The 125,905-nt window shown below is 39.3% G+C and overlaps 9 protein-coding genes and 3 non-coding genes across 17 annotated transcripts; 3 read left to right on the top strand and 9 right to left on the bottom strand.

Moving 5' to 3' along the window:
- Positions 1-21,220: 21,220 nt before the first annotated feature.
- Positions 21,221-26,617, bottom strand: bicdl2l (bicaudal-D-related protein 2-like). Its single transcript, XM_041050725.1, has 6 exons — positions 25,907-26,617; positions 25,091-25,210; positions 24,842-25,000; positions 24,079-24,152; positions 23,819-23,939; positions 21,221-22,506 (listed from the first exon to the last, which is right to left on the bottom strand). The coding sequence occupies exons 1-6, from the start codon at positions 26,426-26,428 to the stop codon at positions 22,144-22,146; spliced, it is 1,359 nt and encodes a 452-aa protein (XP_040906659.1). The 5' UTR covers positions 26,429-26,617; the 3' UTR covers positions 21,221-22,143.
- Positions 26,618-28,677: 2,060 nt separating this feature from the next.
- Positions 28,678-32,039, bottom strand: sumf2 (sulfatase modifying factor 2). 2 transcript variants are annotated; one of them, XM_041050864.1, is made up of 9 exons: positions 31,728-32,039; positions 31,481-31,625; positions 31,265-31,379; positions 30,785-30,829; positions 30,517-30,667; positions 30,358-30,413; positions 29,271-29,355; positions 28,926-29,067; positions 28,678-28,794 (listed from the first exon to the last, which is right to left on the bottom strand). In XM_041050864.1, exons 1-9 carry the CDS (start codon positions 31,780-31,782, stop codon positions 28,692-28,694), a joined length of 897 nt encoding a protein of 298 aa, XP_040906798.1. In that variant the 5' UTR covers positions 31,783-32,039; the 3' UTR covers positions 28,678-28,691. The 2 variants fall into 2 exon arrangements, with proteins under 2 accessions (XP_040906798.1, XP_040906797.1); XM_041050863.1 differs by having other exon boundaries at positions 31,481-31,628; positions 31,728-32,022.
- A 719-nt stretch (positions 32,040-32,758) lies between these two features.
- LOC121191334 lies at positions 32,759-32,895 on the bottom strand. Its single transcript, XR_005895100.1, has one exon. It is a non-coding gene; the product is annotated as a small nucleolar RNA SNORA22 (small nucleolar RNA).
- Positions 32,896-33,337: 442 nt separating this feature from the next.
- On the bottom strand, positions 33,338-39,426 carry cct6a (chaperonin containing TCP1, subunit 6A (zeta 1)). Its single transcript, XM_041050862.1, has 13 exons — positions 39,187-39,426; positions 38,443-38,506; positions 37,909-38,043; positions 37,595-37,768; positions 37,184-37,287; positions 36,789-37,059; positions 35,871-35,953; positions 35,619-35,715; positions 35,346-35,493; positions 34,612-34,745; positions 34,366-34,468; positions 33,817-33,889; positions 33,338-33,722 (listed from the first exon to the last, which is right to left on the bottom strand). The coding sequence occupies exons 1-13, from the start codon at positions 39,321-39,323 to the stop codon at positions 33,650-33,652; spliced, it is 1,596 nt and encodes a 531-aa protein (XP_040906796.1). The 5' UTR covers positions 39,324-39,426; the 3' UTR covers positions 33,338-33,649.
- LOC121191333 lies at positions 34,869-35,005 on the bottom strand. The gene has a single exon (XR_005895099.1). It is a non-coding gene; the product is annotated as a small nucleolar RNA SNORA22 (small nucleolar RNA).
- Positions 36,053-36,188, bottom strand: LOC121191332. Its single transcript, XR_005895098.1, has one exon. It is a non-coding gene; the product is annotated as a small nucleolar RNA SNORA22 (small nucleolar RNA).
- Positions 39,427-40,508: 1,082 nt separating the features above from the next.
- LOC121190273 (protein NipSnap homolog 2-like) lies at positions 40,509-47,841 on the bottom strand. The gene is made up of 10 exons (XM_041050867.1): positions 47,678-47,841; positions 46,432-46,559; positions 46,242-46,287; positions 46,024-46,118; positions 44,915-44,985; positions 44,138-44,278; positions 43,973-44,004; positions 43,300-43,394; positions 42,986-43,069; positions 40,509-42,043 (listed from the first exon to the last, which is right to left on the bottom strand). The coding sequence occupies exons 1-10, from the start codon at positions 47,767-47,769 to the stop codon at positions 41,979-41,981; spliced, it is 849 nt and encodes a 282-aa protein (XP_040906801.1). The 5' UTR covers positions 47,770-47,841; the 3' UTR covers positions 40,509-41,978.
- A 545-nt stretch (positions 47,842-48,386) lies between these two features.
- mrps17 (mitochondrial ribosomal protein S17) lies at positions 48,387-50,187 on the bottom strand. Its single transcript, XM_041050868.1, has 3 exons — positions 50,093-50,187; positions 49,039-49,182; positions 48,387-48,916 (listed from the first exon to the last, which is right to left on the bottom strand). Exons 2-3 carry the CDS (start codon positions 49,159-49,161, stop codon positions 48,593-48,595), a joined length of 447 nt encoding a protein of 148 aa, XP_040906802.1. The 5' UTR covers positions 49,162-49,182; positions 50,093-50,187; the 3' UTR covers positions 48,387-48,592.
- An 18,479-nt stretch (positions 50,188-68,666) lies between these two features.
- Positions 68,667-91,209, top strand: LOC121190966 (fibroin heavy chain-like). 5 transcript variants are annotated; one of them, XM_041051993.1, is made up of 48 exons: positions 68,667-68,688; positions 68,835-68,986; positions 71,972-72,058; positions 72,429-72,713; positions 72,831-72,851; positions 73,110-73,274; positions 74,751-74,870; positions 75,207-75,299; positions 75,380-75,763; positions 76,085-76,165; positions 76,253-76,300; positions 76,439-76,501; positions 76,598-76,645; positions 76,800-76,862; positions 76,954-76,998; positions 77,096-77,398; positions 77,569-77,604; positions 77,725-78,126; positions 78,615-78,647; positions 78,748-79,128; positions 79,246-79,275; positions 79,485-79,703; positions 79,966-79,998; positions 80,264-80,473; positions 80,584-80,616; positions 80,952-80,987; positions 81,113-81,220; positions 81,321-81,368; positions 81,479-81,532; positions 81,850-81,942; positions 82,103-82,126; positions 82,919-82,978; positions 83,429-83,677; positions 83,781-84,110; positions 84,228-84,266; positions 84,363-84,419; positions 84,529-84,849; positions 84,981-85,037; positions 85,134-85,463; positions 85,550-85,582; positions 85,776-86,165; positions 86,330-86,692; positions 87,084-87,143; positions 87,285-87,359; positions 87,557-87,607; positions 87,909-87,932; positions 88,769-88,834; positions 89,560-91,209. In XM_041051993.1, the coding sequence occupies exons 2-48, from the start codon at positions 68,911-68,913 to the stop codon at positions 89,601-89,603; spliced, it is 6,171 nt and encodes a 2,056-aa protein (XP_040907927.1). In that variant the 5' UTR covers positions 68,667-68,688; positions 68,835-68,910; the 3' UTR covers positions 89,604-91,209. The 5 variants fall into 5 exon arrangements, with proteins under 5 accessions (XP_040907927.1, XP_040907925.1, XP_040907924.1 ...); XM_041051991.1 differs by having other exon boundaries at positions 71,972-72,172; positions 86,333-86,692; XM_041051990.1 differs by having other exon boundaries at positions 71,972-72,172; positions 87,560-87,607.
- Positions 91,210-92,402: 1,193 nt separating this feature from the next.
- LOC121190963 (LIM domain kinase 1-like) lies at positions 92,403-101,840 on the top strand. Its single transcript, XM_041051985.1, has 15 exons — positions 92,403-92,678; positions 94,749-94,887; positions 95,673-95,782; positions 95,923-96,096; positions 96,220-96,325; positions 96,452-96,723; positions 96,798-96,987; positions 97,132-97,218; positions 97,619-97,750; positions 97,838-97,897; positions 98,007-98,072; positions 98,293-98,479; positions 99,075-99,130; positions 99,288-99,445; positions 99,772-101,840. The coding sequence occupies exons 1-15, from the start codon at positions 92,605-92,607 to the stop codon at positions 100,373-100,375; spliced, it is 2,415 nt and encodes an 804-aa protein (XP_040907919.1). The 5' UTR covers positions 92,403-92,604; the 3' UTR covers positions 100,376-101,840.
- A 440-nt stretch (positions 101,841-102,280) lies between these two features.
- Positions 102,281-108,382, top strand: LOC121190405 (septin-5-like). The gene is made up of 13 exons (XM_041051107.1): positions 102,281-102,326; positions 102,777-102,799; positions 103,847-104,221; positions 104,444-104,540; positions 104,944-105,030; positions 105,168-105,291; positions 105,514-105,648; positions 105,796-105,913; positions 106,221-106,322; positions 106,409-106,505; positions 106,627-106,789; positions 108,110-108,212; positions 108,311-108,382. The coding sequence occupies exons 1-13, from the start codon at positions 102,281-102,283 to the stop codon at positions 108,380-108,382; spliced, it is 1,542 nt and encodes a 513-aa protein (XP_040907041.1).
- Positions 108,383-112,456: 4,074 nt separating this feature from the next.
- On the bottom strand, positions 112,457-123,588 carry mntb (MAX network transcriptional repressor b). Its single transcript, XM_041051106.1, has 6 exons — positions 123,260-123,588; positions 119,821-120,394; positions 119,686-119,727; positions 119,261-119,372; positions 113,617-113,809; positions 112,457-113,358 (listed from the first exon to the last, which is right to left on the bottom strand). Exons 1-6 carry the CDS (start codon positions 123,330-123,332, stop codon positions 112,529-112,531), a joined length of 1,824 nt encoding a protein of 607 aa, XP_040907040.1. The 5' UTR covers positions 123,333-123,588; the 3' UTR covers positions 112,457-112,528.
- Positions 123,589-125,905: the final 2,317 nt, after the last annotated feature.

The raw sequence follows: 125,905 nt of genomic DNA, 5'->3' as shown, positions 1-125,905 counted from the left end.
ATCGTCATAGTATAGTAAGGCGTTTTTTTCGGGCAAAAAAAGTCAAATTTTTTTTTTACCTCAAAAAGTCATAAAAAACGTCATAGTGTAGTAAGGCGTCAAAATCGGCCAAAAAAAGTCAAAAAAATTTTTTGACCTCAAAAAGTCATAAAAAACATCATAGTATAGTAAGGCGTTTTTTTCAGGCAAAAAAAGTCAAATTTTTTTTTGACCTCAAAAAGTCATAAAAAAACGTCATAGTATAGTAAGGCGTTTTTTTTGGGCAAAAAAAGTCAAAAAAATTTTTGACCTCAAAAAGTCATAAAAAACGTCATAGTATAGTAAGGCGTTTTTTTCGGGCAAAAAAAGTCAAAAAATTTTTTAACCTCAAAAAGTCATAAAAAACGTCATAGTATAGTAAGGCGTTTTTTTCGGGCAAAAAAAGTCAAAAAAAATTTTGACCTCAAAATGTCATAAAAAACGTCATAGTATAGTAAGGCGTCAAAATCGGCCAAAAAAAGTCAAAAAATTTTTTGACCTCAAAAAGTCATAAAAAACGTCATAGTATAGTAAGGCGTTTTTTTTGGGCAAAAAAAGTCAAAATTTTTTTTGACCTCAAAATGTTATAAAAAACGTCATAGTATAGTAAGGCGTCAAAATCGGGCAAAAAAAGTCAAATTTTTTTTTGACCTCAAAAAGTCATAAAAAACGTCATAGTATAGTAAGGCGTTTTTTTCGGGCAAAAAAAGTCAAATTTTTTTTTTACCTCAAAAAGTCATAAAAAACGTCATAGTGTAGTAAGGCGTCAAAATCGGCCAAAAAAAGTCAAAAATTTTTTTTGACCTCAAAAAGTCATAAAAAACATCATAGTATAGTAAGGCGTTTTTTTCGGGGCAAAAAAAGTCAAAATTTTTTTTGACCTCAAAAAGTCATAAAAAACGTCATAGTATAGTAAGGCGTCAAAATCGGCCAAAAAAAGTCAAAATTTTTTTTGACCTCAAAAAGTCATAAAAAACGTCATAGTATAGTAAGGCATTTTTTTCGGGCAAAAAAAATCAAAAATTTTTTTGACCTCAAAAAGTCATAAAAAACGTCATAGTATAGTAAGGCGTTTTTTTCGGGCAAAAAAAGTCAAAAAAAATTTTGACCTCAAAATGTCATAAAAAACGTCATAGTATAGTAAGGCGTCAAAATCGGCCAAAAAAAGTCAAAAAATTTTGACCTCAAAAAGTCATAAAAAACGTCATAGTATAGTAAGGCGTCAAAATCGGCCAAAAAAAGTCAAAAAATTTTTTGACCTCAAAAAGTCATAAAAAACGTCATAGTATAGTAAGGCGTTTTTTTCGGGCAAAAAAAATCAAAAATTTTTTTGACCTCAAAAAGTCATAAAAAACGTCATAGTATAGTAAGGCGTTTTTTTCGGGCAAAAAAAGTCAAAAAAAATTTTGACCTCAAAATGTCATAAAAAACGTCATAGTATAGTAAGGCGTCAAAATCGGCCAAAAAAAGTCAAAAAATTTTTTGACCTCAAAAAGTCATAAAAAACGTCATAGTATAGTAAGGCGTCAAAATCGGCCAAAAAAAGTCAAAAATTTTTTTGACCTCAAAATGTTATAAAAAACGTCATAGTATAGTAAGGCGTTTTTTTCGTGCAAAAAAAGTCAAATTTTTTTTTGACCTCAAAAAGTCATAAAAAACGTCATAGTATAGTAAGGCGTTTTTTTCGGGCAAAAAAAGTCAAAAAAAATTTTGACCTCAAAATGTCATAAAAAACGTCATAGTATAGTAAGGCGTCAAAATCGGCCAAAAAAAGTCAAAAAATTTTTTGACCTCAAAAAGTCATAAAAAACGTCATAGTATAGTAAGGCGTCAAAATCGGCCAAAAAAAGTCAAAAATTTTTTTGACCTCAAAATGTTATAAAAAACGTCATAGTATAGTAAGGCGTTTTTTTCGTGCAAAAAAAGTCAAATTTTTTTTTGACCTCAAAAAGTCATAAAAAACGTCATAGTATAGTAAGGCGTCAAAATCGGGCAAAAAAAGTCAAAATTTTTTTTGACCTCAAAAAGTCATAAAAAACGTCATAGTATAGTAAGGCATTTTTTTCGGGCAAAAAAAGTCAAAAAAATTTTTGACCTCAAAAAGTCATAAAAAACGTCATAGTATAGTAAGGCGTCAAAATCGGCCAAAAAAAGTCAAAATTTTTTTTGACCTCAAAAAGTCATAAAAAACGTCATAGTATAGTAAGGCGTTTTTTTCGGGCAAAAAAAATCAAAAATTTTTTTGACCTCAAAAACTCATGAAAAATGTCATACTATAGTAAGGCGTTTTTTTCGGGCAAAAAAAGTCAAAAAAATTTTTGACCTCAAAATGTCATAAAAAACGTCATAGTATAGTAAGGCGTCAAAATCGGCCAAAAAAAGTCAAAAAATTTTTTGACCTCAAAAAGTCATAAAAAACGTCATAGTATAGTAAGGCGTTTTTTTCGGGCAAAAAAAGTCAAAAAAAATTTTGACCTCAAAATGTCATAAAAAACGTCATAGTATAGTAAGGCGTCAAAATCGGCCAAAAAAAGTCAAAAATTTTTTTGACCTCAAAATGTCATAAAAAAGGTCATAGTATAGTAAGGCGTCAAAATCGGGCAAAAAAAGTCAATTTTTTTTTTGACCTCAAAAAGTCATAAAAAACGTCATAGTATAGTAAGGCGTTTTTTTCGGGCAAAAAAAGTCAAAAATTTTTTTGACATCAAAAAGTCATAAAAAACGTCATAGTATAGTAAGGCGTTTTTTTCGGGCAAAAAAAGTCAAAAATTTTTTTGACCTCAAAAAGTCATAAAAAACGTCATAGTATAGTAAGGCGTTTTTTTCGGGCAAAAAAATTCAAAATTTTTTTTGACCTCAAAATGTTATAAAAAACGTCATAGTATAGTAAGGCGTCAAAATCGGGCAAAAAAAGTCAAATTTTTTTTTGACCTCAAAAAGTCATAAAAAACGTCATAGTATAGTAAGGCGTTTTTTTGGGGCAAAAAAAGTCAAAAAAATTTTTGACCTCAAAAAGTCATAAAAAACGTCACAGTATAGTAAGGCGTTTTTTTTCGGGCAAAAAAAGTCAAAATTTTTTTTGACCTCAAAATGTTATAAAAAACGTCATAGTATAGTAAGGCGTCAAAATCGGGCAAAAAAAGTCAAATTTTTTTTTGACCTCAAAAAGTCATAAAAAACGTCATAGTATAGTAAGCCGTTTTTTTCAGGCAAAAAAAGTCAAATTTTTTTTTTGACCTCAAAAAGTCATAAAAAAACGTCATAGTATAGTAAGGCGTTTTTTTTTGGGCAAAAAAAGTCAAAAAAATTTTTGACCTCAAAAAGTCATAAAAAACGTCATAGTATAGTAAGGCGTTTTTTTCGGGCAAAAAAAGTCAAAAATTTTTTTAACCTCAAAAAGTCATAAAAAACGTCATAGTATAGTAAGGCGTTTTTTTCGGGCAAAAAAAGTCAAAAAAAATTTTGACCTCAAAATGTCATAAAAAACGTCATAGTATAGTAAGGCGTCAAAATCGGCCAAAAAAAGTCAAAAAATTTTTTGACCTCAAAAAGTCATAAAAAACGTCATAGTATAGTAAGGCGTTTTTTTCGGGCAAAAAAAGTCAAAATTTTTTTTGACCTCAAAATGTTATAAAAAACGTCATAGTATAGTAAGGCGTCAAAATCGGGCAAAAAAAGTCAAATTTTTTTTGACCTCAAAAAGTCATAAAAAACGTCATAGTATAGTAAGGCGTCAAAATCGGGCAAAAAAAGTCAAATTTTTTTTTTACCTCAAAAAGTCATAAAAATCGTCATAGTATAGTAAGGCGTTTTATTCGGGCAAAAAAAGTCAAAAATTTTTTTGACCTCAAAATGTTATAAAATACGTCATAGTATAGTAAGGCGTTTTTTTCGTGCAAAAAAAGTCAAATTTTTTTTTGACCTCAAAAAGTCATAAAAAAGGTCATAGTATAGTAAGGCGTCAAAATCGGGCAAAAAAAGTCAAATTTTTTTTTGACCTCAAAAAGTCATAAAAAACGTCATAGTATAGTAAGGCGTCAAAATCGGGCAAAAAAGTCAAATTTTTTTTGACCTCAAAAAGTCATAAAAAAACGTCATAGTATAGTAAGGCGTTTTTTTGGGGCAAAAAAAGTCAAAAAAATTTTTGACCTCAAAAAGTCATAAAAAACGTCATAGTATAGTAAGGCGTTTTTTTCGGGCAAAAAAAGTCAAAAATTTTTTTAACCTCAAAAAGTCATAAAAAACGTCATAGTATAGTAAGGCGTTTTTTTCGGGCAAAAAAAGTCAAAAATTTTTTTGACCTCAAAAAGTCATAAAAAACGTCATAGTATAGTAAGGCGTTTTTTTCGGGCAAAAAAAGTCAAAAATTTTTTTGACCTCAAAATGTCATAAAAAACGTCATAGTATAGTAAGGCGTCAAAATCAGCCAAAAAAAGTCAAAAAAAATTTTGACCTCAAAAAGTCATAAAAAACGTCATAGTATACTAAGGCGTTTTTTCGGGCAAAAAAAGTCAAAAAAATTTTTGAACTCAAACCGTTATAAAAAACGTCATAGTATAGTAAGGCGTCAAAATCGGGCAAAAAAAGTCAAAAATTTTTTTGACCTCAAAAAGTCATAAAAAATGTCATAGTATAGTAAGGCGTTTTTTTCGTGCAAAAAAAGTCAAATTTTTTTTTTGACCTCAAAAAGTCATAAAAAACGTCATAGTATAGTAAGGCGTCAAAATCGGCCAAAAAAAGTCAAATTTTTTTTTGACCTCAAAAAGTCATAAAAAACGTCATAGTATAGTAAGGCGTTTTTTCAGGGCAAAAAAAGTCAAATTTTTTTTTTACCTCAAAAAGTCATAAAAAAGGTCATAGTATAGTAAGGCGTCAAAATCGGGCAAAAAAAGTCAAAAATTTTTTTGACCTCAAAAAGTAATAAAAAACGTCATAGTATAATAAGGCGTCAAAATCGGCCAAAAAAAGTCAAAAATTTTTTTGACCTCAAAAAGTCATAAAAAACGTCATAGTATAGTAAGGCGTTTTTTTCGGGCAAAAAAAGTCAAAATTTTTTTTGACCTCAAAAAGTCATAAAAAACGTCATAGTATAGTAAGGCGTTTTTTTCGGGCAAAAAAAGTCAAATTTTTTTTTGACCTCAAAAAGTCATAAAAAACGTCATAGTATAGTAAGGCGTCAAAATCGGGCAAAAAAAGTCCAATTTTTTTTTGACCTCAAAAAGTCATAAAAATCGTCATAGTATAGTAAGGCGTTTTTTTCGGGCAAAAAAAGTCAAAAATTTTTTTGACCTCAAAATGTTATAAAAAACGTCATAGTATAGTAAGGCGTTTTTTTCGTGCAAAAAAAGTCAAATTTTTTTTTGACCTCAAAAAGTCATAAAAAACGTCATAGTATAGTAAGGCGTCAAAATCGGGCAAAAAAAGTCAAAAATTTTTTTGACCTCAAAAAGTCATAAAAACGTCATAGTATAGTAAGGCGTCAAAATCGGGCAAAAAAGTCAAATTTTTTTTTGACCTCAAAAAGTCATAAAAAACGTCATAGTATAGTAAGGCGTCAAAATCGGGCAAAAAAAGTCAAAAATTTTTTTGACCTCAAAAAGTCATAAAAAACGTCATAGTATAGTAAGGCGTCAAAATCGGGCAAAAAAAGTCAAAAATTTTTTTGACCTCAAAAAGTCATAAAAAACGTCATAGTATAGTAAGGCGTTTTTTTCGGGCAAAAAAATTCAAAAATTTTTTTGACCTCAAAAAGTCATAAAAAACGTCATAGTATAGTAAGGCGTTTTTTTCGGGCAAAAAAATTCAAAATTTTTTTTGACCTCAAAAAGTCATAAAAAACGTCGTAGTATAGTAAGCCGTTTTTTTCGGGCAAAAAAAGTCAAAAAAATTTTTGACCTCAAAAAGTCATAAAAAACGTCGTAGTATAGTAAGGCGTTTTTTTCGGGCAAAAAAAGTCAAAAAATTTTTTGACCTCAAAAAGTCATAAAAAACGTCATAGTATAGTAAGGCGTCAAAATCGGCCAAAAAAAGTAAAAATTTTTTTTGACCTCAAAAAGTAATAAAAAACGTCATAGTATAGTAAGGCGTCAAAATCGGCCAAAAAAAGTCAAAAAAAATTTTGACATCAAAAAGTAATAAAAAACGTCATAGTATACTAAGGCGTTTTTTCGGGCAAAAAAAGTCAAAATTTTTTGGGACCTCAAAAAGTCATAAAAAACGTCATAGTATAGTAAGGCGTTTTTTTCGGGCAAAAAAAGTCAAAATTTTTTTTGACCTCAAAAAGTCATAAAAAACGTCATAGTATAGTAAGGCGTCAAAATCGGGCAAAAAAAGTCAAAAAATTTTTTGACCTCAAAAAGTCATAAAAAACGTCATAGTATAGTAAGGCGTTTTTTTCGGGCAAAAAAATTCAAAAATTTTTTTGACCTCAAAAAGTCATAAAAAACGTCGTAGTATAGTAAGGCGTTTTTTTCGGGCAAAAAAAGTCAAAATTTTTTTTGACATCAAAATGTTATAAAAAACGTCATAGTATAGTAAGGCGTCAAAATCGGCCAAAAAAAGTCAAATTTTTTTTTGACCTCAAAAAGTCATAAAAAACGTCATAGTATAGTAAGGCGTTTTTTTCGTGCAAAAAAAGTCAAATTTTTTTTTGACCTCAAAATGTCATAAAAAACGTCATAGTATAGTAAGGCGTCAAAATCGGGCAAAAAAAGTCAAAAAAAATTTTGACCTCAAAAAGTCATAAAAAACGTCATAGTATACTAAGGCGTTTTTTCGGGCAAAAAAAGTCAAAAAAATTTTTGAACTCAAAACGTTATAAAAAACGTCATAGTATAGTAAGGCGTCAAAATCGGGCAAAAAAAGTCAAAAATTTTTTTGACCTCAAAAAGTCATAAAAAACGTCATAGTATAGTAAGGCGTTTTTTTCGTGCAAAAAAAGTCAAATTTTTTTTTGACCTCAAAAAGTCATAAAAAACGTCATAGTATAGTAAGGCGTCAAAATCGGGCAAAAAAAGTCAAAATTTTTTTTGACCTCAAAAAGTCATAAAAAACGTCATAGTATAGTAAGGCGTCAAAATCGGGCAAAAAAAGTCAAAATTTTTTTTGACCTCAAAAAGTCATAAAAAACGTCATAGTATAGTAAGGCGTCAGAATCGGCCAAAAAAAGTCAAAAATTTTTTTGACCTCAAAATGTCATAAAAAACGTCATAGTATAGTAAGGCGTCAAAATCGGGCAAAAAAAGTCAAAAAAAATTTTGACCTCAAAAAGTCATAAAAAACGTCATAGTATAGTAAGGCGTCAAAATCGGGCAAAAAAAGTCAAAATTTTTTTTGACCTCAAAAAGTCATAAAAAACGTCATAGTATAGTAAGGCGTTTTTTTCGGGCAAAAAAAGTCAAAAAATTTTTTGACCTCAAAAAGTCATAAAAAACGTCATAGTATAGTAAGGCGTTTTTTCGGGGCAAAAAAAGTCAAAATTTTTTTTGACCTCAAAAAGTCATAAAAAACGTCATAGTATAATAAGGCGTCAAAATCGGCCAAAAAAAGTCAAAATTTTTTTTGACCTCAAAAAGTAATAAAAAACGTCATAGTATAGTAAGGCGTCAAAATCGGGCAAAAAAAGTCAAAAAAAATTTTGACCTCAAAAAGTCATAAAAAACGTCATAGTATACTAAGGCGTTTTTTCGGGCAAAAAAAGTCAAAAAAATTTTTGAACTCAAAACGTTATAAAAAACGTCATAGTATAGTAAGGCGTCAAAATCGGGCAAAAAAAGTCAAAAATTTTTTTGACCTCAAAAAGTCATAAAAAACGTCATAGTATAGTAAGGCGTTTTTTTCGTGCAAAAAAAGTCAAATTTTTTTTTGACCTCAAAAAGTCATAAAAAACGTCATAGTATAGTAAGGCGTCAAAATCGGGCAAAAAAAGTCAAAATTTTTTTTGACCTCAAAAAGTCATAAAAAACGTCATAGTATAGTAAGGCGTCAAAATCGGGCAAAAAAAGTCAAAATTTTTTTTGACCTCAAAAAGTCATAAAAAACGTCATAGTATAGTAAGGCGTCAGAATCGGCCAAAAAAAGTCAAAAATTTTTTTGACCTCAAAATGTCATAAAAAACGTCATAGTATAGTAAGGCGTCAAAATCGGGCAAAAAAAGTCAAAAAAAATTTTGACCTCAAAAAGTCATAAAAAACGTCATAGTATAGTAAGGCGTCAAAATCGGGCAAAAAAAGTCAAAATTTTTTTTGACCTCAAAAAGTCATAAAAAACGTCATAGTATAGTAAGGCGTTTTTTTCGGGCAAAAAAAGTCAAAAAATTTTTTGACCTCAAAAAGTCATAAAAAACGTCATAGTATAGTAAGGCGTTTTTTCGGGGCAAAAAAAGTCAAAATTTTTTTTGACCTCAAAAAGTCATAAAAAACGTCATAGTATAATAAGGCGTCAAAATCGGCCAAAAAAAGTCAAAATTTTTTTTGACCTCAAAAAGTAATAAAAAACGTCATAGTATAGTAAGGCGTCAAAATCGGGCAAAAAAAGTCAAAAAAAATTTTGACCTCAAAAAGTCATAAAAAACGTCATAGTATACTAAGGCGTTTTTTCGGGCAAAAAAAGTCAAAAAAATTTTTGAACTCAAAACGTTATAAAAAACGTCATAGTATAGTAAGGCGTCAAAATCGGGCAAAAAAAGTCAAAAATTTTTTTGACCTCAAAAAGTCATAAAAAACGTCATAGTATAGTAAGGCGTTTTTTTCGTGCAAAAAAAGTCAAATTTTTTTTTGACCTCAAAAAGTCATAAAAAACGTCGTAGTATAGTAAGCCGTTTTTTTCGGGCAAAAAAAGTCAAAAAAATTTTTGACCTCAAAAAGTCATAAAAAACGTCGTAGTATAGTAAGGCGTTTTTTTCGGGCAAAAAAAGTCAAAAAATTTTTTGACCTCAAAAAGTCATAAAAAACGTCATAGTATAGTAAGGCGTCAAAATCGGCCAAAAAAAGTAAAAATTTTTTTTGACCTCAAAAAGTAATAAAAAACGTCATAGTATAGTAAGGCGTCAAAATCGGCCAAAAAAAGTCAAAAAAAATTTTGACATCAAAAAGTAATAAAAAACGTCATAGTATACTAAGGCGTTTTTTCGGGCAAAAAAAGTCAAAATTTTTTGGGACCTCAAAAAGTCATAAAAAACGTCATAGTATAGTAAGGCGTTTTTTTCGGGCAAAAAAAGTCAAAATTTTTTTTGACCTCAAAAAGTCATAAAAAACGTCATAGTATAGTAAGGCGTCAAAATCGGGCAAAAAAAGTCAAAAAATTTTTTGACCTCAAAAAGTCATAAAAAACGTCATAGTATAGTAAGGCGTTTTTTTCGGGCAAAAAAATTCAAAAATTTTTTTGACCTCAAAAAGTCATAAAAAACGTCGTAGTATAGTAAGGCGTTTTTTTCGGGCAAAAAAAGTCAAAATTTTTTTTGACATCAAAATGTTATAAAAAACGTCATAGTATAGTAAGGCGTCAAAATCGGCCAAAAAAAGTCAAATTTTTTTTTGACCTCAAAAAGTCATAAAAAACGTCATAGTATAGTAAGGCGTTTTTTTCGTGCAAAAAAAGTCAAATTTTTTTTTGACCTCAAAATGTCATAAAAAACGTCATAGTATAGTAAGGCGTCAAAATCGGGCAAAAAAAGTCAAAAAAAATTTTGACCTCAAAAAGTCATAAAAAACGTCATAGTATACTAAGGCGTTTTTTCGGGCAAAAAAAGTCAAAAAAATTTTTGAACTCAAAACGTTATAAAAAACGTCATAGTATAGTAAGGCGTCAAAATCGGGCAAAAAAAGTCAAAAATTTTTTTGACCTCAAAAAGTCATAAAAAACGTCATAGTATAGTAAGGCGTTTTTTTCGTGCAAAAAAAGTCAAATTTTTTTTTGACCTCAAAAAGTCATAAAAAACGTCATAGTATAGTAAGGCGTCAAAATCGGGCAAAAAAAGTCAAAATTTTTTTTGACCTCAAAAAGTCATAAAAACGTCATAGTATAGTAAGGCGTCAAAATCGGGCAAAAAAGTCAAGTTTTTTTTTGACCTCAAAAAGTCATAAAAAACGTCATAGTATAGTAAGGCGTCAAAATCGGCCAAAAAAAGTCAAAAATTTTTTTGACCTCAAAAAGTCATAAAAAACGTCATAGTATAGTAAGGCGTTTTTTTCGGGCAAAAAAATTCAAAATTTTTTTTGACCTCAAAAAGTCATAAAAAACGTCGTAGTATAGTAAGCCGTTTTTTTCGGGCAAAAAAAGTCAAAAAAATTTTTTGACCTCAAAAAGTCATAAAAAACGTCGTAGTATAGTAAGGCGTTTTTTTCGGGCAAAAAAAGTCAAAAAATTTTTTGACCTCAAAAAGTCATAAAAAACGTCATAGTATAGTAAGGCGTCAAAATCGGCCAAAAAAAGTAAAAATTTTTTTTGACCTCAAAAAGTAATAAAAAACGTCATAGTATAGTAAGGCGTCAAAATCGGCCAAAAAAAGTCAAAAAAAATTTTGACATCAAAAAGTAATAAAAAACGTCATAGTATACTAAGGCGTTTTTTCGGGCAAAAAAAGTCAAAATTTTTTGGGACCTCAAAAAGTCATAAAAAACGTCATAGTATAGTAAGGCGTTTTTTTCGGGCAAAAAAAGTCAAAATTTTTTTTGACCTCAAAAAGTCATAAAAAACGTCATAGTATAGTAAGGCGTCAAAATCGGGCAAAAAAAGTCAAAAAATTTTTTGACCTCAAAAAGTCATAAAAAACGTCATAGTATAGTAAGGCGTTTTTTTCGGGCAAAAAAATTCAAAAATTTTTTTGACCTCAAAAAGTCATAAAAAACGTCGTAGTATAGTAAGGCGTTTTTTTCGGGCAAAAAAAGTCAAAATTTTTTTTGACATCAAAATGTTATAAAAAACGTCATAGTATAGTAAGGCGTCAAAATCGGCCAAAAAAAGTCAAATTTTTTTTTGACCTCAAAAAGTCATAAAAAACGTCATAGTATAGTAAGGCGTTTTTTTCGTGCAAAAAAAGTCAAATTTTTTTTTGACCTCAAAATGTCATAAAAAACGTCATAGTATAGTAAGGCGTCAAAATCGGGCAAAAAAAGTCAAAAAAAATTTTGACCTCAAAAAGTCATAAAAAACGTCATAGTATACTAAGGCGTTTTTTCGGGCAAAAAAAGTCAAAAAAATTTTTGAACTCAAAACGTTATAAAAAACGTCATAGTATAGTAAGGCGTCAAAATCGGCCAAAAAAAGTCAAAATTTTTTTTGACCTCAAAAAGTAATAAAAAACGTCATAGTATAGTAAGGCGTCAAAATCGGCCAAAAAAAGTCAAAAAAAATTTTGACATCAAAAAGTAATAAAAAACGTCATAGTATACTAAGGCGTTTTTTCGGACAAAAAAAGTCAAAATTTTTTTGGACCTCAAAAAGTCATAAAAAACGTCATAGTATAGTAAGGCGTCAAAATCGGGCAAAAAAAGTCAAAAAATTTTTTGACCTCAAAAAGTCATAAAAAACGTCATAGTATAGTAAGGCGTTTTTTTCGTGCAAAAAAAGTCAAAATTTTTTTTGACATCAAAATGTTATAAAAAACGTCATAGTATAGTAAGGCGTCAAAATCAGGCAAAAAAAGTCAAATTTTTTTTTGACCTCAAAAAGTCATAAAAAACATCATAGTATAGTAAGGCGTTTTTTTCGGGCAAAAAAAGTCAAATTTTTTTTTTGACCTCAAAAAGTCATAAAAAACGTCATAGTATAGTAAGGCGTCAAAATCGGCCAAAAAAAGTCAAAAATTTTTTTGACCTCAAAAAGTCATAAAAAACGTCATAGTATAGTAAGGCGTTTTTTTCGGGCAAAAAAAGTCAAAAATTTTTTTGACCTCAAAATGTTATAAAAAACGTCATAGTATAGTAAGGCGTCAAAATCGGGCAAAAAAAGTCAAAAATTTTTTTGACCTCAAAAAGTCATAAAACACATCATAGTATAGTAAGGCGTTTTTTTCGGCCAAAAAAAATCAAAAATTTTTTTGACCTCAAAATGTCATAAAAAACGTCATAGTATAGTAAGGCGTCAAAATCGGACAAAAAAAGTCAAAAATTTTTTTTTTTACCTCAAAAAGTCATAAAAAACGTCATAGTATAGTAAGGCGTCAAAATCGGCCAAAAAAAGTCAAAATTTTTTTTGACCTCAAAAAGTAATAAAAAACGTCATAGTATAGTAAGGCGTCAAAATCGGCCAAAAAAAGTCAAAAAAAATTTTGACATCAAAAAGTAATAAAAAACGTCATAGTATACTAAGGCGTTTTTTCGGACAAAAAAAGTCAAAATTTTTTTGGACCTCAAAAAGTCATAAAAAACGTCATAGTATAGTAAGGCGTCAAAATCGGGCAAAAAAAGTCAAAAAATTTTTTGACCTCAAAAAGTCATAAAAAACGTCATAGTATAGTAAGGCGTTTTTTTCGTGCAAAAAAAGTCAAAATTTTTTTTGACATCAAAATGTTATAAAAAACGTCATAGTATAGTAAGGCGTCAAAATCGGGCAAAAAAAGTCAAATTTTTTTTTGACCTCAAAAAGTCATAAAAAACGTCATAGTATAGTAAGGCGTTTTTTTCGGGCAAAAAAAGTCAAATTTTTTTTTTGACCTCAAAAAGTCATAAAAAACGTCATAGTATAGTAAGGCGTCAAAATCGGCCAAAAAAAGTCAAAAATTTTTTTGACCTCAAAAAGTCATAAAAAACATCATAGTATAGTAAGGCGTTTTTTTCGGGCAAAAAAAGTCAAAAATTTTTTTGACCTCAAAATGTTATAAAAAACGTCATAGTATAGTAAGGCGTCAAAATCGGCCAAAAAAAGTCAAATTTTTTTTTGACCTCAAAAAGTAATAAAAAACGTCATAGTATAGTAAGGCGTTTTTTTCAGGCAAAAAAAGTCAAAATTTTTTTTTACATCAAAAAGTCAAAAAAAACGTCATAGTATAGTAAGGCGTCAAAATCGGCCAAAAAAAGTCCAAAAAATTTTTGACCCCAAAAAGTCATAAAAAACGTCATAGTATAGTAAGGCGTCAAAATCGGGCAAAAAAAGTCAAAAAAATTTCTGACCTCAAAAAGTCATAAAAAACGTCATAGTATAGTAAGGCGTTTTTTTCGGCCAAAAAAAGTCAAAAATTTTTTTGACCTCAAAAAGTCATAAAACACATCATAGTATAGTAAGGCGTTTTTTTCGGCCAAAAAAAATCAAAAATTTTTTTGACCTCAAAATGTCATAAAAAACGTCATAGTATAGTAAGGCGTCAAAATCGGACAAAAAAAGTCAAAAATTTTTTTGACCTCAAAAAGTCATAAAAAACGTCATAGTATAGTAAGGCGTCAAAATCGGCCAAAAAAAGTCAAAAAATTTTTTGACCTCAAAAAGTCATAAAAAACGTCATAGTATAGTAAGGCGTTTTTTTCGGGCAAAAAAAGTCAAAAGAATTTTTGACCTCAAAAAGTCATAAAAAACGTCATAGTATAGTAAGGCGTTTTTTTCGGGCAAAAAAAAGTCAAAAAATTTTTTGACCTCAAAATGTCATAAAAAACGTCGTAGTATAGTAAGGCGTTTTTTTTGGGCAAAAAAAGTCAAAAACTTTTTTGACCTCAAAAACTAATAAAAAACGTCATAGTATAGTAAGGCGTCAAAATCGGCCAAAAAAAGTCAAATTTTTTTTGACCTCAAAAAGTCATAAAAAACGTCATAGTATAGTAAGGCGTCAAAATCGGGCAAAAAAAGTCAAAATTTTTTTTGACCTCAAAAAGTCATAAAAAACGTCATAGTATAGTAAGGCGTCAGAATCGGCCAAAAAAAGTCAAAAAATTTTTTTACCTCAAAATGTCATAAAAAACGTCATAGTATAGTAAGGCGTCAAAATCGGGCAAAAAAAGTCAAAAAAAATTTTGACCTCAAAAAGTCATAAAAAACGTCATAGTATAGTAAGGCGTCAAAATCGGGCAAAAAAAGTCAAAATTTTTTTTGACCTCAAAAAGTCATAAAAAACGTCATAGTATAGTAAGGCGTTTTTTTCGGGCAAAAAAAGTCAAAAAATTTTTTGACCTCAAAAAGTCATAAAAAACGTCATAGTATAGTAAGGCGTTTTTTCGGGGCAAAAAAAGTCAAAATTTTTTTTGACCTCAAAAAGTCATAAAAAACGTCATAGTATAATAAGGCGTCAAAATCGGCCAAAAAAAGTCAAAATTTTTTTTGACCTCAAAAAGTAATAAAAAACGTCATAGTATAGTAAGGCGTCAAAATCGGCCAAAAAAAGTCAAAAAAAATTTTGACATCAAAAAGTAATAAAAAACGTCATAGTATACTAAGGCGTTTTTTCGGACAAAAAAAGTCAAAATTTTTTTGGACCTCAAAAAGTCATAAAAAACGTCATAGTATAGTAAGGCGTTTTTTTCGGGCAAAAAAAGTCAAAAATTTTTTTAACCTCAAAAAGTCATAAAAAACGTCATAGTATAGTAAGGCGTTTTTTTCGGGCAAAAAAAGTCAAAAATTTTTTTGACCTCAAAAAGTCATAAAAAACGTCATAGTATAGTAAGGCGTTTTTTTCGGCCAAAAAAAGTCAAAATTTTTTTGACCTCAAAATGTCATAAAAAACGTCATAGTATAGTAAGGCGTTTTTTTCGTGCAAAAAAAGTCAAATTTTTTTTTGACCTCAAAAAGTCATAAAAAACATCATAGTATAGTAAGGCGTTTTTTTCGGGCAAAAAAAGTCAAATTTTTTTTTTGACCTCAAAAAGTCATAAAAAACGTCATAGTATAGTAAGGCGTCAAAATCGGCCAAAAAAAGTCAAAAATTTTTTTGACCTCAAAAAGTCATAAAAAACGTCATAGTATAGTAAGGCGTTTTTTTCGGGCAAAAAAAGTCAAAAATTTTTTTGACCTCAAAATGTTATAAAAAACGTCATAGTATAGTAAGGCGTCAAAATCGGGCAAAAAAAGTCAAAAAATTTTTTGACCTCAAAAAGTCATAAAACACATCATAGTATAGTAAGGCGTTTTTTTCGGCCAAAAAAAATCAAAAATTTTTTTGACCTCAAAATGTCATAAAAAACGTCATAGTATAGTAAGGCGTCAAAATCGGACAAAAAAAGTCAAAAATTTTTTTGACCTCAAAAAGTCATAAAAAACGTCATAGTATAGTAAGGCGTCAAAATCGGCCAAAAAAAGTCAAAATTTTTTTTGACCTCAAAAAGTAATAAAAAACGTCATAGTATAGTAAGGCGTCAAAATCGGCCAAAAAAAGTCAAAAAAAATTTTGACATCAAAAAGTAATAAAAAACGTCATAGTATACTAAGGCGTTTTTTCGGACAAAAAAAGTCAAAATTTTTTTGGACCTCAAAAAGTCATAAAAAACGTCATAGTATAGTAAGGCGTCAAAATCGGGCAAAAAAAGTCAAAAAATTTTTTGACCTCAAAAAGTCATAAAAAACGTCATAGTATAGTAAGGCGTTTTTTTCGTGCAAAAAAAGTCAAAATTTTTTTTGACATCAAAATGTTATAAAAAACGTCATAGTATAGTAAGGCGTCAAAATCGGGCAAAAAAAGTCAAATTTTTTTTTGACCTCAAAAAGTCATAAAAAACGTCATAGTATAGTAAGGCGTTTTTTTCGGGCAAAAAAAGTCAAATTTTTTTTTTGACCTCAAAAAGTCATAAAAAACGTCATAGTATAGTAAGGCGTCAAAATCGGCCAAAAAAAGTCAAAAATTTTTTTGACCTCAAAAAGTCATAAAAAACATCATAGTATAGTAAGGCGTTTTTTTCGGGCAAAAAAAGTCAAAAATTTTTTTGACCTCAAAATGTTATAAAAAACGTCATAGTATAGTAAGGCGTCAAAATCGGGCAAAAAAAGTCAAATTTTTTTTTGACCTCAAAAAGTAATAAAAAACGTCATAGTATAGTAAGGCGTTTTTTTCAGGCAAAAAAAGTCAAAATTTTTTTTTACATCAAAAAGTCAAAAAAAACGTCATAGTATAGTAAGGCGTCAAAATCGGCCAAAAAAAGTCCAAAAAATTTTTGACCCCAAAAAGTCATAAAAAACGTCATAGTATAGTAAGGCGTCAAAATCGGGCAAAAAAAGTCAAAAAAATTTCTGACCTCAAAAAGTCATAAAAAACGTCATAGTATAGTAAGGCGTTTTTTTCGGCCAAAAAAAGTCAAAAATTTTTTTGACCTCAAAAAGTCATAAAACACATCATAGTATAGTAAGGCGTTTTTTTCGGCCAAAAAAAATCAAAAATTTTTTTGACCTCAAAATGTCATAAAAAACGTCATAGTATAGTAAGGCGTCAAAATCGGACAAAAAAAGTCAAAAATTTTTTTGACCTCAAAAAGTCATAAAAAACGTCATAGTATAGTAAGGCGTCAAAATCGGCCAAAAAAAGTCAAAAAATTTTTTGACCTCAAAAAGTCATAAAAAACGTCATAGTATAGTAAGGCGTTTTTTTCGGGCAAAAAAAGTCAAAAGAATTTTTGACCTCAAAAAGTCATAAAAAACGTCATAGTATAGTAAGGCGTTTTTTTCGGGCAAAAAAAAGTCAAAAAATTTTTTGACCTCAAAATGTCATAAAAAACGTCATAGTATAGTAAGGCGTTTTTTTTGGGCAAAAAAAGTCAAAAACTTTTTTGACCTCAAAAACTAATAAAAAACGTCATAGTATAGTAAGGCGTCAAAATCGGGCAACAAAAGTCAAAATTTTTTTTGACCTCGAAATGTCAGAAAATACGTCATAGTATAGTAAGGCGTCAAAATCGGCCAAAAAAAGTCAAAAATTTTTTTTTCCTCAAAAAGTCATATAAAACGTCATAGTATAGTAAGGCGTTTTTTTACGGCAAAAAAAGTCAAAAATTTTTTTGACCTCAAAAAGTCATAAAAAACGTCATAGTGTAGTAAGGCGTCAAAATCGGGCAACAAAAGTCAAAATTTTTTTTGACCTCGAAATGTCAGAAAATACGTCATAGTATAGTAAGGCGTCAAAATCGGCCAAAAAAAGTCAAAAATTTTTTTTACCTCAAAAAGTCATAAAAAACGTCATAGTATAGTAAGGCGTTTTTTTACGGCAAAAAAAGTCAAAAATTTTTTTGACCTCAAAAAGTCATAAAAAACGTCATAGTATAGTAAGGCGTTTTTTTCGGGCAAAAAAAGTCAAAATTTTTTTTGACCTCAAAAAGTCATAAAAAACGTCATAGTATAGTAAGGCGTCAAAATCGGGCAAAAAAAGTCAAAATTTTTTTTGACCTCAAAAAGTCATAAAAAACGTCATAGTATAGTAAGGCGTCAAAATCGGGCAAAAAAAGTCAAAAAAATTTCTGACCTAAAAAAGTCATAAAAAACGTCATAGTATAGTAAGGCGTTTTTTTCGGGCAAAAAAAGTCAAAAGAATTTTTGACCTCGAAAAGTCATAAAAAACGTCATAGTATAGTAAGGCGTCAAAATCGGGCAAAAAAAAGTCAAAACATTTTTTGACCTCAAAATGTCATAAAAAACGTCATAGTATAGTAAGGCGTTTTTTTCAGGCAAAAAAAGTCAATTTTTTTTTGACCTCAAAAAGTCATAAAAAACGTCATAGTATAGTAAGGCGTTTTTTTCGGGCAAAAAAAGTCAAAATTTTTTTTGACATCAAAATGTTATAAAAAACGTCATAGTATAGTAAGGCGTCAAAATCGGCCAAAAAAAGTCAAATTTTTTTTTGACCTCAAAAAGTCATAAAAAACGTCATAGTATAGTAAGGCGTTTTTTTCGTGCAAAAAAAGTCAAATTTTTTTTTTGACCTCAAAAAGTCATAAAAAACGTCATAGTATAGTAAGGCGTCAAAATCGGGCAAAAAAAGTCAAATTTTTTTTTGACCTCAAAAAGTCATAAAAAACGTCATAGTATAGTAAGGCGTTTTTTTCGGGCAAAAAAAGTCAAAATTTTTTTTGACCTCAAAATGTTATAAAAAACGTCATAGTATAGTAAGGCGTCAAAATCGGGCAAAAAAAGTCAAATTTTTTTTTGACCTCAAAAAGTCATAAAAAACGTCATAGTATAGTAAGGCGTTTTTTTTGGGCAAAAAAAGTCAAAAAAATTTTTGACCTCAAAAAGTCATAAAAAACGTCATAGTATAGTAAGGCGTTTTTTTCGGGCAAAAAAAGTCAAAAATTTTTTTAACCTCAAAAAGTCATAAAAAACGTCATAGTATAGTAAGGCGTTTTTTTCGGGCAAAAAAAGTCAAAAATTTTTTTGACCTCAAAAAGTCATAAAAAACGTCATAGTATAGTAAGGCGTTTTTTTCGGCCAAAAAAAGTCAAAATTTTTTTGACCTCAAAATGTCATAAAAAACGTCATAGTATAGTAAGGCGTCAAAATCGGGCAAAAAAAGTCAAAAGAATTTTTGACCTCAAAAAGTCATAAAAAACGTCATAGTATAGTAAGGCGTTTTTTTCGGGCAAAAAAAAGTCAAAAAATTTTTTGACCTCAAAATGTCATAAAAAACGTCATAGTATAGTAAGGCGTTTTTTTTTTGGGCAAAAAAAGTCAAAAATTTTTTTGACCTCAAAAACTAATAAAAAACATCATAGTATAGTAAGGCGTCAAAATCGGACAAAAAAAGTCAAAAATGTTTTTTGACCTCAAAAAGTCATAAAAAACATCATAGTATAGTAAGGCGTCAAAATCGGCCAAAAAAAGTCAAAAATTTTTTTTACCTCAAAAAGTCATAAAAAACGTCATAGTATAGTAAGGCGTTTTTTTACGGCAAAAAAAGTCAAAAATTTTTTTGACCTCAAAAAGTCATAAAAAACGTCATAGTATAGTAAGGCGTTTTTTTCGGGCAAAAAAAGTCAAAATTTTTTTTTGACCTCAAAAAGTCATAAAAAACGTCATAGTATAGTAAGGCGTCAAAATCGGGCAAAAAAAGTCAAAAATTTTTTTGACCTCAAAAAGTCATAAAAAACGTCATAGTATAGTAAGGCGTCAAAATCGGGCAAAAAAAGTCAAAAAAATTTCTGACCTCAAAAAGTCATAAAAAACGTCATAGTATAGTAAGGCGTTTTTTTCGGGCAAAAAAAGTCAAAAAATTTTTTGACCTCAAAAAGTCATAAAACACATCATAGTATAGTAAGGCGTTTTTTTCGGCCAAAAAAAGTCCAAAATTTTTTTGACCTCAAAATGTCATAAAAAACGTCATAGTATAGTAAGGCGTCAAAATCGGCCAAAAAAAGTCAAAAATTTTTTTGACCTCGAAATGTCATAAAAATGTCATAGTATAGTAAGGCGTTTTTTTCAGCCAAAAAAGTCAAAATTTGTTTTTACCTCAAAATGTCATAAAAAACGTCATAGTATAGTAAGGCGTTTTTTTCGGGCAAAAAAAGTCAAAAATTTTTTTGACCTCAAAATGTCATAAAAAACGTTATAGTGTAGGAAGGCGTCAAAAGCGGCCAAAAAAAGTCAAAAATTTTTTTGACCTCAAAATGTCATAAAAACGTCATAGTATAGTAGGGCGTTTTTTTCAGCCAAAAAAAGTCCAAATTTGTTTTTACCTCAAAATGTCATAAAAAACGTCATAGTATAGTAAGGCGTTTTTTTCGGCCAAAAAAAGTCAAAATTTTTTTTTACCTCAAAATGTCATAAAAAACGTCATAGTGTATGAAGGAGTCAAAATCGGCCAAAAAAAGTCAAAATTTTTTTTTACCTCAAAATGTCATAAAAAACGTCATAGTATTGTAAGGCGTCAACATCGGACAAAAAAAGTCATACTTTAGTAAGGCCTCAAAATGTCATAAAAAACGTCATAGTATAGTAAGGCGTCAAAATCGGACAAAAAAAGTCAATTTTTTTTTTACCTCAAAATGTCATAAAAATGGTCATAGTATAGTAAGGCGTCAAAATCGGACCAAAAAAGTCAATAAATTTTTTGACCTCAAAATGTAATAAAAAACATCATAGTATAGTAAGGCGTCAAAATTGGACCAAAAAAGTCAAAATTTTTTTTGACCTCAAAATGTCATAAAAAACGTCATAGTATAGTAAGGCGTCAAAATCGGCCAAAAAAAAGTCAAATTTTTTTTGACCTCAAAATGTCATAAAAATGGTCATAGTATAGTAAGCCGTCAAAATCGGCCGAAAAAAGTCAAAAAAAAATTTTGACCTCAAAATGTCATAAAAAATGACATATGGCCGTAAGGCGTCAACATCGGCCAAAAAAAGTCATTTTTTTTTTTACCTCAAAATTTAATAAAAAACGACATATGGCCGTAAGGCATCAAAATATACCAAAGAAGTCATATTTTAGTAAGACCTCAAAATGTCATGAAACACCTCATAGTATATTAAGGACTCAAAATATGCCAAAAATGTCATATTTTAGTAGGACCTCAAAATGCCATTAAAAGTAAGAATAATAATAGATTTTTTAATGTTTTAATCTATTTTATTAATATGAAATAGTAATGATTGTTTCATTACTAGAAATAAATTTACTAGAAATAAATTTCCCCCCACAACTCCACCAAACCCTGCAGCTCCACCTGAAGCCTCTCTATCTGAAACAGTCATCCACCACTTCTTGTAACAAATATTAAAGTTCTTGAAAAAATTTCTTAACATCATTTTAGATAGTAATTTCTGTAACGTTAACGTTAACTTTTAAGATGAGTTTAGGCAGATTTTTTTGGCTTTATTTCTTCTGTGGTATGACCTCAATGAAAGATTAATTATTATTTCAAGTGCTGTGGTGTTATAGTTTGCTAGCATTACACTAGCTTGGTTGCTCCGAGCTAAGTTGGGGGGTTCTCGGCCGGCTGACCCGTAGAGTAACCGCCTCTCTGCCAAATATGGAAAGTACACTCCCACTAAAATCCAAGATGGCGCAGCTCAAATGCCCATGGTTTGGTCACAAAACCGGCTCCCCGAAAACAATGGGTGACGTCACGGGTGTTACGTCCATGTTTTATATAGTCTATGAACCTAACGTTAGACTGGGATGGTTCCGCACCGCTGGACTGGGTGAAACTAATATTTTGCATATTACGGCCCCTCCAAATTTGAGCTGATCCCTGTTTCGACTGAAATGTGATTGGCTCAGCTGCTCAGTCAGTCATCAAACTGTCAAAAGAAAACAAGAAAGACGAGCAGGGTAAATTAAGAAAGAAGCCACAGACACACACACACATACACTTAATTGCTTTTATTTGAGCAAACCACATCTAAGCCACACAAAAATCATCTTCTTTTCCATGTTTTCATGCTACCAAACAAAGCAGAAATTGAACACAATTTTGCCAGTCTTCTTGCCTCTGTTCTCCGCGCGCGCGCACACAGTAGTTTTAATTTTTAAATAAACATAGTGTTGTGCATCGTATGCATTGTTGTGTGTTGTGCATAGTGAGTATGCATCGTATGTATGAGCATATGTAGTACACTTTAGTACACTCGACTGACTGTATATCATGTATATCATTAGATTGTTTTTATACTGCAAATAAAGTATTCATGGTAAAATCACAGTTCCACTTACGTCCATTGTGCGATCGGGTAAAAGGTCTCTCCAAACCAAGCTCCCGGACTGAATCTCAACACCAGCCCACCCCTGGCTCTCATGTCGCGCTTCCATCCAGAGGAGGCTGTGTGGGCTAAAGACAACCGCCTGACGGCTATCATTCCACCGAATCAGCGTACTCTCCACGAGTTGACAACAAAATTATCCCCGGTGAAACACATCTAAAACGAGTTAAAAACTAATTTGGAAGTTACAGCTATAGGCTACTACACAATACTGAAGGTGCTTTGAGATGTTTTTTAATAAAAGAGAAGTTGAGTAATTCAGCAGCTGACTTCTTTTTTTAAATGGTGCAGTACGTTTATGGTGTATTTTGGGTTACTGCTGTCAAGTGGAAACTCAGTAATCAATTGGTAATCGAATTGAATCAGGAAATTGGACCGATTAACCACCCCTAGTATTAAACAAATACATGGCTCATTCATAATCAGTTATATTCTATACATAAATTACATGAGTCAAAGATGCAAAAAAATGTGCTAGACATGAGAGTTGTGTATCAGAATAAATGTGCTGAGTGTAAAGTCATCTCTGTTTCAATCAAGTGACACGACCTGGAAGCCGTCGTCGTCCCCGCCCCACTCTGAGTCCTGCCCCGCTGCATCCTCTCCTTGACGCCCGCTCTTGCCCCTCCTCAGCTTGTCCCTCCAGTTGCGTTGCGTGCCGGTAGAAGGAGGCACGCTGGGAGGTGGAGCAGCAGAAACCCCGGGTCTGGAGATGAAGATTTGGTTTGAGTTGATTGTGGGAGGGGTTGGTGCAGGCAAAGGGAAACTGGAAGGCCGCTGGATGGGCGGTCGGTTGTTTCTCCTCAGGATGCCCAGCCGGGAGGACTTCTTCTGGGCCTGCTCTGCCTGCTGCTGACTCTTCAGCTGTTGATGGAGGATCAGCTGAACGTCCTCCTGCGGCAAGTCAAGGAAAACAAACAAGGATGTTAAGGCACGAGAAATACTGACTTTCAAAAAAATAATCAAACCTGCAAAAGGTGATGAGCGATATGAAATGTAAGAAAGATGAGGCATCACCATATTTTAAATCTGTGAGAGAGTGATCTATGGTATATTTTTATTTTACATGGCAGCTTACAGAGTAATACCACTGGTGAATAAGGGACATAAATTTGGAAATTGTTAATTCCGTGTCCATGTTTGGTTACTATTGTGAAAATAATTCCACTAATTTATTAGGATTTATGTGCAATTATACCATCTCAAATTCTTCATGTTTTGCCTCTTTTGGTTAGTAACAGTGAAACAAGTATGTGTTATGTACCAACATAACACTATAATTTAAAAGACTGAAATATAAGATTCAACCTCCAATCCCCAATTATTCCAGTCCCTAAGCTTAACTGACGTATAGCAATTTATAAAAGAAAAAAGAAAACTATGTGGTGTAAGGTACCAAGAGAGGAGGGTCTATAAACTACAAATTAATTTCAGCAAAGACAAAGATTAAGAAGAATGGCACACATGAGGGTACCAAACATAACAGAATCCAACTTTTAACATTTTTAAACACTTAATTGAGATGGTACATTTTCAGATCACACTGACTCCAGAATGCAACTAACCCCACAGGCCGTAACCAGAAAAAAATATTAAAGAGCTTTACAATCGGAGTATTTTTTTAAATATTTTTTGTCAATCACAAAAACTGTAAGGCCAAAATTTAGAGCATCAAGGCACACTGGGACACTGAACATAGCACTTCTCTCTTTACAGTAGTTGATGTGAAATCAGTTTGGATTCACAGTTTACAAATGAAGCAGACTCTGCTGCACTCACCAGTAAATTTGCAAGGTGCAGAGCAGTTTCGGTTTAACGCTACAGGGATCCAGACCGTCCCCAGATGAACACACAGGCCTGAAGCCAAAACACTGTGGCAGGATACCAGCTGGCAGTAACTGTATACACTGCATGTGCTGAATGTAATGTGTGTGAATTTTAATTATAATTTTCTGGGTTCTGAAAGTAACATGTACTTAATACTAATTATGTGTGTGTGTTTTTCGTGTGTGGGTGTCCTACTTTTCTAGAGTTCTGTGGCTGAGTCCCATATGTTCACATTTTCCCATCATCTCTACTCAGTGTGACGCCACGTTTTCATATAGGGTTTAGTTCTGCTTTGGTCCAGAGGGCACACCTCTCCCTTTTCAGTTCACTCACTTCATTGTTTTATCTCTGTCAAAGATTAAACTGGTCTCAGGTTTACCTTCCAGGCCTCGAGCTCCAGCGACAGCTCCAGACGTTTCTGTACGGCCTCCAGCAGCTGGTTGTTCAGTGACATCATCTCCGTCTTACTTCGCAGCAGCTCGGCCTCCATCGCCTTCTTCCTGCACAGCAGAACAGAAAGAATGACACATTCTTCAAAATAGAGCATGTCTTCCAACTTCCTTTTTTCCCTGAAATTTTGATTCATCTATTATTTAGCGGAAGCGAGTGTGAGTGTATACATCGTGTGTGTGTACTTACTTCTCTATGGCCTCATCTCTGTCCCGCAACGCCTGCTGGAGAATAGCACTGTCCTCTGCTCCTTTTCCAGACTCCTGAATGGACAGGGCGAGGAGAGGAGGCAGGTGATGCTTATGCTCTGCCTTTAACCTCAGTGATTTCACTCTCTTATCTGTTGTTCTGCCCATACTCAAATCTAATCCCACCATGATTCACACACCTCCTGACTAACATACAATAAATACCAGAAAGACTGAGATTACGGAGACTGTCACTCGTGAACTGGTCAGACCTCATAGCTTAGCTTTAACACCTGGGTGGAGAAATTAATGATCTCTTCAAGGAAACAATGAGAAAGATGCTTCATCAGGTGAGCACAGATACCACTCACATAAATATTAATATTACATACAGGCCTCAAGGCTTATTTTAAGGCTTCTAGTTTTGAACTACCTTGTTGACAATATAAATTCCTTGCTGCCATCCCAAAAGTATATTGAGTCTTTTATAATTTGGTAGTGAAAGAGAATGAGAGAGAGTGATAGAATATTTAAATTAGGCATCTACTTATATCACTTTGATATAGTCTATATCTTTTTTTTTTTTAGTGTCTACATATGAATAACTTGGTGCCTTTGTCAACTGCACTATTAAGTTCCACGAGTATGTGTGAGGCAAACATTCCTGTGAGTAACATGCCCACTAAAATCAACTCAAACTGAGATTGCAGGGAAATGATGAGGGTGAAGAGCATTATTTGAGTGCACGTGGGCGTTGCCTTTACCTGTTTGGTGTGGCTGATTGCCAGTTTACGGGCCACAGTCTGCAGCTGCGCCAGGGCAGCGTCCAGGCGGTTTTCCCCACAAGAGGGTTCAGGTGGGCTGGACGTGGCCTCTGTCAGCGGGTGCAGCAGCCGCAGTATGGACAGGACCTCCTCTGTGACCTGGGATGGAAATGAATAGAAAGAAATTACAGTAATCCTGCAGAGTTGTGCAGATGTACACTATGTACTGGCACCGTGTGTAACCTTTACCCTCTCTCTGTGTTGGCTCCAGCCTGGTCCCTCTCTGCTCTCCTGTAGTTTGTCCACCTGGGCCTTAAGCTTGATACTTCGTCTCCGAGACAGCTCCACTTCTCTGCGCACTTCATTAAGCTGCACACAATAAATGTGACATGAGTACATTTTAACAAGGCGTGCCACCACTTTTTGCTGTGCAGATGATTGCAGACCCGCACACAGAAAGTACAACCTCATGACATTTTACACAAAGTCAACAGAAACTGATAATCTAGATTCCTGGGTGAAACTGTGGACAAGAAATCCAGTCGTACCAGCTGTGATGTTACTCAGCACTTGCAAACACGGCAAATATGCACAAATGAATGCATTCATAGAAACACACTCAAAGACACACCAAGATAACTGAGATATGAAAGCTACTACATAAACACACACCACACACTCATAATCACATATCAAGTCCTGTCATCATAAAAAATGTTCACTGCAAACTGAGGTTTATTGCGCTTAGACGTCAGGGAACCAGACTCATTTGGATCCTACCTCTTCATGCGGAATATTTCAGGGAACAACTCTGCATTTTTAACTTTGTTAGGTTTGTAGAAGTCTGATATACTTCTGAATGACAGTTGAGACTGTCTCCTCCCTGTTTAACAAGTTTTAGTGTTGTTTGACAAGCCTGTTTGTAGCTGAATAGATTTAAATTTGTGCGCTGTAAAAAGATTTACCTTACACTTAAGAGATTAGTTTTTTCTTCCCAAGACACTGCCATTCTCTCTCATTTAAACACACAGACACACACACACTGAATAGACCGTGTTATCTTACCGTGTCTGAGACATGTCCCAGTGTTCTGCGTCTGCTGAGCGGTCTGCCGCTCTTGATCAGGTCTGGTAAAGTCCCATCAATATAGCTCCTCTGGAGGGAGCTTTCACCTTCACTGGCCAAGGACACTGAGGAGTCCCTTGTCTCTTTTGTGGTCAGTTCACCTGGACTGTCTTTCTCCTCAGACTGCTCCTCTTCACCCACATCTTTTAAATTCAATTCAGTGATGAGGCATGTGTTGTTAACGGGGAGCAGAGCAGCACAATTTCCTTCTTCAAGGCCATCAGTGACCAAATCCTCCTGCTCTGCATCATCTTTAGGTTCTTCTGGATTATTCGGTTCTGTTATGGGCACAGGGACTGGTTCTGCTGGCAGAACAGTTGGTCGGTAAGATAAAGATCTGTTCCTGAGTGAGCCCAGCTGTCTGTCCTCCAGTCTGTTCAGGGAGGAGTAGAGCTGTTCACTGGTGGTGACTCGAGGTCTCAGCTTCTCGTTGAGGACCGAGAAAGGCTGAGAGAAGTCCATGATCCGCTTGGTAGAAGTCAGTCAGAACAAGAATCAATCAAACCATCTGCAGATACAGTCAGCCTATAAATAAACAAGGAAGAGCGAGAGGAAGACAAAAAAGGCGGAGGAAGGATGACAAACTGAATGTCTCCAAACTTGTTTTTCCTGAAATGCATGCGTCTTCACAGGGGACATGACATGACGCGATGCGATGTCACTGGAGGCTGTGGCTTCATGTGGTCCGTCTGGGTTTTTCTTCCTCCTTTTTAGTCACTACACAAACACATGACGTGCAAACATACCAGAGCTGCAGGGTGACAAAGGGAGGAGGGCTTTGATCTTTTCATACGGTAAAATTATTCCAACTTGACGCATGTTACCTGGTTTAAACTAAGCTTTTATCAAGCAACTCAGGACTGGAGATGGTGATCAGTGAAAACAGACAATATATTTTACATTTAGTGTCAACAGCAAACACACAACATAGGCAAGTTGACTCTAAATGCTGTAACTTATTAAAAAACAAACGCTTGTACAAAGTCAAAACCACAGTTAGTCACTGATTTTATTTTTAGAATTGAAATGGTTTGGGGAAAACACCAGATATAGTCATTGTAGCAGGGTTTTTTGTGAAAACCTCCTACATACATGATCAGAGATGAGTCAGTGACACAAAAACATGTCCTATTTTATAACTGAATACTTGCTGATTTATGGTTTTTAATTATTTGCAGGCAAATAGGAGCTGATTTGAAGTCTGCATCCAAAGTACAACAACAAAACTACACCACAGTTATTTTACTTTAATTTAACAATTTTCTTCCAGTTTGTTTTCTTATATCAGAGGGCCGCAATATTCTGCCCATTTTCAATTGTCATGTCACTTTTGAAAGTGTTCAAGTCACATTTTCCACTTAGCTGTGCTCATACTGTTATGTAATCTAATTTAACTAACTTTAATTATAGGCCTAGTTTTTATCTTGATACAGCAGGATGTGGTTCCCAGTTGTGATGTGTGGATATGCCCTGTGAGGTGTTTTCCTTCTCATGGGTTGGGGTTAAAAAAAAAAAAAAAAAAATCACGTGGCAAATGTTTCGTGGTGAACACTTTGCATATACTCCCTTTTGCAGGAACTAGGTCACCGTTTAATTAGACACACTTCAGGGAGGTAGATTCTTCACTGGTGGAATCTTCACAGTAAAATTGTTAATCGCAGATCGTTACCCTGTTCTCACCTCCAATATTCCACCTTTCAATCTAAATAGGTCAAACTTAATTAAAGTATGTGGGAAATCCTGTCTGTTCCAGTATTTATAGATCAGGGGCTATTGAATTATTACTCTTAAACCAGCAAACATGTCGCAACAAGTCATTTAGTCTCAATTTCAGCCTCCGAGGCTTTTTCTTTTCTTAAAATAGAAAACTTTCTGTCAATGGTGTGGGAAAATAGCATTAAAGCAAAGTTTTGTTTTAACTGTTTAAGTAATATTTTAACAAGAATAGTCAATAACTAGCCTGAACAAATTTCACTCTACTACTTTGGAGGAGCTTGTGTGGTCAGGTCAAAAGTATTCGATCATCTCCTAAGAACAGAAAGGAGGTTTGCGTTTATACAGTTACTTGATATGTAAACAAACTTTTGATAAAATGCCCTATCTGTGGTGTTCAACAGAGTTAGTCCAAATGGCCACTCAGCTGGACGCTCATGATGAGAAAGTAAACAAAAAGACAAAGACAGGATTAGAGCAGACTGTCACTAAACCAACAGACCAATTTACTCTCAAGTCACATAAAGACCCAACAAAAGACAGTTTCCAGGAAGACCAATGCTGACAGCCACAGAGTGTCCTATTTCTTCCATTCAGTGAATAAAGCCAATGAGACATATGAAGTGAAGTGTCTTCAGTCATGCCTGTAAAATTATCGGCATGGGATTTTGATTACTTTGGGGTGTGCACTGGTACATTATGAAAAACATAAAGAAGGGACTTTTTATTGAACATTATTGATTTATTCATGTTATGTATTAGTATATTTGTGTTCATTCTTTATCAAATTCATAAAAAAAAAACCTAAATTCTCCACAGGAGAAATACAGTTTGTTCTTCCTGTCACTGTCGTCATTTATTATCAGTCACTGTTAGTCAGTAAGATTTAATTGGTCCCTTGACTTTTTTCTTGAAAGTAATTAGATTCGCTAATACACCTGAATCAAATTAGCACCTGGTTCAAAATGAACATAATTGTCCTTTACTTAATATTTTGACTTCCTGTTTGTTGCTACAGTTCTGTTTTGTCTTTTTTCTTCCCTTGTTTCTGTTCATTGTTGGAAGCACACCTGAATCCCAGGTTATCAGAGGCAGAGTCAGGAGTGTTGCCCATCCTGCAGGACACAGAATCACAGGGATCAGTCAGTCAGGACTGCCGCACTGTTTCTCTGTGGGCTCTGAAAATACAGCGCCTTTTTTGTTTCATTTATTATTTTTATTATTATTATTATTTTAAACAACCCACCTGGTGGTGACCCGAGCCTTATGATTGGCTGAACCATCTACTGTGTCGATCCAGGAGGCACCACGCAGCACATACATTGGCCGTGCTCCAGGAAAGGGCGTGGATGTCCATTCCCATGTGTTTCCCATCATGTCATACAGTCCTGCAGGAAGAATCAACTTTGTTATTACAATATTAAGAAACAGAGCACGAATACACCATCATATGTGTATTCTTCCTTTGGTCTAATCAAATGTGTCTCAATTGAAGTATTTCAGACTCAATAAACTAAAGACATCTCTGTTTGTAGAACTTCATCTCATTAATGTTTTTTTTTATAACTAACTTTGACTAAGGGTCAGTTACCATAGCTGTTCTGGGGAGGAAATGCCGTGACAGGGGAAATGCCATGGTATCCGTCCTCTGCAGTGTCTCCATCTGGAAACAATCCCTAAAACATACAGAAAAAAAAACATTTAGTTATCACAAAGCACGTTTTTTGAACAACGGTTTGATGTTGAATCTGAAAGCAGTTCTGAATTAGCTTATCAAATCTGAATACTTTTAAATCTGCTATTGGATCTTTTCTGTAGTTTGTTTGCTGGGGAAGGAAGACATCTGTGATTTAAAAATGCACCTGTTTCAGTCAGTACAGTAACAAAACAAATGTCAACTGTTTTGTGTAGCAAAATATAAAACTTACTATGTAAGAATCTAGCTTCTACTAATCATATTAATGGCAAAATTGGTAATTTTAATTGTGACTAATGGACCAATTAGCAGACGGGCCAAAGACAGGGCCATTGACACGAACAGAAACTGCAGTAATAAACTATCAAACCTAAATGATGGACATTGTCCCATGCTGAAACACTGTCAGGGTTTCACCACATATTTTGCCGCTGCTCTGTGACAATCATTAACCCTGTCCTGACTGCTGTGAAGGAAAAGTGAATAGTGTTTGCCCCTCTTTGTTTGGCTATGCTGTAGCTGTCAACATCATTAGTCCTTTTTTTTGTTTGCTGATGCCTGTAGCATCACAGAGAGTGGAAACAGAGACAAGACTGAAAACGCGAACGATTCAATGAGGGATTTACAGGCCGCGGATTTTCATGAATTTGTGTATTGTGCCATCTGGGAACCGGATCCAATATTAAACCAACTATCAGAACTCAATAATTTAATTTAACTGCATAATGGTCTATTTAGAAACAACACATCATTACCTTCAAATAAATAGAACTTACAAAGCTTAATCCATTTTGTGACCAAATCTGTATATTTAACTGAAGAACACAGAATCACTTTCTGCAGACATGAGTGGAATATCATCACATATCAGTGTTTGTTTAAATAAGCATATCAGTGAATCCCTAGTCAGAGCATCCTATGAGGACAATGCACTGTGCTAATGCTAATGCTAATGCAATATGAGGTACTGTCGTAGGCTGACCTGCCACAGGTTGGTTCTGTTGGCCAGGAACTTATTTCCCCACGGATAAGTCCGTCCTGAAACACAAGAGGTGAGAAAGACATAAGACGACAGCAAACAATGAAATTATATACTAATTACTGAGCTAGGTGGTCATGTTTCAGTGTATAAACTGTGTACCTTGGAGCCCCCCACGTGCAGCCCACTCCCACTCCTCCTCTGTGGGCAGTCTCATGCCCTTCCACCGGCAGAAGGCCTGAGCGTCATTCCAGCTCACCTGAACCACTGGGAAGTCCAGGCGCTCCCGAATGCCTGATCCTGGTCCTGCAGGCTGAACAGCAGAGAGTCGAAGGGGTGAAAGGCAGGTGACGGAGGCATGATAGGTGATTACAGAAAAAATTGAGGAAAAAACAAACCAAAAAATCCACGGCAAAACGCAGAACCTCACCTGTCTCCAAAACACCCGCTCTACAGGCAGCCACCACGGAGCAGACTGGATGGAAAACAATGAGTTAAAAGTGAAGGTTATTCCCAAGGCCCTGTTTTTAATAGTTTTGGAAAAATATTAGATGTCTATATGGCACAGATGAATGTACTGTAAGTTAAGGGGTTCAAAAGTAATAGGACAGACACAGATTAATTAAAAAAAAAAAAATCATATTTAGTATTTTGTGGAAAACCCTTTTCAGTCAATGGCCGCCTGAAGTCTTTGACCCCTAGACATCAGCAGAAGCTTTGTGTCTTCCCTATTCTTTCAGTATTGCTGTTAACCCGAGCTACAAGTTAGACCTAAGACTTGGCACTTTAATGTAGTATCTGTTTATTTCAAATAAATGTGCTGAAACACAGAACCTGAATCACAAAAACGTGTAGCTGCCCAAAAACTTATGGACTTATCCGTTCATTACAACATAAACAATCCAAGTACCTCAATTTTCTGTGTGACTTTGCTCTTCAGCTCCTCAGACACAAAGTCTTCAAACACAAAGCTCCAGCCAAAAGTCTCAGCTTCAGTTTTGTACTTCTCTGCTCTCACAAAGTCTCTGTGGTGAATGAAAGCAAAGTCAGCAGCTTTATTTATATGACTTAACACTTATTATCCACCTTGTGCTCAGCCTTGATGTTAAGTTTAAAGTCTTCTTACCTGAATTCTGCATTTGTGACAGGATATTTGTCCATTTTAAAAGGTTCCAGTGAAACCTCCTTAGTGTGGGACTCTCCATCTCTCCCATCAGCTGCACTGGTTCCCATTAACATCTTTCCTCCTGGTATACTCAGCATCTCATCTGCTGCTGTGTGTCGGGGAGAACGTTGTCAACCTCATGCTGAGTAAATTGCTAATATAAGTAACGTTTTGGTGTGTTCGTAAATGAAAAGGAGTGAGTTCTTACCCGCCGCTGCCACTAAAAACACAGCAGACATCCAGGACAATATTTTACCGTTCATTTTTCACGACCTTGTTTGAGCTAACATTCATTTATAATGACGCGTTTAGATACAGACATAGATTACACGTAAAGGTTTAACAGATAGTTAGCAGCGGGACTGATCCAACTTCATTTTAACGATTACATTCCTCTCTTTTTCAGTCGGACAAATTTCGCAAAAGAGATGGGTGCAACGATAAATATGTTCCGTGCAAGACCGGAAGGTTCCGTTTCATTTTTTAAACTTAAAAACACAGGCCTTATTTTGTGTATTTCCTCCCTGCGTGAACAATATCGTATGAAGTTGCAATTAAAAAAACAAACAAACAATAGACACCGCCTATTGCTTTGTTGGATCACCAAAATCTATGTAAGTCCACAGCATATTTGAGGGGGAAAAAAAAAGACTTGAGTTACATGTCAAGACAATGTATCAACTGTAGTTTCACTGAAAAATTTAGTAAATGCAATCACTAGGGCAGGTTTTATGGTATTAGAATATGCTGAAAATAAGGATGAAAGAACATTTGGGTCATTGCATATTCAACAGATCATGTGCAGTGGCACATTATTAAAAATTGTACTAAAACAGATTTAAGAATTGAAAATGTATTATTGGATTTATTATCGATGCATTCATGCGCAAGAATCGTATTTTAATGGTAGCTGGCAGAGTTAAACTTTATCTAGTCCTGGGAAGTTGAATCTATAACATTATTTTAGTAGCTTATATTGTAACGACCTGTATTTATCTGTAAACTTCAGTGCTTTGGAGTAAAAAAAGTAAATATTTTGCTCTGAAATGTTAAGTAGGAGAAAATGGAAACACTCAGGACCCAAAGAAATGTACTTTTGTAAATGCACCTAAGATTTTTTATTCTTATTTGACCCATTAACTCTTCACAGAAAAACAACCATGATTTCCACGGCTCAATAAGGAAAGAACAATGTGTTAAAAAGAACAATGAATCACTGGTTAAAAGAAAATTTGGGGCATTTGTTCTGATCAGCTGAATACATGTAGGAGAGACTGAAACTCTCCAAATGCAGAGGAAAAGACCAGAGTCACTGTAGCACAGACACGTGAGACCAGGGAGAGCCACATTAGCATCCTTGGGTGTTCGCTGTGCAAATGAGACCAGCTGCTTTTTACTGAAGAAGAAAGAACAAATAAATGGATCTTTCCTTCAGATATTAGTTTTATGATACAATCAGAATCAAGATAAGCACTATAAAGAGAAATGACTGGAGTTAGCGTGACCAAGAGGACAGTTTGTGAAACTTCAGAAATTCTGTAATGAATCCTTTAACTTAAATTAAACTTTATCTAGTCCTGGGAAGTTGAATCTATAACATTATTTTAGTAGCTTATATTGTAATGACCTGTATTTATCTGTAGGCTATCTGTAAACTTTAGTGCTTTGGAATAAAAAAAAGTAAATATTTTGCTCTGAAATGTTAAGTAGGAGAAAATGGAAACACTCAGGAACCAAAGAAATGTACTTTTGTAAATGCACCTAAGATTTTGTATTTTTATTTGACCCATTCACTCGTCACAGAAAAACAACCAAATCTTTCAAGAGCCAAGAAAACCTTTAATGGGTAGAAACAAATCTGAGGCAGAGGTCAGTGCTTTAACAAAATCTCATAAATAAACCAATTAGAGGGAGGCATTGACAAATCCATGAAAAAAAGAAAACCATACCATGACTAGCATAACAATGGTTTCTGACGGACACTGTGATGGATGCCGTGGTGTTTACAGCAGGCGGTCCATCAGACTGGGGTGCTTCAGAGTGCCAAGAGCGGGAACACGTTGACTGAACCATCAGGTTAACAACTATCCCTGTGAATATGATAACAGCTGCTGCTTCTTCACTTGACCTTTAACCTCTGAGAGAAGACATTCCAGCTCGCATGATCTCATCCACCAACAAAATGTTGCTGGCAATCACCGTGCTGTAAAGACAAGCAGACCCGCATATTGATTAGGAGACAATGAATCAGGACAGTTGAAAATATTCCAATGGTCTTGTGTAGTTTAGGATCTCACCATGAATGGAGAAGCTGTTTCTTCACGCTGTAATTGTCCCATACACCTGCTTCTCCTGCCACCATAGGTTCCCCTGAAAAACAACAGGATTTAAGTGAACAAGGTTGTGAGATGAGAGACTCAAACCCGAAAAAAAAAACATTAAGCTTAACCTTAAACAGCATAAAAAAAGGATAACCATAACTCAGACTCAAAATACAAATATGCAGTCTTAGAATAGTATAATTAATATACACGAGTCTCATATATTGCTATGTTCATTTGCAATATAAAAAGGGAGGTCAATGCTTTACTACAAACATTTTTACTCTCCAGTTCTGATTTCTGATTGTTCAGCCTTTTGCCAATTAATGGCCCTTGAATCTGTATAATAACGAGTAAGTACTTGATGCTGAGTGTCAAAATATCTCCTGTTTTCTGCAGTTAATTGCAAAATCTGACCTCACCTTAAACTTGAATTCATTAACAGTCTTATATGACTGCAGTGTATTGTAGGTGTCTTGAAACATAAAGGAAAACATAATTTTCCATTAATGGTGTAGTTCTAACCTGTGCTGAGGTCCACTCCAACGAGCTGACCACTCTCCTTGTACTCCGTCTGCAGCTTCAGCACGGTCTCCTGTGGGTCATAGCCAGAGTTCTGGGCCAAAACCTATAAAGGAAGATGTATAATTGAAATGAACACAGGTCTTTACAGTACGAATACTAACAGATTACCAATCAGTTTTATCATTTTTCCTCTCTGCTCTCACAAACTTTTGTAGGAGAATCAGAGATGATGTCAGCATGCCTCACCTTGGGGATGATTAGGAGAGCATCTGCAAATGCTTGGACTCCCAGCTGGACTCTGCCTTTAACATTAGGCTTGTGTTTTACCAGAGCGTCTGCCACAGCCACCTCGACCGCACCTGCACCGGACACGACGCTACCTGAACAGACAAAGATGAAGAGAGGATACTCAGAAACCACAAGCATGACTTCCACGGCTCAATAAGGCAAGAACAATGTGTTAAAAAGAACGATGAATCACTGGTTAAAAGAAAATTTGGGGCATTTGTTCTGATCAGCTGAATACATGTAGGAGAGACTGAAACTCTCCAAATGCAGAGGAAAAGACCAGAGTCACTGTAGCACAGACACGTGAGACCAGGGAGAGCCACATTAGCATCCTTGGGTGTTCGCTGTGCAAATGAGACCAGCTGCTTTTTACTGAAGAAGAAAGAACAAATAAACGGATCTTTCCTTCAGATATTAGTTTTATGATACAATCAGAATCAAGATAAGCACTATAAAGAGAAATGACTGAAGTTAGCGTGACCAAGAGGACAGTTTGTGAAACTTCAGAAATTCTGTTATGAATCTGGTTGGGTGTCTGAAAGGGCTTTACAGAGTAGCTTCAGGCAGGACAGCCTATGTCTCTTTTCCTTGTTACATTAAATCTGATTTTTTTTTAAATTGCAATTGTAAAATGTTTAGGCAGTAACACATGACACAAACACATTAAAGTTTTATGTTAATTAGCATTTTACCATCTTCTATGGCGTTCTTAACTGCCCGCAGACCATCCCTTACGGCATCTTTGATCTGTGTGAGGGTGTGTTTGTTGGGTCCCTTCACCAGCAGGGTGACTGAGCGAGGGTTCCCACACTTCTCGATGAATGTGTATTTCTCCTCCCCCTGCAATCAGGATTGGGGAAAATTAACAGCTCTGCTTCTGCATCTTAAAAAATATAAAACACACAAACAGACCCTGCAAAGGAAAATAAATAGATAAAATGGAAGACACCCAGATTAATACGCACCAGTGTGTGTTCATAAACCAGCCCAGCATGTCCCAGGCACTCGGGTGTGAGGTCATCAACCGAATTCATGGCAATGCCTCCACAAGCAAGGCTGAGCCTGCAGAGGGAACAATACACTGTGTGTCTAATTCAGTTCTTTGATCTGATTTATGACTGAAAAAAAGCAGAAGGGCGCTCCCTAGTGGCTTAGCAAAAATAAACACTTCTATTTACACTTATCTTTCTAGGGTAGAAAATATCTTTCTTTATTACCTCTCCATGTTCCTCCTCTTTGCCCTGCGCAGGGCTACAATGCCTTCCTTGGCAAGGGCATCCAGGGAGAATGGGTCAATACCCTACACAACAAAGAAAAAAAAAAACATCAAAGATGATGATTTATGATTTTCGATTCAAGAAATTATTCACTTTGTACGTGTCAGTTTCACTGATCTCAAGTTTATTCTGATCCGCTGAATACATGTAGGAGAGGAATGGGCTCTCCTAATGCAGAGGTACAGATCAGATTTACTGTAGCACAGATACAAAGACCAGGGTGAGCTACATAAGCATCCTTGGGTGTTCACTGTGCATTTAGTAAGATTGATCAGATAAGCCTGATCAGTTTTGGATGATGTGTGAATGGACCCGTAACTTGTTTTTTAGTGGCAGAAACCTGATTTAAAATAGGTTTGATATGTTTACTCTTTTCCAACTAATGTACATTTTATAAGCTCAGTTATTAAAGCTTAAAAAGACAAAAAGAAAATGGATTCAGAGAAAGACTAGAGACAAACTCTCTTGGGATATTATTTTATCAATATATATAATTTGTTTAAAGCTTTATAAGCAGTATTTCTGACATAACATCAACTAAAATTGGTCAATGTGATGTAGAAGTGTTCCCAGAATTAATAATCACTCTGAGAAGTCCAGTTAAACATCTAAGAAGCCAAAAAGACTGTTTTTTTCCTGACATTACCCAAAAGCAGAGCTAAAATGAATTTTGGATTTCAAAGGGATGCCTCTGTTACTCCATTTCTGTTGCACGTGAAAGGTAATTTGAGACATATCTTTCCTAAAACATTAGCCAAGGGAACTCTGTATGCTGAACTACCGACAGATCTGTGGAACCACAGTTTAAGTGCCCTGCAGTTAAAATACTTAAACTGCATTAATCCTCTTCGAGCATACCTTCTGGTTAATGACGACAAAACCCTTCTCCCCATTAGGACAGACTTTGTTCTTCAGGGCGATGATTTTCTGCACACGATCCTCAATGAACTTCCTTTCTGCAGCCACAAGCTTCTCCCTCTCCCCTGCGCTTTTGTAGAAGAAGCCAGAGTTGACCTCCGTCTTCTCGTACTCCAGAGAGACGTTGCAAGTCAGCACATAGGCATCCTCCACCCTCTTCTTCATGTCTGGATGTCGGGCACCGTGGTCCAACACCAATCCTCTGATCAGTCTGAAGGGAAAAAAAAGGAGCTATCCTTAGATGTCCTGGAGTCCTGTACACTCCTACACCACAATCAGTAATCATCAGTAAAGGGATGAATTGCCACTTGCTCCTAGTCTGCCTTGAAACTCACTGTGTATCACATTCGGTCTTATGCTTCATCTCCATGATTTCCACCATGTACAGGTCAATGGGTTCATTGGGTTTAGCAATAGCCAACACAGCATCTACAACAGCCTGCAGACAGAAAAATCAGTCATCACCTCACCCAAAAATTAACACAATGATTACAGAAAGTAATAAGTTCCAGGTCTTTCAATGGATATATTATCAATTAGTGTTGAAAATGAATCACTGTGCTCATTTACCAAGAACTAAACATGCTTGTAATGGTTTCCCAAAGGCAAAGAGTTTCTTGTTTTGAGTTCTTTGGCCAAGTCAGCACTGTGGGCTGCAGCAGTTTATGACAAGAATATGATCAGTCTTTGATGCTGTAGGTCAAACACCAATCTTGTATGCTGAGCTCCACTCCTTCATGTCTTACCTCAGTGAGCAGATCTGCAAGCTCTGCATGGACCTTGGTCCTGAGGGAGGTTCGTGCGACGTTGATGAGGGTCTCTCTGTCCATTTCCCGCGTCACCTTAACCTCTTCCAGAACAGCCAAGGCTTTCTCTTTTGCCGCCTCAAAGCCCTCAGCAATAATTCTTGGATGAAGACCCTGCAACAAGAAATCAAAGGAGGGTTATAAACACAAATGTATCCAGTTCATAACAATGAATATTGAAATGTATTCTGAAGAGATTCATGTGTCAGCATTACTTAAGAGGACTTTACAATTTTAAGGCCTTTCGCTTTTACCTCAGACACGTAAAGGTCAGCCTGCTTCAGCAGTTCACCGATGATGAGGACATTGGAGGTTGTTCCATCTCCTGTAATGTCATCCTGTGCCGTGGCGACCTTTGCAATCAGTGATGCTGTCGGGTGCTGAATTTGCTGAAAAGGAGGGGGGGGGGGGGGGAATTCATGATTATTTTTATGACTGAAAGTCAAAAAAAAAAAAAAAAAATCACAACTTCACAGAACCCAAAGTAAAATCTCCAAATCTCTTGTTAAGCCTTACATGATGGAGACAGTTACATAAACAGCAATGAGAAATCTAAGGTAAATGTAATAATAAATAGTCCAAGATGCATATCACAAAAAGTGCTATAATTTGATTCCTTGACATATTAGCAAGTTAATCATATTTGTGACAGTTTATTATTGATCATTTCGATAAGTGTTAACGACCAAACAGGTACCCACACACATTAGGGGTGTGGTCACTGTTTGACAACGAAGAGGTCAGCACATTAAAAGACAAGAAAGTTGTGCAGAATAGCACTTCCTTACCATTTCGTGTAACAACACGTTGCCATCTTTGGTCAGCTTTATGTCTCCTGCACCAGACACCAGCCTGTGGATCAAACAGTCATGGAAGGGTTAAAGTTTACTAAGCAGCGCAAAGGCTGGCTCACTACACCCTGATACCGGCTAATATACCGATGGTCAACAGTTTGTCTGCAGAAGTAAAAGTTTTCGGTCACTTGTGCCTTATGCGTGAATGACAGTTTACCGTGTTAACTAACTGACAGACGGCGAGTGACTGTTTATTATCTGCCTAAACTTCCCGAAACAGTCCACCTGGCGCTAAGCAGTAACTAACACTAACCGGAGATCAAGTCATTAATTCGTTCGTTAACCCCAAGGGTTAACGTAAACAAGCTGAGTCCTAACTGAGATTCATTCTGTTGATCTTAGCGTTAGCATCACCTGCTAACCGGATGGTGCTAACATGCTAACGTTAGCTTGGCGGTTGTCAAAGCGGATCATGACGATGACTGGGCAGGGCAGCGTGCGCCGGGAAAATCCGTTATCCGTTCAGCGACTGTAGGCCTCAGTTAGCTTAGGAATTGTGATTAAGTACTTTGTGGCGGAGGATGGCAAGTGCCAAACAGGGGGGTATCCCGATCCCTCATTAAATGCACAACCGGGTGGCGATATGACTACGATGCCGCCGGTGAGTTTAAGCTAACGTTAGCTGCTAACGAGTTAGCACAGCACGCGTGCTGCACAAAGGGATCCGGCGGCACTCACATTTTCATGGTCCCCTTCGGTCCCAGGTTACTTCTCAGCACATCTTGAAGCCCCCGGGCGGCACTGATGTTAACTGCGAGGGCGGCCTGGGCCCTGGCCACCTCTGCTTTTGGGTTCAGAGCTTTCACGGCAGCCATGGCGAAGCAGCACAGCCAGCGAAGTAAAAGTAAAAATCTATCGCCGGGAGTCCGCACTACTCGGGCTCGGACGCTCTCGAAAGGGGAGTCGGTTTCCAGAAGGCTCCAACACGTGTTCTCGTGCTGCCTTTACGTAACCGGTTTGAGCTCAGACATTCGAAACGTTAGAAAACCTCGAACGTCTGGTTCCCATTAGCAAAAAAAATAATCACGAGTGATCGGGCTCTTTTTTTTAAATTGGGAATAAAAATCTTTGGGCGGGTCGTTATAATTTAAGATACTTTTTGTACCACTAGGGGAGTTTCTACCTACCCGCCTAGAAATATATTCAATATGATTTACACCAGTAGAATATATCTGTATATCCATTGTTCATTGAAAATTAAATTCTGTAAACCCAATTAAAAATGACAGGGAAAAATGCTCAATGTAAACCCAGAACTTGCCTGACAATTCTCACTTTTTAAATTTTTCTTTAGTAATTCTTAGATAGTTGACAATAAATGCAATAGCACAGGAAGTGGTAGTAATAAATTATGTCCAGACTATCACCAGTTTTGTGTCTCTTCCATTAGCCTATTGTTGAGCAAGAGCCGGACTTTCACTAGGTCTTGGCGTGGCAAATTATTATAAATTATAATGAACTGGAAAAGAAAAACAGATGGGGCGGGGGGGTCCTTTAGTTTTCCGGCATAACCTGAAGGCAGCACCTGTCACACCCAAGAAGCCGATTGGCCAGGTTACGTCACCTTTCTCATATGGAATTAGAGCAGCTCGGGTGTACAGTCTATAGTTTATAACATGAGCAAGTATTTTTAAACTCAGAAATCTTTGCCACTTAAAAGAACAGTGACTGCTCTCCAAGTATTTTTTTTCTTCATGCTATGTCCCTATTCATTCCAAAGCTGGATCACCAATGGGACAAAGCGGGCAACTGTCTGGAGGGGCTCAGGTTTACATAGAACTGATGCAAGTGAGTCATATAGCGGGGGTTAGAATTTTAGCCCCCAGTGGTTAATCCAGCCATGACTGATTCTGATGTGAGGAAGCTTCATATAATGTACTTCTGGGTGTGAACTCACATGCAGAAACGGTGTCAAGAAGTTGAACAGGTTGTATATATGTACTCTGCTGCTATCACTTCACAGCACGCACGAGTGAATACAAAGAGTCTTAGACTTTTTCTTTTACATTTCCATCAGAAGTTTAATTCAATATGTACAACTAATCTTCTTAAAGCACTGCATTTCACATTTACCACACTGAGATATTACTCATCCCCTGTCCACTTGTTTATCATCATAAGATAGTTTAGAATATCCCACTTCATTTACAAATACAAGATTGACCATAATCTCTGGCTTGGTCAATAAGCCTACCATATATATCTACGATCTGACCATTAAAAAAAGAAAAAAACATTAATCTCAGCACACAATCATCTGCTTGGCATTAATTTGTTACTTGATATAGGAATTGGCCAAACCAGTCAGTGTACAGAATTTTGTACTGTAGATATTGATTAGTTCTGCTGAAACCAAAAATATTTTCTAATCATTTTAATAACCCTGTCCCCCTCTCCACAGCTGAAAGAGCCAAAGTGTCATGATGCTAAAGTTAGAAAAGAATCTGGAGATGTGGTCGGTTTAACAGTGGTGACACAAACGGGGAAAATGGCTCTTGATTCAGCACAACTTCACCCCAACAACTGGACACTAGCTTTGTGTATCCAGCCGAAATGAAAAGACTGTGCTCTAAATCAAAGTCAAGCCTCCTGTTCTGACTAGTCTGACACTCTGTGCTGTGCCTTCACAACAGCATCATTAGGAATCCTTTCATCCATCCAGCTGACTTTGAAACAAATGACTGGTGCAGCTGGCTGGATCAAAGCCATGTAAACATAAAGTCGCATTTAGAGCAGGAGTGGATGTCTGGTCAGCTTTTACTAAATATAAAGCTAAAGTTTGACTGAGGCCCTACAACACAAGCCACTGTCTCTGACAGTCAGCTTCACTGTCAATTACAAAACACTGATTTGTAAACAGCACACTCCTCTTTGTAAAAACTGACCATTCCCTGTAACATTTAAAGACGCTCATCCAATTTATATCGATAGGGTAGTGTGAGCTCTGGGCACGGTGTTTTTGTTGTGAGATACTGGAGGCAGTTACCTTTTGCTTGGTCTGTAGTGCAACGGGGCTCACAAGTCATGGCAAGTTTTCTCGTGAAACACATTTTTTGGAAAGACTGTAAGACATTTTCAGCCCCTGTGACCAGCACTAGAACTGCTCAAGGTTTGATTTACATTTCTTCCTGGTATCTCAACACTTTAACAGATGAAAGCCTTTTTTTTTTAATGATAGAGACAGTGAAGAGGAGGAGTGTGTCAAATTATATTTTTGTCTACACACAGTGCATTAGTGGATCAGTAACACAGTAGCCGCTGTAACAGATACAGTTTTGGTGATAATCAATTTAACTGCATCATCTGAAATAAGACATTCTATGCCCACACAGAGAACCAGAGTAAAAGAAACAAAGAAAAAAAGAAACAAAAACTGAAACAACATGTTGATGTTATGCCGACAACCCTGGCAGTACACTCTCTACAGAACAGTGTGACAGTTGCAGAGGCTGTTCTCCCAGTGTTTGTGGTTACTTCAAGGGAGAAGTCTTCATGGGAATCATTATTCTAGATTCCATGTGCTGAATAAGAGGGACTGTGGGATGAGGAAGAAACAAGACACTTAGCAGCAGGTCATGCTGTATGTTTCCATGCATACAAAAGAAAACTTGTAACAAAAAGTGTTTACATGCACTGCAGGTCACCTGAACAAATGGACAACCTATGTGAGTTTCCTCTCTTATTTATTTAGGTTAATTTTCATTTATTTATTGGAGTGTATTTTTTCCTATTAAAATCCTATTAGAATCCTGTGTTTAGAAGGCCTGAAGAAAGCCTGAAGACTAGCTACGTGTCAAAACTGAAATATTTATTATTAAGTGATTAATTCAATATTTTGTTTACTGCTACAGTTCTGATTTATAATACTGTCTTTATATTTACTTTTAATATAGAAATCAATCATACACTCATATATCCATCCTTGATAATAAAACTATCCCCAAACTCAAGACCTTATTTTGGACTCATGGCTTACTTCTTCTAAGTGTATCGAGGATACAATACAAGATGCTGATTTCTGCAGAAACTGTCCTGCTGCCACCAGATCATTTAAGCGCATGCAGAAAACCCACTGGGTGTGTTAGGTGAGTATAACATGATAACTAGCATTGGGAAATACGGAATATAAAATCAATAGGCAAAGACATTTACAAGAATATATTTCCAACTATTTCAAAGTATAGTAAATATATACAAGATTATATTGTTGAGTGAACTGTGATCCACTGTTACACATTACAGCAGACAACTCTTCACAGATGCAACATAAAAACCTCAAAAACATATTTTGTTAGTTTGTAATTACAATTTAGTCAGAATCATCAATTTGGGAAACAGAATTGTATAAATTGAAAACATACTGAAATCACATCATCATTATGATACGATTCCACTCAAAGCTGATGTTTAATATTATTGTCCAGCGTTAACAGGAAGGTAAAGAGAGGCGAGATAAGATCATCAAAGAAGAACTTACCTGTGTAATAAACAACCTCATCCCAGCCTTCACGCTGCCAGGCTGCATTTCTGGTGTCTTCTCTGGACTGAAGGTCTTTGTAAGCTAAATGGAAAAAAAATGTTGGGTTTAAAAAAGTTTTAGTCACATGGACACATGGTGGATCAAATTTAAAGCAGACATCAAAGATGCACTTAGTAAACTGGTAAGCAAATTTGTGTAATAATCTGCAAGACAGTGATAGCCCAATAGTGCAGAAATTAACTTTTGTATGTATTTTCCTCTAAAAATATCATAATACTGCACAGTACATTAAACTTGGAAACACTGCTCACCCCATAAGTGATGAACCGTGTACAGACTTCCTATCTGTGAGAAAAAGCCTCCCACTGCCTCGTGGTTCTGCTGGCGAATCTCAATAGCACGCGCCCTGCAGAACACAAAACAGTTGCGTTACACGAGAGTTGAATTGTTGCCCTGATTAAACCACTATCATTTTTGTAGGTTTTTAAGTTCAAATGATAATGACATTCACTGATATCCCAATGATTTCTTTATGATCAGAACACCAAATTTTGATGTTACAACATCAGAATTGTTTCCACCCTCCATGCATGTTTAGTTTTATTACCTTAACAGACAAATCTCAGTCATTTTGGATTTAATGAGATACGGACATATATTAAGTTCGGGGTAAACAGGTTAATTAAGCTTGAGATTTACAAATTATATGTGATATATCTATTCATGCTTAGGAGTAATGCATAGATTGTATAGCCAGAAAGTACCGTTGACTCATGTTCACCTGTTACAATCTGTAAAACCAATAAAATAGTAGACAGGACATTTGTAAATGGTACATAATAACGGTAGCTCTACAAATACTACAAAATGGGGCAAAAGCTTATGATTAACTTTCAATATGAATCCAATTTGATGACTTCCTGATGCTACATGTGCAAAAACAAAAGAAAGAGAAGGACAAAGATTTAGAAAGTTATGTCGTACCAGTAATTTCCCCACTCGATCATCGTTCCTGGCTGAAACAAGAAATTGAAGAGAGATGATGAGATGTGGAAAATAAGTTGGAATGTTCACTTCAGCAATGGAGAAAAAAAATGTATACATAACTGGAGAAAACCAGTAAACATACTATGTAAGAGACAGTGTTACCCTGAGTTGGTATGATCGGAGCTCATAGATGTTGGGTCCTGAACGAGGCACAGGTTCGTTCCAGAAACTGAACTCCAGCAGCAGCTGGTTCCTACGAGACAGCAGCATCTTCCCCCTCTCTCTCCTGTAGTCCATAAACTCCTACAGCAACGACAAACCACAGTAATGTGTTAATGAATGTGGCTCAGCCCACTAAAAAGATACCAACCAGCTCCAACACACAAAAATCACCTCTTGTATTCTCTCAGGCATTGTTTTGTTGGAAGATATATTAATAAATTCTTCCATGAGGTTTTGAATATCCCTGATAACCATGTGTTAATTGTCTAAAATCTGAGAATGTACAAGTGTAAACTGTAATGTTCAGAGTATTTAAAAAAAAAAAAAGATATTTACCTCATTAATGTGCCTCTGTGATCAATAACTTTTTAACTTCTGTGATCAATAACTATTTTAAACAGTTTGTGCCCATTTTAAAGATTGTCATTATTTATTCATTTTTAAATGTATTTGTGAATTACACATTGCACTTATTTTTATTCTTTCAACAACTAAAACACTTACCTTATTTACAGTATAGAGGGTACTGCATTTTGTTAAAGATTACTGCACCAAAATTACAATCACACCAAACAGCTGAAAAATCACAGATACACAGAAACTGGAAAGAGAAACTGGGAAAATGGTCTTGGGGTCTAATTTGGGGTGCACTGCCAGCAAAGGTGGCCTATAGGTCACCAGTTGCCAGTAAACCGAACTAATCCGAGCACCCGTTACCTTATTCTGCCTGAGTTTGTTCATGACTTCGGTGAGAGCCGGGTATCCTCCCCGATATCTCCACAGGTGAACTAGAATAGAAGGAGCAGAAGAGCCAAAGATAATGCAGCCCTCAAATATATCTCTGTGTCTGTTTTTCTTTGGGCAAGATATTATTTTAAATTGACAACTGTGGCTTAATTATTTATCTCTCTAGAACACCTGTGTCAAGAGTGACATCTATCTCTCACAGAGTAAGGACACCATGTTTATGAAATGTGATATGAAACCGAGCACTGTACTGTATGTTGTGCTCATGTTTTATTTATGCAGCCTTTTAGATTATCTTCACTGAGGTTGCCAATACTGCTGCGCTGTAGAGGTAGATTACAGCTAGGGACTGACAAATGTCACCACAAGAACAAAATGGACAGCAGCCAGGAAAAGTGCAATTCCGTCACAGCTATAATTAACTGCAATATAAAAGATGTCAAAGTGCAGGTCTGTGTCACTGAGGAGGAAACAACTGTAATATTCTTTGGAAAAGTCGGTCTTTCAGTCCTTAAAGTAAAAGAAGAAAAAAAATTCACAACCTCACTTTATTTCCCACCACCATCAGCAAATTATTTTATCTTTGTCAGGAAACATTTGAGCATCCACGAGAAAATGACAAGAAAAAGAGAAGAACAATAATTTTACATTATCAGCTGATATGTTGATTACTTTTTCAACAAATCGATTAATCTTTTAGTTTATAAAATGTCAGAAAATAGTGAAAATGTTCATCACAGGTTCACTGAACCTGAGAGTGCACCTCTAAATTGCCTGTTGTTTTAAACCAACAGTTCAAACCCTAAAAAAATATTTAATTTTTATTATGCAGAAAACAAACTGAGAGGAATTGTTCAGTATCAGTTGAGTCACCTGCATAATCAATTATGGCTGTCAATTACTTTTCAATTGATTTTTAGCAATCCTATTTTGTGAGTTTTTTCAATTAGTTCACATTCCCTTTAGACTACCTGATTGAATGGACTATCAATCAGTTCACGGGCAGATTTATCACTTGCATGTGTTTAAGAGCGTAACCAAAGTAACCTTGAAAGATGGAGACTGATGCCTGCTCTTACCTGCCTGATCCTGCTCTCCGTACCATGTGTTCCAGGTGCCCACAAGCTCACAAGGGTATTCAGGGTCAGCGTGAATGGAAGGCAAGACGTCCTCACTGAGGATGCACGCACAACACGGACAAATGTGTAAAAATGCAAAATATCTGCACAGTTTACAAAACGAGCACCTTGACCAGACAACATAATGATGTTTTAATTAAGGAATAGGGGTTTCTTACCAAAGTTCATTGTAAGCATCAAGGCATTCAGGTTTGACATTGTGAACTGCAAGGAAAAAACAAAACTTGAGCTGATAAGTACATCTTCTAAAGGAGCTGGAGGGATGGGGGTTGTTTTAAATCAGAGTAATCAGGGTAGTCAGGGTAATCTTGCTCAGCACCATGGCCCTAACAAGTCATAAATACATACACTGTATTTTGTACAGATTGTTGTCTTCTTTCTTGGCGAGCAGATGAGAGTGAGCATCTTTTCTTGGGTCGACCTTTCTAACAAAGAGAGACTTGAACCAGCTATCTTCACGGTAAGCTGACAGGCTCCTGTGGTGAAACGAAACACAAAAGTAGGGTGTGAGCAGCATTTCCTCTGCTATGCAATGAAAAAATAAAAGACCACTAACAAAATGCAACGTACACCTGTATGTTACTTACAGTCATTAAAGCACTTTGGCTATGCTATGCCTCTGTACATATTACTCATATGCCTTTAATGTAAACTTGTGATAAAATGAGTAAAACATGTGAACCTATGGAAATGTGGAAAATGCACAAGGTGGTATTGTTTTCTATTTAATGATGGCTGCAACAAAAAACATGCTTAGTACAAATCCTTGTAGACTATCCAACTCAGTAACTGCAAAGAAAGTCCAGCTCAGAGGCCAGCTAGAGAGAAGGCTATAAGCTGTACATACTGCACATAACCAGAGGATCAATCGATATGGACGCCTTAGCAGCCGTCCCACATGATCCGCATTTCGTTTCCTTTTAATAAACTTAATTTAAAAGTGCCGACAAGCACTCCATGCACTGGTTGCACTTGTATATAGTGAGGCAGTCCTTTGACAGTTTGCCAGCTGATACAAACACAATTATTACTTTGCACGGCGCATTCAAAGCTGTTAAGTTTTAGCATTTTGTTTTAGATCCATCCGAGTATTTCGGCTATGAATAATTTTACATTAGAGCTTGGTTTAGGACACACTCCCGCAGCAGCAGAGAAACTCTGTCACTCACTAATCAAAACAAGTACTGCCGTGCAGCGATTCGCTGCATTTTGACCTTGAAGTTCAATTCAGTTTAGGACTGACAGAAACTCAGTTGTGATTTTGTATTATTTCTGCACATTGCAACTGTAACTCTTCGCGCAAAATCACGAATTAAGCAAGGATAAGTGCAAACACAAGTTGATTCACAACTTTGTCATTCGGGACGGTGATAATTAGCATTAGCGGAAAGTTAGCAAGTTTAGAGCGAGAGGGCTAACTCCAGCTAACTACGTTACACGGAGATCTAAACGTAGCCGACGTCCCCAGGTTAGCGTTAGCTTAGCCACCTAGCATGCCGGACATTGTCATTGGTGTCAGCTCTAACGAAACCGGACACGTTTTATGAAACATTTATACATCTGCACTGGCATATTACACTTGCAAAACTCTAACCTTACGACAACCGTGACCTGTCCGTTCGCCTGGAGCCCATTTTTCGTCTGTTTGAGGCCGTTGCCCACTCTCTGAAGGACTCGGGTCGCCATCTTTTCCCTGTAAGCTGTTGTCAGTTGGAAGTTGTTTGACACGGCTGCAGCCGCAGACCGGGCTGGTCCCGGAGGTGCTGACGTTACTTGCAATAACGTAACCCCATGTTAACTTTATGTAGAGTCATGCCCAGAGGACCTCATGATAATGAACACGGAGTTTCTTTATAATCACAACAGGTTATTATGCATAAGCATATCTCTTATTTCCCACCTGCTCTGCGTGCGGATCTGACTTTTTTTTTAAAAATTAAACTGTCTCACCTGACTAAAGCATATCTCTGCGGACAACTTCTATCTCCCTACGACTCATAAATATAACTTGTTTCGCTCTGGATATAATTCATACAGGTCTCAAAACAAAAGACTGACCCAAAAACTAATACTTTACAGAGTTTCACATTTCAGTGGATGGATAAACTACGGAACATATCCCAGTTAATAACAAAAACGTGTTAGTAAATTATAGCAGACTTCCATATCCATAGTAGAATACAATTAAAGACTGCACCAATGACTGATTCTATTTAAAAATGCTTTTGCATATGCAGCCCATACGGACAAGAAGTGTTCATGTTTTATCATGACTTAGAGATATGTTTGTGAAAGACACAATGTGTTCTTGTCATTTTATTGTAAATTCCTCAGAAATGTGTCCTGAATTCAAACTACCTGAGCAGGCAGCAAGGAAAACGTACTCAGGCTCTCCATCCATATATATAATACAACAAGATTACTGGTTTATAAACTCATATTTACATGAACACCTCAAACAGAAACGTGTTTAAGCTAACATTACTGCACAGAAGTACACAGTTTCCTATCATGGAGCTGGTGTTTGTGCTGGAGGGGAGTCAGCTCCACTGGAAGCAGCAGAGATGTTGAGCTCCTGCAGTTTTTCTGATAACGTCGTCTCCTCTTCCAGGTCATCTGGAAGGTCGGTCAGGGGCTCCACAAACTCAGATCCTGCAACGCTCTTTCCTGTCAGTGGGTCGACCACCCGACCTACTTTATACACTATCTCAGCCAGTTCATGCTTCACATGTTTGGACCGGGGCTCAGGCAGAGCCTTGAGAAGGACGATGTCTCCCACAGTGCACTGTCGCAAAGCATCATGGGCAAAGTAAGTCTTCCTCTTGTTGTAGTACTATGAGGAAGAAGAGATATCAGGCAGTGAATTAAAATTAAATTAGTGACAAGACTGTTAGGCAAAGTGGATAAATGAATATGTTCTTGGTCACAGTGAATCAACACAGTTAAAAGGTTCACCTTGAGAAGGTACGGGTCCAGCACCAGCCTTGTGACTCTCACTTTGGCAGTTTTGTACATCTTGGTCCCTATTACTCTGCCGATGATCCATTTGGCATGGACTGATGCCTGCTTGACCGACATTCTGGAAAACACTATTCAAACCTGCAGAACAAAAGACCAAGAAAATTTTACATTTTGTCTCCAGTCACTATCTGACACATGGTGATCAGCAGAGGGCTTAGCTCCTCTTCTGTACACCAAATGTTATGATATCATAATATCTGACTATCCTCTAGTGGAAGAAGTATTCAGATTCTTTGGTTAATTAAAAGTGCATAAGAATTATCAGCAAAATGTCAAGGCACTCATTCTGCATTAAAATACCCTTTACTGATATATTATCACACATTATATAACATTATGAGATTGTTAATACCAATACATCAAAATGTACAAAGACTTCAACTGTTGTAGCTGGTTTTAACTACTTTATGTGTGATTAGCTAATTTGGTTCAGTGGTCCCCAGCCTAGTGTTCTGGCCCCTCCAAAGGGTCACCAGATATTTCTGAAGGATCATGACATGAATAATGGGAGAGAAAAGCCACAAGAAAAAAAAATGTCTGCAAAGTAACTACTAACTCTTTAGATGAAAGTAGTTGAGAAAAAGACACAGCTTTCCCCTCTGAAACGTAGCTGAGCAGAAATACAAGTAATATAAAATTGAAATACTCAAGTACAAGTACCATAAAATTGTACTTGAAATTAGTACTTGAGTAAATGTGCTTCGTTACATTCCATCACTGCCTTTAGCGGCTCTTGAACTTATTGCGATGTTTAACATTGACTATTACAGAATCAGTACTAAAATTAGTATAAAACTCATTTTGCAGTAACATTATCTATGTCTCAGGTTACAAAAACAAGGAGGGCGACATGAGAAGACAGACAGCAGATACATTTAGCCTCATTGCGGCTTTGACTTCACGACCGCATTCACTCGAAAGCAGCAGTTACAAAACTACACCGACTTTATTTGACATCAACAAGGTAAGATGTAAAAGATAAACTCACCGACTCCACTAGAAAGGAAAAACTGTAAGAGGTCAAAAAATCCTCAGCGAAGGAGCTCCTCCATGCTGCTCAGGTCGGCTTTCGATGACGTCAACTACGGCTAGTAACGAGGTACAGATTGTGAAAAGAAGCGTTTGCAGGTTTTTTTTTTGGAACGAATTAATTTTTTCTTTTTGATAAAACTGATTGTAGCCTAACTATCTTTTTTATTCTATTTTTATACATAATTATCCCAATAAAGAAAATCGATTTCTTCTGTCATTTGCCAAGTAAAAATTAGCAAGTAAAAAAAATAATAATAATCCGTAAAGCTGCACTGGACTCAAATATAATCTATGACATCGGTGCAAAGCAAAAATAGCATGGCTTTTATAAATCATGTTATATTTTATGTTATATTTTTGTATATAAACCATGCACTTTGTGTTTATTTATTTATCTTTTGTTTTTCATTTTCTTTTGTACTCAGCTCCGTTTTTTATTGTTGATGTTGTATTCTACTTTAATTCTATTTAATAATTTAATAATTATCTAGTGTTACTGAAATAGAATCTTGGTGTTATGGGATACTGAATATATACTATTTTCTATATTATTTGGATTGCTTTATAGGTTCATCATGCACAGTTGATGGTTCACGTTTACATTTTTGCCTGTGCTTCCATTACAAAAATGACCATTTGCCCGGGGCTGAAAATTTTTCATGTACAAAATAATGTACTGTGGGTTAACTTATGTTGATATGATGTATGACTTCTGTGGGGGGTCAAATTAGTGTCTGTTTTTAAGGCGTCCTGCTTACTAATTTTGTTGCAAATGCAATTTTCATTTTGGCCACGAGATGGCAGCAGAGAAACAGAAGAGAAGAGACTTTAACTTTCCTAGTTAAGAAACTGAGTGGTAGAAACTAAAAGGTAAGCAAAACATATACATTTACTTTAGCAACAGGACAGGTGTAATAGATTCTTCAAAAACATTTAAAAAGTTAAGTTAGTGGGAGTCTGGTCATTAGTCAATGGCATGATCTGGAGAAAACAGGATTAAAAATTGCATCCTTCAACATCTGTATGGTCGAATATTGTCAATGCTTCATTAATTTGTGTGTCTTTGTTGATGCTGAGTTCTGTATGTCAGACTTCTGTAAATGGACCACAAAATTAACAATGACCTATTCAGCCATTTGGCAACAATAAGAGCTCTTCTGGATCTCTACTCAAGCAGATATACGTGGGAGAAATATAGATGCATTCATACCACTACGTGAATAGTCTTGTCCCTGAGTAGGAACTGGCTGAGGCTCAGAACCAACCACAGGCAGACCAATCTGGTCTTAATCAGGGCCATGTTGTAGTAAAGCACAGGTCTGCATCTCTGTTTCCCATTTAAGGCAGTGCAGCATTGGTTTACCTCTGCCAGAATTACAACATTCGACAACTTTAGTCTCCTTCATACAAGAACACTGAGACAATTCATACTGTTTTCATACAGTTCAGTGTTTAATGTGTTCACTCGCTACAAATACTGTGAGGCGAAAATGATCATCAGAACAGAGACGATCCATGCACTTGCTGCCACCACAGCCATCACCTTATGGAACTATATAATAGGAAATCTGTTTTATTGCACCATTACGATGTAAATAAGCTCAGGAACAGCTCCACTCAAACATCTTAACTCTTATCAAGTCTGTGGTTAAGCCCACAAGTGCCACAAAGATAATCACATTCATACCTAATTGCAAATGCAGCCAGTGTTTTCATATATGAGACATCTGACACGGTCAGTTATCAGCTCTGAATCATGTGAGACCACAGCAGCCGTGACAGAACACAGAGGCCTGATAGCACATAGACTGTGATTACACATGTATGTTTTCTATGATAACATACTGACCTCTTAATCAGCAAGTTTTATATTTTCAGATTAACACGCTACCCTAATGTTGGCCTACATCCTCTTGTGTAAGTTATTGGCCTCCAGATATGACATTTTTCAATAGATTAGACTGTTTAGCCAGAGTGTTTGTGTATGACTTTGACTATGCCTATCAGTGAATTAAAAATCAGCCTGTAGGACCTGTGCATGGGGTCATTTTAAAGCTGGGAAAAGTTGAGCGATTGTATTGTGTGAATATTGGGAAGATTTGGTCACGAGAGAATATTTTGTTGTTTTCAAAAAGTTTTAAAAAAGGCCACAAAATCCCACAAGCTGATGAAGGCTCATGGATACGGGACCATTTTTTTCCCTTAGAATTAATTCCCCAAACAGCGCTTCTTCCCAGGCCATGCACTACTCCCACCAATCTATTGAAAAAGAGTGAAAAAAAAGTGAAAAGGAGTTCATGTAATACATTCAAGTTTTGAGAAATCCATCTGTACTGAGGCCTCATCATCTTGAAAAATATGTTCAAAAGTATGTTTAATAGATATAATACAGTCTGGATCTGGACTTCATTTCTATCTATATCTTCTTTTATATTTGCCTGATAAATGTACTTATTCCAACTTCTTGTGCAATCTCTGAAAACAACAAGGTCAGGCGGTCTCTGCCTCATTCAGCTTGAAGCACTGAGGGTTAAAAGTTGAAAGCGAGATAGCATAGTGGTGGCAGCAAGAACCTGAGGAAGGGTGAGGCATGGCGAACAGGAAAAAGCTTGGTAGTGCTAAGATTTGTGGTCGATGTGAAAGGGCAGTGAGTCATAGCCTGCCAAGCTAATGCGTTTGTTTTCACGGTGGATTGACTGTAGGGTTAATGAAAGTGTTCCCCTTTTGGGCTGCAGCCAAAATTTAAATGGAGCTGGTGATGATTAGACAGAGATAGTTATCCTCGAGACCCTGTCTGTCTCTGACTATCTGTGCACTTTCTCTCATCCTTTGTTCTCCTTATTACAGCTACAGTTTCAGTGTTGCTTTAACCTCAGTTACTGATGATTTGTCTCTGACACGAGCAGCGGCACGTGGCAGATAAGTCATGTTGTCTGAACAGAGGGTTCACAAAGCCTCACAGCTAAAGCAACATGTTTGCCATGTTTGAACAACTGTTTTGTGGTCCTGGTTTAATTATACTGTTTACTGTTCTGATCTTTTTAGGCCTTTTATAGTACACAGAATGTTGACTGTATTCAATTATGTGGCCTACTGCATGAGTTATTTTCTCAAAATGAACTTTGTTGTCAGGGACCACCAGTAGATAAGAGTGTCCCACTTCTGAAAAATTCTATCACACAATATACCTAACTCGCACGTGATGCACACTTACAAGTGGTATAGAGAGCTACTGTATTTGTGTGCAATATTGGAACTGATTCAAAATACTGTGGAGTGGTATTTGAAGCTTTAATTTTGGGGGGTTTAAGCTGTTGATTGCAGCAGGACTAAAACACTTTAAATGAATAGTTTTGGTTGCCAAAGGCACTCTGTAACACCTTCCAGAGGATGACAACCATCATGGTTGATGTCATATGGGGGTGTGGAGTTAGAAAGAAATCAGACCTCTGTAGCCGCTATTAGCCTAACACACCCCAGTGTTCTACTGGACTGTCGTCTGTAGCATTGCATTGTGGGTACTGTAGGTGCCAGGCTTTCTCAGGGAACAAGAGTGCTTGGAATAAAAAAAAAAAAAACATCTCTGATTGATCTGCATTGATCTTGCATCCTTTGATAAATCAGTGACAAATTCTTTTAATGTTGGTGTTAACAAAGTTAAAACACTACACTGGAGCACTAATATTTCCATCAGGAGACATGGGTACAATCTGTCCCCACTGTTACCTCCCCACATCCAGCACTTAAGTCCTCTAATATGTCTGTGCTGTAATGCCCTTAAATTTATGGATCCTTAACATATAGAAGTTTGTCAGTCTCTTGATCCACTACTACTATTCCACACCACCACATTGTGACACTGTCACATGTGACGTCCTGTCTCTTCGTTGGGATTCACACCACACTTCCATCATACAGAGCATTACAAAGTACAGTTGTAGTATGTTCTCACTCTTTAAAAACATGTTGTTGTCACAGCTAATGACAATAATTAAAAGCGACTGTTTATTCCATAATTTGCATGCGAGTGAATGTGAGGAGAATGTGTCACTGTGCTCTGTTTATTTTGGTGTGCACAGGCCAGCCGTCTGCGCCCTGACAGACGTGAAGCTATTACATCAACACTGAGCTCTGGGTCCTCAGGTAGAGGAGCATAAATCATAAATCATCAAGTATTAGCCAAAATAATATAAAGCTCCTCTGGATGTATTAAGATCCTTTGTTTAAAAGTTAAAATTTTAAATTATAATACCACACACGTACAAATAATCCATAAGAAGTACAAATCCTGCATTCAAAATTAGTATTATCAACAAAAGGCTTCCTTGTGCATAATGTGTCCTTTCAGAGTTTTACATTATTTTACTTATATTATTATTTTGGATTATTATTACTGATGAATTAATGCGTAAGCTGCAGATTTATGATTGGCTTCAGGTGGAACAAATCCTCTCTGTTGCTAGTTAGCTTGATCTATAACAACAGATCTATATATAACTATCTATGACATATAAGTTAATCATCATTCATATTTTCATGTAAAATCTCAATCTGTAAGGTAACTGGTTGTGTTCAATAAATGTAGTACAGTAAGAAGTGCTTTCAAATTGTGGCTGAGCAGAAGATGTGACACCGAGGCAGCTGAGTTAATGTCAGTCTGCATGGAGCGACACCAGAGTCATGTTCAGTGCCACATGTTCTACCACAAACACAGATTAAATACTAAAGTAGGTCATAGGTAACAATATGGTATCACTTTGGCTAATATGCTGTACATTAAACATCCAAGTCGGGAGGGATTCAGAGATATTCCCTGGGAGGTGACATCATCTCTTCCTGTCTCTGCTGCCAGTCCCCTGGCCTTGTACAGTACATGTTGTAAGTGAATACTCCCTCTAAATGGAGCATCAAACAATTGACCCTCTCCAGACTGCATAATGGGACTCTGCAGTTTGACGTAGGTGATATTCTTGTTATAATGTGTGGCAGTGACCCAGGAGATATTCCTGTTTGAGATGTGTGTCATATTTCTGAGGAGAGCAGAGCGTGTAAAGCCAACATGTTACCGTAAATCCCTCTGTTATAAGATGTTGTGCAATATGGTTCATGTTTACAATTTATAAGTCACGGTCAAACAATTTGATTGGGTTTGTCGAGTCAATTTCACTAACATTCAAGGACAAAATATGCAGTGGGAAGAAAAAGTAAATGAACCTTCTTGAATTGCCTGCATTTATGAATGAATTTATCTTAAAATGTGATCAGATAAGTTACAATAATGAACAAACAAAATCTATCTTAACAAAGAACACACAAACCATTTTACTGTTATTTTCCTTATTGAATATACAATTTAAACATTCACAGGAGTTAACAAACCTTACGCTCAAACATTTCGAGTTTGCTATTCCCAAGAGGCATCTGTTGATGTGAACCATGCCTCACAAAAAAGAGATCTCAGAAAACTTAAGTCAAACTTGGAGTCATGTTCTGTCCACCTGGTCAAATCTGAATCCAATATTCACTCAATTTTAGCTGTGTTTTTTGTTTCTTCTAACTCCTGAGGGAAATATCTGATTCTTGACCAGCTAAATGCTTCACTGTGTTCAACAGGTAGTAGCCAACATTGTGTGCCTGATGTTTGGTGCAGAGCAGGCAGTGTACAGTGGGTTTTTTGAATTTTTTCTTTGAAAACAGCTGCTAGAACCGAAAACACTGTGAGAGTGCTGAGAGTGAACTAAAACAGTTAAGCCGTGGGTCGGGCAGCTAAACAATGATCCAACAATGAAGCCAAGACACAAACTTTTCAGAGCCACCTTTGTACTCAAAAGCTAGTTTTCAGTGGAGTATTCCTTTAAGAATCACTGGGAATCCCAGCCGCCTCCACGTGAATCCCTATTACTGCACCGACAGTAAAAAAAACATGATGGAATTAATCAGAGATGGAGGCAGAAAACCACGAACATTTCCCACAGTGCAGTGAGGTCATGGTTTTGTCTTGAAGTTTGCTGGGACACCCAAAGATAATGGAGCTCTATCTCTGAACACATGATGAAAAGACAACTTAAAGTCTCCACTGACTGGTCTACTCTCCAAATACCAGTCGAAAAAATACTCCTATGGAGCAAATTTACAGAGGCAGCCTGTCAGACCCAGATTAGCAATAATTGCTACAAAAAAGTTGAAATGTTTTGATCAAGTTCCAACAGCTGGGTCGTATCGAGCTGTGTAGATGTTTCCATTCAGTGAGGTTAAACATCCCAGGTCCATGTTTTATTCTATTTGTGACATTATTATAATCTACAGGGAATATTGGCTCTAAAGATCTCATGGCAGGCAAATGTTTTACATTCACATCTTTCTACCACTCTGACAAACTCTTGTGATGAAAAGCCATATTTCATTATATCAGCCCACAGTGAGACAAACTGTCAATAAACTGATTTATGATCTATAACTGATTTACTATAATCTGATTCCTATTGCAGAAAAACAGTCCAGCAGCCGGGTCCACAGCAAACAGGGTCTGAATATGTTTCCACTTATAAGTTAAAAGAAGAAAAGAAAGGCTCCCAACTTATTCAAAACTTCTGAAACTACAGAATATTTGTACTGAAAATGGTATTTTTGAAATTCAAGTTTTTTATACCTGGATTTCTGCATTGTCATATTTTACTCCAGGTGATTTTGATACGCTTTTCTTTTAATATTTAATGTAAGGTCTGATACTGTAGCTTCCTGGATTTTGGATTATGAGATGGATGTGGTGAGCCATGTGGTGGGTCACAGATAAAGAAAATGCATAAAAATGCATAAGGATCCATATTTCTTCCCAATAATCCAAAAACTACTGTTGAATCAGCCATGTTTTCACTATTTTCCAACTTTTTTGAGTACCCTTTCTTCAGTTTTGTCTGCTCCATTCATACCAATGAAAAGAAAAATTAGAAACACCTGTCAGTGTGAAGAAACAGCACAACAACCTCCATAGAGACCATTAAGTTCAATCATCACCTCTTTAAAATAGTTTCAACAAAAAACTAAACGATGAGTTTCATGAAGGTAGGATTTACTGCAGGACTGGTGCAGTTTTAGACAGGTGTACCAAATAAACTGGCAGCTGAGTGTATTAATCAAGTATAAAGGAACAACATATTCAAAATAGGACAACTATAAAGTATGCAGCAGGGACACAGCTCAAGTCCTGGTTCAGTGTGTCTGAACCGTGATGGTTGCTGTTTGTAAACGAAAGACGCAATAATAGCAAACTGTTGCCATAGCCACTGTTGGCCATCAGAATCGCCCCATAACAACTTCTCAGAGTATGCATGTAGCGCTGTACGTCAAACTAAAGTTTACACCCAGTGAGGGCTTTCTGTCACCATCTATGATTAATGGCACAGCCGACCAGACCGGTCAGATAGTCTATAAAAAGATTACAGTAACTTCATTAGTTTTATTTGCTCTCTTGCTTCTAAGAAACAGCCGTCAGCACTGTTCATAGTTTCAGCATTTAGGTCACAGTTTCAGCTGCCAAAATGTCTCAGCTCAGTATTTATGTCATGGCTGCCTGATTGTGCCTGATTCTATGTATGGTCAGGAGGAGAGGATGTATTGCAGGTATGCGCCACAAGCAGAGCCCATAAATTCTGCTGCCAAAGGCTTGAGTGGCAGCTCAGTGTAATTGTCTCATGTCTTTCTCTCCCTTCCCTGCTTTTCTCTTTCAATCTCCCTCATTTTAGTCCTCTCTCCCTGCAAAGTGATTAAATTCTCCTGTTGCATTTTGGATGTGATTCAAAGATCAGACAGTTTACAGTCATAGCTGTGGCATGCGCTGGCAACACACACAGTTCAGCACTGCGCTCACATCCATGTGTAGAAGACAAGTGAGTTTTATGTTTATGCACTTTGCCTCGAGGTTCAGACAATCAGACTGGAAAGAGATAATTGTAATTGCTGCATTAAGTCATCTGACAAGCCATGAATCTACTCTGGTAAGAACGACTTTAACCCAGTTTTTTTAATCGAGTCAATAGTTAAATGACTGCCTTTGTTCATTAGCCCCCTGGGTAAAAGGCACAGTCTCGACAAATAATAGCAAATAGGCCAAATTTCCTTTTGTATTTGTCTCCTGATTGTCTGTTTTTGTCTGCAAGGCAGATTTGTTGCTTATTGAGCAACATTCATAAAAGTTTCTGGTCTGTGCAATAGGAATAACCTTTGGTTGTTTTTCGACTTTTGCTTTAATTGTTGGGGATAATTTAAGACGCCTCCACATTTAAACATATTTCTTATGCACTAGCAGAGACACTGATAGTGGGTTTTACTCCCAAGCTGCTGCATGTTTTATTTGTTTCTTGGGTCAGGCTTTACAGTTATTCCTCTTAATGCTTCCTCTCACTTTGCTGGCAGATCCTAACCCTAACCCCATTAAATGACTTTAATTGCTGTGTTTGTAGAAGTGTACTCATTGCACAGGTCAGTGGTGTTGTTCTAACACACAGACACAGGCACAGCAACATCCTTTCTTTCTAACAGTCAAAACACTGTTTGGCTCAAACACACAGATGCTAATGTTATGAGGCCTGTAAGAGGGTTATCCTAAAAAAAAAAGTTACAGGGGCAGAACTGAGACTTTTAGAAACATTTCCATTTAAGTCACTTTTATTCTAATTCAGTTAGTCTATTAGCCCTTTATGTAAAGCTATACGTGTTTATTTCACTTGGTTATCCAAATCTACTTATATTGATTTTATGCATGCACGCACTGTAGCCTCTAAATGTGCATGCAAACGTAAAAACCTCACTGTATATGGCCAGGGGAAAAGTTTCAAAAGACACGATAACACATGTCAAATATGGACAAGCTCCATCAAAAAAGAGCAACAACTGTCATTAATCAGACTTCAAAAAGGGATACAGGGATTTCAAGAGGACGATAGAGTACACTGTAACAGGATAGTTACTCAATGCCACAAAACAGAATGACCAAAAATACTGCATGTTGAGAGCTTCACACAGTTGCTATTTAAGGTAGGGTTCAACATAGAGCTTTTGCTAACAGCATAGCTTGTTAGAGTCATTTACCAAAATCATCAGCTGTAATCATCTAAAGAGTTTGCAATTTCAGCACCTGCTGACTGAACACAGTACCCTGGTGAAATCTTTGAGCAATGAAAAAGGGAACTGGTTTGATGGCATTCCTTTCACCTGTTTTCCAACATCCAGACAAGTCTGTATTACAATAAAACCAAAAGAATGCCACAAAATTCAGAACAGAAATCTGTTAAATTATATGTTATTCAAATGCATTGTAGCTCAGTTATTTGGTGGATTGTTACACCAGGTGAATTGCAATTTAAAAAGGTGGCTCTAAGCTACAGTACAAGGTGTAAATAATGGCATCAGTGCAACAGAATTGTGTCTGCACCAAATGTAGACATGATGAGCAGTCTGTGTCTTTTTGGAAAACCATGCACTGATGTGTTATGAGCCAAAACAGCCAATTCACTGGTGAAATGAGAAGGTGAAACCAAGGGTCACGTGTTTTATTCTTATTTCCACATTCCTGTATGATTTAAGACAGCAACCTTTTTACATGTCACAAAAAAAATCACTGTAAAGATTAAGGATGCCCAAGGTTTGTGTAAATCATGCAATAAAACCCTCTGATGAATTTATTTAAATATGTTTAATTATGTTACCCTTTTCTTTTTGTCACTGCCCACTAAAGTAAGGATGGATGGTGGCACTCATATTCCCACAGCACATTTTTTAAAACAAGTGACGCAGGCATTCCTTTTGTCAGCTGCCCCCTGCTTGCCAAGACTGCAAGCAGGACCGCAGCTGTGGTGGTCCTGCTTTATATTAGCTATATGACATTTATTTAGTATCAAGAGTTTCTCACTTCAGTCACATTGGACTCAGTTAAAGCTTTTTCTGTATTGTGTTCTTATCAAAATCTCTTCTCACGGAAGTTAAGACAACAACAAAACAGAAATCAAAACAAGTTTCAGTGCCAACTAAAAGTGGGCTGTTGTGCATGTGCTGGATGCGATACAGTGAGAGACTGTGTGTGACTGTATATCGTCATGTATGACGGGCCCACAGGCCCTGGCACCTGTCCACTGCAGTGGTGGCATTTAGATGACATTAATCATCAGGATAAGAAGCTGGCACTCGCAGGCCACTTGGTCAGAGTCAGCAGTTACAGTCAGAGGAGGATGAACAAACACAAGACTGTGGACAGTGGGAACATGCAGGATCTGGTCAAGCTCCTGTACAAAGTTGAGGAGAGGGGAATGCTTCAGTATTAGTGAGCACTGCTGAATCACTAAGATCCAAAGAAGTTCTTGACCGGGTTAACAGAAGAGAAATAGCTGGAAAATGATTGGAAAATGCAGCATATCAGGCAAAAGAGCTTCCAGTTGCATTAAAAAAAAGTCAACCCACTTTGTAAAAAATGTTCTGTGCTCGTCCTCATATTTGCACTTGCCTGTCCATGTCATGATGTTGAAGAGAAGGTTCCAGATATGTGATTGGTTCTGTGTGAGGTGTGTGAATGTTCCATGGGCAATAAGTTGTTCAATGTTTGATGAAAATAAACTGTGATTTTTAAAAATGAGTAAGACAACAGGCTGTGAACAGAGGAGCCACGTGTCCGCTGAGGCCCAATTTAAACCAGCCACACACACAATTCTGGCTATTTACTGTACTCGCTAAATAAAGGCCTGATTACTTCTAGTGGTTTCTCTTCTGATGGTGTGTTAGCTACATGCTATTTTAAATTGTGTAGTATCTCTTCTCAGGTCAAACCTGTATGTATGTCACTATTGTGCATTTCAGTCATCATGAAATTGTGTTGTTACACAGGCCATAATGCACCTGTATGCACTATATTATGTATCCTGACAGGTCACTGATTGATGACATATATATGAGGTCTAATTTATGATCCAGTGATTATTATTCTTATAATGTGCTGCGAAATTTTGATGTGACACGTATTCCTTGTGCTGAATGCTGGACTTCACCCAGAGGCTGCAGCTAAAGATTGAAGAGTATTATTTATTTTCCACTTTGTCAATTTTAAAGAAAAGTTAGTGCAGTTTTATAACTGTTATTTGTACTATAATGCCATTACGGTGATTATCCCCAGTTGTGTGTGTTAATGTTTATTTATTCTCTCACTTTGACTGTGAACATGTGTTTCTGCGTCCCTGTGGGTTCTGTCAATGTGTCGTCGCTCTGCCGTCAACATAAGTCAAACAGCAGGTCATTATTCACTGTGGGAGCAGTGAGAGCTCCAAGTGGGCTCTTCATCATACTGGCCAGCGTCCATTTGTGTCAGTCTACTAATGAAACAATATCAGTTTCTTCCTGCTGGGACCTCAGACACCATTTTTGTGCTTAAATTCTAAATAGATGTAATACTTATTCTGGTTATCTGCCATTGTCTCCTTTTCCATAAAGTGCACTAGCACCGACAGTTTGTTTTCTTTGCTCTCAAACCTGTATGAAAGCTGTATTTGTTATCATTTTGTGCATATAGTTTAAGAACTTATGGTCCAATTATGAGGAAAACAGGGATCGAAAATCAAAACAGGACTCACATGTTGCTCATATTCCAGACACCTTGTTGGTATCCTGTCATCTTGCAGACTTCTCTGACCTCTGCATGATCTTGTACCTTCCTCTGTGTTCATACCCTGTAAGAACATGTGGCCAAAAAACATTAAAATGAACATCATGAATCATTTTTACACGAGACTTACACAGTATGAGTAACTGCTGGCTATCAAATGTCAGAGTCTGCCTCTTTATGCCTGTAAAATGGTGTGTTTGAGTGCAATTTCCTGTAGCTGGTACAATTATGTTCTCACTCCTCATGAACTCCACCTCAGTTCTCTTGGAAAAGGACCAAGAGCTACGTTTTCAGGTGGTGTGGCTACAGACTGACTGGTACTTTTAGCGCCTGACCAAATGAAGAGAGACTATGGCCTTAGACACCCAGCACACTCACAGTATGCTCACGCAACACGCACACACTTGTTGACTGAGTGCTGTCATTACAGACAATAACAAAGCCGTGGGACTGCACTACTCCTCATCATCACATCGCCAAACTCATCACCATCTCACAGACTGTGACCAATCAGAGAGGAACTGCAAAAGCCCCAGAAGACATGTGAACTGTTTCAGAAGAGGTTGTATCAGGTTTTCAGCGTGTGCATTCACAAGTGTAAACCGCTATCTGATCGGGCAAGAAGATAGACGAGTCTAACTGGTCCCCTCTGATGATGTCAGCAGGAGAATGAGATGATTTCCGCGTCATAATTTCCTCCATCTGGGTGCCTCTGTCCTGATGTTGTTGTGATGACAGAGAAGAACTCATCATCGGGGTCCACGGATGGGTGATCCTCCGCTAAACGGGGAGCAGAATGACCTCAGATTGCATGAAGTGCGTTTCTATTGCTGGGATAAAGAATTACATTTCAATCAGCTGGGACTTCATGCCTGCTACAGGCCTGACCCATGCATGACTCTGGGTGGATTACAGTCCTGGCACTGGCAGCATCTCTGATATATAAATGTCTGCAACTGAATGTGGTGAAACAAGAAGAAGGGTGGGAGGTTAAAAAGTGAGAGATAAGGAAGAGGGAAGAAAAGTAAAGCAATTAGTGACAGGCTGTTTGTGTTGAGCGTTTGAGGAGAGCTTGAGCGTGCATTTTTGATTGCACATACTGAAGTTGTATAAACATTATCTACAAAATACTTGCAAAAAAAAGTTTCTATGAAATTATCAGGGGGTATTTAGAGGCAGTGCTGCCAACTGCCTGTAAATACGGCCTTTGTACATGTTCATGTCCCAGTCTGTGGAGACATAGACCATAGACAGTTCTACTACAGGCCCCTCTTTGACTGGCAGACATCAGCCTGGGTTGCAAGTCCCAATGTGAATATTAAGACCGGCAGTTTTGTACATATATATATTATGACAGAAGAATGAAAATTTTGTATTTTGTATTTTCAAAATGGCAAAAAAGAGTGGCCCACACTCCAACAGTCCACTGTTAGTGAGGTAGGAATGTGTGTGTGTGTGTGTGTCACGTCAGAGTACGTCTGGCATAAAGTGATGCATTGACTTCATCATTCCACTTACTTCAGTCTGCCTGAGGAAAGTTCAATGCAAAACATCTGACGGTGAGAGTGACACACGCACACACACTTCACGGTGCAATAAAGTGAGGAAACTTGGCAGGATACAAGATTGTGTCGTTCTCATGTCCCCGTCTCTGAAATGCTATCTCCCACATCACAGAGAAGCCACCTTCTGATTTATGCTGAGTTCACAGCCCGCAGAGCATGTGTAACTCTGACATTCCAGCACAATCACTCGCTGAATCTGACTCTGGTGATCTCAAGTGTTCACAGTTGACACAAGACACTGCTGCTGATCCCTTATACATAAAACATACACTCACAAAGTGCGCTGACCTCTCAGGCCTCACACTCTTCTCTGCATGACCTCCTAACCCAGATGTTTCCTGTATCCCACATGTCTTTCAGTCTTTTTTTTTCCCTCGCTGCACACTGATGGATGGCCCCTCCATATGTTACAGTACTGTAGTGTTTATGTAAGGCGCTACTCTTGATTTGATGTTGTTTCAACCCTCCTGGGACGAGAGAAGCCTCTCCCCTCTGTGCCAAGGGTCGATATGAGTCATGGGAAGGGGGCCTGCAAATAACGGGCGACATCGCACAGCATAACTTATCTGATGTCACACGCCTCAGCTGCATTTTGTGATATAAAACGTGTGCCTGTGAATATGTGCCTCTGTGTGTGTGCACACAGATGCACAATATGTATATTCTCCTTTTTCTGTGTGTGTCTGTGTACAAGCAGGAGGAGAAAGCACTTTTGGGGATTGTAAGTGTTCCCATTTTACCATGATATAATTCTACTTCAATTACTTTATTAAGCCACTTAAGCAAATGTCTTTGGTTTAAATGGTCTCCCACATATGGAATCACTAATAACTGGGTCATGCTCCAAGTTTCTCTTTCTGTGTTTTGCTCTAAAATGCTGTCGTTGTCATTACATCTTTGTCTGCTCCTGCAATTACTGACCCATCTGTTATCCTGTGCAGGCTGTAGACTACAGTGTAGCTCCCCTGCTGCACATGGTCTACAGCCCCCTCACCACAACCTTGAGCTGCTCTTTTCTTTTTAATGGGCCATGGAGGAGCTTCACCTGGGGAGCATAATGTGTGCAGAGGTTAAAGCTATGAAAGTGAGATGCCCCTGCACTACTGAACAAGCATCCAAAAAATATATATAATATATAATATATAATATATATATAATATAATAATATAAGGACAAGTTTCTCTCTTACCCCACTGCTAGAAATTGAAGCTGTTAACCCAGCGTTGTACTGATTGTACATGAATCCAGTGAATGGGTTACAGGCCTTTTTTCTGAAGTCACACTTGCAGCATCACAATGCCAGTTAAAAGTATAAAAACTTCATTTTATGCTTATCCTGTGGCAAATCTTTCCTCACTGAGATATCCTACCAACAGACAGACTGCGGTGAAAAACACCTGACACATGTGGAGGACATAATTCTGCCGTTTTCAGTCTGATGTCTTAAGAAGTTTCTCACGTCACCGGCATCATGCTGTCTAACAGTCTTGTCACTCATTATGCAAACTGCTGCTAATGAAGCATTGGTGAATCAGTTCAGTCATTCTCCACTAAGAAAGAGGCCTGCATCTGCATCTGCATCAGCAGGCACTGGCAATACAACAGTATGGCCATTAAAGCCACATTCTTAAACTGACAAATCCTGATGTTATGCTTTACAAGCTGGACCCATCATACACCTGACTAAACCACACAGTGAAAGATGAGTGATTTCCTTCATAACTCATTTTTAAAGGGTGTGAGTGTACGGGTGGGCTTGGTGCCTGTGGGCTTGAGATGTGATCGTTAGGCAGGGGTCAGCAGTGAAAAGATCCTACCCAGACCTTTAGCCTGACATTCACCAGCACTCCAGTCAGTTTATGAAGTCACACAAGTGCATGTCTGTCTGTTTTTCTGTCTGTCTGGGTCACGCCTTCGCTGTCTCCGTCTCTTTCTTCCTCTCTGCCTTTACCTCCCTTTTCCTCTCTATCGCTTGCTCTGTTCCTCCTCCTCCTCCGTCACCCAAAGGGGTAAATAACCAGTCTTGGGGGGGAGGGGGGTCCTCCAGCAGTCCTCCAGTTCACACACGCCCATATATAGGCAGTAGACATTAGGTAAACGCTAGGTAGACGTTAGGTAAACTCAAAACAGGCACTACTCAGTTGGCTACTTTATTTGTAACACTGATACGCTTCTCTGAGCTGGCAAAGACGAGGGCACATGGCTCTGCAGGTTGTGTGGATGGATGTGGGAAGCGGACAACAGGTGGATGAGAGAGATTGCGTGTGTGTGTGTCTGCAGCAATGACTGTCAAAGTGTGTATGAATCAGACTATTTACACACATCACCACACTGACAGCCGTAGTCATTTGAAGAATAACACCTTAGCTTTGTATAAAAAATGTTGGCAGTAGAACCAGCATTTCTGTGCCCAGGGTTATTTTTTTTTCTTATGCCCGTGGACCACCTGCCAAATGCAGACAACATGATGTCATGTCTACATGTTTCCACTGTAACTACAGTACAATAGAATTTGATAGCAAAGAAAATAAGAATAATGATCCATTTAAACTTTCTTCCCAGACAGAAATCTCTCTTACTCTTATAATGGCATTACTGTTGTTGTTGTTGTTATGGTTTCTAACATTGTGCTGTACATAAAAGACTGTTATGGCTTTGTTTTGGTCATGACTCTGTTTTTTATGACATGTTTGACTTTGAGGATATGAACGGCTCTCCGCCATTCTCTGCAGACAACCATAACCCATTGTCAGAGGAAGCTCAGGCGTGCCACAGCATGCATTTGAATGGATCGTATGTAGGATGATGTCCCATCCATCACAGGACTTTTACATTTACAGTGTCACAGTCTCCATCTCACCAGACTTCCATGGCCTTAGATTTTGGGCAGAAACCCACATAAACATTGGGGCAGCATGCAAACTCCACACAGGAAAAACAAAAACTCTTCTTATTGACGTAGCTGAGTTAATGTTTCTCTTTGTGTTTACGTGTGCAGGTGTGAGTGTAATTATGTCACCATGAAGGACTTAACTGTGGAGGAAACTTGTGCTCAGAATGAATAAACAGGTCAGATTTTCTCACTGTACAAACTAATTCTGCATCATACTCAGATTTCTGTGACTACGTCCACTGTTGAAGGCTCTTGGAGACTTTTGTTACTTTGCTTTTACAGTCAGTCTCAGGTATCAGACTGAAGGAACGATTACAGAGGGTCTGGGTAAGCATTACATTCAGAAAGAAGGGAATTTCAGGTACTCATGGGGGTTTTATGTAAAACAAATCTCTGCAACTGTGATATATGGCCAATCCAAAACAACATGCATGGGTTATAAATTGTGGTCAATCATAATTTTAAATCTGAGAATTATGTCTCATCTTTTGTGTTTTGTTTATTTTAAGTCTGGACTTCACATCTGTATTAATGACCACAAGACTGAAAAATGCATATGTCTCTTAGCATATAGTTTTCATTGTACACTTCATTCCTCCATCTTATTATCACAGTATTCCTCACTACATAACTATGTAGTTACATCAAATATGAACACAAAGCATGCCAGATCTGAAAACAAAGCAATAAAACTACACTTTAAGACCAATTATGGGTGCTCAGGTAGCACTGCCTCTCTCTTTCCCCTCTAACACACACATGCAAATGCACATACACAGCTAAGCAGTGCAAGCACACACACACACACACACACACACAGAAATATAAATATACAAAACACTTGATTACTAATTGAGCCATTTTGGACAGAGCTCAGAGCCAAAGGTTTCTACGTGATCACATCTCAGAAATATCTGCCACATTCTAGACTGGGTTAACTCACATTAGCCTCTGCTGCTGGTTCAGACAGTTGTTTGTGATAAACTATTTGTCATTTCATGCTAGAATCTGATGGCTGTGGTAGCAGTCATTGTGCAAGACTGAAAACTGCATGGAGAGGGCGGTGGACAATGAGCTCACTTTTACTGGCCATCTCTAGCCCTGTTTGGCTGTCCTATGTGGCCATGAGCCACAGGTCACAGGGCTACAGGTGAAAAGGAGTTTATATGAAGAACTGATTCTCATGTCCTCCTCCCAGGGGTAAGTAAAATGGTTTAATGTCCACTCATCAACCGTGGAGCTACATTTTTCTGCCAAATGATGAGCACAGCCCTCTCTGTAACAGGATTTGAGTGTTTCTCCCATCCTCAGTCTCCAAGTGTTTAGGTGCCATTAGCTCATTTACTTCATCCGTTTCCAGGTCCATTACCACCAGATAAAGAAAATCCACCAGGATCTTGCCAGATTCAAACATCGGCTCTTAAGAGCTAGGACAGGACCAACCAGCCCAAACATGGAGAAAAACCCCAGCAATACCACTGGTCAAAACAAAAACACTGATTGTTTCCAGGTATGCTGACTGGTGTGGCTCTGTGGCAGCTGGGACTCAAGGTGGTGAGCGAAAACCACAAAGCTTTGTGGATAAATTCCTCTTGTGACTCACTGATCTAAATACATCTCCAAAGACATCTCTTAACACTATGTGACTTTTTTTTTTTAGCTAAGAGACAACCAGCACATGGACGATCTAACCCTAAAGTTTACATATGTGCTTTTTTGCTTCTCTGCTCTTTATTTTTTCTGTCCTCTGCTCTCATGTCTTTCCCTTACTTTGTATGTTGTAACTCTTCAGTGTTTCCTCTCAAATCATGCAGAAGATGCTGTCTTCTGACTTAAAGGTCACAAGGATCCACTTGTTTCAGGCATTTTTTTTATTTGACCAGGAAGAATGAAGTTGGCATTACTTCATTGTTTTTTAGAAACAAGCTCTAATGCGTTCCAAACTACCTCCACCTCCCTTTGGGCACGTGCACATATTTCACACAACTGTTGTTTATGTCTCTGTCCATCATGCATATTTATAACTTACATGTCAGACTCACAATATTTATGTTATCATTATGATTTCATTTTTACTAACTCATACATCTTTTTAAGCTACATTTCACAAGCTGATAGCAAAGATTCATGACATGAGTCTTATTGAGTCACTGCAGCGAGTGTTTTCTTTCGACTTGAACATGACACTGTTTGAAAATCCATGAGGAACTTCTGGCACAGTTTGCTTTTACTTTTTGAGGTGTCTGGAGAAAGCCAAAAAGGCAGGCACCTCCAATTTTTACAATTCACAGACTCCCTTGTCTCTCATACATGCCCTCTCTCTCTTGCTCTCGGTCTGGCTCTCGGTCCACAACCCACCCTTCATACTCCCCCTTTTTGGCAGTAGAGAACCACATAAATGCAGGCTAACAGTCACTGGGGGGGTGGAACAACCTATTTGGTCTAATGAGGTGATCCATTGTGCTTTCTCTCCCTCTCCCCCTCTTTCCTTGTCTATCTTTCTCTGCGTGTCTCTTAGCCAATTACACAGTGTCCTGTCTTGCATCCTGTCCCCTTTTTTTCTGCTCTCACTCATTTTCCCTCCTTCTTTCAAAAGGCCTTGTTGAGCCCTGATAGGCTTGCTGGGGATAAAACCTGGGGCTTGGACGAGGAGAGGGACATTTGGGAGAGAGATGGCGAGAGGGACGGTGGCCACATACCTACATGGAGTCCTTCTCCTGGCTCTGTGGAAACCATCACTGCAAGGAGGTGGGTCCCTTTTACTGCTTGTGTGCAGCGCTCAGCAGTGCAGCACCTGTGGATCAGGTGTCACAGAAAGTTTATGTAGCACTTTTAGCAGAAGAGGGATGCATGGACTCAGGTCCTGTTTTCTTTACTGATAGTTTAGTACATGTTCTATTAGATCTGTGATTTTAGGCACTGCAGCAACTATGATAATAATGATGATGATGAGGAGATTGCTTAAAATTCTACCTCAATTTGTTTGCTGCAGATTATTGATGATTATTGATGATGAAAAAAAATCCCTACTGCAGATTTTTCCCAGAATGCACGCTGCAAGCAATTTGCAAAAAACTGCCAAAGAGGTGAATTTATTTCTGTGTTGTTTCACTCATTTTTCAGGTATTATAAGTAGTAAGTAGTATTATAAGTAGTTATCATGGACATCATTACCATTTCTGCAGCCTTCTTTTTGACTTGAAGTCTCTGAAGAAGTTATGTGGTCAAGATTAAGAGTGTGTGAGTGGAATTGTAAGCTGCAAACCAAAGGTCAAACTCATCTCCAGTCCTGCTGTCAGATTAATAATCTGAGGATAATGGACTGAGCCTGTGTTGGACATGATTTACCTTTCCTGTATCATAAGGTTTTCAACAGTGCTGCCAATTCCTCTCACTGTTTTTTTTCTTTCTTGGTTATAAACCAAACGTGCCTTTGTTGACATCTTTGTTGAATGATATCTACAATCTTGTTGCTGTTACTTTCCACACAATTTTACACAACTAGGATTAGTACTAGTATCAAATGTTTGTCTGGGTGAACTGTGAAAGCACATCAATATGTAAACATGTTAAATAAGGATGACAATCCTTAGACAAACTAGACAAGCCCAGGTGTATTTTTTCATCTCAGCTCTTCCTCCTCTTGAGACATGAGTTCTGGACAACAGGATCATAGTTAAAGCTTTTAATGAGGTTCTGCACCTTATTAAAAGCATTAACTATAAACGTGTGCTCCAGACCTCATCCCCACAGATCTTGTCTCATTGTCTTGTCTGTTCAGGCTTAGAGTTGAGTGATGTGAGGACATCTTCCTTGTCTTGACAGAGGAGAGCAAAGGTGGGATTAGAAAGGTGTTCCAGGCTGCTGTGTAATTTGAATTCATACAAGGTCAAGCTGAACTACTGCGCACTGAGAACGGCATCAGGAGGCTTATCATTGGTTGTTTAGTTTGGATTTAGAATATTCACAGTTCAGATTTTTGAAACGACAGAAGGTATGATGGAGATAATTCAGTTGCCTTAATTAGAAGAGGCAGCATACAGCTGACAGAGACGAGGGGAGAGAGAGCAGGATGAACAATGGTCTGCAGTTCAGTTTTCATAACATATTCACTAACTCATTTTATGTTATACATTTTATGTATGTTCATATATATATGAAATCAACATTAAAAACAGTGCCCAGTGCACCTTCGATAAGATTAATAGTCTACAGCATGCTGGTAGCTCTGTGAGGCTGCATTGCTCATTGAAAGGAAAACCAAACTGTTATATAGATAAGGAAAGTACTGAACAAATTCGGATTTTGACCTGATGGTGCCGCTAGATGAAAAGTCAGGGAATCACTACACTTGACTAAAACCATGAATGTCAGCACCAAACTGTGTGGTGATTCATCCAACAACTGTTGAGACATTTCCATCCCATTCCCTGGCAACCCATGAACGTCCGTACCAGAATATGTATATATATATATATGTACATATCTGTATATGTTGAGATATTTTGCTAGAGAGATGAAAAATTTGACATGGCATCAGAGAAAAAGTCATGGGATCACCAGAGTCAATTCTCTGGGGATCATTAATGTCTGTACAAAATTTCATGGCAACCCATGCAACAGAGTGGAAATATGTCAGACTACACCAAGGTGATGCACTGACAGACAAACACTGACATCCCTTCAGCCATGAAATGAGACAAACATTACTAATTCAGTAAAAAGATATTAATGTCACTGTAGAAAAAAACATTCTTTTCTGAACAGTGAACCTTGAACAATCTTTACATGTACAATATCACCTTCACTAGAATTCACTGCCAAGCCCGACTGCTGTTTTATTTCAGCTTCCAGTGTAACATCTCTGGTGTGTGTGAGTGCATAGTTTTACCTGTCCAATGTTTGAGTTCAATAAAGATTCCTCTCAAAACAACAAAAGCTTATGGGGGAGGAGGTTTCTGCCCTACAGAATCCGGCGGGCAGAGCTGAATGACTTAACAGTGAAGTTATTTACTGTGTGCTGTTAATGTGCTGTACATGGCATTACTGTGAGATCAGTAACTCAAATTCTTCAGGAATCCCTGCAGACCTCTTCTTTTCACATCTGGACTGTGGGATGTTAAAAAACCTTTCCTTTTATAGTTGTTCCCTCTCTGAGTTTCTATTTTTGGCTGTTGTGATTTGTGAAGAGAACATAGGTGCAGAAAAGTGTGAGAATTATGACCAAAGGAGAATGCCTTTTGGATGAAACGGTGTTTGTTATCATCAACAGAGAAACTCAGAGAGCACAGGGTAGATAACCGCTATCTGCTTGTGTGGCAACTGATGCTATTTGGTAAATGTAATCCTTGTTATTCAGACAAATTAAATGGGCTTTACTAAGTACTGGCAAAGAGGAGAAAATTATGCCTCATTAGTCGTGACTGATGACTCATAAATTCCACAAATTCTGTCATCTGTCAGGAGTCCAAAGCAATGAAACCACCATTCATGTGTTCATGGACTGTTTACAGCTGACGTAAAGGTCTTTTTCTGCTTTTATAAGCAGAACAGTGTAAATTTGTTTTATTGAGAACAATAATAATAATAATGATGAAACATGATAATGATAATAAAACCTTTTTACTGAAACACAGTTGTAGGAAAAAATTGTTATAACTTGAAACTGTTAAAAAATCATGTTGACTTTTGGTTTTGAACATTATGTGACTCTGAACTGGTTATGTGTATCAGGTGTATACATACCTGCCGGAGCTGGTGGAGGAGTTGGAGCTGGCTTAGGAGCAGGTGCAGGACCTGGAACTGGATTTGGACCAGGAGGTACTGGAACAGGATTTGGTCCTGGAGGAACAGGGACTGGATTTCAACCTGGTGGAGGAGCTGGACCAGGAGGAGCTGGTGCTGGTCTAGGGAGTTTTGGACCAGGAGGTGGAGGTGGATGTCATTTGTGTTTTTTCATGACACCAATTGTGACTGGATGGTAAAAGCAACATACAGGCATCAGCTTTCAGATGCAGCTGTGGTCATAAAAAAAATGATACTTAAACATGTGTCATTGCTGATATGATATGATATGACGTGTTGCTGCTTTCACTTTCTGTACCAATATCTGGTTTGTCTTCATCTACATGCGTATTGTGTGTTTGTGCATGTTTCAAACCCATGTTGTCCTGGTGACTGCGTTCCTCAGGGGGCTATGGTGGTCAAGGACCAGGAGGAGTTGGACCGGGAGGAGTCGGACCAGGAGGTGTTGGACCGGGAGGAGTCGGACCAGGAGGGCTCGGACCAGGAGGCGTTGTACCTGGAGGAGTTGGACCAGGAGGAGTCGGACCGGGAGGGGTCGGACCAGGGGGTGTTGGACCTGGAGGAGTCGGACCAGGGGGTGTTGGACCTGGAGGAGTTGGACCAGGAGGGTTCAGGCCCAGCACCTTTGGTCCAGGCGGACTGGGAGTCGTACCTGGAGGTGTCAGCGCTGGTGAGACAAATATGGCTGATTGAAGTCTTAATTATTTATTTATTTCACCATCTGTAGAGCAAAGTTTTCCATTGTGCTGTTGTTGATTTAACTGCCATGCTTGCTTTCTTCTTACAGGTGGAAAGCCTCCAAAAACAGGTAAGACTTTCAGGCCCAGGTGTTGTCAGAGCAATGATTTAAGATTGTGTTGAGTCTTCTAGAAGAAAGGTCTTTTAGTTAGTCATTAATTAGAACAAAAAAATAAGTTCAAATGTCATGAACTTTATTCATGGAAATCATTTAATTGTTTATATCAGGCATGTAGGAACAAACCTAGAGACAATCACAGTGGTTCTAACCTGTTAAAACCGTGCAAAATTGTCTGATTTTTCTTGGCACCTTATTTCTCTCTCGAAGGTGGCTACGGTGGTCGTGGAGGAATAACTGGAGGGTTTGGAGCAGGACAGGGAGCTGGAGGTGTGGGAGGAGGACTGGGACTGGGCGGTCCTGTGTCAGGTGGCTTCGGACCAGGTGGTGTCGGGCCCGGAGGCTACGGAACTGGGCCTGGAGGAGTTGGACCAGGTGTTTTGTCTCACAAATATATTTAAATGTAAATGTTAGATCTTTCATTTCTTGGAAGGATTAAATCATGAAAGTTTAAATAATAAGTGAAGGTTTGTGGAAAACCTGGAAAGTGAGGTTAGACATTCAAATAAAATAGAAAATAAAACCTCACCCTTGCAAGTCTGTGCAACATGTGGAAGTTCTGCAGTAACTTTATGTTTGGACATATAAATAATATTCATGCTGAATCCAACATGTAATAAACTTAAGCTTCCTCACATACACGTGGACCAGTGGTCAGCCCCTGTACTGTAAATATTGTTCCTCTGCCCAAGTCAGTGCAGCAGGATAAGGATTGCATATATGTACCGTTATTTCATTTCCTCATTACCTCAAAGCTATAAGCTATTGTTGAGGGGCCACTCACCCTCGAGCGCACACACATGCACACATACAGTGATAACAGCTAATGCATGAAGCATGGCAGGTCCCAGAGAAAGAACGGAAGTCATCACGTCAGTCAGAAAGACTGATTTGCTTTGGAATTTCAGGCCTCTCTGTTTTTCATCCCCCATACATGCGATCCTTGCCTATACAGGACGAGGAATGTTGGTGATAATATCCAAACGATTCTTAGAGGTTAAGCCTCGGCTTTGTGGAACCTTTTGAATTCCTCCCATTATGTCGGAGCGTAGAAAACTGGTCAGTGTAAGCACAGGAAAGAGACTCATATGTCACACTTTCCAGTTTACGAAAAGTCTGGACATCTCAGCGCACGCATACCTTTACACAATAATGCCCACAAAGTGTGTCTGAGTTGTCCTGCTCCACCCTGAAGAATATGAAGCAAACATCCTGGTTCACCTGAGCAAGCAGTGGGAGGCATGCAATTCTGAACAGTGTGCCGTAATTTCAAAAGTACACAAAACCAATTCAAGAAAAAACTGTGCAAAATATTGTATGACTACAGTGGCCTAAAGGTGCTTATGACATTGGAGAGATTTAAAAAAAGAAACAAAATAGATGTGTTGTCATTATGCATAAGTTGAGAAGGTAGAAGTGACTGACCTAGTTTAAAATCGTGTATTTCAATGTGAAGTATCATGTGAACCTGTTCTCTTTTAACTGAGACAAGGGACTGAGATGATTTCTCCAGTGTCCCCCTGTGTTTTGTCTCTTGTCATCTTCCCACACAGGCTTCAGTTTCTTCTCTGTAGCCTTGTAGTTGTCACTGACCTATCTACATCCAAACCCTACAAGAGATTTAAGCGGTTTTGAAGTCAACACTTCAAACTAATTTTCAAAACCTTTCTGGAGAACAAGTTAATCCTAGCGAGGTTTCTCTTGGGCAGCCATCATACGTGTATAACTTTACAAAAGGGTGGAGTCGCACAAGGACACACTGAATTCATTAATGTATTATGTAGTGTATTGTGGTCACTAGAGCAAGTACAGAAAACACTAAGTACTGTTTCTCTTTTATCTGCTCATTAGGATATGGAGGCCTTGGGGCAGGAGGTTTGGGTGGGGGAACGCTTGGAGCAGGAGGCCTCGGGACTGGCAGAGGTCAGGGAGCTGGAGGGCTGGGTGCTGGAACAGGTTACGGACCTGGAGGTCAGTGATTTTCTTTTGTCCACATCTGTTTCTTTACATGATCCACAGTAATAGGGTTAAAAGTACAGGCTTGTTTCTTCTTACAAGCAACAAGTGCATGAACTAATAAATGCATTAATAACAGAGGTTGCAACACTAATAATTTGGCTCAGCAATATGTGTGTGGCACAAAGCATTGCAAATCAGAGATGCTCTTGTCAAACACCCAACAATATGGTTGAAAAATCCTTCTCTTTTCCTTACAAAGCCACACACTTTACATTTTATATATTGCTTAACTTGTTTAAAAAAACTTGTGTCTAAAAGTGTAATTAGCAAAGCTCTGTTATGACCCAGGAGGATATGGGGGCTTCGGAGGTGGTTATGGACCAGGTGGTGTTAGTCAATACCCAGGAACTGGTGGAATTGGTCCTAAGCCTCCTAAAACAAGTAACTATGAACCATTTATTATTAACACTACATAGTTTCAGTGATGAAGATAGGACTGAATTTTTATTTTCTGACCTCAGGTGGGGCTGGAACATCACTTGGAGGAACAGGTTATGGGCCTGGTGGTGCAGGGGTTGGGCCTGGTGGAGCAGGAGTTGGGCCTGGTGGTGCAGGGTTTGGGCCTGGTGGTGCAGGGTTTGGGCCTGGTGGTGCAGGGTTTGGGCCTGGTGGTACAGGATTTGGGCCTGGTGGAACAGGATTTGGGCCTGGTGGAGCAGGAGTTGGGCCTGGTGGTGCGGGAGTTGGACCTGGTGGTGCGGGAGTTGGGCCTGGTGGAACGGGAGTTGGGCCTGGTGGAGCAGGAGTTGGTCCTGGTGGTGCAGGAGTTGGACCTGGTGGAGCAGGAGTTGGACCTGGTGGAGCAGGATTTGGGCCTGGTGGTGCAGGAGTTGGGCCTGGTGGAGGTAGATAATATGATTAACGTAATACCATACTGTATACAACATGTACATATATGTATTCTACAATACAGAGAAAGTTTCATATTAAAAGTACTAATGATTAAATGCAGTGTCTGCACATTAACAATGGTTATTAAAATATTAGTCATTAAAACACAGAGATACATTGTATTTCTAGGGAACAGGTTTTTTCATCTACATTTATTCTTAAGCGTCCTATAAAGTTTTCACTGTTAAGTTTTCACGTTACATTAAATTTCAGAAATACAACTCTAAGAACTTCCAGGTGAATAAAATGTGTTGTTTTTCTATTTCCTGTTTCAGTTCCGTTTCTTCCACAGACTGGTACTACCGGGCTAGGACCTGGAGGGAAAAGTGGTGGTAAAGCATCAAAACAGGTTCCAGGTAAACTCGAAAAAACAGAATTAATGATCAACCAGAGACACTGAATTTATTTGACCAGTGTCTCAACTTGCATATGCTGTCATACAGGAATTGGGGTGCCTGGGCTCTACCAAGGTGGTCTTGTACCGGGCCAAGGTATGTTGTAAAACAAAACATATAAAACATGTATTAAATAACAGAATAACATATAATACAATGTGAGTAATACAGTATTTTTAGAAAAAAGTTCAAACAGTTGTTGGATTTTTCTGTCTTTCCATTTCCCCTGGCTAGGTTTTGGAGGCCGTGGTGTTCTCCCTGGAGTGGCCACAGGATCTGGACTTGGGCCCCAGACTGGTTTGTTAATGCATGCTATGCCAGTAATCTTGGAGCATCACATCTTGGCATGGCACACATGCCTAAAAATAAAAACTATTGCCTTATTCCTCATAGGGGCTGGAGTACTTGGCCAGGGGGGTACTGGACCAGGAGGAGCAGGCAGTGAGTGAAACTGACAAACTGTGTTTTATTATAGGTTTTTAACTAATTACTGTGATCTTTAATATTAAAAGGTTAATTAATAATAAATAATCTCCAAGGCTACAGTTCAGTGTTTCCCAGGATAAGCACCTCTGAACTGTATTTCTCACCTTAGATGGTCGTGGACAGCTATTGCCAGGGGTTTTTCGTGGCTACCCTCTCATATCACCAAAATCAGGTACACAGGAACACAGAACTGTAGAAAATGTAAACTATAAAGAAAGAAACTTATTCATCAATTATTAAACTATTTATTTTCTCATTTACAGGGGCAGGCAAATCAAAGAATCCAGCCAAAGCTGCAGCTAAATACGGTAAAGACACAAGTTCATGGCATGAGGCACCAGCATCATCCACTTAATAAATAATTTGAACTGACATTTTGGTGAGTTAACCTATTTTCTCGACCAGGTGGAGCTGGAGCTGGAGGAGGTGCACTTGGTCAAGGTGGCGCTTTAGGGGTTGGCGCTGGAAGGCTCCCTGGAGGAGGGCCAGGGGTCACACCTGGATTTGGAGGTGGAGTTGGAACAGGAGGTGGACCTGGGGCTGTACCTGGATTTGGAGGTGGAGTTGGAACAGGAGTTGGACCTGGAACTGTACCTGGATTTGGAGGTGGAGTTGGAACAGGAGTTGGACCTGGAACTGTACCTGGATTTGGAGGTGGAGTTGGAACAGGTGGTGGTCCTGGAGTAGCCAGCGGCATACCTGGTTTGGGTAAATCAGTCTTAAAAGTCTTTTAGGGGAGACTAGAATGCAGGATGTAATACTTTTCTAATGTAATTAACCTTTCCTGGAATATTTTCAACAAATACATCAAGAATGAATAAACCTTTATTAATTTATATTAATAAACATTTATATATTAAAACATTTTTATGCCACAGGTTTCGGCCCTGGCTCAGCCAAAGCACGCAAATATGGTGAGACATACATGCACAATTTTGTAAATTATCTATATAACATAATACATATGTGGTGTATGCATTTAACAACTATTTAGGTCTGTTCCTGAGACACACAAACGCCTTTAATCTCTCCAGGTCAACCAGGTGGTATAGGCACTGGTGTAGCTGGAGGCCTTGGAGGAGGAGGACCAGGTGGAGGAGCTGGAGTTGGCCTCAGCACAGGACTGGGGCCTGGCACTGGCATTGGGACAGGTGGGCCAGGAGGTGGCTATGGTTTTGGTCCAGGTGGTGTAGGCACTGTTGCAACTGGAGGCCTTGGAGGTGGAGTACCAGGAGGAGGAGTTGGCTTCGGCACAGGTGTGGGGCCTGGCTCTGGGGTTGGTTTTGGTCCAGGTGGTGCTGGCACTGGGCCAGGTGGCATTGGTCCTGGTGGCGCTGGTGCTGGCCCCGGAGGAGCTGGTTATGGTCCCGGTAGAACTGGGTACGGACCTGGTGGCACTGGAACAGGATTAGGAGGAGCAGGAACAGGCCCTGGAGGTAATTATAAAATTAAAAAACTTTGGTTTTGGAAAAATACTCAACAGTAGCAGCTTAACCCTGTGAGCCCGTACGTATCATATATGATACCCACATTTCTGGGACTCATTGCATCACCATCAAGCATAAACTTTGCATTTAACCCTTTTAGATGAACTCTTATGCTCGTATACTGACTCCTGGTAGACACTCCTCACTTTTCTAAATGTTTTGACATGTGTGATACAAACAAAAAATATACTTAGAATTTTTTTTTTTTAATTTTTTTTTTTTACATTTTGTCAAAGGGACAAATAAAGAGTTCATATTTGAAAAATTAGAATTTTCTGACCATTCTTTCATAGTTCAGGTCTCACAGGGTTAAAATAGACTACTAACAGTAATAGTTCAACATACAGTAATCAGAGTAGAAGCTAAAGATACAGTAGTACCACAGACTGCATTGTATTAACAAAGATAAATGTATAGTGACTATATTTGTATTTCAGGGTATGATGCCAGTGCCAAAGCTCGTAAATATGGTAAGAATAGTTGCAGAATTGGAAAACTGCATTCAAATGTATAGTGACTATAGTCACTGTGACAGAATATCAATAAAATAGGACTGTTCTTCTCTTACAGGCATGTTAAGCGGAGCACTTGGAGGTACAGGAACAAGTACTGGTGGAGTCAGGCCTGGTGGTGCTGTTACTGCTGTTGGACCTGGTGGAGTTGGACCTGGTGGTGCTGGTACTGGTGTTGGACCAGGTGGAGTTGGACCTGGTGGTGCTGGTACAGGCTATGGACCTGGGGTTGGAGTTGGACCTGGTGGTGTTGGTACAGGATATGGGCCTGGTGGAGTTGGACCAGGAGGTGTTGGCACAGGCTTCGGACCAGGTGGAGTTGGACCTGGCAGTGTTGCTACAGGCTATGGACCAGGTGGTGTTGGGCCAGGTGGTACTGGTACTGGCTATGGACCTGGAGGAGGAGTTGGACCTGGTGGTGCTGGCTATGGACCTGGAGGTAGGATAAAAAACTAGAATGAAAGATAGGGATATATAGATATTGGACAAATATTCAAATAGATCCACTGGCTCATAAATTACTCTTAAGGGGTCTTGATGTGTCCGTGTTTTGCAGGTTATGCTGGTGCCAAAGCCCGCAAATATGGTAAGAGACAACTTTTTAAAAAATTTAAGATTTATTTGTTTGTCATCAACAGGTCTTATGGTCTTTACAGTAAAGTGTGATCTAATGTTGTTTGTATCAAGAGAGGAAAATATAGTCAAATGCATGTAATATCTGATGAAAACAGCCAGTTGTTTGTCAGTGGAGTACTGTGGACTGTAAAATTTCAAATAAAATGCCTCTCTCTGCAGGTCTGCCTGGAGGTGTTGGAGGTGCCCTAGGGGCAGGGGGACTTGGTGTCGGAGTTGGTCCAGGTTCTGGGCTCGGAGTAGGGGGAGGGGTCCCAGGAAGAGGTGTTGGACTAACGACTGGTGGTGGACCTGGAGCAGGATTGGGAACCAGTGGGATACCTGGTTCTGGTGTTGTAACGGGAGGTGGACCAGGAGGCTTTGGACCAGGCAGTGCTGGAGGTATGAACATTCTCAATTCCTCAGAAACTCTATGAAACAAACAGAAAACTGAACATATTATGCATATGTACATGAAAAACTCACTAATAGTTGCCTATCTTTTATTCATGCTGTCATTATTCATATAAAAACATTCGTAGTGTTTTACCACCAGCATACTGCAGCTACAACAGCCTTGTCAGGATTACTGGACTGAATGAATAGTGCTGGATCTGTCCACATCAAGGTATTTCTGAATTATTCTCTGGTGTTTCTCTCATAGGATATCCTGGGGGACCCAAGTCTCTCAAATACGGTGCGACTTACACATTATTTTGGGAATAAAACATCACATGATGATGATGTTTTATAGGGAAAAAAATGCAGTATGCAGTGGGTATTGCCAAAAGAAAATCTGACAGATTTGATCAATTTGATAGATTGTCCAGTAAGTTAAAACATAAAATCTGACATGTGAGGTGATCCCAATTATTCACATTTTTGCTAGCAATGGCACCTCAATATTTAATACTTTTATGCAAGAAAAAAACTACACCTCACACACATTTGCTCCTCCTTAGGGCTTCCTGGTGGTGGCGGAGCTCCAGGATCTGGTCTGAATGGAAGATTTGGTGGCCCAGCAGCAGGTGGGTATGGCCCTGGGACCGGAGGAGCACTTGGGACTGGAAGACCAGGATTTGGACCTGGTGGTTTTGGGCCTGGCGGATATGGGCCTGGAGTTGGAGCTGTGCCTGGTACTGGTTATGGACCAGGGGCTGGATATGGAACAGGTTGGGTGCAAGGATAAACAGATAATAGACACAGTTTGCAAAAAACTCCAAACTAAGCTAAATCCCAACTTGATAGAATCCCTAAATTAAATGATTTTTCTTATTTACAGGCTATGGAGCTGGATTAAAACCTGCTAAATACGGTAACAAATTCTCCATTAATTGTCCAATTACCATTAACATCTCAAAATTTCATCCAAATTCCAGTACCTCTGTTGGTGGTTAGTAGTTAACATCTTATGGTAAAATATTATGTAAAATGTCACATTAATGTGGTTGTAAAGACAGTCCTTCTATTCTGAAATGCAGGTCAGATATTTGGGTCATATCTTTCCTGACATATCACTCTGCTAAAAAGCTGAATGCCAACAGTAGTGAGGTGTTGTGATGTAATATTAGTTGGTCAGCCATCTTTGCTGCAGTTGAATCACCTGAGTAGCCAGTTATTATACCATGTCTAATTTGTTGTGTTCCCCAGGTTATGGTACACCTGGATCTAAAGCTGCTAAGTACGGTAAAGTGTAGTTTGTCCAGTAGAACATTACACATACATTATAAAGTAGTTTGAACTGAGGGAGCTGAGCTATTTAGGAACTTTTGAACTTACCAGATTATCTCTTATCTCTTATTAAACTGCAGGGCAACCTGGTGGAGTTACACCTGGTGTAGGAACAGGGACTGGCACTGATGCTTCAGTCAATGGCACCAGCACTGGCAGTGGCACAGGGACAACAGCTGGACCCAGTGGTAAGCTTCAAGGATTAAGAATAAATATTTTTGTAACAGTCAATAATTTATCATTAATTAATTAGATGATCTGTTTGTGATAATCTGTTTTCTCAATCAGGAGGACGACTTGGAGGAGCAGGAAGCACACAAGCTCCAGCATCAGAAGGTACCTGTTTTTCCCAGTTTCCAATATGATCATCATCTGACATATCAATAATTATAAATACTGTACTATTTTCAGATCTTAATCCTTTTACTACTTTGCCCTTATTCCAGGTGATAGTGCCACTGGCAGTGTGATAGAAGGGTCTGGAAGTCCTGGAGTTGAAGGTGTGTTTAAATTTTCTGGATACTTGAGAACCTGGGTTTTCTCAGTTTGAAATCATGCACAGATTTTGTGCATAGATGGCGATTAGATTTCAGGTCCAGTAATGCAATGATGTGATGGCTGCAGAAGAATTCTCCCAGACTGCAAACACCTGTGCAGCAACATAATGGCAAAAAAATATTTACCATTTACCAATATTTACATTATTACCTGAAAAAAAATGTTTTTATTTATTTGCACATATTTTCTCATATTGCACTGTATTTCCTTCTAAAAAAAAAAAGTGTACACAAATGAAAAGCCATCAATATTGAAACAGGAGGTACTAGCTCAGCCGGCAGACCAGTGGGAACAGGCCGTGATGGGGAAGGCTTGAGTGGGACAGGAATCCCCATCCTTGCAGCAAAACCAGGTATTTTGAGTCAAAATTCACATTAATGCAATGTAAAGGTGGCAGTTTATATGGCCACAACTAAATTCAGGAGTATTTTGGAATAGTGTTCATGAAAATGTGTTGCCTCACATCTTGTCTTCCCACTTTTATGTTTTTTTAAATTATCTTTATGAAACAGGACTCAATGGGACTGACGTTCCAGGTCAGTGTTTATTTCACAGCCAGAGCTTCTACATGTCTGTATGTCTGTGTGAGCACTGTGTGTTCATCCATGTCTGTAAGTACGTCTGTGGCTGTGTCCCTGCTAAAATGTAGGCTAAGTATTGGTGCTGTATCTTTCTCTCCAGCTGGAGATCCAAAAACCTGTCAAACAGAATAAATTTGGTGGAAAGCAAACGAACAGTGTTTTCTAGATTTGGTGTGGACAGTGCCATCATGTGGTCATTTATAAAGTGCTTTATGTTCTCACTCTTAAACTTTGAAGAGTAGAGATAAATGATTGTCCGCCTCTTCATCTTCATCTTTTCCAAATACGGTTAATGACAGATTTTAATATCTCTGAAAATTTTATTCATTAGTTTTTCAATGTGCCTCACTGTTATTTGGCTGTCAAAGTTAGATGAAGAGTTTCAAAATGCATTCTGAAAATGCAGACATTCAGCAACTGAAATAAAATTTCACTTTTATATCAATGCTAACATTTCTAACATATATGATTTAAATTCAAATAGGGAAAAGTGACCTTAAAAAGCTCAAATCTTCTAATGCAGACTGTATATTTACAAATCAAAACTGAAAGGCCACAAGATCTTTACAACTACTAGAATTCAGGTAACATTTAGAGACACTGAGCACAAATGCTGCATGCAACTATGATTCCTGCTTGTGCTTCTGAGACTTTTAATTATCGACTCCGTTTCTAACTCCCCTCTGCAGAACTCTTGTGGGTAATATTCCTCGACTTTCCTAAAATTTCACGGTACAATTTTTTCAGGTTCTGGTGGTGACCTGTCAAGTGGGACACTGCCTGGAGCCAGACCTCTCAAACCCCCAGGTGAATTAAACAATTTACATCTCCAGGTTCAGTGTGACTTATTTATAGTGCTTACCTAGTAATGAACAGCAGATTACAAACAGGAAAACACAAGGCCATACTAAACAAGTTCCTCTAAGTGATAATCGTAAGCTCAACTGCCATCTATAAAAAGCTATTATATATTTAGAACAGCAGTTTCTCTTCTTCAAGCACCCATTTGTCAAAACTTATAGAAGTCTCGTACGTATTATTACATTTCAAAGATTATGCCATTAAGATGTAAAAAGAAAGGTGACAAAAGATAAACAGATTTGCAAGTCACAAGCTGGAGACTGTACTTACCAGGCTTCTTCACTGTAATGCTTGTTTGGATGTAACAGTTACTAACTTTGCTCTTGTTTCCAGTTTTAAATACTACACTGAACTACACTACAACAGGTCTAGTGTCCAACTGTGCCCTGTCTGCAGGTGTCCCCAGAGGTGACACACCAGGTGAAGGAGATGGAGAGGGAGGTCCTGATGGTGAGAGAGTTGGTACAAGAGTCACAGGCGGAGGACCGGGAGGAGTAGGAGGAGGTCCTACCAGTGCAGCAGGAGTAGGTGGAGTTTCAGGTGGTGTAACAGGTGTGGGAAGAGGAGACAGTCCTGCGGCTGGAACTGGAGTTGGACCAGAAGGTGCAACTGGTGGAGTTGGGGGAACACCAAAACCACCCAAAGGTGCCATTCTTGCCATCTGCACTCTTCACACATTATGTCTTACATCTATCCCCATTCAGTAATAACAACTGCGTCATATTATATGTTTATTTTTTAAATGTAGCATACAGACCTGATGGGACTGTGGCAGGAGGTGTAAGTGGTGGACCTGGAGGAGTTGGAGCCGGTCCTGGGGGAGTCGGTGCTGGTCCTGGTGGAGTTGGAGCTGGTCCTGGTGGAGTTGGAGCTGGTCCTGGAGGAGTTGGAGCTGGTCCTGGGGGAATTGGAGTCGGTCCTGGGGGAGTCGGAGCTGGTCCAGGAGGAGTTGGAGTGGGTCCTGGAGGAGTTGGAGTGGGTCCTGGAGGAGTTGGAGTTGGTCCTGGGGGAGCAGGCTTGGTACCTGGGGCTGGTGGGGCCAGTGGAGTAGGAACAGGAGCCCTTAAACCTGGAAAAAGTGCGCTGCTTAGATTTTTTGGTTTCTGAATTGTTTGCATACTCACCCTAAACATTCACACCTATGCCTATATTACAATTCCATACTTTTATGCATTTCTCACATTTGCCCTCATAGGCTATGGTGCTGGTGGAGCCGGAGTTTTACCAGGTGGAGGTATGCTAACTTGCACTATATTTGCCATCAAAATTACAGCAAACATATGACTGAAACAACCTAAAATACAGTGCATCTCTGCTTTTTCTCTCTCAGGTATACGTTACCCAACTGGAGCTGGAGTAGGACAGGGAACAGGAAAACTGGGCAAAGGTTCTATAAACTGCCAACCATTCAGTCATCTTCCTAAGAAGGCCTTAATTTTGCTTCAGCAATGAAAGAAGATTCATAATACATTCATTGACTTTTATCTTTCTATCAGCATATGGAACTCTAGGAGCAGGAGGCCTAGGTGGAGTCGGACATGGTGGCTATGGTACTGGCCCAGGAGGTTATGGTGCAGGACCTGGAGGTTACGGGGCTGGCCCGGGCGGCTATGGTGCTGTGCCTGGTGGATATGGAGCTGGGCCTGGAGGATATGGAGCCAGAGGCATTGGTGGTGGTCCTGGGGGTGCTGGAACGCTCGGAGTTGGAGGGGGTGGAATTGGTCCTGGAGGTACAGGTGGAGGCGTAGGAGGAGGAGTAGGCCCTGGTGGAATTGGCGGTGGACTGGGGGGATACGGTGGTGGTGTGGGTCCTGGTGGTAAGTTGAACTCTATGACACCAATATAATAAAGTTAAAATAATTTCGTTTTGATATAAACAGAACACATCTAATTTATATGGCATGTAATTTAAATATTGGTTGTTAATTTTATATGATTTGTTATGTAGGTTCAAGATATGGCACAGGTCCAGGACTGGGCACCGGCACTGGCAAACCACCAAAAAGTATGATAAGAATCAACAGATGTTCAGAGTAAACATACAGATACAGATACAAGAATTTATGCAGAGAACTGGAACTGAACCAATATTTGTTTTCAGGTTATGGAGCAGGAGCTGATGGTACTCGGGTTGGGCCTGGTGGCTATGGGACTGGACCAGGTGGAATTGGTTCTGGTCCAGGAGGTTTTGGCCCTGGTGCTGGTAGTTATGGAACTGGTGGCACTGGACCAGGTGGTTATGGGCCCAGCAGTGCCGGGACAGGACTCGGTGGAGTCGGAGCCAGGCCAGGTGGTTTTGGGCCAGGTGGTGTTGGACCCGGTGGTGTTGGCACAGGACCAGGCAGCTATGGACCTGGTGGAGCAGGGGCAATTCCTGGTGTTTACACTGCTGCAGGTCAAGGACTGGGGACAAGAAAGCCACCCAAAACAGGTATAACGATGATGTCTTTTAACATTTACAATATTTAATAATGTGTTATGTTTTAAGACATTCAGGCTCTTAACTCCTTCTAACAGGCTACGGATCATCCTCACTGGGTGGAGCTCAAGGTGAGAAACTTCTTTCTTCCAACACTTAAACATCTTTAAAATGTACAGAGTGTTTAGTGTATTTCTCTATGTCTTTATACATGATTACATACCAAATCAAGCTCTGTGCAAGCACTGTGAAGCAGTTCTGCTGTTTGTCAGTGTAAAATCGGGTTAGGTTTATTAAAAATCTATGGCTGTTTTCCATGTACAGGGGTTGTACCTGGTGGGACAGGCACTGGACCTGGCAGATATGGGCCTGGAGGCGTTGGACCTGGTGGTGTGGGCACAGGAACAGGAGGCTTTGGACCTGGTGGTGTTGGCACAGGAACTGGAGGCTTTGGACCTGGTGGTGTTGGCACAGGAACCGGAGGCTTTGGACCTGGTGGTTTTGGCACAGGAACAGGAGGCTTTGGACCAGGTGGTGTTGGCACAGGAACAGGAGGCTTTGGACCTGGTGGTGTTGGCACAGGAACAGGAGGCCTTGGACCAGGTGGTGTTGGCACAGGAACAGGAGGTTTCGGACCAGGTGGCATTGGAACAGGGACAGGAGGCTTTGGACCAGCAGGGCAAGGATTAGGAAAACAAAAACCTTCTAAAACTGGTAAGCAATGATCATATAAGTGAAGCAATGTGGCAGGTGATAGGGAAATATTAATTGTACTAATGGGGACACCTCTTAGATTTCATTGTTTAATTAAGAAGAGTAATTAGTAGAAAAGTTAGGCTAGTTTTGCTATATATTTATATAGTTGTGTTGTCTCCCAGCAGGAGCATTAGGAGGACGTGCAGGGGCTGGTCCTGGTGGAGTCGGAGCTGGACCTGGAGGCGCTGGCCCTGGAGGATATGGTCCAGCTGGAACTGGAACTGGTCCTTTTGGTTATGGGCCTGGGGGTGCTGGACCTGGTGGTTATGGCCCAGGAGGAGCTGGACCTGGTGGTTATGGCCCCGGAGGTGCTGGAACTGGAGGCTATGGCCCAGGAGGACCTGGAATTGGACCTGGAATTGGACCTGGGGGTTTTAGACCAGGTGGGGCTGGAGGATATGGACCTGGTGGCCAAGCACTTGGGACAAGGAAGCCTTCTAAATCAGGTTATGGCTCGTCATTGGGTGGAACTGGCTATGGACCAGGTAAAATTCTCTTCTGATGCATATAAATATCCCATTAAGAGGTTTTGGTAATTCTGAGTGCTAGCAGAGACTAGTGTTGACTTCGTGAAGGATATGACGTATTTTATTACCAACAAAACTGTAAACAATTGTGTCATTTCCATATCATACAATTCCTGAACAATTTAATGAGACAAAGTACAATAAACTTGGATCCATGTCCCAAAGATAACACTGGAATGCAGACCAGTGTTCTTCTTTTGGCTTTGTTGCTTTGTTTTTCTCTTTGTTTTCTGTTACTCTGCTCTAAGTAATGATTTTTCTAGAAAACCTACCCTTATTCTTCCTTTTAATTACTATTACTTATCATTTATGTAATCTAACATGCCTCTACCACACCTGTGTTCACCAGGCGGTGGAGTAGGAAGGCTTCCTGGTGTGGGAACAGGAGGAATCACTGGAGGTGGCACAGGTGAGTTTATAAAAGAAAATTATAACTACAACTGTACTAGCACCACATCATTTAGATGACAATACATCAGGTGCAGCAGAGCACATCCTGTACAGTTTAAGTGCTTGATTAATTTCTAAATGTTTATACTCACCTGTTCAGGCAGTGTAGCAGGAGGAACAGGGGCAGGAGGTCCTGCAGGAACAGGCCTGGGAGTAGGTGTGGGCGGCTTACCAGGTCAGTTTAGACGAAGCACTGACAAAATACAGAACAGTAATAGTTTGATTTTGTATTGTTTTGTTTTTTATTTCAATACAAATGCACTCACAAAATTCAGACCACTGCACAGCATATACCTGTCTGCTGGTGTGTCACAGTTAATTGAGAGAGTTGTACTGTGAGTAATGAAGACTGTAATGTGTCCCTTGTTCCAGCAGGAGGTGCTGGCCCGGGCTTTGGTGGGACAGCTGGTGGAGGCTACCCAGGTAAGACACAAGCACTCTGACTTCCAGAAATTATTTGACACTGAAATTATTTGAAATGATAAGCAACATATTTATAATATTGATAAACCTTAAAAAGGCATCAACACACATTGCTATATGCACATCAGGTATGAAACAGAAAATTCTTTTATCCAGAGAATCAGGCTTTGCATGGGGAATATTTGTGTCCACATATTTCCATTAGTGTCATTGTTGAGATATAAAAACAGGGTAAATGAGACCACTGTAAAGATTATTGGTTGTTGATTAAGAGTTTGTTTTTTCTGTTATTGTTCTGTAGGATATGCAGGAGCCGGGCAAAAATGTAAGAAAACTCACTGTGTGCTCTGGGAAAAAGAGCATGCTCTAATTAGCACACACCGAGCAGTTTATTAGGAACACAATACTAATACTGTGTAGGGCCTCCCTTCGCTATCAAAACGGCCTCAGTGTTTCGTGACAGGAATTCCACAAGATGTCAGAAGATGGTGAATAGTGGCCATAAAAGGGTGCACATGGTCAGCAACAATCCTCAGATAAGCTGGCCAGCTTGCTGGTAATAAGGGGCCCAAAGTGTACCAAGAAAACATTCCCCATGCCATTACACCACCAATACCACCAGGCTGGACTGCTGACATAAGGCAGGTTAGGTCTGTTGACATCAAATTCTGACTCTACCATCAGCAGGAACTGAGATTCATCAGACCAGGCTACATTTTCCCAGTCTTGAATATTCTGGTTTTGGAAGGCTGTGTCCACTGAAGCCTCAGATTTCAGTTTTTGTCGGAATAACCGCTGCTCACTGGACATTTGCTGTCTTTAGCACAATTTGGACTAAACTCTATCGACAGAAAATCCCAGAAAGCAGTTGAAGCTCCTGACCTGTATCTCCACAATTTCAATGCAGTCCACTACTGCCACAGGTGTTCCTAATACAGTGCTCAGTTAGCATATGTCTAACAATAGCACATAGACACACCATATACACTCAAGCACACAATGACCATAACAATCTAGATGAAGACAATCACCCATTTGTTTCTTGCTTTTTTGGAAAAACTAAGTTGTGTATGTTTTTATAATTTCTACTGTCAGGTATCCTTGTAGAGAGTGTTCATATCTGCAGAATAACTTTCCCTTTTCCCTTCTTGTCCTGTATAGCTAAGGCACAGAAGGCAGCCAAATATGCAGCCATGCAGGCCTTACTGGGAGCTGGGGGCTACAGAGGTAAAAATCCCACACATTGCATTATTTTATAGTGAGCTGTATCAATATTCTGTAAAGCACTGTACAGGAATTTTGTGAAATCAAGTCAACCAAAAATTTCTAGTTATCATCCGTTCATAATCAACATATTGATGAGTTCTTCTGACTTCAAGTGCTGAATGAATGTTCTGCTGAACATGGACAAAGCACATTAGCTCACTTCCCCAAGTTGAACTGTATGAGAATTAAAATTCACTACAAATTCTTCCTCCTCCTAGTTTAAAGATATGATGGAAACATTTTTTTGTGGTTTTTCCCTCTGATGCTAACCACGAAGAGAGTTACAGCACAGTTGAAATTAAACAAAGCCACTAGAGCCAGCTTCTTGTGTAAAAACCACCAATTTTCTCAGAATTATTGCAGGCGAAAAATAGTTTCCACAGAACTGGTATGTGTAAGACTTGTCACATAGTCTTACAGCCACAAAACAGCAACTGTGTGGCAAATGAAAATTGATTTACTGATTATAAATAAACTTTTGTTGACTGAACTTCAAGTCTTTTTATGAATTCATAATTTTACTTGACAAGTTCAAAAACAGTTCGGTTAATTTGAATGTAAAGTCAGTAGGGAAACTTTTGTTTTCATGTTGAACTAGAGTAACAGGTTAACAGGTGTTATTTTTACTTGTACTCCCTATATTGCATGTCAAGAGAAGACTCATTTTCTCTGTTCTGTTCAATTAGGTGCTGGCTGTCAGGGTAAATTCTGTGGCCGAAGGAGGAAGTGAGAGACCAACAGACAGGAAGTGACCTCATTAAAACAACAGTGGTGCTACTGCATGATCCCAGGCTGTAAATGTCTAGTCTGCCAAAGAAGCTAAAGCTTCAACACATTCCACATGTTACCTTTTTTCTTTTACTTTGATTTTATACAAAGGTCTCTTTCAAAAAGAGCAATGGTTCTCAACCTGTTAGTGTTGTGATTCCTTAAGGCAATGCCTCTGTTGCAGGCTGTTGTTTTCCTGAGTAATTCAGCAATGGTCAAAGAATTAAAAATAACTACTATTTCACTAGAAGAAGCACAAGTTAAACCAAGTCTGTACGGGGAAACATTTGTTTCAATAGGAATTTTTTTTCCCCTCATGAATCACCTGGCAAATTTCTGAGAACCCTGACTACCAGGCTGAGAACCACTGAAATAAAGGAAGCAGATTTCTTTTTAACTGTAAGACCAAGTTGTGCTATAATACAGTTTTTGCTTATTGTTGTTGTTGCTGCACTGAACATCATTTATGTTCCTGTGCAAGTATCACCATGAATCCTCTGGGTGAATACCAAGGACTCCCTCAGGGCAGCTCCTTCAGACCTGTCTGTATGCTGACACAACATTAAAAAAAAAAACTTTTCCTAGTCCACATTTTTCTCCAGTTCAACAGGGTTTCCCTGAGGTCTGCAGAGTGTAATGTCTGATTCACTAATTTTTAGCTTTGTGTACAGACAGAAACAGACGGTTGCTATTTTGGAGAACTGTGAACAAAAGGGACTCATAGTGGAATTTCTCATGGTGTGGTGTTCTGACCAGCCATTATCTGATCCCTGAAAAGCAGTCTGTGTCCATGTCAACTGTGCTAAGGCCTCGGCAGTAACAACAAATGTGGAGGATGAAGGTCCTCAGCCGTTAACACTTGTGAAATTCTTCCACTCCATTCACAACACTAAAGGCACTGTTTTATAGCTACATAACACTTATTGGTATACATGTAAAGTTTTGGTTAACATGCATCTTTTTTTTTTCATTAATAGAAGAATGTATTTGTTATGATGATATTCTGATGTGGCTTATATTTGACTTTTACACTTGCTGTTACGGAAAGCATTAAAACTAATTGTGAGGTAATATGATCTGAATGCGTGATGCATTTAAATGACATCTGAGGAGCGCTGATTACTGTTTTTCTCTTTTTGATTTACCTCCTTTAACACTGTTGTTCACGTTTACTAGTCGTGTTAAATTATGCTGAGAAAAAGCAGAAAAAGCTACGTTCCTTAACTATTTAGTCTCATTTTACAAATTCAAGTGAATTAATTCAGTATTAAGTGTTTGAGTTATTTGGTGTGTGTGTGAGTTTTAACAGTTTTTTGAGCTATGTAGTACTAGTGCTTTGTTTTCTACATTGTCCTTGAATATGTGCTGAATCACACTGTAGTCTGTGATATCATTAGGATTGAAAAAAGTGTAACTGAATCTCATCTTGCATTTGAGCTTCCAGTTGTGTCTCTGTCATGTAGCTCAATGTGTGTTTTTAACAGCTGTGTTTTTTTTATGTGGCCTATGAAGAAAACTGTGCACTTTTGTACACTTTCTGAAAATGCTCTCTAAAATAAAGAAATGACCAATAACACCTGCTTACGGTATTCGTTATTTCAAAGCAGCTACATGTTGCACATGCATAAAAAGCGAAACAGTAAATATGGTTTATGGCACAAAGTAAAAGCAGGGAGCTGCACATTCAGAGGCTGTTGGTTTTCAATGTGTTAATCTGTTGCGGTTTTCATAGCCACAAGTTAAGCTGAAAAGCGAAAAAGGAAACAACAAACTACTGCCCAGGCAGACTAAAAAAAATTAGAGCAGCAGCCAGACAACTAATACTGAAACTAAGCGTATCACACTGTGTACTTCACAACACTACACAGCATACGATGTAATCTATAGCACAGATAATGACCACTGAAAGAAAACTAAACCACAGAAGACACTATACAACTAAATGAAACATACCTGGGCCTTACTGTGACAAAACACACATATATCATAAATAATAAATGTTTTTAAGGCAGACACACACCTTTGTTTTATTATTTTGTGGGGCTGATGATACAGACATCCTCAAACCCACGACAGACACCTGTTTCTGTCAGTTCATAGGACCTGCACTGTGCATTTCATAAATTCATTTCCTGACATGATCTACCACTACCATGAATTACAGTCATTAAAGCTATAAATTTAGCAGATGGACTAATTATAGAAAAATGAAATAAAAATGTATAACCAGTGCTCTTCAAGCAAAATAAAGAGCAGAGGGTATCTAAGTGTCATATTGAACAGTACCAATGGTTTATTTCTTCTGATTCTGAACTGTTCCCCTTTATTGTGCTTCAACTCAATTCTCCCTCTTTGTTTCTTGTGTGTGTTGAATAGAGTGCTTTACTGAAGGATCAGGACAGTGCAGTAATTGGGGCATTCATAAAGAGATTATGCCTGTGCTGATGGGAACAGAGCTCAGTTCAAAACACACAGACTCACTGAGTCTCTCACACCACTTCTGAGAAAAACACGCTTTTATTAACTCATATTAACACTCATGTTGGTTTACATTTGAGAGACTGTAACCTTAACCCTCCCTTACTCTCTGGACTCTGTAAACTCTGCAGAAGAGTGTAACTGTATCTTGCAGAGGTCTACATACTAGAAGGAACATGAGGGGGGAGGGCAAAGCTGAACTTCTTTACTGGGATAGGTCTGTTTCTCTGCTACCAACAGAGGGAGACTGGCCAGCTGGTGTCAGGGGGTCAGAGTTTTTTCTCACACAGCTAATCTGCACATTAGAGAGGGAACTCGTACACACAGGAAGTCTGAGCGCATGGAGAGAGAGAGTAAAAAACAAAAAAAAGAAATGACAACGCCTGCTACCGCTCACAGCAGAGTACATGTATGATCCGCTCATGAACAGATGCAGCTAAGAAGCTCTCTCTAACCCTAACTCTGGGTGGATTGTTTCTGAGTGAATGTCGTCTATTGGTGAACTGACAGGCAGAATGTCACGGCGGGACCAGAGGTTTCGGAGAGGAATGAAAGGACGGTAAGAGCCTCTGTTGTTAACTGGTGAGATGTGCATGTACAAATGAGAGAAAAAAAGAGCACGAAGGAGTGAGTGAAAGTCAGCGAAACAGAGTCTAAGAAAAGCGTAGCACGATATCTGTGATACTTCCTCAAAAAGAAGTCTGCCGTGGCAAACACATACACGAGCAACCCCTGCTTCAACAGTCTCTCTACTGTCGCATCAACTATGAAAATGTGTATGAGTAGTTTATGAAATCATAACAGTAGGGAGTATTACTGCCTTGTGAGGTACAGAAGCAGGCAAAAGTACAATCCATAACTACATGTTTTCTGTATGTTTCTTTTGATTCTCATTTGCTTAACCCCGCCAACAACTACTCTTCCTCGGGTCTATATTAAAACATGCACACAGAATAAGCTCCAAATGCACACATTTATGCCACATACATAACACCATTGACAATATTCCTGTAACACCCAACACAATACAACTGGGTCAAAAACAAAGGTTTCCTTTAAAAACTACTTTTTTTTTTTAAAGGAAGTCCAGCAGATCAACACAGACAAAACACGGAGGAAACCATGGCAGGAGAAAACATCAGAAGATTCTTAACATTTGACCTAGGTTAACATCCTGACTTCATGACATGTTTGTTTTATGTACACCAGGTGCTAGTGTGTCCACAGCTCCACATTTAGAGACACAGGGACAGATCTTAGAACAAAGAGGGGGTTTACGAATGGCTAAAGAATAAGAATAAGCTGCAGCATGAGCCAGATGAAGAGAATACCTTCAAGAGGAGAAACTGAGAAATGTGAGGAGATGAGTGGCAGCACGACACAGAGAGAGGACATATCGTCTGGATATATGCCTGTGCTGATTCCACGGTTTTCTCACAACCAGATGTTCAAGCGGAATTGCACATGTGAAGCTGAAAGGTTCCACATCCGTCACCAGCGGCACAATAACAAAGATATGAGGTCAAAAATAAACCTGCAGCTGTCTGATGTATTTATTATTTAATTATTTCCTCAGTAACAAATAAGAGGCAGGTCTTACAGACGTCTAACAGTACTTCCCATTGTGCACAATAAGCCCAGCATCTGTTAAGACTAGAGACTGCCAATTACAGTTGCGTAACAAGATTTTAGGCCGCAGTGAAGTGAAATGCTGTCATTTCACTGCAGTGAAATGCTGTCATTGAATGTCTCTCACATTTGACATAACTGAGTCCCTCCCTGACTTTATTTTCAATAGTAAGGAAAGCTTTTCATTCCCTATTGTAAGAGCAGCATGGCATTTACAGTTGAGGCTAGGAGAAGGGAAACAGAGAGCTGTACTCAGTCCAGGAAGTCACCTCCCACTCCGGCTGTAGTGTTGGACAGATAAGAAAATAGTTTTTTTATTGTACATAGTTACTATTATAAATACAGTATTACCCTGATGCCACAGAAAGAACTGCACCTACACTACATTTAAGGAACCAGTGGGTTTTAAGTGTCATAGTGTCTGCACTTTGTTTAGTTCTCTCTCTCACTGTGTGGGTGTGGCCACAGGAAACTAACACTAAGTTACAGTGTTTCTGTGAAAACATGTGACTGACCACTGACCAAACAAGAGTAGTCCTTCTGTCATGGTGACATTAGCAATTTGACATCTGTAGTGCATCATTTCAACATCATCCCTGCTGTGATGGTAACTGTACTTCTTCAAGGCGTGTGATGGAGGAACAGCAACAACTTGATGTCTCAACCTCGATTCATGACTAATAAAAGAATGACATTGTCACTCACAACAAGCAGGGTCAACCAGGTCAAGAGGGGAAAGGAACTGGGTATCAGTGACATGGTATACAGCGTGTCAGGAAACAAGGCCAAACTGAAGAAAATAATTTATAGTCCAGTTGACCTGGAAATGTTCTACCTGATCCTGCGTGAGACGACCTAACAGGTCGACTCTCCTCGAGTCTCGTGTTCCTTCACCGATGAGGCTCACGTTGCTTTGCGTGGACACACCCCTAATAGAGTATCTATTGTCTCACCATCGCCATCCTAATCCCTGTCTTTCTTGCATCCCTCTTGTCTTTAGGTGTTGTGAATGTGGCTGTATCCTGTCTCACTGGTACTATGAAAGAGAGGGACAGCTCTTCTGTAAGAAGCACTACTGGGCCCGTTATGGAGAGCACTGCCACGGCTGCAAGGACACCATCTCAACAGGACTCATTATGGTGATATGACAATCCTTTTTTTTGTTTTTTTTTTAAATGCTAGATGATCAAAATGGAGGGTTAACGCCTTGTACCACAAAGCAATGAAAACAAAACAATTCCTTACTAAAGTCTTTTTGTCTGTGCAGTCTGTACACCTTACTGTACACGTACTGCAGGACTACATTAGAGGAATGGCTCATTTCCTGAATAGTTTTTGCCATCTGGCTTCACTTTGTGATGTTGACTAACATTCCATTACAATTAGTCACAACAACACAGTTAAAGACTCGATAAAATGCCCCGAGCCAAAGTCACTTAGGCTGATAATCCCCCGTTTTTCTGCTAACTCAGCCCAAAACATCTTGAACTTAGCCAGTAGCAAACCGACTGATAGCTGGTGGATGAATTTAAAAATGGGTGTTTTATTGATCAGTCAGAACCAACTAACAAGTAGCCATACAAACATGAAATACGTACATTATGTAATATTCATAGATTGAAAGTATGGCCTCAGCATGTTACAACAGTTATTCATATTCAAAGCCTTCCTGCCTCTTGGTTCCCTCCTGATTTGAAAATAAATGCTCCCCCCCCTCTTTCAACTCTCAAACCAGAGGATATCCTCTGAAAACATCCTGACACTACATGGCCCTGATGCAGGAATGTACAGAAAGAACTCCTACAATTCAGAGCTGCATTTGGCCTGTCACGTCTGACCTCACCAAATTTCATGTTGCAAAAATCAGTATTATCCCCTTGGCCTCTGCATTGTGTTTTACGGGACTGCCTCCCTGTATAAACAGGTTGCTGGAGAGCAGAAGTACCACCCTGAATGCTTCACTTGTATGAGCTGCGATATGTTCATTGGAGATGGAGACACTTACACGCTTGTCGAACACACCAAACTCTACTGGTAAGTTTGAAACAGAAAGAAAGTGTCGTATGTGAGAAGCTATAATTGCAACTGAAATAGAAATAGAAAAGGTGCCAAACATATTTCTGATTCTGATGCGTGTTCTTACCTTCTACCCCCTCACTTTCTCTATTCTGCAGTGGTCACTGTTTCCGTCAGGGTGCGGTATCAGCTGCAAGGTCAGCTTCTCCTCTTACCAAGAGTCCCCACATGGTGGCGCTGGTGTCCTTCCCTCCTCATGCAGGCGGCCAACGAGGCCTGACTGTGGCCACCGACCTCAATCAAGACAAAAGTCCTCTTGTCACTGTGACAGAGTGAGTTTAAGTAGCACAAGTTTTAGTTTAATTAGCGCTAAACCTGATCCACCCCCCCCCCCCCTTTTTTTTGTCTTACCCCACCCTTCCTTCACCCATTCACTAATTCTTACTCTCCCTCAGGTTAGATTCAGCTGTCCTCAGTCCAGATCTGCTGTCCTCTGTCCACACTGGTGATCAAGTCCTGGAGGTCAACGGCATTCCTGTAAGGAACATTTCCCCAGATGAGGTAAGTCTCAAACCACCTACTGATTTAGTAATAATATTGTAAGTATAAGTAAGACGTAGCATCCAAAAAACATTACTTAATAAGAAATACTGAAAAACCACAACATCGTCACAACATTTCCCCTAGATACACCGTGTGATCCAGGACACAAACAGACCACTGCAGCTGACCATTGAGCACAACCCACAGTCTCCTGCTGACCTCCTTCACTCAAACGATCCCCAGGACAACATCAGCTGTCCTGAACCCTGTGTCCGCAGCAAACTTTCTTCAACCCGCAAACTCCCGAGTCTGGAGGAAGAGCCAAGTCCAGGGGAGGAGACAGATGAACAAATTAGGATGAGCCTCTCACCGCCTCAGCACCAGGGAACCATGGGATTGCGATCCAGACACATCCTGTAAGTGCTGACTACTGACCTACTTTGATTCATCATTCCTTTCTCTTTGTCTAAATCTTTCTTTCCTTTGCCAGGCGCAGCTGTAGTATAGATAAGTGCCCTTTGTCCCCTGGAGCACTGTCGCTTTTAACTCAAAGGAGGGACATGGTTCGCTCAGAGTCTCTTCGCGTGGACCCCGGAGAGCGGACCCACCGCATCTTCAGACCTTCAGACCTCATCCATGGAGAAGTGCTTGGCAAGGGCTGCTTTGGACAGGCTGTCAAGGTACCACAGTTACCTTTTTCCATCACACCGTCCGTGTCATTTTTTTTAATGGGTGACTTTCTCAAAATATTTCAAACAACTGAAAGTCCAGTTGTCAGTTCTTTGTAAGATTGATTTTAACCAGCCAACTTGTTTCTCGTCAAGGTAACACATCAGGAGACAGGAGAGGTGATGGTGATGAAAGAGTTGATCAGTTTTGACGAAGAGACACAGAAGACTTTCTTAAAGGAGGTAAGTGGTCATCGGAGCAGGAAAGGCTTCATGTTTGAAGATGTAAGTAGCTGGGAAACTTACATTTTTTATGCTCAGATGCGCTGAACGTACAACAAATTAAGCTCACACTGCAAACTCATTTTCACCAAATCTAGAAGTGGTGAGTTTGCTTATGTGTCTATAGAGCTACAAAAAACACACAGTATATTTGAAATCTAAGGACTCTGAGTTAAGGAATATGGCTGCTCTTTGCCACTGAAACCCACTGCAGGTAGTAAGCTGGTAAAAGAGCTGAGTTTTATTAAGAATGTTCCCCAGAACAGTTTTACCAACTTATACCATCAAGAGGGTTAGTTGACCATCTCACGTTTCATGTTGCTATAATGTCATGAGGCACATCTCCACTGAATTTGTACAGGTGAAGGTGATGCGCTGTCTGGACCATCCCAATGTCCTGAAGTTCATTGGACTATTTTATAAGGACAAACGAATAAACTTCGTCTCTGAATACATCCAGGGAGGAACTCTCCGGGAGACCATCACGAAAATGGTAAGTTAAAATAGGTTTTTATGTTTCTTCATGAGTACTGTGAGAGTGCACAGATAATGTACGTTGATCATGACCGTCTTGTCGTAGGACAAGGACTTTCCTTGGAATATAAGAGTGGGCTATGCCAAAGACATTGCAGCTGGAATGGTGAGTCTTTTTCTGGTAAATGTTCTGAAAATAAAAGATTAAAATCCAAAAATTATTTCTTAATCTGGTACAAACTTTACCTAATTTATATAACATCTCTCCTTCTAAGGCCTATCTACACTCCATGAATGTTATCCACCGAGATCTAAACTCACACAACTGCCTGGTCAGAGAGGTAAACAAGTGGTTCCATCACAAATCTCCATTTCAAACCTGACATGTGCTGCAGTGTTATATTAACATGAGTTAATGTGTTGCGACTACATTAAATTAAAAAATGCTACACAAAGCACAGACTACCATAACCTTACTGTGGGTTTGCTCTTTAATCTAAAAAAAAAAAAACCCTTCATTAAATGTTCTTTACATTTCTTTCTTTGCGTCTGCTTGTTTAGAACCAGTCTGTGGTGGTGGCAGACTTTGGACTAGCCAGGCTGGTGATGGAGGAGAGGAATCAGAGCAGAACGTTGTCTATGGAGCGGCCTGCAAAGGGGACACTGTCAGAGCTCCGCAGGCCTGACCGGAGGAAACGGTATACTGTTGTAGGAAACCCCTACTGGATGGCCCCTGAGATGATCCATGGTGAGTGCATAAGGTTTCAGGCTATCAATTACAGCAGGGATACACAGAGTGTTTCCCTGTTCTGACACTTTCAGTAGCCTGGACTAACTTTTGGGAACAACTGTATTAGATAACATGATGAGAGATTGTATTGTAAGCCTAATTTCCTTTTCTGGATTGTAGCAAGCAACAGAAGGAAAATACTGAAGTATAAGGAAATAAACAGAAATAGCACAAAAAAAAAAAATAATTCTGATTATGAGTGAAGGATTTTGGGAGTCAAGTGAAACCCAACAACATATCAGGGTGAAGATTCATATTTGATTTAAACGTTAAAAGTATTTTTTTCGTTTTCATTTTTAAATAAAGTGTTGTGAACATTTGGGTTTGACACAAGTATAAATACTCAGAGTGAAATTTCTGAACTAACCTCAAACTTCCTCTTGATACCACAAGTACCAGAGAATGTGTGAAATGTGCAAAAAGGGAGTCATTACGGATTGGTCCAATAGCAGGTCTAATATGAATACACTGATCTGTACATCTCCAGCATGGGTTTGCATGGGACAGTAAAGATGTGCTTCAAATTTTCAAAACTATTCTCTGCTCCTCTCAGGAAAAACCTATGATGAGCGGGTGGACATTTTTTCCTTTGGTATCATGATATGTGAGGTAAGATCATCTAGGAAGAGTAAAATACTCCTAGAAATATTATGTACTTTATTTCTAGGAATTCAGCCTACATCATCTATATTTTATCCACATTAATCAAGCATGTTTTCAGTTTTAAAGCTGAGTATGTGCATTACCTTTCTCCGTCTGTCTTTAGATAATAGGCAGAGTGAGTGCTGACCCTGACTACCTTCCCCGGACAAATGACTTTGGGCTAAACGTACCTGGTTTCCTGCAGCAGTACCACCCTCCACAGTGCCCCTTAGCCTTCCTGCCACTGGCCGTCCTCTGCTGTGACATGGACGCTGATAAACGGTAGGACTGCACAACTCCAGCACAATGGCACACCTAAATTTCCATAAAGCTAAATATAAGCTAGAACAAGTATAAAGTATACTGTATCATAATGACTGATGTGTGAAGCCACACACAGCTTTTAGCTTTGATGCAGGGTTCTTGGGCTGTGAGATGCTCAAACAATGAATCCTGAACCAAGCACTAGATTTCAAAAATCAAACCAAACTAAGACAATTCAGAATATTGTAATAGTGTAGAGTCTAAATATTTAGACAATGCAAAACTGCAGTGGAGCATGTAAAGCCCTACAGCCTCTACTTACCACAACTATTTCACTCTTTCAGACCTTCTTTTTCAAAGCTGGAGGAGTGGCTGGAGAATCTGCTGATGCACCTGGACATCGGTCTGCCTTTGCTCTCTGAGTTAGAGCAGCTCCGTAAAGCCTTCTGGCAAAACCGTAACCACCAAAACCACTCCCACAACCAGGACAACACCCTTAATTCTCAAGAACAAACCCACTGCTCACAGCCACAAAGACAGAGCCCTGACTCTAAGCGACGTTCAGACAATGCAAATAACTACTCAGAGCCCAATCACCTCACTCAAAGCCAAGACCAAAACAGCACACCTCACAGCCATTTGGGTGGACAGCAGCACACACATGACAATCATGACGTGAGGACCGAGCACAACCACTCCCGTTTGAGCAGAGAATGTATGAACCACTCACAAGACAAGAGCCAGTGTTGCAGGTCTATGAGCACAGACTCAGAACATAACGGGTCTGAAACCTTTGAACACAACAACCACTCAGGACATCCAAAGGCCCAGCACCAGCCCTCACAACCACTGGAGGTCAATAGTTCACTCCAAGATCAGTCTAACGGGCACAGGAGGACATGCAGAGTACTGTGGGAGAGATCTACAGAGGACAGCTCTTTTCTCTGATTGTTTAATTTGATGGCCAAGAAAGGATGCATCGACAGATCCCGCCGTTAAGAGTTAAAACACCATACGAACATGCTGGTGCCTTCTCAAACAACTGGAAGAGACCTGAAAGAACCATAAAGCTATATGCGGAGGACTAATGCATGCAAAACCTGCAGAGACATTAAACCAATGAACACTGAGTAGCTGCCTAACACATTACATTTGCCTCATATTGTTCTGTGAATCAGTATTTATGTAGTTTCAACTAGAGCTTGGCCAATACTGGATTTAGTTAATACCCATGTGAAATATAGGCTGGTATTTATTTGTTTAGTACATAACAGAAGCATATTTTTTGACAGGGATTACTTAATTCCCAAAAATCTGTCAGTGCTCTCAGATGGACAGTCTACAACACTGTTTATGAATGACCTCAAACATATTTTTTGCATCTCTATATTATAATTTCACTTTATTTATTGGCCAACAAGCATAATGATATTGGTATATCTGTGATGGGCTAAAACTGGCCAATTTGTCGGAAGGGCTCTAGATTCAACTTTTCCCAGAAGCTGTGAAACACATGGCACTTTACACTTTAAGCTACATTGCATGGGTCTTATTTATCAGAATGCCTCACGTATTTCTGTTAAAAATGGTCGGACCACATCCAACACACTCAGCTGTGAACATATAACGACTTTCCTGGACAACTGTAGTTGTTCTTAATAAAGAAAATAATAAAATCATATGACTAAATTTTGATCACTATTTAACATACATTACAAAATGCAGTCCGTGCATTTAACATGGAAGACGGCAAAAGTGACCACACATTTTTGGCGTGTCCATGTTTCACACAGAGTATACATCATTAACAATAACAATGGAGATTAATTAACTATGAATACCAATTATAGTACTTAACAGAAAATCTGTATATGAACTAAAACAGTTAAGTCCTGTAGGCTTGATATATAGCTATAAAAAATGGCAAGCTAATTAAGTTAAAATACATAATTAAGTATTTACACACTGGCTGCCCGGTTAAGTCAGAAGGTAGAGCACGACACTCAGTCTCTCGGGGTCTTGGGTTTGAGCCCCATTCCGGGCGACACCGCCTGCCCTGGGCCCACCACCCGTGGGAGGACGTCGGTGCATTGCGGACTGAGTGGCAGCCACCCCCGCGAACTGGGCCTGGACTCAGATAAACGGGAGATGATGACATGACATTTACACACTGGAAAAGATGATTAAGGTTAAACAGTGGATAAAGTCAATAGATGTTTTAATCATTTCAAACTAACTGTATCCATTCGGTTCAGTTGTGATCTGAAAATCTAGAAAACACCTCAGTGAAGATGAAAGTAAACAGGATGCGCCTGATCGCAGTTTGCAGTACCACTGCGAAAGGTCTGCCTACTTCTTTAAGTTTCCACTTTTGATTTTTTTAAAATAAATTTACAAATTGTCTAAAAACATGCATTCACTTTGTCACCGTGAGTTCTTGAGTGCAGTCTGATGGCAGTTTTAATAATTTGAAATTAAATCGTCAATATAAAGTATGCAAAAGCTGAGGAGGTCTCAACACAGTATGAAGCATTATTATTATTATTATTATTATTATTATTATTATTATTATTATTATTATTATTATTATTATTATCACCATAGTAGTAGTACTGTAGTCCTTGGGGAATATGAGCCTGCTCGGTATTCTACACCCTGGGACTTAAAACCACGTCAGAGTCTTCACACTGAGCGGACAGCACACGGAGCTCAGTCTGATGCATGGACCCGCGCACACACCATCTATGCCTCAATACATGCTATTAGTTCTCCCATAGTTTGGCATCACTGACACTGGGATTTTATCCATTCTCTGCCTCTGGTCTGCGGAGCGTTTGGAAAACCGGCAGCAACATGGAGCACATGTCCTCTCCGGTCAGGTTCCGCAGCAATAAGAAAGGTACGTCTACAACACTGCACACCTGCATTCGTACAGACCAATAGGTTGCATCACAGATTTATTGAAATTATCAGCAGTATTTGGAATACTACCTGCTCGGCTAACTATAAAATTAGCGTAGCAGCCTGTAGTATTCCTGTAGGGCTGTGTGTGACCCATATAAACTAAGGGATAAAATGTTGTTACAGCCCGTTAACTGTTTGTTTCTGCAATTTACAGCATTGCGTTCTACTTCAACGCTTACTTATGCCTGGAGGGTATAGCCTTGTTAATCTACTTGCTTTTCTGAATTTTGATTTATTATTTATTCATTTCGTGAGAATCAATTGCAATAATTTTATGTTCTCTATATCCAGCTTACACAGAGTCCTTCTGCATTTGTATTTTTTATTTTTAACAAACTATTTTGTCCCCCCACCCCCACATTCATTTATGTTCCTCTCAAAAAAGCTGCGACTTTTGCAGAAAAGGAGGTAGGACAAGTTTGTAGAATAGTCTTTAATGATAGTGTTCACAGCTTGTGCATGTGTGTGTGTAAGAGTTAAGTCTCCAACCCCTACCCCCTCCTTGTCAGAGCATTAGACGCTGGGTTAAGCCTGCTGCAAAGCTTTGTGGGTAATGAGAGCTGACAGGTAGAGGGACACCACAGAAACCCTGGTCAGGCCTGCAACAGTGTGGGATATTCTGTTACATTTAGTCCAGGTCAAAAGGAGATACAACAGAGATGCAGAGATGTGCACCTCCTGCAAAGCAGGTGTGGAGGTTGGTGGCTGTCCTTGATCACACAAGCACAAGTAGAGTCACTCTGTGGGGAAATTACTTATGAGGTGACCAAAGAAGGTCATTCATACAGCTCTGATGAACATTTTCATCCACCTGGGTATGCACATACGCTCCAAATTGACATATGCCCCTTATACAAAAAAGAAACCAGCACTTCAGAGTATTTAGTAGATCCTAGTGTTTACTAACCTCCAGCTCCAGACTGTTGTTTGTATCTCCACCCTTTCTGGACAGATGGATGAGGGCCTCTGTAATGGTATAATGGGATCACAGGCCAGGGCTGATCGGTTGAGAAAGGGTGTAGTTAACCACTACAACAGAAGACACATACTCATTAAGTTATGTATGGAGAGAGTGTGGGTCAAACTATGGCCACCAGTTAGCCAGTTGGAGACTTTATATACATAGATATATTCACATATATTAACATTTTCATCTCCAGCCAATAGTTTGAAAATGATAAATGCCCAAGGAATCCAAGGAAGCTGAAAAGGAAACTTTCATCAATTATCATTTTTAAGATTTCGGTTTATTTCATTTAGTCCTGCTGACATTATCCTTTTATCTCATACATCTCAGCCCTCAAATGTGTATTTTTATGTGCCATAGTTTTCCAAGCAAATCAGTAAATGGGAAAAATCACTTTTTTTTTTGTTTTGATCAAAAGTGAGTTATATTCCTGACACTTTTCATTGTCCATATAAAACCATGTGTACCTCTGCTGCCTCCTGTGCCAGTTATCTAGTCTGTCTATTGAGGACCAGGAGGACACTCAGTTTCCTTATGCCATGAGGGACCTACCTCCCATCCCTCAGCCTGGTGAACAGCTCCAGACACCAGTCAACCGTGAGGCAGAGGGATCTGGGGCAGCAACCAATGGGAGACTCACCAGCCTTCCTGGGACGCCCTCTCTGCCCCGTCCCATCCCATGCCACGCCGCTGGATTCCCGATAGTCCCTCACAGACCAAATCGTGCAGGGATGGACGCAGAGATCCAGCCCCTGCCCCTGAGGAGGCAACTCATCTCTCAGGTGTCTTTTGAATCTCCGCTCAGCCCATCCTCCCGTCCACGCAGTCCATGGGGACGGTTTGACCCCTATGACTCTCCGGAGGTGTGTTTTTGTCTGCTTTTGTAAGCTGTCATTGTAAATCTTTACCATTAGTGTGTGTGTGTGTGTGTGTGTGTGTGTGTGTGTGTGTGTGTGTGTGTGTGTGTGTGTATATATATATATATATATATATATATATATATATATATATATATATATATATATTATTGTCTGTTAACATCTTGTAATAAATATGCACATATTTATGTTGTTTTCATTGTGCAGGATCAGGACAAGGAGTATGTGGGCTTTGCCACATTGCCCAACCAGGTTCATAGAAAAACAGTGAAGAAGGGTTTCACGTTTACACTCATGGTGGCAGGTGAGTCTCTCGTGTCTGCTTACTGTGATACTTTTAAAAGTATCAAGGCTGTTATCAGGACTGAATGTAACATCTCTCCTCCTAAAATAAAAAAACAGAAAAAAAAACAAATCAAATCACCATATACACACATCAAGAACCTTTCAAGATAACATTAGAGCAGATGTCAGTAGACTGGCACAGTGCCTCAATCTATATAGACTACAGACATTGCTCTGACATGACTACAACCATCTATCATTAGTAGGAGTATGGTATTGTGTAATTATGTTTTAAGTGTGAAGATGTACTTTCTTTTTTGGTAGAGGTTTTGTAACCATATATTTGTGTTAAAGTCATGTGATATTTTACTTATGTTGCTTCAAGAATCAGGGTTGTAGAGCCTCTTTCTTTCCCTCTTTAGGAGAGTCTGGCCTTGGTAAATCCACACTCATCAACAGTTTGTTTCTCACGGACCTCTACAAAGACAGGAAGGTTCCTAATGCTGAAGGTGAGAAAGTTCTACTTCTATAACAGTCATATGTCCTATAGATGTATGGTCATCAATTACATCATTAGTAGCCACTACTTTCTGGTAACTTGTTGCCTGTGTAGACTCAGTTACGTTGCATCCGTATGTGTCTGCAGAACGGATCAGTCAAACAGTCGACATCATCAAACACACCATTAGCATTGAGGAGAAAGGAATCAAATTGAGGCTCACCATCATAGACACACCAGGGTTCGGAGACGCTGTCAACAACACAGAAAGGTGAGGCCGGCATCGTTCTCCTCCTGCAGGCTCAAACCAGCTTTACCCAGACATGACTTGGTGACACTGATGCTCTGTAGAATGGGCCCCAAAGTCATGAACCTCAGCTTCAACTCATGGCATCAGAAGCACACAGCATGTGCTTTTATTTTGAAATAGCCCACATTGTTTCTTGGCCATGGCTGTCGTTTCACTCACTCCGATTTTATGTGTTTGCATCAGCTGGAAGCAAGTAGAAGACTACATCGACCAGCAGTTTGAACAGTACTTCAGAGATGAGAGCGGCTTGAACAGAAGAAATATCCAGGACAACAGAGTTCACTGCTGCCTCTACTTCATCTCTCCGTTTGGCCACGGGTACACTGACAACCCCTTTTATTTCTGCACATGCCCCTAAAGTAGTACGACAGTACTACAACAACTGTATTTAAAAGTTGTTCAGTATCTTCTGGGCATATTTCTGAATGAGTGTGTACGCACACAAATGTGTTTTCCTCCCGTCAGTCTTCGACCTCTGGATGTGGAGTGTATGAAGGCTTTGCATGAAAAAGTCAACATAGTTCCCCTATTGGCCAAAGCTGACAGCCTGACACAAGCAGAGGTCTGCAGAAAGAAGATGAAGGTATGAGATTGCCCTGAACTGAGACACATGGCTCAAACCACTGGTTCTTTGCTATACTAAGTGTAAGGTATCCAGTGTATGTAAAAGAGTGCTTCAGTGACTTAGCATTTTGTGATATCAGCATGCTAACATGCTTATGTTAAGCATGTATAATGTTTCTCTTCAGCATGTGAACATTTACTAAGTAGCTCTAAGCACAAATTACAGCTGTTAGAAATATCATTACATTTGCAGGTATTTAATCACAAACCAAGAAAATATTTTATTCTCTGTATCAATATTTTTCCAACGTGTCCACATGCTCTAGATCAGAGAGGAGATCAAGCAGTTTGGAATCAACATCTACCAGTTTCCCGAGTGTGATTCAGATGAGGACGAAGACTTTAAGAAGCAGGACCAGATACTCAAGGTTCTTCAGTTAATTTCTCACAGCTCAAACGTGCCATCTCATCCACAACAGGACTGACAGTTCATTGTTTTTGCTTCTCTCTGCAGGACAGCATCCCGTTTGCAGTAATTGGGAGTAACGTTCAAGTGGAATGTAAAGGTCGCAGGTTCAGGGGTCGTGTCTATCCCTGGGGTGTGGTAGAAGGTATTACACACAGTCACTAGTTATAGTTAATTTTGTTCAGTTATTTTTAATTTGTAGTTCAGTGCCAGTTCTTTTTGCTAAAGTAAAATGATCCAGTAATGTGTTGTCGCTGCATGGTCAGTGGAGAACCCAGATCACTCTGACTTCCTGCTGCTGAGGAACATGCTGGTGAGAACGCACATGCATGACCTGAAGGACGTGACTCGGGAGACACACTACGAAAACTACAGAGCACAATGCATCCAGAACATGACACGCATGGTGGTGCAGGAGAGGAAACGCAGGTGGGTGGAGGCAGGATGCACATGGTCACGTTTGACTGAGTCATTAAAATTCTGTCCCTGCATTTGCTTATCTGTGAGCATCCATGAGTTTAACAATAGCACTGAAAGTTATTTACCTGTTACCTTCTTGCTTCTCAGAGGAGAGGGATTTGTTTTCACAATATTTTTTTGGGAACTTAAGTTTTGCATATACAGTATTGTAAAGCAAAAAAAAAACATGAAGAAAATATTCAATGCACATATTTGGCTGTAGCCATTTCAGTGGCATCTAAGAGTATTTTAGAGAAATATTCATCCCGAGTCAGTAGGTTGTCTGTTTCTTTAACAAGCTCCTACAAATACAGAAACAAAATAAAGGGCAGTAGCAGTAGTTTAAGTCCAGATTTTCCATCGATAAATCCAATCATCATTAGAGATCTCCATGTTATAACTACTGCTGTCGCCAAGAACACTAGGGAAGCACCCAAATGCTGACTTGCCAGATAGACTATGGTGGTTTTTGTTACTATTTCAGTAACAAAAACCACTGGTTACAAAGTTCAAGAACCAGGAAACAAAACTTAAGGTGCCCTTCTTGTAGGGAAAACTCAAAACAAAGACCTGAAGGCTAGACTTGACTCCTACTTGCCTCACATCAGTCCCAGAGGTAAATCCACAGAAGCACCAGGAATGGGAAAACAGCCAGGTACAAACACAGGGCAGTCCACAGGTCCACAAACTTGGTACAAGCACAAGTACAAACGCAGATACGATAACAGGAACAAATTCTGGGGGCAAACAGTTGGAACAAACTCTGCAAGACAGCAGACTCAGGCCTGACAAACAGGACCAAGGGCACAACAAGACTTATATACACGGAGGGTAGCTGGCCACAGGTGATTCACATTAGGGCGGGGCAAACAATCAACAAGGCGGGAAACAAGACAATGGTGGGAAGTAGAGTAAGAACAGGTACACAAGGCACAGGGTTTCAAAATAAAACCGGAAATACTAACAAAATCACACAAGAAGCAGGATTTCAAACCTAAACAACAAATACTGAACAAAACTCGAGAACCAAAACAATAACGTGATATCAAAATAAAGTTCAAACAGACAAGGAGTTCAAAAATAGCCACTGAGTATCCCATTTCGATAACAAAAAAAAAACACATTTTAATGAGTTCAATATTCTTTTTGTTTTTACATTCATGATATTAGATGTTTCAGAACATTTTAAAATATAATGTAGGCTCTTAAAAATAATATGTACATCAGATGTTCACGCAGATTGTGTTCTTTGAATGTATGTGGGTGTGAATGTGTGAATATGGCCTTCAGTTTGCGCGAGAAACATCGCGAGGGGAGCGAGGCAGATTTTCCTCTGCCGCTGGCCGTCGTTGACACTGAGAAGGAAAGACTCATCTTTGAGAAAGACGAAGAGGTACATTTCTCTTACTCTCTCACTCACTCACTCATTCATTCATTCACTCACTAACGAAGGCAATCACCACTCATTTATTCATTTATTCCTCTCTGTAGCTGAGGAGGATGCAGGAGGTGCTGGAGAGGATTCAGGAGCAGATGCAGCACAGCCAGAGAGGCGGCTGCTGATTCTCCCACAATTCTGTGAGAGGGGAGGCAAACAAGGAGCACCCAGGAAAACAAAGAAAGTCCTGTTTATTAAATCTGATGTGTTGCTCACAGGTGGATTGATGCTGTGACGTTTCAGTCTCTCCCTCTGAAGACAGAGACACAATTAATGTGCTGCCGCAGTTAATTACTGTTCTGTTTGTTTTACGAATGTGTCCTAGGACAGCACCTTAATTAGTAACTTTGATAACGATGTAACTCTGCCATCTAGTGGCCATTGTGATGTTTTTCATGTTTTATTATTTGTGAATCAACTGTTTCTTTTTGTTTTGTATTTTTAATGTTTAAATTTGATGTTTTGTAAGGACAAATATCAATTAAAAAAAAGCTTTCTAACTGCACTTTATGTCTGTATTTTTACACGGGACCATTAAACACAGGAGCAAGATGTGTTGTAAATGTAATAAGATTTATTAAGAATCTTTATTATTTCATCAGCATAATTCTTCATCATTAATATGTTTTATCCATTATCATCATTGTTATCTTAAACAGTGGACAGTTAGATCTAAAAGGCAGCCCAAAGTGTACAGGCGATATATAACTTAAAACTTTCTCCATAGGGAAAACATGTTTTTATATTCATATATAATATCAATGTAGCATGAGGTCCAAGATCCTGCCCACGTTATACAGTATTGTACATGGTCCCAGAAATAAACATAAAAACTAAACCTTTAAACAAAAGAAACTAAACGGCAATCTACATGCAAAACAAAACCAAAAAGAAACAAGCATTTAAAATTTTAGGATACATACACTCATATGCCAAAACGTGCATACGATCACAAATTTACAAAACTTTCATACATACATACAAATATTACAAAACTCAAATTGAATATTAGACATTATTATGTTATTGAGAAAAGAGCAACAAGTTTTTTTTGTTTTTTACTTTTTCCACTCCATGTCTCAGTCCAACTCACAAAATGGAAAACTTAAAAACAGAAAAAAAAAAAAAAAAAAACAGAAAACAATTTTGACAGTAAATCTTTGTCTCTTCCATTCGCTCAGTGTGTACGTGTTTTGCCAGAGTTGTCACAGTGTTCAGGAAAACTGAGTATAGGCACACACGATAGCACCTGAACAGGCTCATACCATAAATCACCTCTGTGTAAAAAAATAGCTTGCTTGCTTGCTACACACACAAAGACACACACACACACTCTCTCTCACACACACTCCATCATGCACGGGGCAAACTGCATAACCAAAAAACAGAGCCATGCTACAGGTACAGTAGGATTAACTATATCATACAGAATATAAAACATATTGAATACATTCACATATACAGACATACAGAAACAGCAGAAGAGGCAAGGAGCAGATCCACGCAACATCGACTACATATACACATACACTGATGGGAGATTTTACGGTGTGACACGTATAGGCTGGCAAGAAGGCTGTGAAGCCATGAACTGTTTGAGTATGCACACACACACACACAGAAAAGACACACAGAGAAATGTGGGCAACACAACACGTTTCATTTTGAAATTTAAAAATTTGAAACTGATTTTCCGGACTGTATCAGAGGGTTTAGCCGTCTGTTTGATACCGTCAGTAGGAAAAACGTTGCTGTCGAAAACTACAATTATCTGCAAACTGATTTTAAGATTGAACAATACTTTTTCCAGTCTGTTTAATATTTTTGTGCTATATCCAAACAACTTTGCAAGAAAAAAAAATCTTAACTCAAGGTCAGCTTTCTAGCTTTTCTGAGCTTTCATCCACATCTCACAGTCTTCTCAGCAGACGCGACTACAGTTCCATACTGTGTGTATGTACTGTATGTAGGTCATCTCCTGAGCTAAGATTTTTTTCCCCATTTTTTTCAGGTCAAATGACTCTTTTTAAGGTCAAGACTGAACGTTTACATTCAATGTGCCCTCTCATCATTTTTTCAGACTTTAAAAAATTGTGCATGAAGTTTGTGTTGTGTCTCAAGTGTTGCGTGCGAGTTAAAGTCAGTATGAGGTCCGGGATGAGGCAGCAGAGGGAGCTGTTGCATTAGCGTGAGGAGGGTGAAAACCGGTGTTGAACTACAGTGTGTGAGGGGAACATCAACCATGATAACGCGACAAGAGGAAACCTGTCACTGAAGGTTTCAGAGCAGTCGCCGTGGGTAACATCTTTTCCTGGGTCCTCTTTCAAAACCAAATTCACCAAACAAATTCTAGTCATTTGCAACTAGCTGACAACTTTCCACGCAGACTACACTGTCTGAACAGTCTGTAACAGGCCTCTGTTGATTAGAAAACATAACCTTAGCTGATAATGATGTAATTAAAAACTGATGTAAAGCACGCACAAACACTGCTGGAAGGTTTGGAATGATTCTGGCTGGTTTCCTGAGAACTTATAAAGCCTCTTTGTCTCACCTCAAAGTCACCTTTGAGTGCAAAGACTTGACAGGAATCGGCATTCTCAAATGACAAATCTCCAAGTGCATGATTTTTCACAGTGAAGTCATCTTGTTAGGTCACGTCCATACCTCAGTACGGCCAGAATCAGATCAATCTGACAGAAACAGATACGTTCAAGAGACTTTAACATTACCACTGTTCCTTCAAAAGTCCTTAGAAAACAGCTGACATTTAATTCTGAACAAGCTTTCCTCTGTGGGACAGATAATCACGTCAAAACTGGAGTGCACCATTGTTATATATTTAACTGGCTGCATGAATTACTTTTAGGAAAATATGAAAAATCCCCTTTTGGCCAATTTCTAATCCTGACTTGGTTTTCCACTTAAACCCCAGTCTGTTTCAGGACTCTCTGACTGCTGAGCTCAATTTTGTTGGTCTACTTTTAAATCTGTGGTTTGGTGGTTCCCTACAAGGAAATGCAATGTCTGTTCAACGGGCAAAGGTTGTCTCTCGACATGATTTCTCCACAAGGTGAGCCACAACAGATGTTAGTGTGTGTCAAGCAAGCCAAACAATCCTTGTCCTAACTCTTCCACTTTCAACCTGCGCCTCATTTCTGGAGTTGCCCCATACCTGCTCATGACCGTTCACTGTCACGGGGTTGCCCTTCAAAATAAAAACCATAAGGGGTTAGAAGATAAATAACTCCCACTCACAAGACAATGAGGTTGTGTCTTTTTTAAACTGCCAACAGAAAGGATCCAGTTTCATTTCATGCAAAGCCATCCACTGTTCATTCTTGTTCTATCTGCAAGGTGTTTGCTGCCAAGTTAAATGGTGAGGAACCTTCATTCAGAGGAAGACGCAGAGAACCGAACAGTCATGAAGCAAGTTTTGTACTAAGCTCAGGGGCAAAAGCGAAGGTATATAAAAAAAAGGAAATGGAAGCAATATAAATAAGGAACTTTGCTTTTGTGGACCCACAGTTTTCATGATTAAAAAAATGAACTGCGTCGCTAAGTGACAATGCTTTAAACTCTATTTAGCTGACTGCGCAACGTGGTCCATTTCACACTTCATCAAAGCTCTATGTGTAATTTATTAGGATTAGTGAGACTGCTGAGCTCCCTCCTCCTGCTCTCAAACACATCAGTGACATTATTCCACCACAGTGTCCCACACGACATTGTGATTACATGAATACAAAACGGGCACACACTGTATCACCATGACAACAGCCTAACGACAAACGACTTTTTCTCTCTCATGCGTTTTCCCTCAATGGGTGAATGAAGAGTTAAGGTAAATCCTTGATGCCTGAGTGTGAACTGAGCTTATCATGTTAGTGCTTCTGGTTGTAAAGGAAGGACAGAAGGGAAGGAAGGAAAGAAGGCGGCAAGGAAGGAAGGTAAAACAAGAGTTCCCGTCTGTGCAGCAGAGACAAATGTCACAGTCTTATTTTCACAAACAATGGCCAGACCCACTGACTCTGCTTTAATGTTATTGTTCACAAACTAACAGAGTTGTGACTAAAATATCTCTGAAGATATTTGTCACAAGTTGTCCAAAAAACAGCTGATGGGTTTTTTGTAAATTTTCACGTGTCTGTCAGACATTCTCTGCTATTGATTATTGATAGGGGTCCAGAAGTTCTGAATCTTTCTCTCCTTGAGTCCATCCCATATTGTTTTTGTTTTTCCTTCTTTCTTTTTTTTTTTTTTTAACTCTTTCAGGCCAGTTTGAGTGTGCTGACAGGAAAGGTTGGGACTGTAACCATGGTGACAGGGTTCAGGACGGCAGCCTGTCCAACCAGCTGCGGGTGGGGGGCCAGCACTGCTGTGGGTTTCCCTAGCGACGGGCTCCCCTGGCTCACCATGGCTGCGCTGTTCACCTGGGCTCCATTAGTGTTAGCTTGAGGATTAGCTTGGACGTGGGGCAGGGTGTGATGGGTGAAGGTGTGAGTGATGTGGCCCACCATGGTGGGCTGGGAGACAGACACGCCCTGGGGGTAAAGAGTCTGGAGGTGGGGTGGCAGGGGAGCTCCCAAGGGAGCTCCTAGGTGAGCCACTGGGTGGACGGTGATGTGTCCAATGGACTGGGCGGCTATTGGCTGGTGAGTGGCAGTGCCAGCTGGAGCCGCTGTGATTGGCTGAGGGGTAGAGGAAGTGGGGCCAGGTGATGGGGCAATGTGTGTTAGGTGCTTGTGATTGGCTGGCAGGGCATGGTTGACTGCTTGGATGACTGAAGGGTGGGAGACGGCGGCATGAGCGATGACGGTGGGCTGGACCTGCACAGCTGGGGGCTGAATGGGATGAGCTGGCGCTGGAGGGGGTGGACCTGGGGCTGGAGCAGGGGCGATGGCTTGAGGGGGAGCGGGACCAGAGGGGGAGGGTGTGGTCAGCACTCCAGAGAGAGGCAGGGTGGTGTGCTGGATTGACAGGTGAGGGGTGAGCAGTGGCTGGGCTTGTAAGATGGGAGGTGTTGTTTTGGGGAGGGATGTGGGAGCAGGAGGAGCAGGGACATCCTCGTCCATGTCCTGCTCGAAGTTGTCTTCTCCTTCTGTAAACCAGAGAGGAAAACTGTCAGTCATAGTGATATGATGCAAGATAACCGTTCCATCTGTATGTACTCTGTTTGTGTACATGAATGTTTGTGTAAATATAAAGTTTGCTGAGACACAGTCAACAAATTAACTCAAATTTAAACTAAACTGAACCACCACTTACTCTCCAGTGCCTCTACCAGTTTTTCTGGTGAGTTCTGTTTTAAATTTTAACTGTATCAGTTAAAAGGTAAAATTATAATGTATGGCTGTACCTGAGGCGGTGGATGTGGAGGCCTGGTCATCTTCTGGCTGGATCGTCTGTCGGAGGACTCTGTCGATCTCCATGACGTCCATGCATTGGCTGAGCTCGTTCTTCAGCTCGGCCAGCCGCTGCTGTGTGGCGATCTTCTCTCTGGCCAAGCGCTCCATCTCATGCTCGTACTCCTTCTCCTTACGCTTCAGAGTCTTCCAGGGGAGACACACAGACAGCAGAGAGGATGAGGATCACTGGTGCATATAAAAATACTGTAAAAGACATCTAACCTTTACTAGACAATCATGGTATAACTAAGAAAGTGTGAGTAGACTGCTGATTCTAAAATAAAAGCCTGAGGGTGAAGTCTGTATAAACAGAGGCCAGAAAACAAATGTGGAAAAAAAATCTATTCAAATAGTTCACATTCCCATGCAAATTCTGCATAATTTAAATTTCTCTAGTATTATTTTCACTGTTACAAAACAGTCGTTCCATAATCAACCTCTGCTGTTCTGAGATACTTTTTTTAACATTAAAAAAACTGTCCTCCCTCACGTCATTAGTTCTGATCGATACTGTGTTTTTTCCCCCTCTGTGTTAAACTGCTGTTAAAAAAAACTCAACACTTCTGGAAACCTATTCATATGAAACAGATGGAGGAAGTGTTCACTTTGTATAAAAGGCAGTAACAGCAAATTAACAAGGAAAATAGAGGCAGATCATAAAACAGGGAAATAGGGTAATAAAGTATACTTATAAAAAAAAACAAAACAAGGGGAAGCACAAATGAATGCTTTGTTTTGTCTCTTGCAAATAAAGACCCAGACCAGTGTTAGAGAATATACCTTGTGCACACTGTGACGCTTGGATTAGTTTAAAATATCTACAGTTCAAGGAACTGGCATTACAACAGAAGAAGGAATTAAGACCTTTCTCTGTGGAGTCTTGGCCAGTTCCCACATTTCTCCCAGCTTGCACAATCCTGAAACACAGTGTTCTCACTGCTATCCCAGTTTCATACACCAGCATGAAGGCGTGCATGCAAATTCAAGCATGTTCACACTGCTTTTGTCCATGTCATCTACAGCTCCTCCCATTTCCTGGATATCATGCTTGTTTTCAAGAGAACAGGGTCAGAGTGGGAGCGAACGTCCTGCTACCCCGCGTTCCCAACAATCACACTAATTCATCATCACCCCAACAATTCTGATGTCACTGGACTGCAGTCAGATGTGACTGATTGAAATCACTGAAAGAAACGAAAGCAAAAGCAAAAGCAAATCCCTGGCACTGCACTGTCATTCGTAAAGTAGTAAGCAGCATGTGTGTTTGCAGATTTACAAATGCGGGAGAAAAACACAGCAGGAGACACAAAAAGAAAGAAAACTTAACACAATTATTTAGAAAGAAGGAGCACAGCTTTCCCAGCCTCACCACGCCATCCCTGTGACCTAGTTTTGCTGTGGGTCAGCTGACACACGAACACCAAACAGTACGACAGGCTAAGAACATTAACACAGATTACTAGGGAGGAATGAGGGAGAGGGGGGAGGTACAGGGGGAAAAAAATGGGTGGGTAAAGGAGGGCAGAGGATAGAGAGGTGGGAAAGGAAGGGATTATACTTGTAAAAAGAAATCAGTAAACTCTGGTAAGTTTTTGCTGTGAGCAACTGGTTAATATCATCACATTACTGGAAATTAAATATAACTGACTTGTTGAACAGTCAACATAAATACTGACGAGAAAGAAAAGGACCAGGCAGAAAAACTTGTTTCTTGTCCTACTGGTGTAACCTAAAAGAGAAACTAAAGATGGAAATATAAGAAAGAGGACAGAAAATGAGCATATGGGGACACATGATCCTACTACAGGACACTCACTTCAGTGAGCAAAGCTGTTTACTCTACAGGCACGTGATGGCCTCACACGCGGGCCCACTCTCCTCAGTGCTCCCAACCAAATTCGCAGCGCTCTCTGCAACAGCTAACGGTCCAGACCTGGTGACCTCTTCCATAACAGCCCAACATCTCTCGTCCAGCACCCTCCCTCTCCGTGTGTTTTCCACACATGCAGCCTTTTCCAGTAACTGTAAGGTCAGTTTTTAGACGCCTTCAGTGAAGAGAGAAGGGATTTTGGAAATGACAGCAAATCAACTCCATCAATTTGACAGCTCAAGACTAATTATGTCCTGAGAGTCCCAACATTTCTAAACAGTTTAGTGATATTAGTGGTTTTGTGCTAACAGTCACTTTCTGTCTTTGCCAGAAGTTATTCCAGTTGATTCATGTCTTATTTCATAATTTCTATTGTGTGATCTGGTGAATATGCACACTCACTTTATATACTCCTTCTGCAAGACAAGACTACAAGACAAAGCATGACACTACTGACACACATACACAGTCACACAGCCAATGGATGGCTGGCCACAGATGAACTACAGCTGCTTGCGTATGTGCGCATGTGTATCCGTGAACATCATTTCAAGGTCTTCCCATACAAACCCAGGCACCATTAGTCCTGCAGCAAATCACCAAGGAAACAGCTGCCACCCACAGCCGTTTCCTTGGCAACCTCATCCACAAGGATTTGGCTGCTTGAGCAGCAGTTTGTCAAAAAAAAAAAAAAAAGAAAAAAAAACATATGGAGCAATCTAATTGGGTGAAGCATTGGGGTAATTACATATAAGGAGTGATGTGACTGGACATTTGCCAGTAGGGTGCCTCAGATCACGCCCACCTCCTCCCCCTCCTCCCCCTCCACACTTCCATCCAACACTCCCTCTCCTTCAACTCCCCCATCCATCGCTCCTTGGACACCCTCCCCCCCTTTTCTCCTCCTTTTCCCCTCCTCCTCAGCTTCATCTATGCCTCCTTTATCCTTCCTCTTTCAACACATATTCCCTGATATTAAAAAAAAAAGGTGAAAATGACTCAAGAATGATGATATTTGATCTGACAGATGTCTCTGCCTTAATCAGTTATGCATCTGAGAACACAAGTGATCTGAATCTGCAATAGGACTGATGGAAATGCTTGAAGCCCTGAAAGCTCACAGCCGTGCTCCATCATCCATAACCACTGACAGAAAGACCAGCATTGCCAGGATTTGATTGGTTTAGTTTTTCCATCCAACACAACCTCACACACACTCTCCCGTGCAGACAAACATGGAGGAACGGTGTGACTACAGTGTCCAGACCACCTGCCGCCTGTTGCTATGGTAACCAAGTGATCTGAGGGCCACAGACCACAGGGCAACACGGGACGAGACGAATCGAGACGAAGAGAAGAAAAGGGCGAGACAGACAGATGTTAAAAGACAAAGGAAATCTAAGACAACTGTTCCACACTGCTATAGCCACGGACGTTCTGCCGCTCCGCTTCGTGTTAGCATACGCTGTACCTGCCCCTGTCGCTCTGTCTCTCTGTCTCTCTCTGCAGTCGAGAGATGCAGAGCAGATCGGAGTGGGTGAGCGACGGTGACGTCATTAGGCTTGCACTAGCCATGTGCTTAAATCTCACATGGCTCAGGGAGAGGAGAGCGGGATGGAGGTTTACAGGTTTACATGAGGAGAGGTAACGAGGGAGAAAAGGTGGGGAAAAAAAGAGGGAGGCAAGTCACTCAACTGAAATAAAAGCTACCGCATTACTGTATTGCCCCAAATATAACACAATATTTTTTTCTGGAAATTATGCTTGAAAAAGTGCGGGTCACCTTATTTTCACCTTATATTCAAGGACTAGATAATTATCTGTTCACAGCATCAGATATTCTTTTTTTTTTTTTTAAATGAAGATCGTAATGTTGCTGGTGTATAGTGATGGAGTCCGATAGTGTTTTATTGAATCCGAATCCAGTTCTGAATCTTCTCACCAAATCCAAATCCTTTCATATCTCTTAACGAAAAAATGTTGATTTCAAAATAAATATTACAACAGAAACTCTTGATTCCTTAATGATCTTAAAAAAGGATCCACCTACCTACCTGCCTGTCTCATATAAGTTATGAACTGGAAATAATAAACTTAAGTTAAAAAAATAGTTAAAATGGATAAGTAAGCAGAGACAACATATTTTGTTGGCAGATATTGCAGGAGCTCTGTCTGCGCTCTTTAGGGATTGTGTGGGCTCTAATCTATGATAAAGATTTTTTTGGGAAACATTATCAGTTTAAAAAGACATAAAATGAAAGCATTACAACCTTTTTATCTGTTTCACAGTTTGCCATCCAGCCTGAAAACAAGAAACCCTGCACTTTGCCTGTGTAGGACAGAGTCATTATGGGTTATTAGCCTTAATGTAGGCTGGTGAGTCTCTTCGTGTCCATTTATAATGGGTTTTTTTTTTTTTACAGTTAGTCAGCTCTAAAAAGTCTTTCATTAGCCAAGTTTAACCTGCAGGAGTTTCTGAAGGCTTGTATGACGTGCTGTTCTGCTACGGAGGAAATTAATTCATGAGGAGTGAAAATGAGTCCAAAGGGTCTCCCTTTGTTTTTACTGCAGAAACGGACTGTGGACTGAATCATCTGTCAAGCAGCCAAGAATTACCACTGTCACAGACGATGATGAGCTCAAAATGACAGAAAAAAAGAAAACAGCCACAGAAAGAGATCCCTTCCAAGAGTGTGCGAGTGTATGACTGATAAACATGCTAATGTGGGATTTATACTATGCTTTAATGGTATTATTTCATGTTTCACTTCAATGAGAGTAAAGTCTTCTCCTCGCATAAATGGTATCTCAGGGAAAGTTTCTCAACAAATTCACAAAATTTTGGGTTTTGTTTTTTTTTCTTTTTTACAAAAACCAGATGTTGTCAGCTTTCATTTGGTAGTTCTGTGACTACTCAGGCTGCAACTAAGGATTTTTGACACATTCCCAGAGCCCAAAGGAACATCTTCAGATTGCTGTGTCCAACTAAGAGTCCAAAATCCAAAAATATTCCATTTATACCCATATAAAACAGAGAAAAGAAACTACTCCTAACAGAGAAGCTGTATCTGTGAATATTTGACATTTTTGCTTGATAAAAGCAGGTCTCTTCCCTTATCTACTTTTGTAGACTGAAAACTCACTTCTTCAGGCTATACAGTCTCCTCCCCCTTGCATCACCCTCAACTCCACCCTCCATTTACAATTAGCTACAGTTAGTACAGTTAGTTTTTTACACAACACAATATACTACAAGTCTTTCACCACAAGCATGTCACTCCAGCATCTTTTTTACTGTAATTTAGTTCTTGGGACAACCACTTCCTTTTCTATTTCATACTGCATAACAGTACATGACTACAGGGTGGAGTTGCACAACATTTCCACTGGATAAGAATCTCACTGAAATGCTTAAAATGCAAACTAATGTTCCCTGCAAATGTTAACTCCTCTTGTGTAGACTCAAGAAAACATTGATATGTTCACCATTTTCTTACAGGCTTATTCACCATTATTTGCAAGATGTCATATCATGGGCACAAGAGAGTATGTGTGAGCATGTGTCAATTACACCAAAGCCTGCGCTGTTCCCAGAGCTGAATAAATCAATTGAGAAAGGTGAAAACAGTAAAATTAAAAACAAGAAGCAAGCAGTGCCACAAAATATTGTCTTGGACCTCAACATCTATATAAAAGCTGACAGAGTGTATTAAAACCGTCCTTACCTGTATGTAACGCAAAGCGCTGCGGAGAACGCTGAGGTTGGAGGTTTTCTTCTCGTCAACATTCGGAACGTTCTTCTTCAGCGTCTCAAAACACTCTTTGAGGTGTGCTCGCCTAGAGGGCCAAGAGTCAAAAACGAGAAAGAATCACACATTTGATTTGGTTGTAATGTTGTTCAGGTTGTTGCCATTAAAGAGAACTTATAAATCCAATCGTGCATGCTTGAGAAGGATTTCATGGTTCACTATAGGTTGAGGAAATGCCATGACCTTTGGGCTTATAAAACACTTTCATAACACACTTGATAAAACACAAAAATGTGCGAGCATGTGGTGGTCAAGCTAACAAAAACAAGGCTGTTTTCTTTAATTCCTGGTGAGTTAACACCAACTGCAACAATGGAGAGGCTCAGATTATTATGACTAACCTGTTCTTCTCCAGTTTATTATGCACCTCTCTGGTCCCCGCTCTGGAAACAAAAAATAAATTATCAAATACACACATAAACCCATTTACACATTTGTATCAACTTTGACAAACACACACACACACATAAACTGACCCTCCTGGTCTCCTCTTCCCCTCCATCCCCCTCATTTCCTCCATCGCCACTCCATTCGGCCGGGGCTGAGGTGCGGGTGGAGCTTGATGGGGAGCCAGTGCATGTTGAGAGCCAGAACCATTAGTGCTGATGGAGGTTGGGTACTGAATCTGAACCTGAGGCTGTGGTTGGCTGGGCTTTGCACCAATCAACTGCTGACTAGTCTCTACTTTCATCTGGGGGGCGCACAACAGGTGACGAGAGGCCTGCGGCTGCGGAGGTGAGGAAGCATTCTTGGCCGGCGGGGAGCTGTTGAGTGACGTCGCCGCCGCAGCAATTGGTGTTGGAAGTGGAAGGGGTGGGACCGAGGGTGTGGCAGTGACAACTGGGACCATTGGGATGACAGCAATGGGGACTTGAGGAGGTGGGAGAGAGGGGGGCGGAGCGGCAGGAGGGTGGTGTGGGTGACGGTGAGCATCATCGCCCCAAGTGACGTGGTTGACTCTGATTGGCTGAGGCGTCGAGGTCACAATTTCCACACGCCTCGACTCCGCTTCCCTGTGGATGAGCTCCTTCTCTTTGCGTTGCTCTTCCTCTGTAAGAGGCGGGAAAAAGATACAAAAATTTGTGAGCAAAGGAAAATAATGGATGACACCAAGGAAGTTAGTGGAGAAAAACACGTGACTCTCCTGATTGTACACTGAACAGAACATTACAAAACCTGACCTTGATTTAAGAAAAACTATTTAATGACTTCTTTTGTGCACGTTGCTTCGCACTCCGCACCTGATGTACTGCAGCATTTCTTTAAAAATGTATTCTAACAGATTAGACCAGTCCAGCACTGAGCGTGCTTCTACCTGTGGACTACGTCACGGTCGTCTGACCAACAGAAGTGGACTGTTTTCAAGGAGCCACTAAGATGGGAGTTGGCACCATGACAGCATATAAATGAAGCATTGTTGTGCTGAAACAAGCCAAAAAAAGAAAGAAAGAAATCCCACTGTAGGGCAGGAATGTTCCTACACTGAGTGCGCAGAGCCCCACAAACCAGCACATACACAAACAGATAATGTTATGAGTGAGTAGACTCAAAGCAATGTGGAAAGCCCTCGGTTACCATGGAAACAGCAACATTAGAAACAGAAGATCCCAGGGATTCCTCAAACTGCACAACGCCAACACACAGCCCAGCCACCGCCACCATTAGAAAACAAAACAGAAACACCACATGCCAACATGCCTGGCTGCATGTTAAATAACATTTCTTCTCTACATGACACTGTAAGCCTCTGATGACGCAATTTCCGTTCACCTAGAGTGACAATATACAATAGTTCAACTCAGAGACGGCCTGCACAGTTAGATACTGTCATCACTATGATGTGCACCACAACACTATTTCTCTGGGCTTTTGAAATCATATATTCTTTTTTAATTTGTTGGATCTGACAACAATCCAGTTAGACACCATTAATAATGCGACCTCCAAGTTACAATGTTATTCCTCAATTATTCATGCATCTCCTCTAAACCCCTGCTGTGCAGCAGACATTCAACTCCCTCTTTTATGCTTGGTTTTAAGTAGGACTGGGCAACATCTTATTATAGTATGTGTATCTGAAGCGATTAGACCATCTCAGGCTCTGATAATCAGTGACCAAGACATAGCCAAGACACAGTTCACCATTTTCTCTCTTTTAACAGAAAAGAAAAACAACAATTAATCGGTTAAGTCAGGAAAATAACCATTAGTTACAAAATAGAATATCCATAGATATTCTGTTTACTGTCACGTGTGACCAAGAAAAGAATTAAACCAAATTAAAAAGATTATCAAATTGAAACTGATTATCAATATAGCTGCTGATTAGTTTCCTGTTGGTTGCCTAATTAATTCATGGACTAATGGATGTAGTTCTAACAATGTCTTGATTAGTATTTCAACCATACTGCTGAGCACTAGTTTCAGGGATGCATCGGTGTCACTTAAGAGTGCCTATGAGAGAAATGCAGTTGCAAAACTGGGGTTTTTTTGCGTTTGCTAATATGACACAAAAAAGGGTAAATTCCACAAAAAGGCTAAATAGCAGAAGTAAAAATAATGTCTGACATGGAAGTCGAAGTCACCTTTTTTTTTTTTTACCAACTACGAATTGTATATATGTACTACTACACTTGTAGTACAATCCACACACACCATGGCCCAGATTGACAAATGCACGCAAACGTAAATTACATAACTTCTGCATTGAGAGGGGATGGGTTTGGGTGGGGGTGAGCGGGGAGGTTTGCCCTACTTACCCCCCTTTCTCTCTCTCTGACCCGCCACTGTCAGTAGACTGAATGGGAAGGGCGGGGACGAGGAGTGTCTCCAAGTGTCTGTGTATGTGTGTGTGTTCGCGTGCGTGTAGGTGTGTATCTAGTGGAGGAGGGGGCCACTGAGCACGTGGTCGCTGTGGGCGGATCCTAGCACGCGGTAGGGTAAGTATGCTGGAGGTTGGGGGGTGGGTGGGTGATTTGTCTGACACGTCATCAGAGGGGAGAAACACAAAAAGCAGGCCCCCCCCTGCCCCCTTTCACCTAGTCACTGATCATTATGTCGATTGACAACTCATCTATTTCAAATACACAGGAAACCCCCCCCCCCCAAACAAACAAATATTTTACACGCTCTCGCGAAGATATACAAATGGAACAGGGTGAGCGCGTGAGTGCCCGCCCCAGTGTGTGTCATAAGATAGCTGAGCGATGTCACGGTATTATGTAAAGAGCAGCCTCTGCTCGCCACCGCCCTGCCGGTGCTCGACGGGCAAAAAAAATGGGGCAAATCGATTCTGAGGGGGCTCTTTTATAATCGATATGTGTCAAACTCTGCATAAAATGAGACCTCTCCATCTCCGATTTTATCTGATTTTTTTTTTCTTGGTTTTGTTTTTTTCAATGATTAGATTTATATACTGCAATGAAGTGCACACTCTACATTTAATCACTTCACAACAAAAGAAACGACACATGAATAGACCACAGTTACTGACAGGAACTCCACTGCTATGTCTCCGTAGCGCACACACACTCACACACGCGCGTACGGTGAGTCACTAGAGTGTCGAAACTGTCACACACACACACACACACACACCGAGAGCGCGCAAAGTAGTTCGGAAAACAACTTTGGCCGTTTCCGCATTGACAAGACAAATGTGTGCGATAATGATCCTCTCGGGAACTGGCAATAGTTTGCAGTGACTCGAGTATCATATTTTTGGCACGAACCCAGGGCGATAAACAAAAACTACAAACGCTTCCGTTCCTCATAGGCGGGTAGGTTGAAAATGCAAGCCCAGCCGATGATAGTAAAGGGATACGGTCCCTCAAAAGGCAGTTTAGGAATTAACACACATTGTTATTTGGTGTCATACGCGGTCAGCAAGATGCACCAGTGTGCTGTTCAACTTACCACGTGTGATCTGTTGTTGCTGGGCTTGCCATTCCAGGTATCTGGCCGCCTCCAAAAGTGTATCGATGCTCATTGCGCGTAAACCCCCACGACAGGCAACCCGGTGGCCCGGGACGGAAAGAGGAAAAAGACGGAGGGGTAGACAGTAGTGTCCCGCTAGGAAGCGCCGTGTGCACGGTTCACACCCGCAGGCCCAAGCTTGTCGTCCCCTGTGTTTCTCCTGAAAGCAGAAGGGTTATTTCTAATCCGGTCGAACGGAAAGTAGATCCTCGTATACGTAAAAAATAGGATTGCAACAAGATGGCGATGCGAGCACGGGAATACACACAACAAGGCGAGTCGTGTTCTGTTTAAGGCCCGCCCCTCCCGGATTCCTGCCCCGCCCTATTACTACGGCCACGGACAAAACCCGGCGACCGCACCACTCCCTGCTCCTCCGCGCCGTCAGTCTCAGCAGCCGTTAGCCCCCTGAAGTCACAACATTTCACCTAATTTGACATTACATCTATTAAACGTCTGTTTAAAAGCTCCTGGAACAAAACGGGCTCATGGTGTAGTGGCGTTTCTCAGTGGGGCCCGAGTAAGGGAAGTTCCGTTTATGTCACCGGTCCTCCATGTTTTAGTTCCTGCAGCTGGCCCGCAGCGCATGAAGACCGATCAGGCGCGAGCGGACCAATCAGCGCTCAGAACAACAAGGCATGGTGCTGGTCCACATGGGCACCCGCCCGGCCCGAGCGCGGCTCATTTGCATGGCGAGAGCGTGACTGGCCACCCTGCTGTCTCGAGATCAGAGCTGTCAATCAAACGGCTAGGGGCAGAGCTTACTAGTGTATGTGGGTGAGTGCTGAGGAGGAGCGGTTGACCAAAATGTTCTATTATTATTCGTCAATAGGTTGATGTTAAATGCTCAAATTGAAACTATTAATTGTAAATTCAAAAGTTTTACCAATTAGACACTTATGAGGATCTATTCTCCACCACAGGTACTGTATTATTACAATTTAAATTGCACATGGGGTAATGACAAGAAAGTTATTCCCTGATAAGGTTTTTCAAACAAGCACATTTTGAAATGGGTTTAGATGAACTAGTATTATATGATATCATGTGTTGGTTATGTATTGTTCATCATGTGTTGTAATTGTTATTGGAATGTCTTCCAAACGTTAGTTCAAAAAGTTAGTTTGTTTATTATTGAACCGTTATCAATCTTTTACAAAGAATTTTTTTCCCCTTTCCCTTTTGCCAGTTTACTGCAAGATCTTTTTCATCTCACACCCACGGTTTCTGTCTCACACACTAAAAGAAATCTGGGATTTACTGCATCACAAGGATTTTCTCTTTCTCTGCACTTATAGTTTAAGTACTGATCTACTTCTGTTGTTGGATATTTTATATTGTATGCTGTGACTAATGATGGGTGTGTTATATGCTATGTTATATGATGATGTAATTTGTAATGTAACAGCAGTGGCAGTTCATGCAATATATACTTTCCCTCAGGGGGAAAATAAATCTTGGTTAAGTATTATAATCAGTGCTATATGTTACAGTAGTGTTGTTTGTCTATATATTGTATACAGATATATAGTGTATACTTGGCTGCATGGTAACAGTCTTTGATTGGCCACCGCTGAGTCGTATATATCCTCCGCCACATCACAGGGTCTGACAGTCTCAGCCAATCAAAACAGCAGATGCGAGGTACATAAAGAGCTGCCTTCGCCATGCCATGCATCCTGCCTGCACATACAAACCTACTAACACCATTATTATCTAGACTATCATGCTACACGTGGGTTTGTCAGGTTGGTCAAAAGAAACATGAAATTCAAGATGATAAGAAACAAATGCATGGGAGTGTGTGTGTGTGTGTGTGTGTGTGTGTGTGTGTGTGTGTGTGTGTGTGTGTGTGTGTGTGTGTGTGTGAGGGGGTGGGAGTAATTTTGCAACAGGCTGAGATACCATGACAGCATTTATGAGAGAAAATGAATGAGGCAGAAAAGGAGGGGGAGGGAGGAACCAGGGAAGAGAGAACTGCAGCACATGGTAAGCACATGAGCTGCATGAAAAAAAAGTCTATAGGGATGTATGCATGTACGGAGGAAAAAGAGGAGGAGGAGGAGGAGGGGTGGCTTGGAGAGACGGAGAGGGTGGGAGGGATGTGAGGCAGGGACGGGCTGACCCAGTTAGAAGTGCTGCATCACTAGTGAGACAAAAAGGAAGCAATGCAATACAGAAGACTTTAAACAGAGAAAGTGCTCAGAGATCAAATGGAGTGTGTGGAGTCACAGACATGCAAGGGAAAGGAAAAAAATAAAACCTTATTTTTTTGGCCTTGATTAAGAAACTTTGGATTTGTTCCTTGTATTGTATGTGATGAATGTGCAAAAAAGATTGTGCTTCTCGATAGGAAAAATGTAATTTCCATTCAGAACTTATTTCTTTGCTCCAAAATGTAATTATACCCCTAAACAGACCACAACTGAAACCCTACACTGTGAGAGAACCCTCCTCCTAAAGCAATCAAAATTTAAACTTAAACTCTATACCAAATCACCACTAGCCAATTTCTTTAGTCAGTTCCTTGGGTGAAAAGTTGACAACGTAAACTTCTTGGTTGATTACACACCATCAGATTTTAGA

This window comes from Toxotes jaculatrix, chromosome 12 (assembly GCF_017976425.1).
Source record: "Toxotes jaculatrix isolate fToxJac2 chromosome 12, fToxJac2.pri, whole genome shotgun sequence".
Lineage (NCBI taxonomy): Eukaryota > Metazoa > Chordata > Actinopteri > Toxotidae > Toxotes > Toxotes jaculatrix.
The sequence above is the reverse complement of the archived record's forward strand: the minus strand, read 5'-3'. Positions and strand labels throughout refer to the sequence as shown.

Coding starts and splice junctions, on each gene's coding strand:
- bicdl2l (XM_041050725.1), bottom strand. CDS start 26,428: ATGGACTTCTCTCAGCCTTTCTCGGTCCTCAACGAGAAGCTGAGACCT. Junction 23,940..24,078: donor AGAGATGAGGCCATAGAGAA/GTAAGTACACAC, acceptor TCTGCTGTGCAG/GAAGAAGGCGATGGAGGCCG. Junction 22,507..23,818: donor TGGAGCTCGAGGCCTGGAAG/GTAAACCTGAGA, acceptor GACTTGCCGCAG/GAGGACGTTCAGCTGATCCT.
- LOC121190273 (XM_041050867.1), bottom strand. CDS start 47,769: ATGGCGACCCGAGTCCTTCAGAGAGTGGGCAACGGCCTCAAACAGACG. Junction 46,288..46,431: donor CAATCTGTACAAAATACAGT/GTATGTATTTAT, acceptor TTTTCCTTGCAG/TTCACAATGTCAAACCTGAA. Junction 46,119..46,241: donor GATGCTTACAATGAACTTTG/GTAAGAAACCCC, acceptor GTGCATCCTCAG/TGAGGACGTCTTGCCTTCCA.
- sumf2 (XM_041050863.1), bottom strand. CDS start 31,782: ATGAACGGTAAAATATTGTCCTGGATGTCTGCTGTGTTTTTAGTGGCA. Junction 29,068..29,270: donor TCCTCCCCAGAACAGCTATG/GTAACTGACCCT, acceptor TTCTTCCTGCAG/GACTGTATGACATGATGGGA. Junction 28,795..28,925: donor AAGGCTCGGGTCACCACCAG/GTGGGTTGTTTA, acceptor TGTGTCCTGCAG/GATGGGCAACACTCCTGACT.
- mntb (XM_041051106.1), bottom strand. CDS start 123,332: ATGAGCATCGATACACTTTTGGAGGCGGCCAGATACCTGGAATGGCAA. Junction 120,395..123,259: donor GCAACAACAGATCACACGTG/GTAAGTTGAACA, acceptor CGCCTCTTACAG/AGGAAGAGCAACGCAAAGAG. Junction 119,373..119,685: donor AATAAACTGGAGAAGAACAG/GTTAGTCATAAT, acceptor TTGGCCCTCTAG/GCGAGCACACCTCAAAGAGT.
- LOC121190966 (XM_041051989.1), top strand. CDS start 68,911: ATGGCGAGAGGGACGGTGGCCACATACCTACATGGAGTCCTTCTCCTG. Junction 76,301..76,438: donor TGGTCTTGTACCGGGCCAAG/GTATGTTGTAAA, acceptor TCCCCTGGCTAG/GTTTTGGAGGCCGTGGTGTT. Junction 77,399..77,568: donor CAGCGGCATACCTGGTTTGG/GTAAATCAGTCT, acceptor TTTATGCCACAG/GTTTCGGCCCTGGCTCAGCC.
- LOC121190405 (XM_041051107.1), top strand. CDS start 102,281: ATGGAGCACATGTCCTCTCCGGTCAGGTTCCGCAGCAATAAGAAAG. Junction 105,031..105,167: donor GAAGGTTCCTAATGCTGAAG/GTGAGAAAGTTC, acceptor ATGTGTCTGCAG/AACGGATCAGTCAAACAGTC. Junction 105,292..105,513: donor GCTGTCAACAACACAGAAAG/GTGAGGCCGGCA, acceptor TGTTTGCATCAG/CTGGAAGCAAGTAGAAGACT.
- cct6a (XM_041050862.1), bottom strand. CDS start 39,323: ATGGCTGCCGTGAAAGCTCTGAACCCAAAAGCAGAGGTGGCCAGGGCC. Junction 37,288..37,594: donor TTGCAGATCTGCTCACTGAG/GTAAGACATGAA, acceptor TTCTGTCTGCAG/GCTGTTGTAGATGCTGTGTT. Junction 35,954..36,788: donor TTGTCGTCATTAACCAGAAG/GTATGCTCGAAG, acceptor TTTGTTGTGTAG/GGTATTGACCCATTCTCCCT.
- LOC121190963 (XM_041051985.1), top strand. CDS start 92,605: ATGTCGTCTATTGGTGAACTGACAGGCAGAATGTCACGGCGGGACCAG. Junction 95,783..95,922: donor GAACACACCAAACTCTACTG/GTAAGTTTGAAA, acceptor TCTATTCTGCAG/TGGTCACTGTTTCCGTCAGG. Junction 96,724..96,797: donor TTGCGATCCAGACACATCCT/GTAAGTGCTGAC, acceptor TTCCTTTGCCAG/GCGCAGCTGTAGTATAGATA.
- mrps17 (XM_041050868.1), bottom strand. CDS start 49,161: ATGTCGGTCAAGCAGGCATCAGTCCATGCCAAATGGATCATCGGCAGA. Junction 48,917..49,038: donor TGGACCCGTACCTTCTCAAG/GTGAACCTTTTA, acceptor TCTTCCTCATAG/TACTACAACAAGAGGAAGAC.